The sequence below is a fragment of the Physella acuta genome, unplaced genomic scaffold (genome assembly GCF_028476545.2).
Source record: "Physella acuta isolate Inbredline_101_S28 unplaced genomic scaffold, ASM2847654v3 ptg000466l, whole genome shotgun sequence".
Lineage (NCBI taxonomy): Eukaryota > Metazoa > Mollusca > Gastropoda > Physidae > Physella > Physella acuta.
In genome coordinates this window covers 550567-694745 of record NW_026731985.1, presented here as the reverse complement: position 1 = coordinate 694745, position 144179 = coordinate 550567, and the positions used below count along the sequence as shown (strand labels likewise).

The following is a 144179-nucleotide window of genomic DNA, read 5'->3' as shown; positions in this document are numbered from 1 at the left end:
ATCGCTAAATGGCCTTTACTTGAGGCCATCGCTTAATGGTTCTTGAGGCCATCGCTAAATGGCCTTTACTTGAGGCCATCGCTTAATGGTTCTTAAGACCATCGCTAAATGGCCTTTACTTGAGGCCATCACTAAATGGCCTTTACTTGAGGCCATCACTAAATGGCCTTTACTTGAGGCCATCTCTAAATGGCCTTTACTTGAGGCCATCTCTAAATGGCCTTTACTTGAGGCCATCACTAAATGGCCTTTACTTGAGCCCATCGCTAAACGGCCTTTACTTTAGGCCACCGCTAAACGGCCTTTACTTGAGGCCATCGCTAAATGGTTCTTGAGGCCATCGCTAAATGGCCTTTACTTGAGGCCATCGCTAAATGGCCTTTACTTGAGGCCATCGCAAATTGGCCTTTACGAGACTTTGAATATTAATATTCACTTATCTACTACTGCAATAGGGCCATTCTTAATGGATCATTTTATATCAAAATTGGCCAACTAGTTTTAGGCCATTTTCTTCGCTACTAAACGGCTTTACTTTAGTATGAACATGATAAAGGCAACTGGCCAACAGTTTTTAGGCCATAGCTACATGGCCTTACGTGAGCACTGTCAAGCCGAAGTTGTCTTAGTCAACTGTCTACATTCCCCAATAACTTAAGAAATCAACTAACAATATTTTTATATGTTGTAAAAAAACAACAATCTACCCAAGACTTTTCAATGAACAAAGAAAAAAAAACCAACAACACGTAAATCAAAGTCACCCTGGCATTGATTCATTTCGATTCTATAAAACAAAAACATTCGTGTCCTACTAAAAAAAATGGCGCCAATCAACTACGACAGTACGTCTGATTTTTTCTACAATAATTGATTTACCGTCTCACCAACGCTACCAAAGTCTGGCCATATTGTTGATTGACCTGCTTAGTGCCCCTGTTTTACTATCAATTTAAATATCCGCTTCCCCCAACTGGACACTGTGGTTTTCATCTAGCTAGAATCTATCCAACAGACGCTCACTGATCGCTTTCAGAGTTCTCCTCCCCTTTCATATCATTTATCTCCCCTAATCCCACCATGACAGAAAGGGGAACAAACTGCGAATTAAAAAAGGCTAAAAAGTTTTGAGTTCAGCCGGGTGAGAAAAGACTGGGAAAAAAACCCACAAGCGAACTTCGCAAATGAAATAGCGACAAGGGAACGACAACGCAGAAGCGATGGGTCTTTTCCTGCGCGCATCGTGTGTGCGCACGCTGGCTGGGTGTTAGCCGGCATAAGAAACTCTCCAAGCTGTACCTCAGACACGCTTCAAGATGTGGGGGACGGGCGGGGTATAGCAGGGGTGAGGGTGGAAGTTATGGTCACCCAGCAAGGGTGTCCGTGGGGGTGGTGAGTGTGGGGGTGGTGGGGGTGTGGGGTGGTGGGGGGTTAGTAGACTTAATATTTTCCTTAACTATTTGGTGGGTGTGTGTGGGGATGGTAGGTGTGGGGTGGTGGGGGGTTAGTAGACTTAATATTTTCCTTAACTATTTGAAATGTAAACACACTACTGGACCAGTACAGGCATATAGGGGCCTACTGACCATGCTTATATAACCATGGGGAGGGGGGAGGAAAGGATCAATGAAATCAAATGACCTTTTTTTAGTAGGCAGAACTTGGCCAAGCTAGGCAGTAACAGCAACCAACATTTAGAATGAAATGACCAACAGCTAGAATGAAATGACCTACAACTAGAATGAAATGACCAGTAGCTAGAATGAAAAAACTAACAACTAGAGTGAAATGACCTACATCTAGAATGAAATGACCAACAGATAGAGTGAAATGACCAGTAGCTAGAACGAAATGACCAACAGCTAGAACGAAATGACCAGCACTGTCAGCCGATAAATCCATTTATTTATCCAAACCAGAAAAATTTCCATTTAAATTCCCAATAAATCTAGGCGAGTCTGGCTGTAGAAAGAAATTGAAAAGAAACAGACGGCTTGCAACAAACAATTTCATCTTGAAATTTCACACTCGCCAAACAATAGGTATCAAATGGGATTAAAAACTTTCCCAGAATCCTTTAGACCAAACAATAGGTATCAAATGGGATTAAAAACTTGTCCAGAATCCTTTAGACCAAAAAATTGGGATAAAATGGGATTAAAAACTTGTCCAGAATCCTTTAGACCAAACAATTGGGATAAAATGGGATTAAAAACTTGTCTAGAATCCTTTAGACCAAACAATTGGGATAAAATGGGATTAAAAACTTGTCCAGAATCCTTTAGACCAACGGTTTACTCGATGTGAAGACATCTTTTGTTTTTCCTCCCACGAAGCCGTCCGTAGCTCCATTCTTTAAGGCTATTTTTTGGCAAGATACAATTTATGTACCGCTTCTCTCAAGTAGTTTAGTTCGAGGTTTGGGGTCGGTAGGGTGGGGGATATATGGCTTCGCGGAGCCCCTTAAATGTGGCTTTCTTTTAGTTGATAGGCTTAGTTTAGCTGGGGATGCTGATTTTTTCCCAGCTTGCGGATGAAATCGATATGTAGATTATTCAACGCTCCCCGCACTTGCTTTCATTTGACCGTCTGATACTTAAATAATCGTGCCGGGTGGCGGAGATTTTGACTTTGACTTGACCTTAAGTCACAGAAGGACGGTCGAATGATTCATAGAAAGAGACACCATATGCATTTTATCAGGGGGTGAAAAAATTGAATTTTCTACCTAGCTCTCCCCTCCCTGCTCGAGATCTGTCACGTGTGGGTCAAAGGCAGCCTTGACATTGTCAATCTGTTTCCTGTCTGAGGTCAACTGTTCTGTTAAGCCAGACGACAGGACTGGGCTATCCCGTACGTTTTGGCGCGGATTTTAAGCTCACAGTTTTAATGCAGAGGAGTCTGTTGGGCATTTGCTAGCCACACCAGTCATCTCAACACACACAATAAAGTTATCTCAACACATCCAATGAAGTCATATGACCACACAATAAAGTCATCTTACCACACAATAAAGTCATCTCACCACACAATGAAGTTATATCATCACACAATAAAGTAATCTCAACACACAATGAAGTTATCCAACCACACAATGAAGTTATCTCACCACACAATAAAGTCATCTTACCACACAATGAAGTTATATCATCACACAATGAAGTCATCTCACCACACAATAAAGTCATCTCACCACACAATAAAGTCATCTCACCACACAATGAAGTCATCTCACCACACAATGAAGTCATCCCAGTACACAATAAAGTCATCCCAACACACAATGAAGTCATCCCAGTACACAATAAAGTCATCTCACCACCAAGTTATACAATCAAAGACAACATTTATCCGACAACATAGTTTCAGTTATCTTTTTGCTTTCAATGCAGTCATCTTACTTACCAGCCATCTTCAATACACACACACAATTACACAGCTTACATTTATTGTTAAAGTAGTGTGGGATGTCACCACAAACATCAGTCATCTCATTAAATCATCACTCATCTCATTAAAACATCAGTCATCTCATTAAAACATCAGTCATCTCATTAAAACATCAGTCATCTCATTAAATCATAAGTCATCTCACCACATAAATCACAGCTACTCCGCCAAAACCATCAAACATCTTAATACAAACATCCAGTCATCTCACTATACACATCATAGCCATCATAAGTCATCTGACCACCAACAAAGCAGTCATACAGTTCGAATAATACAGTTTGATAGAACAAAACAAAGTATCGCGACAGTTTTATTATTCTTATAAAAACCATAGTTGAACTGCAATTGACAGAATCGAATAACTATAATATCGATACTAATGATTTCATCGAACACGGCCATCACGTGACTCCCGGCCAGGAGATATAAAAAAACAATGTAAACTAACTGACAGGAGAGATATCTCATAGACCAGCCTGGGCTGGTACTCGTTGACCTTAACAAATTGTTTTGACAGTACCCATTTTTTTACCGTCATGCGCATAATACATATTTCCTGGGGTGGCGTGGGGGAGGGGGAGGGAGCAGCTAATAAATATTTGTTGCGGTGAAAAGGAGGGGGGGGGGGGCGGGGTTACATAATAAATATTTGATGTGAGGCGGGGGGGGGGGGTAGCAGGTAGCATAATAAACATTTATCAAGATGGGGGGGGGGGGGTACTGATTGTAGTACTGCTGCGGATATCGTCTATCAACATTTGAAATATTTTTTTATACACCCTAATTAATGGGATCGGCGTGATCGAGATCAAAGATGTTAAGCCGAAAAGTCCCGAGAAATTTGAACTTATGACTTGTGATCTAAAATGACTTTTTTTTTTCATGTTTTGAGCTACTCTTGAGCCTGCTGGGGTTTACTCGTTTGTTTAGAAAAAGTAATTTGATACCTGTATCATGTATCGGTATGATGCTTCAATGTGATGCATCAGTTTGCTTCATACATATTAGTAGCATTCTTTCCTAATACTCTAACAAATGTTAGATTTAATGGTACCATCGTCCGTCGAAAGTTAGACATATTGGTACCATCGTCCATCGAAAGTTAGACTTATTGGAACCATCGTCCAACGAAAGTTAGACATGATTGTACCATCGTCTAACGAAAGTTAGACATGACTGTACCATCGTCTAACGAAAGTTACACATGACTGTACCATCGTCCAACGAAAGTTAGACATGTCTGTACCATCGTCTAACGAAAGTTAGACATGACTGTACCATCGTCCAACGAAAGGTAGACATGATTTACCATGGTCAAAGGAAAGGTAGACATGATTGTACCATCGTCTAACGAAAGTTAGACATGACTGTACCATCGTCTAACGAAAGTTAGACATGACTGTACCATCGTCTAACGAAAGTTAGACATGAATGTACCATCGTCTAACGAAAGTTAGACATGACTGTACCATCGTCTAACGAAAGTTAGACATGAATGTACCATCGTCTAACGAAAGTTAGACATGATTGTACCATGGTCCAACGAAATTTAGACAAGATTATACCACGACTCCAAGTAACGTCTTCCATCATGATACAGTGACAACCAGTCTCCCAGCAAATCATGATGCAGTTAAACCTTAAAAGACACCAGAGAATCCTGGCAAATAGTTTCAAACAAATCTTATTGATGGCGGTTGTAGGGAAGGGGACAGAGGTGGGGGGCGGAGGGCGAAGAGGCTTGCAGTAAGCTGTATATAACTCTTTGTCGCACACGATGTACGCTGCATTAGAATCTACGCTGCATTAGAATGTACGCTGCATTAGAATGTACGCTGTATTAGAATGTACGCTGTATTGGGATATATGCAACAGGAGGTTTTCCCCCAATCATCCTTATCTAATAAACTCAGGAAAAAAACAACAACCGAACAAACAAAAACACAAAAAAAGCAGACGTTTGGAGAGGAATTGTTTGGATTTCATTACTGTGATTAAGTCGTCTATAAATCCAATATGGCAGCCCTACTAGTACACCACCCAGCGTTTAATGAGCTGGGTAAAACGACTGTAATTTAATGGTGTAGAGATGATTTTATATGACTTTCTGCTGAATAGAAAAATTACAGCTTCGTTAGTTGAGCTCAAGTGAGCTAGATTGATTGAATAATGGATCGATTGGAGTCTATTATATCCGTTCAACGTTTCTCTAGTTCAATTAAACGCAGCAATTAAGTTTAAAAATGTTTTTTTTAGGCGTAGGCGGTGGGAGAGATGACATGGAGATTGGGATTGTGAAGTTGTGGACATTGGGATTGTGAAGTTGTGGAGATTGGGATTGGGATTGTGAAGTTGTGGAGATTGGGATTGTGAAGTTGTGAAGATTGGGATTGGGATTGTGAAGTTGTGGAGATTGGGATTGTGAAGTTGTGGAGATTGGGATTGGGATTGTGAAGTTGTGGAGATTGGGATTGTGAAGTTGTGGAGATTGTGATTGTGAAGTTGTAGAGATTGGGATTGTGAAGTTGTGGAGATTGGGATTGTGAAGTTGTAGAGATTGTGATTGTGATTGTGAAGTTGTAGAGATTGGGATTGAGAAGTTGTGGAGATTGGGATTGTGAAGTTGTGGAGATTGGGATTGTGGGGCTGGAGAGCCTGCCATTTCCCAGTGGTCAGTCAAAACATCATTCCTAATATGACTAGCATCATCAACATCATCACTAATATGACTAACATCACCCTCAACATCAATACAATTATGAACAACATCATCAGCAATAACGTCTTTTATTTTGTGAATTTTATAGATATACAAACTTTGTACAACGTCACATTTTAAGCCTACTCTACTTATTACCCAAAGTAATGACCACCTCTATGTTACTGGAAGAAAAGAAAATTTTTGCACAACTTTTGTAGGATAAAAATGTGATAGATTTAAATGTTTTCACAAGTCGTATCGCATGTTGCCAGCGTTTGCAGCATTGACAAATGTAGGCCCTTCTAGTTTTCATCACGGTGTAGGGGAACATAGGATACTGATTTATTTTTACTCTCCAGCTGACCGAGGGAGGGAACAGGTCGTCACCCAACACCGTACACCCACAGAAAGAAAAATGGCCTCCGTAATCAAAACGGACGTGCACGCCATCTGTGGACAAAACTTGCACCCAGGGACTAGATCAACAACAAACTTTGATTCGGTACTGCAGGTTTTGTCTGGATGAACTTATCTAGAAGATTCACACAAGCGGGATTGTTGTTAGTCAAAATAGAATAAACCGGGAGAGATTTGGCCCTAAGCTTTCTCGAATATTCTTATATAACACTGGGGGATGGTAACTCGGGATATAGACATGATTTTTAATTGCTTAAAACTTTTGAAAATAAAATAGAGTATCGTAGAAAGAAAGAGTTGCACACCAAGTGAACGTCAAACGATATGTGTATAATAGTGCGGAATACTAGTACTTTATAAATTCATATGCGTTTTTTTTTGAGAAATTGGAAATAGCGTAAGTTACTACTTCCAGTCAACGGAAATTACCCAAAATTTGATAGAAGGAAGAGAATTAGATCTTTTTACATACATGTGACATTTCATTTTTGTATCTGAAACAATACTCAAGTTATAGGCTTTTGAAAAACCTAAAGTAGAATAAGTTCCACTACCGGTTACCGGGAATCGCTGAAAAGTTGATACAGAGCTACAAATTTGATATAAATCTTGTATATAAAATTTCATCCACCTAGCTGTAACGTTACTCACATTATCGTGTTCACAGACACAGACACATACACACACACACACAGACATACGGACAGAATTGCAAAGCCCAGTTTTTTCCGACTGGATTACGCATACAACACCAACATTTTGATAAATCTGCTTTTATAATTTTTGCCCGATTAAAATAAGTCCTCTATCCTCCGTATATGATGAAGTACTGAGGTGTAAAACGATGAAAACGTCAAAATTTCATGTGATATTTGTGCATGATTACAATACTTTATACTATACTCTGTATTCGAGAAAGTAAAAAAATGCGTCATATTTTAGTGCGATGGACTTTGTATCATAAGTGCCGCTTATGCTCTAATTCAGGGCTCCCAATTATTTTTTTCCATGGCTCTACACCGTGCTCCACATTTTTGATTCTCTGCGCTGCGCTGATAAAAACCCAAAACACAGCTAATGCCTTTTCCCACTCCATACAGTCACTAGTGTAGTATAGCCCAAACCCTAAACTTCCATGGCTTAAACATTTAACAGTATCGCTGGTAAAAGTAAAATAAATCATTTTTAAAATTTAAATTGTTATATATTATAGTTTGTATGCATTACAAAGACATAGCTGTCGATACAATCGGTACAAAGACAACAGCTGTCGGTACAAAGACAGAGGCTGTGGATACACAATCTTTGGCATTAAAATCCAGCAAGAAAAAACTTACAAATAAATTCCCATGAGCAAATAAATTTCACGTCCTTTAGAGACCGAAAAAAACCCGAGGCAGGATAGCAAACATTATACTGACAATTTAATTAAAGCATCATTAATTAACATGGTGTCCAAGATATGACAGGGTCTGTATAAAAATATAATCGGGGGAGGCGGGGGTGGGGTGGTCAGTGGTTTTCCCCAATAGCTGACATGCATTTAATGGTGTAGCACCTGACATAACGACTGACAACAAATTACTGACTTCGCCGCACTTTCATAAGTTAATATATAATATCACAATATATTGCCTAAAAAGTATATTAGTATATGACCCCCTTGGCTTTCATCAATTAATATATAATCCCTGGCCTGATCCCAAGCCTGTACACAGTAAATTAATATATGACCCCTAAGACCAATACAGTAAACTAATATATGACCCCTTAGGCCAATACAGTAGATTAATATATGACCCCCTAGTGCCAATACAGTAGATTAATATATGACCCCCTAGTGCCAATACAGTAGATTAATATATGACCCCCTAGTGCCAATACAGTAGATTAATATATGACCCCCTAGTGCCAATACAGTAGATTAATATATGACCCCCTAGTGCAAATACAGTAGATTAATATATGACCCCTAAGGCCAATAGATTAATAGATGACCCTTGGACCCAATACAGTAGATTAATATATGACCCCTAGTGCCAATACAGTAGATTAATATTGACCCCTAAGGCCAATACAGTAGATTAATACATGACCCCTGGACCAAATACAGTAGATTAACACGTGACCCCCCAGCGTCTAACCAATTTACTTGTCACACAATCAGCAGCGAGATTTGAACGTTTTTTCCCGGTCTGTGTATATTTAAACTCGAATCTCTGTCAGTGGCATCACTTCCGTTGAGAAGGCCGCCATTGTATCACATCGCTGTTTACAAACATGCCAGACTTGTTTACTGACTATAAGATGGGATCTTATCCCAGGCTCTTAGTTGATTGGTTGGGAAGGGAGACTCGGTGGGATGGGTGAAGTAGATTTAGGGGGTTTATTCAATGGGCTCGTTGAAGTATATTTAGTGGGTTTATTCAATGGGCTGGGGGAAGTAGATTTAGGGGGTTTCAATAAATGGGCTGGGTGAAGTAGATTTAGGGGGTTTCAATAAATGGGCTTGGTGAGGTAGATTTAAGGGGTTTCAATAAATGGGCTTGATGAAGTTGTTTTAGTGGATTTATTCAATGGGCTGGGTGAAGTAGATTTAGTGGGTTTATTCAATGGGTTTGATGAAGTAGATTTAGTGGGTTTCAATCAATGGGCTGGGTCTAGATATTTAAGTGTGTTGAAGTGGGAGAAAGGGTGTTAAAAAGTAGTTTACCTGTCTTGACAATGCTTACTAAGTTCTTATGTGCCGCAGTAATAAAAATGATTGTGTGTATTATTTATTATCTGCTTCACAAAACCTATCGGACCTCATTAGGCAGGTGAAGTAGTGTTCATTTGTTTCTACGGTTATTATAAGATGGTGTGGTCAGCACTATTGCCAGCTGGCTTTATTTCATTAACGTGAGTCAGGTACCAATTAGAGCTGGGTGGACTCAGGGATGTCATACAAACTCGAGACTTTCGGGCTAGCATTATTTCATAAAGAGATAAAATATTTATTTCTAGTTGTCGAGATTTCAACTATTATAATAACATTATATCATACATCCTATATTAAAACATTCTATACAACTAAACTCCATGTGCCGTAAACGAAAGACATATTTCACCATAAATTAGCTACACAATTCGGTTGTTGTTGATTTATATTTTGAGAAAAATATAGAAAAAAAATTGTTTCGTATCCCATCAGTTTTGAGTTTTTAATGTTTTACAAAGTTCTATAAAGTAGGTCAATATAAGTGGATAGAATATAGTGGGAAAATAATGGGAAAGGGACGTTATCTACTACTGCCATTCACTGTTTGAAGTCGAAGTGAATTATGGGTAAAGAGAAAAAAATAGTCTTTTCATCACGGCAAGAACAGATTCTCTACACGATATGGTGCGCACGATATGGTGCGCACGATATGGTGCGTACACATGGGCTGAAAAATGTAAAAAAAATATTTGAGAATATTTCGTTTTTGAAACTTTAATGATCATATTTTTGGGTCGTTATTGTTATTTTAAAAAATAGTTTATGGGACATTGATGGATGTGCGATTTGGAAAGGGGAGAGTTGTGAAGGAGGGAAGTTTTTTTAAAAATTGTAACAGTTTATGTCTGGAAGATTTCTTTGCTAAAAGACCAAAAAATTTCAGTCTTCAAAGTACAAAAATTCAAAGTCAGAATTGTGTAGGGCCTCGCCGGGTGACGTCATTGATGGGATTAAAAAAATCAATCACTTGTCTAATGAAGGGAAATATCGATAAGGCTAAGATCTTTTTCAAGAAAATTTAGTTTGGTCAATCGACATCCCTAGCCACAAGTTCTAGCCTCAATGTCAGACACGTCAAATTGTTAGTTGAGACACTGTCTAAGACTGTCTTCTACTCTAAGACAAGTTCTACTGCCTCTATGTAAGACACTGTCTTCATTATAAGTCCTTGTCTAGTAAGGAAAAAATACACACTGCCTCCTTCACATAGCCTCCCCCCCCCATACATCCGCCCACACAACAGGTCTCACAGCCGCACTCACATTCACACACAGCCGCCCTCACACAGCCTCCCACACACATCCGCCGACACAATAGGTCACACAGCCGCCCTCATATTCATACACAGTCTCCCCCACACAGCTTCCCACACAGCCTCTCATACATAGCCATCACACATCCGCCCACACAACATATCACACAGCCGCCTTCAAAATCACACAGCCTCCCACACACAGCCTCCCACAACCAGCCACCACACACAGTTTCCCACACACAGCCACCACACACAACCTCCCACACACAGCCACCACACACAACCTCCCTCACACAACCTTCCACACACAGCCTTCCACGCAAACCTCTCACACACAACCTTCCACACACAGCCTCCCCCACACAGCCTTCCACGCAAACCTCTCACACACAACCTTCCACACACAGCCTCCCCCCACACAGCCTCACACACAACCTTCCACACACAGCCTCCCCCACACAGCCTTCCACGCAAACCTCTCACACACAACCTTCCACACACAGCCTCCCCCCACACAGCCTCACACACAACCTTCCACACACAGCCTCCCCCACACAGCCTTCCACGCAAACCTCTCACACACAACCTTCCACACACAGCCTCCCCCCACACAGCCTCACACACAACCTTCCACACACAGCCTCCCCCACACAGCCTTCCACGCAAACCTCTCACACACAACCTTCCACACACAGCCTCCCCCCACACAGCCTCACACACAACCTTCCACACACAGCCTCCCCCACACAGCCTTCCACGCAAACCTCTCACACACAACCTTCCACACACAGCCTCCCCCACACAGCCTCACACACAACCTTCCACACACAGCCTCCCCCACACAGCCTCTCACGCAAACCTCTCACACACAACCTTCCACACACAGCCTCCCCCACACAGCCTCACACACAACCTTCCACACACAGCCTCCCCCACACAGCCTCCCACGCAAACCTCTCACACACAACCTTCCACACACAGCCTCCCACACACAACCTCCCCCCACAACCTCCCCCCACAACCTCCCCCACACAGCCTCCCCCACACAGCCTCCCAGGCAAACCTCTCACACACAGCCTCCCCCACACAGCCTCCCACGCAAACCTCTCACACACAACCTTCCACACACAGCCTCCCAAACACAACCTCCCCCACACAGCCTCCTCCACACAGCCTCCCCCACACAGTCTCCCCCACACAGCCTCACACACAACCTTCCACACACAGCCTCCCCCACACAGCCTCCCACGCAAACCTCTCACACACAACCTTCCACACACAGCCTCCCACACACAACCTCCCCCACACAGCCTCCCACGCAAACCTCTCACACACAACCTTCCACACACAGCCTCCCCCACACAGCCTCACACACAACCTCCCCCACACAGCATCCCCCACACAGCCTCCTCCACACAGCCTCCCCCACACCTCCCCTTGACACTAGCCACAAAAACCCTCCTCGATAACAATGCCTCTACTGCCTCGAATGGATTAATTTAATGCAATTCTCAGGTGAAAAAAAAACCAACCTCCCAGGCTTGAGTTTAAAGAATACAAACATTTACAGGTAATCTTATAGACAGCATGTGGTGTAATAATCCTGCGAGCAGCAAGCAGGCGGGGCGCTACAAAACATTCGATGATTTGGTGATGGCGAGACAGATCTATGCCATGGAGGTATACGATCATGGAGGTGTATATCCAGGACACAGGGCTAACCCGATTATTGAGAAGTAGATCTATGCCATAAGGCATGAAGGAGTTCTATTGTGGGGATGGGAACATAGGACGTTAAGCCAGTGATGGGAACATAGGACGTTAAGCCAGTGATGGGAACATGGGACGTCAAGCCAGTGATGGGAACATGGGACGTTAAGCCAGTGATGGGAACATGGGACGTTAAGCCAGTGATGGGAACATGGGACGTTAAGCTAGTGGTGGAGATGGGAACATGGGACGTTAAGCCAGTGATGGGAACATGGGACGTTAAGCCAGTGATGGGAACATGGGACGTTAAGCCAGTGATGGGAACATGGGACGTTAAGCCAGTGATGGGAACATGGGACGTTAAGCCAGTGGTGGGAACATGGGACGTTAAGCCAGTGATGGGAACATGGGACGTTAAGCCAGTGATGGGAACATGGGACGTTAAGCCAGTGATGGGAACATGGGACGTTAAGCCAGTGATGGGAACAGGGGACGTTAAGCTAGTGGTGGGAACATGGGACGCTAAGGCAGTTATGGAGATGGGAACATGGGACGTTAAGCCAGTGATGGGAACATGGGACGTTAAGCCAGTGATGGAGATGGGAACATGGGACGTTGAGCCAGTGATGGGAACATGGGACGTTAAGCCAGTGGTGGGAACATGGGACGTTAAGCCAGTGATGGGAACATGGGACGTTAAGCCAGTGGTGGGAACATGGGACGTTAAGCCAGTGGTTGGGATGGGAACATGAAAACTGCAGCCTTTAATAAAAAACATTGCAAAAATCTGATTCGTTTGAAAGACACCAGATGTTCGTTGCATTGAGTAAGACAAAAATTGACAGGGTTGTTGGTTAACATATTTCACGTTTGTTTGCAACCAATTGTTTCGTTTTGATTTTAAGCCCAGGGTTTTTGTTTTTAGTTTACTACATTAACATTTTAGTGCAGTATAAAAGTATGTGTATATTTAGTAAATCCTTATACATGATTTTTACTTTCTCGTATATACGTAGTATAGAGAAAGTATTGTAATCGTGCAAAAAAAAAAAAAATCGAGATTTTTGCAAATCTCGACGTTTTACACCTCACTGATACGGAAAAACATAATTTTGCAATCTTGTCCGTATGTCTGTGTGTGTGTGTGTCTGTGTGTGTGTCCGTGTGTAAACACGATAACTTGAGTACCGTTACAGCTAGGTTGATGAAATTTCATATATAAGTATTATATCAAAATCGTAGATCCCTATCAACTTTTGAGCGATTTCCGACAACCGGAAGTGGTACTTTTCCTACTTTGAATTTTTCAAAAGCCTATAACTTGAGTACTATTTCAGATAGATAAATGAAATTTCACATGTAAGTAAAAGATCTAATTCTCTACCTTCTGTTAAATTTTGAGTAATTTCCGTTGACCGGAAGTAGTAATTTACGCTACTTCCGATTTCTCAAAAAACTAATGTAAATTTATTAAGTACTAATACTATTGCGCACTATTATACACACCTTTATTAGGCGTTCGCTTGGTGCGCTATTGTTTTTTACTGAGATTCTATTCTATTTTTAAAAGTTTCAGTATTTAAAATGGATTAAAAATCATAACTATATCCCCAGTTACCATCCCCTGTTGTTTTATATAAGAATATTCGAGAAAGTTTAGGGGAGATCACTACCGGTTTATTTTTTAAAACAGTATTAGCTGTACAATATTTAACTAGCGCAATGCGATCGATCTTTGTATGGCACGGAAAATTGAAAACTGTCAAGTTTCACAAAACCACTCAACCGTTTTATCACCATTCAGAAAAATTCAACACGGGTTCAACACATGTATGCGCCTGTTGGCTCTGAGAGCCGACATCCGTAGGCTCTGGCTCTACATATCCTGATCATTAAGCACAGCCCAGACTGTATACCATACAACATACTGAAACCTTTAACGTAACATATTTTCACAAACATGTTGACGTCATGCAGGCCATATCACGTTCGTCAATGACGTCAACACCGAGGTATAGCAGACACCAGCACCAGCCTCCCAAGTTGACCCCCACGTTATGTCTGTCATATTTTGCTGCAGGTAAACTTCCAGGTGAGCACCTCACTGCTCACCTACATGAGCTCTTGGACTCAGGTTACCTGTTGCTCCTGGGAGAAGCCGTTGTTATGGTTACCAGAGGGAAAATAGTTTTAAAAATTCCTGAAAAGACTGAAAAAGTCAGAACTAGTCAGTGGAGTAGGCAGAGACAGGGGGCGAGTGGAACAATCGTCTGCCCCGGAAAGAAATTAGTGAGATGTTTTTTGTGTGTTGGTGTGCACAGACTAGCTGCGCCATCTTTGTTTGTGGGTGAAAATAGGTGGATGGTGGGAGGGGTGGGGGGGGGGGGGGGGGTTGGTGGAGGGCGATTAGAGGACGGAGAAGAATTTGACAGGAATTCGGATCGTTGGTATCTAAGACTGGAGAAATTTCTGGAAGCAACGTTTCTTTGTTGTAAATAGCTAACGGTGAAATGTCTGCATTGAACAGTAATGACTGTAAGCCGCAGCAATCATCACACAGGTTACTGTTAACCTTCTGATACGGGAATGATTAAATTAGCTGTTCAAGGTATACGGTACAGAAATACTTGTACGGTACAGTAATGAATACAGCAAGTGTTGAAATCTTTCTGGTACAGTAATCACTGGTACATTGTTGATATGGTTCAGTAATATCTTGATACAGTGGCGTCGCTAGGCAGGGTGTTACCTGGTGCGGCAACTAATGGTGTCACCTCCACCTTCCCGCGAATATATATTATATATATATATATATATATATATATATATATATATATATATATATATATATATATATATATATATATATATATATACTATTCATATATATACTATATATATACACCCCCCGCCCCAGACGTGGATTAACGTGTCAGTTATATTACAATTCTTAAGAAAACCTTTTTCTTCAGGCAAATTTTGCAACGTTTAGTTGGTTTCACCTCCCCTCCACCCGGTGATAGCTTTAAACTGTCCACTGATAATACCAACGATGTTCATCTATAGTCGGTTATAAATACGGCTGGATGTAGTATTGTTTTTTGCAGGGTTGCGTCATGGTGTCACCCACATCCCAACCCCTACCTTTGCCGTTATTTGTCAATTTTGCTCTTAATGAGAAGACTTTTAAACTCTTATTAATCATTTATTTAACTGGAATGATCGTTTTTCTTCTATATATATTTTGCTAATTTTGGCTTGGTGTAACCCCCCCCCCCCCTAATTGGTGTCATCCGGTGCAGTCCGCACCCCGCACCCCCCCTCCAGTGGGGGGCCGCGGACACTAGTAAAAGTATATGTTTACTATATAAATTTCCTCTCGTTCGGGAGGGGGGGGGGGTGCGGTAGACTTTCTTCGAAGAGATGCCTGGAAGAAACTCTGCGACACCTCTGTCTTGATGACACTGTATTCTACATCATGTGGTCTAGTAAAACTGATATGGTACAGTAAAGATCGGCACGGTGCAGTTTATTCTATATCATGCCTATAAATAAATTTATAAAATGGCGAAATGTTATGTTTAGAATCGGTAATTTTTTCCCCTCCCATGTCTATATTTAAAACGGATTCAACCAAAGCAAAACCGACATTCCTCGCTCGACCGAAACCTTCCCCCACAATGGCGGGATGCTGACTGTAAGACCCTGTAGTACAAGGTGAACAGTACCGTAGCTTTGGGTTTGGGACTAATCATGTAAGTTAGAGGGATAATTAGTTACTCACATCATATGGAGAGTGGTGGTGGGGGTGGGGGGGGGGGGGGGGTAGAGGTCTCCCGGAGTGGGCGCTTATCCAGCATGTGTGTGGGGTGGGGGTGGGTGTCCTGATCTAACACCTCTGACAGCCATGTGTGGGGTGGGGGTGGGTGTCCTGATCTAGCACCTCTGACAGCCATATGTGTGGGGTGGGGGTGGGTGTCCTGATCTAACACCTCTGACAGCCATGTGTGGGGTGGGGGTGGGTGTCCTGATCTAACACCTATGACAGCCATGTGTGGGGTGGGGGTGGGTGTCCTGATCTAGCACCTCTGACAGCCATATGTGTGGGGTGGGGGTGGGATGTCCTAATCTAACAGCGATGAAGACACAACTTAAAACCAAGTTCCACTTCCGGCCAAAAGCAACACTATCCGGTGCCAAGTGTGGAGAAGGAAGTCTAACAAGAGATTTTCCCCTGCCTGCTGGAAGAAACAAGTGGCACCGCTCAGGTGAGCAGGTACCTGTGTCGGTGCCACAGGAAACAAATGAGGTTACAGTTCTTTAAACCTGATTCAAGATGTCATAACGTGCTTTGGGTTTCTGTGGTTGTAAGGAGTGGAGATTTAGTCAGGGTGAGCAATACGCGTGAGGGGGACAACTCTCGACTCCAGCTGAGGGGAATTATTTCCCTTGCGTTTTTTTCTCTCTCAGCAGGTGAGAGGCTTGGCATCTAGAACAAAGGAGCAGGAATACAGCTGGCGGCGCCCCAATATGATGCATTGACGCCCAAACCTGACGCATTGACGACCCAACCTGTGGCATTGGCGCCCAACATGACGAATTGGCGCCCCTACCTGCCACACATGGGGCCCCAGCCTTACGCACATGCCTCCCAACCTGCAACACAGGCGTCCTAACCTGACGCATTGGCGCCCCAACCTGCTACATAGGCGCCCCAACATGACGCATTGGCGCCCCAACATGACGCATTGGCGCCCTAACCTGCTACATAGGCGCCCCAACATGACGCATTGGCGCCCCAACATGACGCATTGGCGCCGCAACCTGAAGCATTGGCGCCCCAACATGACGCATTGGCGCCCCAACCTGCAACACAGGCGCCCCAACTTGATACAGAGAAGCCGCAAAATACCTGCTACATAGGCGCCCCAACCTGGCGCATTGGCGGCCCAACCAGATACAACTTGCTAATGTGACGCTTAAACCTACCCCGTTTGACACTAGAAACTACATGCCCCACGTTCAGTCCAGTAAATATTTACAACACTTTACACAGCGATCTGATGAACACAAACTTGGAGTTAATGTGGTTGCCTAGATTTATACAAAATACTTGAATGTCAGCGCCTATTAGACGCAGTGCCCTGATGCGCATGCGCGTACCCTACTTCCGGTCAGCTCAGCGTTTCCGAGCTTTCCCCCCCCCCCCCCCCCCAGCCCGTGTTGTGTCTGCCGTGTCACGCTACGGTCCAGCGAGCTCCGGGTTTCCAGAAGATTCTTGGCACCAGACTGGGGGGGGGGTGGGAGAGGGGTAGACAGGGGCTGCTTTATGGGTTTCAGCTCAATGATCGCTAGTATAGCCAGCTCAACGTAAACAATCTTTCCATTAGAAATCCTATTTGCCTACTTTAAAGTCTATTATATACAAGTTAATATTTAATTACGTTACAAACCCTAACAAAGCTAGCCCCATTTAAAAAAAATTAGAATAGTATACTAATATTTCTTGATGACAACAATAAATATTACTAATTTAATGATCTGAAGTTTAAAGATATAAGCCCACACTAGACCTACATCCAAGGAAATCTTGCCGTCTTCTCTAGGAAACCAATCAATACGCGCGGAAAAGTTGTGCAGTTTTTTCCCGAAAAAATTTCGCTGCTGAAAGTTGGGTTGCCGGTGTGGACATGTGCAAGTCTACTCAGGTCATTGATCTGACGGTTATCACGTGACCGGTTGGCCTCGCGTGTAGGCAAACATTAGCGGCATTTGGGATCTGGTTAGATGGTGACATGGCTTCTGGGATCTGGTTAGATGGTGACATGGTTTCTGGGATCTGGTTAGATGGTGACAAGGTTTCTGGGATCTGGTTAGATGGTGACATGGTTTCTGGGATCTGGTTAGATGGTGACATGGTTTCTGGGATCTGGTTAGATGGTGACATGGTTTCTGGGATCTGGTTAGATGGTTAGATGGTGAGATGGTTTCTGGGATCTGGTTAGATGGTGAGATGGTTTCTGGGATCTGGTTAGATGGTGACATGGTTTCTGGGATCTGGTTAGATGGTGACAAGGTTTCTGGGATCTGGTTAGATGGTGACATGGTTTCTGGGATCTGGTTAGATGGTGACATGGTTTCTGGGATCTGGTTAGATGGTGACATGGTTTTTGGGATCTGGTTAGATGGTGACATGGTTTCTGGGATCTGGTTAGATGGTGACATGGTTTCTGGGATCTGGTTAGATGGTGAGATGGTTTCTGGGATCTGGTTAGATGGTGACATGGTTTCTGGGATCTGATTAGATGGTGACATGGTTTCTGGGATCTGGTTAGATGGTGACATGGTTTCTGGGATCTGGTTAGATGGTGACATGGTTTCTGGGATCTGGTTAGATGGTGAGATGGTTTCTGGGATCTGGTTAGATGGTGACATGGTTTCTGGGATCTGGTTAGATGGTGACATGGTTTCTGGGATCTGGTTAGATGGTGACATGGTTTTTGGGATCTGGTTAGATGGTGACATGGTTTCTGGGATCTGGTTAGATGGTGACATGGTTTCTGGGATCTGGTTAGATGGTGACATGGTTTCTGGGATCTGGTTAGATGGTGACATGGTTTCTGGGATCTGGTTAGATGGTGACATGGTTTTTGGGATCTGGTTAGATGGTGACATGGTTTTTGGGATCTGGTTAGATGGTGACATGGTTTCTGGGATCTGGTTAGATGGTGACATGGTTTCTGGGATCTGATTAGATGGTGACATGGTTTCTGGGATCTGGTTAGATGGTGACATAGTTTCTGGGATCTGGTTAGATGGTGACATGGTTTCTGGGATCTGGTTAGATGGTGACATGGTTTCTGGGATCTGGTTAGATGGTGACATGGTTTCTGGGATCTGGTTAGATGGTGACATGGTTTCTGGGATCTGGTTAGATGGTGACATAGTTTCTGGGATCTGGTTAGATGGTGACATGGTTTCTGGGATCTGGTTAGACGGTCAAAGGGCTGTGTACAGGCCCTGGACGTCTTAAATATCAAACTTTAGGCTCTATGACTCATGTGCGGGGATGGTTTAAGGCTCTCTGACGTATGTTATACGCTTGGTTTATTTTAAGGACTTTTGATATAAGTGGGGTCTAACCTAAACCTCCATGACTTACGTGCGGGGTTTAACCTAAGGCTACATGATATGTGCGGGGTTTAACCTAAGGCTACATGACATATGTGCGGGGTTTAGCCTAAGGCTACATGATATGTGCGGGGTTTAGCCTAAGGCTACATGATATGTGCGGGGTTTAGCCTAAGGCTACATGATATGTGCGGGGTTTAGCCTAAGGCTACATGATATGTGCGGGGTTTAGCCTAAGGCTAAATGATATGTGCGGGGTTTAACCTAAGGCTACATGATATGTGCGGGGTTTAACATAAGGCTACATGATATGTGCGGGGTTTAACCTAAGGCTACTTGATATGTGCGGGGTTTAGCCTAAGGTTAAATGACTTATGTGCGGGGTTTAATCTAAGGCTACAAGACTTATGTGCGGGGTTTAGCCTAAGGCTACATGATATGTGCGGGGTTTAACCTAAGCCTCCATGACTTAAGTGCGGGGTTTAACCTAAGCCTCTATGAGTTATGTGCGGGGATTATCCTAAGCCTCCACGAATTATATTTAATTATATGTTGGTTTTAATTTAAGAGAATATTTTTTAACGCACTTGATTAATGAGTAAATATTTATGGAGTAGAGTCAATGCACGTACGTTTAATTAGTTTATTACGATGCTAATTACATGCGCATTTGTGAAATGTTAAAAACTTTAAAAACTAAAACACATAATACACATACGCGTAAGATTCATTAGCAACACACGTCTACTATAGCTGGCATTACATTCTATCTATAAATAACGGATGCCTACGTCATATTTAAAAGCTAAAAATAGTCACGTCAACAGTGCTACCTAACAACCACCCGTCGCCCTCTACCGGCAGACAAGGAACGCAAACAAGGCATGATTGAAATCAAAGCAATAGTTGATGAACAGTACTCAAATGGTTGTTTAAAAAAACTTGAACATTTCCTCTGTGATTGACACTGGTTGATTCAGCCGGGGGCCATTGGTCCACCCCAACTGGCAAGTCAAATGTCTCCTGTAGTGTAGCTATTGATCGGGTGGCCAGATTTCTACCCACATAGGCGCCTTGATCTAATGAATTCTCAACCACTACTGCAGCGGAAAGATCTTTGCCAGAAAAAAACATAGCCGACCAAAGCCAAATAAATATCTTGAGCGTTCAGCTTTGGGCTTTTCACTTGAAGAGATATTACCTTACAGCTGACTAACTACCTGTTGAGTTACGTTAAGTGATATGACTATAAAGATGACTAACTAGCTGATGATGTAGGATAAAAGATATGACAGCTCTATAGGTGACTAACTACCTGAAGATTTATGTGGAGAAAAGGATCAAGAGAACACGTAAGAGTGAAGGAATATTTGGACCCGCTATCGTGAAATTCTTCTATCGGTTAAACGCCATTAATGTGCATTAAAGCTGTCTTTTGATAATATCTCAACCCTAACATTTGTGCTAATGGAATCTGTAACCTAAACATCACTCTCACACATAACCCAAACCCTACCCTTAACTCTGATTGTTGAACAAAAATCAAATAAAGCGGGAGTGATCTCCCCTAAACTTTCTCGAATATATAACACTACGGGGGATGGCAACTCGGGATATAGACACGATTTTTAATAAATTTTGGCATACTTAAACTTTTTAAAATAGAATAGAATCTCGTAGAAAAAAGAATTGCGCATCAAGTGAACAGTAACAATAATATGCGGAATATTAGTACTTTATACATTCATATACATTTTTTTTTGAGAAATCGGAAATTGCGTTAAGTACTACTTCCGGTCACCGGAAGTTACTGAAGATTTGACAGAAAACAGATAATTAGATATTTTACTTATTTGTGAAATTTCGTTTATTAGAAACAGTACTCAAGCTTTTGAAAAACCGAAAGTAGAATAAGTTCCACTTCCGTTTACCGGAAATCACTGAAAAGATGATACAGAAATGCACATGCGTTGTAATACTTATATATGAAATTTCATGAACCTAGCTGTAACGGTAATGAAGTTATCGTATTTACAGACAGACACACATCCACACAGACCTACAGACAAAATTTAGTTTTTCCGACTCGATGACGCGTAAAACGCTGAGATTGTTATAAATCTGGATTCAGAATTTTTGCCCGATTAAAATAAGCCCCCTATACTCCGTATATGATGAAGTACTGAGGTGTAACACTGTGAAGACTTTCAAAATTTCATGTGATTTTTGTGCACGATTGCAATATTTCCTCTGTACTCAGTATACGAGAAAATAAAAAGATTGATAAAAAGTTGACAAATAAACTAAAACTTGACAAAAATCGCTACAGTACATCACTTGTACCTTTTTAAAATGAGAAAACAAGACCTGCCCTTTCTATAAAACTGACAAGTTGGTACATTAAATCTTCAGTGTAGGAGCCAAAAGCTGAAATCCCCGGGGGTCTGAGCAGCACATCCCCGACGCTAGGCAATTCCAGCCCGTCCCGGCGGGGCCATAGGTTCGATAGGATTTTAGTTGTCTTTGGTCGGGAGTTTGGCTGCTTGGTTCACGACAAGACAGAAATGTCTCCTTATTTCCAGAAAAGACCGGAATGCCGGCTTAGTTCTGGGAAAGAGCAGAATGCCGGCTTAGTTCCAGGAAAAGACCGGAATGTCGCCTTAGTTTCGGGAAAGACCGGAATGCCGTTTTAGCTCCGGGAAAATACCGGAATACCGGCTTAGTTCCGGTAAAAGACCGGTATAGCAAGAAACAGCAGGAAACGTTACGGTTGGGTAAACATGTTCTGGACCATGATTGAAGGATTAGCGTCACAAGATCAGATGACCACAAAAACCAGTCTATAACCAACACCGCTGATTGGCATATGGGTTAGGATTACCTTGTTAGGTGTCACAAGTTTATTTTCGTGTCAGTTATAACGGTGACGACCCACCCACATCTCACCCCCCCCCCCCCCCCGATGAGTCTCATCCATAGAAATCACGACTCATTCATTTTAACTTAGCTGCTGCTTTTGAAAATGGGATGTCTCGTTTTATATGTAACAGTCACTTACTACTATCAGATACGGTCTATCTATCATCACTAGTCTATCTAAACTAGTCCAGTCTATTATCAAGTCTATCCGAACTAGCCCAGTCTATTATCTAGTCTATCTAAACTAGCGCAGTCTATTATATAGTCTATCATAACTAGCCCAGTCTATTATATAGTCTATCTAAACTAGAGCAGGCTAGATGGAGATAACAAACAAAGCTCTAGTAAACAGCGTACTTTAACTCTAAGCTGACAAGTACGTTACACACTCAATTATAGTTGGCACACGTAGAACACACCAGTCTAACTCACACCTTGTCATATAACATTATCCTAACACACCCACCAATGACACACCCCACTATCCTAACACACACACCAATGACACACCCCACTATTCTAACACACACACACACCAATGACACACCCCACTATTCTAACACACACACACACCAATGACACACCCCACTATCCTAACACACACACCAATGACACACCCCACTATTCTAACACACACACACCAATGACAACCCCACTATTCTAACACACACACACCAATGACAACCCCACTATTCTAACACTCACACACACAATGACAACCCCACTATTCTAACACTCACACACACACACACACACCAACACACACACACCAATGACAACCCCACTATTCTAACACTCACACACACACACAAATGACACACCCCACTATTCTAACACACACACACCAATGACACACCCCACTATTCTAACACACACACACACCAATGACACACCCCACTATCCTAACACACACACCAATGACACACCCCACTATTCTAACACACACACACACCAATGACACACCCCACTATTCTAACACACACACACACCAATGACACACCCCACTATCCTAACACACACACCAATGACACACCCCACTATTCTAACACACACACACCAATGACAACCCCACTATTCTAACACACACACACCAATGACAACCCCACTATTCTAACACTCACACACACACAATGACAACCCCACTATTCTAACACTCACACACACACACACACCAATGACAACCCCACTATTCTAACACTCACACACACACACAAATGACACACCCCACTATTCTAACACACACACACCAATGACACACCCCACTATTCTAACACACACACACACCAATGACACACCCCACTATTCTAACACACACACACCAATGACACACCCCACTATTCTAACACACACACACACCAATGACACACCCCACTATTCTAACACTCACACACACACAATGACAACCCCACTATTCTAACACTCACACACATACACACACCAATGACAACCCCACTATTCTAACACTCACACACACACACAAATGACACACCCCACTATTCTAACACACACACACCAATGACACACCCCACTATTCTAACACACACACACACCAATGACACACCCCACTATTCTAACACACACACACACACCAATGACACACCCCACTATTCTAACACACACATACCATTGACAACCCCACTATTCTAACACTCACACACACACACCAATGACAACCCCACTATTCTAACACTCACACACACACACACAAATGACACACCCCACTATTCTAACACACACACACAAATGACACACCCCACTATTCTAACACACACACACACCAATGACACACCCCACTATTCTAACACACACATACCATTGACAACCCCACTATTCTAACACTCACACACACACACCAATGACAACCCCACTATTCTAACACTCACACACACACACAAATGACACACCCCACTATTCTAACACACACACACAAATGACACACCCCACTATTCTAACACACACATACACCAATGACACACCCCACTATTCTAACACACACACACACCAATGACACACCCCACTATTCTAACACTCACATACACACCTATAACCCCTCCTACCCAACACACACACCAATGACACCCCCACTATTCTAGCACACACACCTATAACCCCCCCCACTGCTCACACAAGTGTTAATGCACGTGTTACTGCACGTAGTGTACTCACCACTGCCAGGACTTGAGACAGACGTAACCCCAACTTGACCGTGAGTTTTTTAGACGGCCCAGCAGACGGCCTGATCAAAGCATTGTATCCACTGACCGTCATCAGATCGTAGAACAGGCGCTTGGCTGCCGGGTCCGGCATGACCTTGGCCTCAGCGACCGGCATCTTGTACAGGACCATGGAAAAGGTAAACAAACACAAGAGGACTTCCATTCTTAGAGCTTGACCTTTCACCTTCGTGTGAGCAGAGGCTATGAGAGAGGTTGATCCATGGAGTAGCCTGCTCACACTCGGCCAGTCGAAGGCTTAAGAAACACCTGTCTGCATCTTCCTAACGCGATCGGATTGATTAATATCGATCAGGAGTAGCTTGGTTATCTCCCCCTGACCCCCCAGGTGTCAGTAGCTATTAATAACTCGCGTGATTGAAAGGACAATATCCTAGGCACACCTGAACAGCGGGGTTTGTTTCTTCTAGAATATTCTAGGCGGTTACTCACGTTCTGTAGCTGGCCTGGTTAGGTCACGTGTTTTGAGTTGAATAAGTCACGTGATGTGACTTGTTTGGATAAGTCCCGCGCTGAAGATGACTCTAGTTAATCCACTGTTAGATGCACCGGTCATACAAACATGGCTGCCAGATTTTGGTCCGTTCTTCTCATCTGTGAAGAGAAACATCAATGTTTTAAAATATAGAGCAAACAGCCCGATAGTTTAAAAACTACCCGAAAACAGACAACCCAACAGTTAAAAAACAATACAACATTATAAAATACGACAATACATAGACAACCCGACAACACAAAGACAACCCAAAAATACAAATACAACCCAACAGTTAAAGGACAACCCAAGAGTTCAAAGACAACCCACCATATGGTCTTTACCCACCATAGTAAAGACAACCTACAATTTCTGCTCAACGTAACGCAACATAAAGCACTGCTAGTCAATAAAAAACTATAAAACTTGTAACTGTATGTGTGCAGGGTGGAGGGGGGGGGGGCGGACAGTCAACATAAAGCTAAAAAAGGCTAACCAGTGGTGCGGTGGGGGGGGGGGGGGGAAAGTCAAGATGCATTTATAAACCTGTGTGCTCACTCGATCGAAGCATCGACACGTGCGGGACCGTTATTTGGACCGTTATTTGAACCGTTATTTGGACCGTTATTTGAACCGTTATTTGGACCGTTATTTGGACCGTTATTTGGACCGTTATTTGGACCGTTATTTGGACCGTTATTTGGACCGTTATTTGGACCGTTATTTGGACCGTTATTTGGACCGTTATTTGACCGTTATTTGGACCGTTATTTGGACCGTTATTTGGACCGTTATTTGACCGTTATTTGGACCGTTATTTGGACCGTTATTTGGGCCGTTATTTGGGCCATTATTTGGACCGTTATTTGGACCGTTATTTAGGCCGTTATTTGGACCGTTATTTGACCGTTATTTGGACCGTTATTTGGACCGTTATTTGAACCGTTATTTGGACCGTTATTTGGACCGTTATTTGGACCGTTATTTGACCGTTATTTGGACCGTTATTTGGACCGTTATTTGGGCCGTTATTTGGGCCATTATTTGGACCGTTATTTGGACCGTTATTTGGACCGTTATTTGGACCGTTATTTGGACCGTTATTTGGACCGTTATTTGGACCGTTATTTGGACCGTTATTTGGACCGTTATTTCGACCGTTATTTGGGCCGATAAAAGCCGAGTGAAACATGGGCTGTCCGACAAGCCGGCCATATTGACAGTCACTGATCGAATATGGACCAGCATGGCCAAATTTACATCTAATTAGCCACATTTGGCCAGTTTCTTAAAATTAAAGCTGACGAACAAATGTATCCTTCCGCTATCCACAACTTGACTCGTCCCACGCAATTTCTGTCGTAGTTTGACTTCTTATCAAACTTAACGTATAGATTTTAATTCCGTCAAATTTTATTTAACGGATACAATTTTACCACTAGTTAAATAATTGACTCAAGTTTTAATGTTAAAGAATTTTTAAAAATATGGTTATCGTTTGTAGTTCTGGTGTGTTATGTAAGTGTTGTCAACCAGTGGCGTAGCTAAGATTTTTGGGCCCCCTATGCAAAAAGTGTTAGTGGGCCCATCAGAGGCGTAGCGACCCTTCCCGGCGACCGGGGACAAACTTTCGATTGCACCCCCCCCTCAGACTTTCGATTTGCACCCCCCTCAAACTTTCGAAAAAGGGCCCCTATTTGCCTTGGGCCCCTATGCCTTGCTTACGCTAGCTTTACGGTAGCTACGCCACTGTTGTCAACAGAAAAGGCAAAAGAAAGAGCGCCAAAGATAACCCTTAAGACGGGGTCATCTGAGGACAGCAGATGTCTTGGAAAACTACCTACATCCGCGAAAGATTAGGGCTGAGGCATTGAATATTCCGTTATTTAAATACTGAAGATAGAAAACTGTACAAAAACTGAATCAAATGACATGTAAATAGAGGTAGAGTAAGGCTCAGCACGGTCTAGACGTTACTAGAATAAAAATCATGTGAGGGATGGAAGATTAAAAAAGAAAATCATTTTGCCTCAACCAAGGTACTGGAAAAAACAAGTCTTACACATTTGGTAAGCATGTTGACAGGCACACAGACGGGCAGACTGGTGGGCATAATTAGGGCACAGACGGGCATATAAAGGCAGATTGAGGGGAATATGGATGGGCAGACTGGTGTCATATAGGCAGGCGAATAGACAGGCAGACTGACGGGTATATTGACAGGCAGACTGGATGCATATTGACAGCAGACATACAGTAGATAGCCGGTAGTTTGACAGAAACCACCTGAATGAAATGAGCCTTTCATCAAACACGAGCTGCTGAAATCGAAAACAACCAAACAACTTGCAAGTTCCGCCCTACAAACCAGGGGAAGTGACTCTAGCTACGCGAGACAAGCAAGTTTCAGACCCAAGCAGCCAGCCATCAGTAGTAGAGCAAAGAGTCAAACTTCCATTACTGCTTCTACATCATCTCGTCCCCTGCCCCGGGCGCTAATACAGCAGGCGATATTGTTTTCTGGTAGACTGCTCTGCTCGCGACCGTCTTCATTGGTGACACCATATTCCCGTGACGTCATCACAATATCACGTGGTCTACAGGGGAAGCAACAAAAAAGACGTGAGGTCCCGGGAGAGGTGGGGAGTGCTAGAGGGGTGGGGGTGGCGCTAGAGGTGTGGGGGTGGCCATAGGGGTGTGTGTGTGTGTGAGGGGTGGTGGCATAGAGGGGTGGGGTGGCGCTAGAGGGGTGGGGTGACGCTAGAGGGGTGGGTGTGATGTTAGAGGGGTGGGGGTGGCCCTAGAGGTGTGGGGGCCAAACGACCTTGACAAAGACTTGTTTTGTTTTGTCATTCCAGAGATGACCAAATTAAAATTTTAAACATATGTATGTGGGTTCACGCCGACAACCAAATACATTTTTGTCACTTCTGTTTTATTTTCAATTTTTGATTATAGTTCACACGAACTATTTAGGTCAAATGAACTAAGAAGGTGTATTTTATGGTCATACGAGCACACTTTGTAAAACTTGAACCATGACAAGTCACTGTCTTCAAAATACCTCTCCCCTCGGGATTCTGCTGCTACCCCAGTGTTGGGACTATTTAACTTTCTGGGGATGTGCCCGGCCCTCACGGGTGTTGCTTAGAAATGTTCTCTGACAGGTGTATTTTCTAGAAGCGTTTTAACGACCTGCTTATGACGCCGTGTTGTAGGCGTACCCCTCCGTGTCCCTGAGCCATAGAGTAAAACAGACTTTAGATTTGTACCAAAGGTTCTGAACTTATTGGTATCTGTAATACATCAGAATTGAATATTTCCTGCTGATTCCGGTCCGAACCTTTAATACAACCTTCGATACAACCTTTAATTGACACTACACTTCCATAATAAATACAATGTGTCATTTTTAAAATCTCTTTAGTCTTTAGTTTGCAAGAGATTATGGTCATAACTTTGGATTTATTGGTGTTGATATTTAGACCTGTTTTTGCTGCTTTGATCTGTACATGTGTTTTGTTCTTATTGTATTTTTGTTGTTGCATATGTGAGGGGAGGTCTTCAAGCTTTAGTGTTTATTGGATTCCAGCTTGTTTTCCAACCCAGTAATTGCCACCAGAAGCAGGTACATAAGCTTCCAACCCAGATTATGATGCTCCCCCCCCCCAAGTGGTTGGGGATTGATTGACTTGACAGTCTTGCACTACCCCCCACACCAAATGCGTTCTACGTTTATAAATTTACGACATTGTTTACCAAAATATGCGAAAAAATGTTTTGATTGCGGCGCCTGAATTTTAACTACTGAAATCTTTTTTTTCTTTTCAAAATTTACTTCATTGAAATGTTCAGATGAAATCTAAAAACCATTCATTACAACTAATATAATATTTTTTTATATCGGGTGGTTTGATTTTTTAAAACCAAAATTTATGCCTTGTATTTTTTTTTACTGACAACCTCCTAAACGTGAATGGGGGTGGGGGGGGGGGGGTTCTTGTGGTTTCTTGGTAATTTGGTAATTTCGTCAAGGAGTGTTAGAGGTTATTCAGGTTTGTTTTTGTGTTAGGGAGAGCCGCTTATGTACCTGAATGGCATTTGATGATTTGAGATGTTATTTCATTTGGTATTCTGCATAGTGCTATAGTATTTGGTTAGGTGAGATGCATTTATCGTTAACTTATAATGGTCCATAAGTTACCATACAACTGACCTGTCTACATAAATACCCGTACAGAATCTTTACAAATTACAAATATAGACCAGTTTCAATTTGACTAAATAAAGATTTTCAGAATGGGAATACGATCTGTTCAGGAATTATCATTTCTAATATTTTTCTTGCTCCTGTGTATGAATAAACACAAACACCTTTGAATATCTCAGGCATAATTCTAATAGCACTTAGCTAGGTGTTGTAATTCTACTAGCACTTAGCTAGGTGTTGTACATATACTAGCGTTTAGCTAGGTATTAATAGCAAAGCGACACATCGACAGTTATTATGTTAAATGACAGACACAACGACCGTCACACTAAACAGACAGACAGGGCGACATACAGATAATGACACATAAAAGACAGGTACATAGAGCCAGATACAACAGTGTCACATTAAGCACTTTGCCTTAAATAAACACTTTTAGCTTTTTAGGTGTGACACCAAGTCAACTGAATGAACAGCAGTTCAAACATGGATGACAAAATGTATTTCATTCGACGATCATGGCTCTTTATGGCCACCGCAAAATGCACTGAAGCCATTATAGCCAAGCCAGTTATGGCCGTCAGCTAGCTATAAACGTCACTACTCAGCTATACTTTCCAACTTAACTAGCTATAGACCTCCCCACACAATTAGCTGTAGACGTCCCCACATAGTTTGCTATAGAGTTCCCAACACAACTTGCAATAAACGTCCCCACACAGCTATAAACGTCACCACACAGCTATACCTCCCAAACTTAACTAGCTATATATGTCCCCACACAACTAGCTATAAACCTTTCCACACTGCTATAGGCCTCCACACACCCAGCTATAAACGTCCCCACACAGCTATAAACGTCCCCACACAGCTATAAACGTCTCCATACAGCCATAAACGTCTCCACCACAGCTATAAACGTCCCCACACAGCTATAAACGTCTCCATACAGCCATAAACGTCTCCACCACAGCTATAAACGTCCCCACACAGCTATATACGTCTCCACACACCCAGCTATAAACGTCTTCACCCAGCTTTAAACGTCCCCACACAGCCATAGACATCCCACACACCCAACTATAAACGTTCCCACACAGCTATAGACCCACACACATAGCTATAGGCCCTCAGAGACAGCTATAGACATCCCACACACCCAGCTATAGACATCCCACACACCCAACTATAGACATCCCACACACCCAGCTATAGACATCCCACACACCCAGCTATAGACATCCCACACACCCAGCTATAGACATCCCACACACCCAGCTATAGACATCCCACACACCCAGCTATAGACATCCCACACACCCAGCTATAAACGTTCCCACACACCCAACTATAAACGTTCCCACACAGCTATAGACCCACACACATAGCTATAGGCCCACAGAGACAGCTATAGACATCCCACACACCCAGCTATAGACATCCCACACACCCAACTATAGACATCCCACACACCCAGCTATAGACATCCCACACACCCAGCTATAGACATCCCACACACCCAGCTATAGACATCCCACACACCCAGCTATAGACATCCCACACACCCAGCTATAAACTTTCCCACACACCCAGCTATAAACGTCCCCACACAGCTATAGACATCCCACACACCCAGCTATAGACATCCCACACACCCAGCTATAGACATCCCACACACCCAGCTATAGACATCCCACACACCCAGCTATAGACATCCCACACACCCAGCTATAGACATCCCACACACCCAGCTATAGACATCCCACACACCCAGCTATAGACATCCCACACACCCAGCTATAGACATCCCACACACCCAGCTATAAACGTTCCCACACACCCAGCTATAAACGTCCCCACACAGCTATAGACATCCCACACACTATAGACATCCCACACACCCAGCTATAGACATCCCACACACCCAGCTATAGACATCCCACACACCCAGCTATAGACATCCCACACACCCAGCTATAGACATCCCACACACCCAGCTATAGACATCCCACACACCCAGCTATAGACATCCCACACACCCAGCTATAAACGTTCCCACACACCCAGCTATAAACGTCCCCACACAGCTATAGACATCCCACACACTATAGACATCCCACACACCCAGCTATAGACATCCCACACACCCAGCTATAGACATCCCACACACCCAGCTATAAACTACCCCACACAGCTATAGACCCACACAGACAGCTATAAGCGCCCAACCCCGCCCACTGTGTTATTAACTAAACGAATTGAAAATGTGCAAACATCTGTGCCGGTAGCTCATCGATAAGTTTTATAGATCTCATCAATAGGCTGTATAGATCTTAGGGCATTTTAATGGGTTTCATGTCTGTAGTGTTTGACTTGATGACTTAAACTATTTGACTTGATGCGTTCACCTTGAGTATATGACTTGGTGTGTTTAACTTGAGTATATGATTTGGTGTGTTTAACTTGAGTATATGACTTGGTGTGTTTAACTTGAGTATATGACTTGGTTTGTTTAAACTTGAGTATATGACTTGATGTGTGTAACTTGAGTAAATGACTTGGTGTGTTTAACTTGAGTATATGACTTGGTGTATTTGACTTGAGTATATGACTTGGTGTGTGTAACTTGAGTATATGACTTGGTGTGTTTAATTTGAGTATATGACTTGGTGTATTTGACTTGAGTATATGACTTGGTGTGTTTAATTTGAGTATATGACTTGGTGTATTTAACTTGAGTATATGACTTGGTGTGTTTAAACTTGAGTATATGACCTGGTTTGTTTAAACTTGAGTATATGACTTATTGTGTTTAAACTTGAGTATACGACTTGGTGTATTTGACTTGAGTATATGACTTGGTGTATTTGACTTGAGTATATGACTTGGTGTATTTGACTTGAGTATATGACTTGGTGTATTTGACTTGAGTATATGACTTGGTGTATTTGACTTGAGTATATGAATTGGTGTGTTTAAACTTGAGTATATGACTTGGTGTATTTGACTTGAGTATATGACTTGGTGTATTTGACTTGAGTATATGACTTGGTGTATTTGACTTGAGTATATGACTTGGTGTGTTTGACTTGAGTATATGACTTGGTGTATTTGACTTGAGTATATGACTTGGTGTATTTGACTTGAGTATGTGACTTGGTGTGTTTGACTTGAGTGTATGACGTGGTGTGTTTGACTTGAGTATATGACTTGGTGTGTTTAAACTTGAGTATATGACTTGGTGTGTTTAACTTGAGTATATGACTTGGTGTGTTTGACTTGAGTGTATGACGTGGTGTGTTTGACTTGAGTATATGACTTGGTGTGTTTAAACTTGAGTATATGACTTGGTGTGTTTAACTTGAGTATATGACTTGGTGTGTTTAACTTGAGTGTATGACGTGGTGTGTTTAACTTGAGTGTATGACTTGGTGTGTTTAACTTGAGTATATGACTTGGTGTGTTTGACTTGAGTATATGACGGTGTGTTTAACTTGAGTATATGACTTGGTGTGTTTAACTTGAGTGTATGACGTGGTGTGTTTGACTTGAGTATATGACTTGGTGTGTTTAAACTTGAGTATATGACTTGGTGTGTTTAACTTGAGTATATGACTTGGTGTATTTGACTTGAGTATATGACTTGGTGTGTGTAACTTGAGTATATGACTTGGTGTGTTTAATTTGAGTATATGACTTGGTGTATTTGACTTGAGTATATGACTTGGTGTGTTTAATTTGAGTATATGACTTGGTGTATTTAACTTGAGTATATGACTTGGTGTGTTTAAACTTGAGTATATGACCTGGTTTGTTTAAACTTGAGTATATGACTTATTGTGTTTAAACTTGAGTATACGACTTGGTGTATTTGACTTGAGTATATGACTTGGTGTATTTGACTTGAGTATATGACTTGGTGTATTTGACTTGAGTATATGACTTGGTGTATTTGACTTGAGTATATGACTTGGTGTATTTGACTTGAGTATATGAATTGGTGTGTTTAAACTTGAGTATATGACTTGGTGTATTTGACTTGAGTATATGACTTGGTGTATTTGACTTGAGTATATGACTTGGTGTATTTGACTTGAGTATATGACTTGGTGTGTTTGACTTGAGTATATGACTTGGTGTATTTGACTTGAGTATGTGACTTGGTGTGTTTGACTTGAGTGTATGACGTGGTGTGTTTGACTTGAGTATATGACTTGGTGTGTTTAAACTTGAGTATATGACTTGGTGTGTTTAACTTGAGTATATGACTTGGTGTGTTTGACTTGAGTGTATGACGTGGTGTGTTTGACTTGAGTATATGACTTGGTGTGTTTAAACTTGAGTATATGACTTGGTGTGTTTAACTTGAGTATATGACTTGGTGTGTTTAACTTGAGTGTATGACGTGGTGTGTTTAACTTGAGTGTATGACTTGGTGTGTTTAACTTGAGTATATGACTTGGTGTGTTTGACTTGAGTATATGACGGTGTGTTTAACTTGAGTATATGACTTGGTGTGTTTAACTTGAGTGTATGACGTGGTGTGTTTGACTTGAGTATATGACTTGGTGTGTTTAAACTTGAGTATATGACTTGGTGTGTTTAACTTGAGTATATGACTTGGTGTGTTTAACTTGAGTGTATGACGTGGTGTGTTTAACTTGAGTGTATGACTTGGTGTGTTTAACTTGAGTATATGACTTGGTGTGTTTGACTTGAGTATATGACGGTGTGTTTAACTTGAGTATATGACTTTGTGTGTTTGATTTGAAGTGTGTTTTTAATTTAAGTGTTTAGTGTGATTTGTTTTATTTGATGTTCTAAACTTGATGTGTTTAACTTGATGGTTTGATTTGATGTTAAGCTAGGAATTGAGTTTTTCAACTGTAAACTGATGGCTAGACGTACTAAAGAACTTTCAGATGTGCTTTAGGATTATAAGCTCCGAGCCAAGTCATCAGCATTCATAAGTCTAGTTCAAGTTCATCCTAGAAACCATCATTAGCCCCCCCCCCAATGCCAGTTCCTTATAGAAACCATCATTAGCCCCCCCCCCCCCCCCAATGCCAGTTCCTTATAGAAACCATCATTAGCCCCCCCCCAATTCCAGTTCCTTATAGAAACCATCATTAGCCCCCCCCCCCAATGCCAGTTCCTTATAGAAACCATCATTAGCCCCCCCCCCCCCCCAATGCCAGTTCCTTATAGAAAACATCATTAGCCCCCACCAATGCCAGTTCCCCGACAGAAAACATCATTAGCACACCAACATCACTTTCCCCCTATAAAACATCATTAGCCCACCGACGCCAGTTCCCCCTATAAAACATCATTAGCCCACCGACGCCAGTTCTCCATAAAAACATCATTAGCCCACAAAAACCCACATGAGAAACTGAATGAAACTAAAAAGTCGGCCGTCACTCAAGGACAACGAACCAAAAATGGCCGTGAACCAAACAGACCCCGCAGAAATTGTTTCGTTAAAAACCACCAAACAAATCAACTCAAGCACCGTCCGACTTTTTATGGGATTCCAAAGGCTTTAAATGACATGTTTTGATACTGGATGATCATGAGTGAATTATTTCAGCAAACGGATGATCGTTTGTGAACTATTCCTACAAGCAGACGGTCGATAGTGAAATATTTCCTCCAGCAGACTACCGCGAGTGAACTACTGTACCCAGCATCCGATGGATGGGTTAAACGTTGAGTAAAATTGTCCAAATATATCCGACGATTGACTGGTTTGGTGCTCAGATATTTGCTAGGCGAGGTGTGGGGTAATCAGACTAAGAGCCTCACAATTTCCCGTATCAGGGGGATAGGATGCTAGTTTAACCACACAGACAGTAGGCGTGCTGGTTAACCTACACACATAGACAACTTCTAGTTAACCTACCCACATACACAAGTGCTAGTTAACCTACCCACATAGACAAGTGCTGGTTAACCTACCCACATAGACAAGTACTGGTTAACCTACCCACATACACAAGTACTGGTTAACCTACCCACATAGACAAGTACTGGTTAACCTACCCACATACACAAGTACTGGTTAACCTATCCACATAGACAAGTGCTGGTTAACCTACCCACATAGACAAGTACTGGTTAACCTACCCACATACACAAGTACTGGTTAACCTATCCACATAGACAAGTGCTGGTTAACCTACCCACATAGACAAGTACTGGTTAACCTACCCATATACACAAGTACTGGTTAACCTACCCACATAGACAAGTGCTGGTTAACCTACCCACATAGACAAGTGCTGGTTAACCAACCCACATAGACAAGTGCTGGTTAACCTACCCACATAGACAAGTGCTGGTTAACCTACCCACATAGACAAGTGCTGGTTTCATCAGTGTGGTTGGACAAAGAGACAAAGAAGCATTCACTTACTGATAGACTTTAGACTTGGGAAAAACAAAGATAGATGGACTAAAGAAAACAAAGATAGATGGGCTAAAGAAAACAAAGATAGATGGCTAAAGAAAACAAAGATATATGGCTAAAGAAAACAAAGATAGATGGCTAAAGAAAACAAAGATAGATGGACTAAGGAAAACAAAGATAGATAGCTAAAGAAAACAAAGATAGATGGCTAAAGAAAACAAAGATAGATGGCTAAAGAAAACAAAGATAGATGGACTAAGGAAAACAAAGATAGATGGACTAAAGAAAACAAAGATAGATGGACTAAAGAAAACAAAGATAGATGGACTAAAGAAAACAAAGATAGGTAGACTAAAGAAAACAAAGATAGATGGACTAAGGAAAACAAAGATAGATGGACTAAGGAAAACAAAGATAGATGGGCTAAAGAAAACAAAGATAGATAGACTAAGGAAAACAAAGATAGATGGGCTAAAGAAAACAAAGATAGATAGACTAAAGAAAACAAAGATAGATCGACTAAGGAAAACAAAGATAAATGGACGAAAGAAAACAAAGATAGATGGGCTAAAGAAAACAAAGATAGATGGACTAAAGAAAACAAAGATAGATGGACTAAGGAAAACAAAGATAGATGGACTAAAGAAAACAAAGATAGATGGACTAAAGAAAACAAAGATAGATAGACTAAGGAAAACAAAGATAGATGGGCTAAGAAAAACAAAGATAAGTGGACTAAAGAAAACAAAGATAGATAGACTAAGGAAAACAAAGATAGATGGGCTAAAGAAAACAAAGATAAATAGACTAAGGAAAACAAAGATAAATGGACTAAAGAAAACAAAGATAGATGGGCTAAAGAAAACAAAGATAGATGGACTAAAGAAAACAAAGATAGATGGACTAAGGAAAACAAAGATAGATGGGCTAAAGAAAACAAAGATAGATCGACTAAAGAAAACAAAGATAAATGGACGAAAGAAAACAAAGATAGATGGGCTAAAGAAAACAAAGATAGATGGACTAAAGAAAACAAAGATAGATGGACTAAGGAAAACAAAGATAGATGGGCTAAAGAAAACAAAGATAGGTAGACTAAAGAAAACAAAGATAGATGGACTAAGGAAAACAAAGATAGATGGACTAAGGAAAACAAAGATAGATGGGCTAAAGAAAACAAAGATAGATAGACTAAGGAAAACAAAGATAGATGGGCTAAAGAAAACAAAGATAGATAGACTAAAGAAAACAAAGATAGATCGACTAAGGAAAACAAAGATAAATGGACGAAAGAAAACAAAGATAGATGGGCTAAAGAAAACAAAGATAGATGGACTAAAGAAAACAAAGATAGATGGACTAAGGAAAACAAAGATAGATGGGCTAAAGAAAACAAAGATAGGTATACTAAAGAAAACAAAGATAGATGGACTAAGGAAAACAAAGATAGATGGACTAAGGAAAACAAAGATAGATGGGCTAAAGAAAACAAAGATAGATAGACTAAAGAAAACAAAGATAGATGGGCTAAAGAAAACAAAGATAGATGGACTAAAGAAAACAAAGATAGATAGACTAAAGAAAACAAAGATAGATGGACTAAAGAAAACAAAGATAGATAGACTAAAGAAAACAAAGATAGATGGACTAAGGAAAACAAAGATAGATGGACTAAGGAAAACAAAGATAGATGGGCTAAAGAAAACAAAGATAGATAGACTAAGGAAAACAAAGATAGATGGGCTAAAGAAAACAAAGATAGATAGACTAAAGAAAACAAAGATAGATGGACTAAAGAAAACAAAGATAGATCGACTAAGGAAAACAAAGATAAATGGACGAAAGAAAACAAAGATAGATGGGCTAAAGAAAACAAAGATAGATGGACTAAAGAAAACAAAGATAGATGGACTAAGGAAAACAAAGATAGATGGGCTAAAGAAAACAAAGATAGGTAGACTAAAGAAAACAAAGATAGATGGGCTAAAGAAAACAAAGATAGATAGACTAAGGAAAACAAAGATAGATGGGCTAAAGAAAACAAAGATAGATAGACTAAAGAAAACAAAGATAGATAGACTAAAGAAAACAAAGATAGATGGACTAAGGAAAACAAAGATAGATGGGCTAAAGAAAACAAAGATAGAAAGACTAAGGAAAACAAAGATAGATAGACTAAGGAAAACAAAGATAGACAAAACGTACCACGACAAATAGAGAAACATGTAGATAGACAATCAAAGACAAACTGACCAACACAAGCAGAGATGTAAGTACAGACAAACATAGACAGACTAAAGCAGACAGATGAAGATACACTAACAAAGACAGATGAAGATACACTAACAAAGACAGATGAAGATACACTAACAAAATCAGATGAAGATACACTAACAAAATCAGATGAAGATACACTAACAAAATCAGATGAAGATACACTAACAAAATCAGATGAAGATACACTAACAAAATCAGATGAAGATACACTAACAAAATCAGATGAAGATACACTAACAAAGACAGATGAAACTACACTAACAAAATCAGATGAAGATACACTAACAAAATCAGATGAAGATACACTAACAAATTCAGATGAAGATACACTAACAAAGACAGATGAAGCTACACTAACAAAATCAGACGAAGATACACTAACAAAATCAGATGTAGATACACTAACGAAGACAGATGAAGACATGTAAAGTGATATAGAGACTGAGATAAGTACACTTAGAAAATCACAGACAAATACAGACCGAGGTAGACAAAGACAACATTCTAATTGTGTGTTGTTATTTTTTTAACAATGTGCAGAAACAAAATGTAAACAATGGACATAAACAAAATATGTAAACAAATGATATAAACAAAATATGTAAACAATGGACGTGTTCAAAAATATGTAAACAATTGACATGAAGAAAAATATGTAAACAATGGACATGAAGAAAATATGTAAACAATGGACGTGTGCAAAAATATGTAAACAATGGACATGAAGAAAAATATGTAAACAATGGACATGAAGAAAAAAATGTAAACAATGGACATGAAGAAAATATGTAAACAATGGACATGAAGAAAAATATGTAAACAATGGACATGAAGAAAAAAATGTAAACAATGGACATGAAGAAAATATGTAAACAATGGACATGAAGAAAATATGTAAACAATGGATATGAAAAAAAAAATGTAAACAATGGACATGAAGAAAAATATGTAGAGAAACATAAGCTGTAGCGTGTGAACTATATTGTAGGGATTTATAAGCTATATCTGACAAGGGTGCAAATACAACCGATGGTCATTAGTGCTACACAGCAAATAGTCTAAATCTGTACACATTGATAGTACACGTCAAGTACAGATTAAATCAGTACACACTTATACTACACATCATATACAGACTAAATCAGTACACACCCATACTACACATCAAATACAGACTAAATCAGTACACACCCATACTACACATCATAGTACAAACTAAATCAGTACACACCCATACTACACATCATAGTACAAACTAAATCAGTACACACCCATACTACACATCAAATACAGACTAAATCAGTACACACCCATACTACACATCATAGTACAAACTAAATCAGTACACACCCATACTACACATCAAATACAGACTAAATCAGTACACACCCATACTACACATCATGTACAGACTAAATCAGTACACACTAATACTATACATCAAGTAAAGACTAAATCAGTACACACTCATACTACACATCATAGTACAGACTAAATCAGTACACACTCATACTACACAAAACACAATAAAAATACATAAACACCCCTAGCACATCGCAAATACCGTATAAATCAATACACACTACTAAACAACACAGGCTAGAAATGAAGAGTTAAGTAGACATAAAAGAAAAGATTAAACAACCGCTGTGTCGTTGAACACACTGACGTGCTGAACACACTGGCGTGCTGAACACAGTGACGTGCTGAACACAGCTGGCCATATAAAGATTTGCTCGCTTATGTGTATGTGTAGCTACTCGCTATGTGACACATGGCTATGTGACACATACACGTATCACATTCTAAGATTTGAACATATTAGCGGTATTTTTCTTATCCCAACAATGGCGTCTGTCAAATTAGCACGTGAGATTTAGAAAATGTATGTGTACTGACATTCTAATATATTGGCCTATGACACGGAGACTATGTTATAGTATTTTATTGTATAAACACACATATAACAACATGGATAAAGAAGCACATATTAGTTATTTCAACATAGGGTACTCACCTCCGTGTTATAGATCACCGCCAGGGTGGGGGAGACTTGCTGATGACTGGTCACTTGTAACACGTCGTTCCCTACCCTCACAGTTCTAGTCGTCTACCCACATAACCACACAGCCCCACTACACAGCAGTGTTAAATCCAGAAAATTCCGCAGATCTTTGAAGAAAAACAGAAATCCACTTTGGTGTGACAGCAACAACACATATCCTCGAATATCACCGCTGAACACAGACAGCAGACGCTGTGTTGGAGATAGCTAAACCCCTACTCAGATCGCAGGACTAACCACTCATGCTTTCATACACAGCGTGAGTAGTTCGCACGTGCGTTACTGAGTGTGTAGCATTCACGTGCTAGGTATCGCTGTGTTAGTAGTACACACTAAGCGATCATATTTTGGTAACTTTCTCTCAAACGTTGCCATATTTTTTATTTCCTGCTCGATCGCAGCGAGACACGGCGGTGCCCCAGTTTCCAGCGCGCCTGCGCTAGCCGGATCGCACGAGGGAGGGACCCAGCGTATGGAGGGATCTAGAATATAAGGGAGGTACCCAGCGCGCGAGCACTCGAATTAGAAGATATGTGAAGGGAGGACAGGTAGAGAGACGTAATTGATCTTAATGAATGGATCGCAATAGATGAGATCTATCGCGATTGGCTTGGTCAGGTCGATATTTCGATAAATCACCCGCAAAGATTTTCTAATCAGTGGATAGGCAACACCACTAGTCGTCATATTCATGTCCACTTGAGCATCTCTGGGGGTCAAGAATCTGTTTACATAGGCAAGGTCTACCAGTGGTCAAGATTCTGTCTACATGATCAGCTAGGTGTCAAGATTCTGTCTACATGATCAGCTAGGTGTCAAGATTCTGTCTACAAGTTCCTCTAGGTGTCAAGATTCTGTCTACATGATCAGCTGGGTGTTAAGATTCTGTCTATATGATCAGCTAGGTGTCAAGATTCTGTCTACATGATCAGCTAGGTGTCAAGATTCTGTCTATATGATCAGCTAGGTGTCAAGATTCTGTCTACAATGTCCATTTGGTAACAAGATTCTGTCTACAATGTCCACTAGGTAACAAGAATCTGTCTACATGACCAGCTAGGTGTCAAGATTCTGTCTACATGATCAGCTAGGTGTCAAGATTATGTGTACACGAATTAGCACGTAACACCCTACGTCATCAGCCAGTCCAATTCCATCAGTTGCTGGTGAGTTAAGAATCTAAAATTGTGTGAGCAACATCCAGACTCCCCTAGTCAAGTCAAGGTTCACGTGAGACTAAGCTGATTACAGTTTCTTGCCAAGTCTAATGAGTTAGCCCAACTTTGTACTTGTACATTCGCTCTAAGCTTAATCCCAGCTACTGTAGAGGTACCATAGGTACCACCAACCTAAAGCCCCCGAAGCTAGAGCTACTAGTTACTATAGCTGGGGGCCGCTGTTGAAGATACACCTGAAAACTGAGGAAGGGGGAGGGGGGGTGGTTCACCTCCTCCCCTCTCCCAGTACCACCCCCCCCCCCCTCAGTACCAGGCAGCACGGTTTCAAGACAAGCGAACACCTGACTCTGGCTGTTGACGATGATACCCAGTGGGTCTAAGAATACCCCAAGCTGAAAACCATCCCTCATAAAAGTTCCATAACTCCTAGACTAGGAAGTGACGACTCTGACGGTTATGGTTCTTGGCTGCCTTGAATTAGAACATTAAATTTAGCAGAAGGTTTGAAACAGCCATTTAAAAAAACAACAACTGTTTATTTCTAAGCCATGATTTTTTAAAAGATCCATATTCTAGTGTTAAATATTTTATTTATTTCTAAGAGTAAGCGTCTACGTATTGGTTACTAGGACACTGACAAAAGAATCAACAGGATGTTGGCCAAAAACTTATACACATTGTTGGCCAAACAATTTTACATAAATTATTAAATAGGCTGTCTTATACACATTGTTGGCCAAAAAAATATTAACCAGACTATCTTATAAAAAAAGTGTTGGCCAAATAATTCTACATAAAATATTAACCGGACTATCTTATAAAAAAGTATTGGCCAAATAATTTTAAATAAAATATTAACCGGATTATCTTATAAAAATTGTTGGCCAAAACACCCAAGTAAAAGGCAGGCTAGCAATCAGTTTGACAAACACACGAAATTGTTGGCTAAAACACTCGGCCAAACAATATTGCACAGAGATTTGGCTCTAAATACCCAAACAGCAACACCAAGCTAATTCGAAGAGATGCCTGGAAGAAACTCTGCGTGGAATCAGACGTAGATACAGGCGTAACTGATCAACACAGTCCGGCATGACGGAGTTATTTTATCGATCAAGCGTTCCCTCCTTCATAATCATCGCGTGCAACAAACTACCCATGGCTCGTCACAAAACTCACGGTCACTCCCCCCCCCCCCCAACTTAACAAACAAACGCTCGATCACCACCCACTCACAGACAAACTGCAACCCCCCAACTGACCAAAGTTTCGATCACCCCCACCTCCTTCCTCACAGATAAAACTGCCACCCCCTCACCAGAAAAATCACCGACTCCCTAACCTAACAAACTCCCCGTTAGACCCAACTAGCCACCCAGCAACCTAATTAAAAACATCCATATTTCAAACACCATGCCTCCCCTCCCCCAGAAAATCAGGCATGTATTTTTTACCGAGCATCCAAAGAACGGCGTGTAGCACCGAGCATCCAAAGAACGGCGTGTAGCACCGAGCATCCAAAGAACGGCGTGTAGCACATTCTGCTACTCAGACACCCATGTAAAACCCAAACAATCATGTGGCTGGACAGAGCCTAGATGACGTCATTATGATTGTGACGTAGCATGAAATTGCCGTCAGCCGGGGGGATCACGTAGCCTATCATGTCACCAGACCGTGTGACATCCCATTATGACGTCAGCTCTCTGGCCTAAAATCACCAAAACATTTTATTTTCAAATTAAAAAATCCAATGCTTGTACAAACTCGGTGTAGTTAGGGAAAAGGTGACATTTTTTTTACGAATTTGTAAACAATACAACTCAGTATACAATGGATTCGTATCGTAATTACGTGCGTCCTTAGTTACATATCTAGTTACACACTAAATAGTGATGTAGTTATGGACATAGATGATAAACATCGATAACTAGCTACTGTTCGAGAATTGGGATTGATGTATTGGAAAAGATCCACAAGCTAAAAATAGCCATTTCCCATGAAATTGACTTAATGGATTGTATAACTTGATAATTTAGTTACTCTAATCGCTAAATTTTGAATAACCAATGCACGGTGTTAACACAATCACGTGATGACAACAAGGAAGTCGTGGTAAGCAGACGTCGGACCTACATACGTTAAATTAGGTTTGAAAAATGGCGGGCTAATGCACATTAACCGAACCGGCAAATTGATTAATGATTTCTGGTGATTGGCTCAAGCTCTCTGAGATCCAGTCCACGAAAATTCAGGAAGTTAAGTCGTAATGTTGCTTATCTTGATTGGTCAAGATGTGTCATAGGTTTGTGTCACAGGTTTTGTCACAGGTTTGTGTCGCAGGTTTGTGTCGCAGGTTTGTGTCGCAGGTTTGTGTCGCAGGTTTGTGTCACAGGTTTGTGTCACAGGTTTGTGTCACAGGTTTGTGTCACAGGTTTGTATCACAGGTTTGTGTCACAGGTTTGTGTCACAGGTTTGTGTCACAGGTTTGTGTCACAGGTTTGTATCGCAGGTTTGTGTCATAGGTTTGTGTCATAGGTTTGTGTCACAGGTTTGTGTCATAGGTTTGTGTCACAGGTTTGTGTTGTGTCACAGGTTTGTGTCACAGGTTTGTGTCACAGGTTTGTGCAGTGCTTGGTTTAGAAAAGCTTTTTACAACTTCGTACAATTTAACCATGCGTCTCACACTTCGTACAATTTAACCATGTGTCTCACACTTCGTACGATTTAACCATGTGTCTCACACTTCGTACAATTTAACCATGTGTCTCACACTTCGTACGATTTAACCATGTGTTACATTTCGTACGATTTGACAATCTGTCTCACACTACGAACAATTTAACCTCGTGTCTCACATGTCGTACGATTTGACAATCTGCCTCACACTTCGTACGATTTAACCATGTGTCTCACACTTCGTACGATCTAACCATCTGTCTCAGACTTCGTACGATTTGACCATCTGTCTCAGAGTTGTACGATTTGACCGTCTTTGACTTTGCACGATCTGACAATCTGTCTCAGACTTCGAACAATGAATTTCCATCTGCATTTTGTCGTTCTACTCTCCCCTACCAATCTAGACTGTAAACAAAATATGAATCCACATTTTACAAGATTCGGTTCAACCAATGTAAAAGCAATACAGAAAAAAACCCAGCAATAAATAAAATAAATTTACACGTGATGTTGACCCAAAATGTCCGTGTCAGAGATCATTACCCAGGCCATTAGAGCGAGACGAGAATTGCACCATTTAGTTTTGGCCACCAAAAATGAATTCCCATTAAAATAATTTTTATGAAAGGGTCTTTCCTATGATTTGTAAATGGGGTAATTCCCCTCCCCACTCCCCCCTCCCACCGTACCACTGTGCGCTAACGTGTTCAGTTAAATGTGAAAATATCACGTGACTCCCAAGGCAATCTTCAGCCAGCACAAATGTGATAGATTATAGAAATTCCATCTATTTTCACGGCGCTGAGCTAGCAACACATTTAATCTTGAAAAAAATTAGATGTATGTTAACATGACTTTATTAATACAATTAACATAATTAGTTGTGTGCGTTGTTGTGACGATGCCTATACAAAGTGTGTGGGAAGAACGTGTTAAGGCCATAGTGTTACTCTAATAAGTGACCAAAGACCGCCGCACGGTAGGAGTTTACTTAGCTGTTTAGTTGGTAGTTTTTTTTTGTTTTTTTTTTATTTTTATTTTTTATTTTTTTATTTTTTTATTTTTTTAAATACTTTTATTTGCAATTAAAACAAGTACATCAACATCAAATTTTTTAACATAATGTTGAACACCAAATGAAAACGAAAGGTTTTGCAAATGTACATAATGAATATTTACATGATGTCATGTATTTGATTATAAAAAAATTGCAAAGGATGACAGTAAAAGGGGTGAAGGTCAAATGAAAGTGTCAGAAGTCTGGGTGGGGAGAGGAAAGGAAATTTTTCAGAGAGGGTCAATGGGACAGTGGATCATTTTCTGTGTAGGGAAACAACTTAAGTTGACTAGTTGAAAGGGTGTTGTAGTGGTCGCATTGAGTTTTCAAAAGGTTGCAGTGTGAAAGATGAGGGTAAAGAGACAAGATTTAGAACTTTAAATTTATATTTTATTTATTTATTTATTTATTTTTTTATTTTTTTTTTATTTTTTTTTATTTTTATTTTTTTTAATACTTTTATTTGCAATTAAAACAAGTACATCAACATCACATTTTTTTTACATAGTTTCAAATGAAAACGAAAGGTTTTGAACATGTACATAATGAATATTTACATGATGTCATGTATATGATTATAACAAAAATTACAAAAGATGGCAGTAAAAGGGGTGAAGGTCAAATAAAAGTGTCAGAAGTCTGGGTGGGGAGTGGAAAGGATATTTTTCCTAGAATGACAAAGGGCCAGTGGAGCATTTTCTATGTAGGGAAACAAATTAAGTTGACTAGTTAAAAGAGTGTTTATTTATGTACTGGTCGCATTGAGTTTTCAAAAGGTTGCTGTGTAAAAAAAATGAGGGGAAAGAAACAAGATTTAGAACTTTAAAAAGCAAATGAATAGATATTCGAAATTGATGTTGGGGTGGGTGGTGGGGGTCGTTGGAACAGTTAAAGGGAAAGTGGTGTTTTCATGTCTGAGGGTAAGTGGATAGAGGGGGAGAGGGGGGAGTGGGTAGATGTGTCTAAATTTATATTTTATAACTTTTTAACAAGAGGATATAGGCTATCAACTAGAAAATGCGGGACATGTGATGGATCATTACTTAACCAATTTAATTGTCATAAAATGTGTTGGGTCAGTTTTAATTACTTTAAACTCTATAATTAGAAGGGTCATCTTTTGGTCACTTGCTAGTCACTAAGATTTCTGTAACAATTTAAACATATTTTGTACATCTCACTATATAGTAACATTGCTGTATTTGATCACTTTTCATTTCTTAACACAAAAGTTTACCGTATTTAAAAGTTGTCTCCCATATCTAGTATGTCATTATATTTAATTCATTAAAATCTTACCGTTTTTACAAGCTTTTATTTAACTCACTTCCTCTGTCGTCGCCAGTCTGTCTGTCGTCAGTCTAGATCGAAACGCAGGAGTGAAAATTCGGACAGTTCTACTTGACCGATACGATTCACATTTGACACGTGGGTCAAGACATGAAGACAATGCAATCTGAAACTAAATTTGACTTAATTGGATGCCTAATTAATTTTTTATGAATTAATAAAAATTTGGACCGAATTAGTAGGCATGTCTAGCCAACCACACCACACGCGTCATCACCTTCAATAGCTGCGCCATCACGTAATGGCTGCGTTCAAAAACCATTGCGCGCCTACTGAACGTAATGTTCAGTAGGCGCGCAATGGTTTTTAGTCATGTAACTCTATTGTAAATAAAACATGTAAAGTACTGAAAAAAAAATTCATAAAAAACGTTTTAATAACAAGCTTTTATGTAATGATGCACTAAAAAGTAGAAAATAAATTATAGACTACTATTTAAATAACTATAAAGAAAAGCGTGGGTGTCTTCCTTAACATTAGTAAAGGTATCCAATAGATACTAAAGTGACCCACGCTTTTCTTTATAGTTATTTAAATAGTAGTCTATAATTTATTTTCTACTTTTAAGTGCATCATTACATAAAAGCTTGTTATTAAAACGTTTTTTATGAATTTTTTAAATGTCTCCTGTTAGTTTTTTCTCAGTGTACACTGTTGTTTTTCAATCTCGTTTGATCGAAGTTGAAAATTTAAATCTTAAATTACCAATCCAGTGGGTTCAAATTTCTACAAATCCAACCCTAACATACCAATCTTGTGGTGTTCAAATTTCTACAAATCCGACCCTAACATACCAATCTTGTGGTGTTCAAATTTCTACAAATCCAACCCTAACATACCAATCTAGTGGATTCAAATTTCTACAAATCCGACCCTAACATACCAATCTAGTGGATTCAAATTTCTACAAATCCGACCCTAACATACCAATCTAGTGGATTCAAATTTCTACAAATCCGACCCTAACATACCAATCTAGTGGATTCAAATTTCTACAAATCCGACCCTAACATACCAATCTAGTGGATTCAAATTTCTACAAATCCAACCCTAACATACCAATCTAGTGGATTCAAATTTCTACAAATCCGACCCTAACATACCAATCTAGTGGATTCAAATTTCTACAAATCCAACCCTAACATACCAACCTATTGGGTTCAAATTTCTACAAATCCGACTCTAACATACCAATCTAAACGGCTCAGATTTCCCCCAATAGTTTTGTAGCTAACCGCCTTTTAGCTTTTGAAGGAAATAATTTGTTCTTACGCGTCCGTGCATTTTTTTGTGTTTGATTGATCGGCAAAAATCGATACACGTTTGATGCGAGCAGAAGGTGAAAACAGCACAATCGGCGACAGATTGAAGACAATCTATCGATTGGCTGATCGTGGTATTCTCTCACCCACGTGGTAGTCTTTAGGTCACGTGACCGCACGTGTTACACCTACATGGGGGGGGGGGTGGTCGGGATTAGGGTCTTGATCTGACGACTTATAAGCTTCCGCTAATCTATAATTGACGTTCATACTGAGAAGGTCAGGGAGTCTAAGCTCAGTTTTACCTGGGAAGGTCAAGGAGTTTAGGCTAAGCTTTTACCTGGAGAAAGCTGGGTAGTGTTAAACAGCAGATCTAACTTAGAAAACTCTGTTGGTAACTGGAGATATATTTAAGCACCAATAGGTAACTGGTGATATATTTTAGTACCAATAGGTAACTGGTGATATATTTTAGCACCAATAGGTAACTGGTGATATATTTTAACCAGGTACCCACCCTACTAACCAGATACCCACCCCACTAACCAGGTACCCACCCCACTAACCCCTCACCCCACTAACAACCCACCCCACTAACCACCCACCACACTAACCACTCACTCCACTAACCACCCACCCACTAACCACCCACCCCACTAACCAGGTACCCACCCCATTAACCACTCACCCCACTAACCAGGTACCCACCCCACTAACCCCCCCCCCCACTAAACAGGTACTCACCCCAATAACCCCCCCCCCCCCCCCAGCAACCAGGTACTCACCCCACTACTCAGGTAAGCACTGATCTACAGGCAGCTGGAGTTTGTCAAGTAGGACTGAAGGTGGCGTAAAAAAAAACCTGAGACGTGTTGATTGAGCAGACGAGATAAACATTGCCTGCAGATGGCCCCATACTGCTACAACACAATGCTCTCACCGCTAAGTACCCACCGTCGTCCCACGGCAGCTCTTGGCTTGTCGTGCTTCAAAAAAAATAAATTCACCCAGTAGTTTGTGTAGAATTTAACTGTGTCTTCGTCACGTATTGTAGATGTACCCTAGTTCGTTTTGTTGGTGAATTTGTTGTATTAGGTGGCAGGCGTCACTTACAACAAAACTTGATTCTATAATTAATAAATTAAAGTTAAATATTTCTTCAGTAAAATGGATATTCAGATAAAAAAAAAGACAGCAAGGCTCAAAACAAAGCAAAAACAAACATTATTCATCAAGGACATTATCATGATTAAAAAACTTCTTAACAAAATGACTGTAAATGTCTTAAAGATTTTAAAAATCAGCTTTAAAAATAGGTCGAGAACAATTGAAAGCCTTAGATCGCAGTTCTAGCAGTTGGTTTTCGGTTCATGTCATAGTCAATATAAACAAAGGCTGTAAACTGTGTGAGGCAGTTCCATCATTCGAATACACATTCAATATACATAACAATGACAGACACTTCTGGTGAGTCAACCACACAACTCTCGTGATCTCATTCAAAAGTAGGTCACCCAGACAACCATCGTAGTATCATTTAAAAGTAGGTCAACCACACAATCATCGTAGTCTCTAGTGGGTCAACCACACAACCATTATGGTGTCTAGTGGTTCAACCACACAACCATTGTGGTCTAGTAGGTCAAGCACACAACGATCACCATAGACGTAGCACAAGTCAAACGTTGAAGAAATAAAGGGCGTCAAACAAATATAAACAGCTTTTATTTGAGACGAAAAATTGGCGACGAAGAGTAAAGAATAAAATAACATGTAAAGAAATCTTGGCTAGGGAACAATCTATTTTCATTTCATATAAATTTAAATGTATCCGTGCTTGCTTTTCATAGAAAAAGCTACTAAAAATAGAAATCAGTTGACTTCCCCTAACATTCTTTGTCATGGTTTATTTTAAGAAAATTAAAACATTTCTTTAAAGTGATTTGATAATTTGGAGATTGACTTTTTCGGTTGAGTTTCGTTGTCGAGCCTGCGATAGCAGGACTTGAAAGAATGTTACAAAAAGGAAAGAAAAGAAAGTGGAGTTTTTTTTCTCAACACGATTTGGTAATCTAACATATTTTAATTAACAGTTGCGTCAAATATGTCACAACATACCAAATATGTCGCCCACATACATCAAATATGTCGCCACATACATCAAATATGTCGCCCACACCTCAAATATGTCGCCCACACACCTCAAATATGTCGCCCACACACCTCAAATATGTAGCACACGAACCTCAAGTAAGTCGAGGCCAGCGAATAGGTAGCTTCTGACAAGGATTTTAAAATTTAATATACATGAAATAGCAAATTACCATTTTTACTGCTGATAATGCAGTTGTTGTGCTATCAAAAAACCATTCATGTTGCTGAGTACAGCAGTGATGTTGCTTGACTAACAGTTAGTGATGTTGTCCTGCTATCAAACGAACGTTGATGTTGCTCTGTACAGTCAGTAAATGTTGCAGTGTACATCTAGTGATGTTGTCGTGTGATCAAACGAACCTTGATGTTGCTGTGTACAGTCGGCGATGTTGCTGTGTACATTTGATGATGTTGTTGCGCTATCAAACAACCGTTGATGTTGCTGTGCTGATAAACAACCAATCAAATTGCTGCAGCTCTACCAATCAACCAATCAAGCGCGCCAACACTCATATCGTCTGCTGATATTGTTTGTCCACAACTTTAGGGTCAGATTCCTATTTGAAACAAAGCCAGCAGAATCAATGAAATATGCAAATAACACGTCCAACAGTTAAGGATGAATTGGAAGCTATATTTAGCAACGCCCCCCCACCCTCTCTCTCCCTCCCCCGATTTTTCGTGACCAACTTCTCATAATCAACTCGCGTTTTGTTATCGGGCCATTACGGAGTTAGTTCCCACTTTAAAGCGGGACTTCTTTATTGTTCCCAAGGTTTTGTATTTACCGTTGATTAGCTCCCCTTTCATGTACGTCACTAAATTTTAGCTTGTCTCTACGTCTCCAGCCGCGCCGAAAAAATGGGTCGAATTTCAGATGGGGGCATTTTAGGGTAGCGGGTAGCCAGTCAAATTTTTGTGATGTGGGCATTTTAGGGTAGCTTTAGTCAAATTTTTGTTATGTGGGTATTTTAGGGTAGCTTTAGTCAAATTTTTGTGATGTGGACATTTTAGGGTAGCTTTAGTCAAATTTTTGTGATGTGGGCATTTTAGGGTAGCTTTAGTCAAATTTTTGTGATGTGGGCATTTTAGGGTAGCTTTAGTCAAATTTTTGTGATGTGGGCATTTTAGGGTAGCGGGTAGCCAGTCAAATTTTTGTGATGTGGGCATTTTAGGGTAGCGGGTAGCCAGTCAAATTTTTGTGATGTGGGTATTTTATGGTAGCTTTAGTCAAATTTTTGTGATGTGGGCATTTTAGGGTAGCTTTAGTCAAATTTTTGTGATGTGGGCATTTTAGGGTAGCTTTAGTCAAATTTTTGTGATGTGGGCATTTTAGGGTAGCGGGTAGCCAGTCAAATTTTTGTGATGTGGGCATTTTAGGGTAGCGGGTAGCCAGTCAAATTTTTGTGATGTGGGTATTTTAGGGTAGCTTTAGTCAAATTTTTGTGATGTGGGCATTTTAGGGTAGCTTTAGTCAAATTTTTGTGATGTGGGCATTTTAGGGTAGCGGGTAGCCAGTCAAATTTTTGTGATGTGGGCATTTTAGGGTAGCGGGTAGCCAGTCAATTTTTTGTAATGTGGGTATTTCAAGGTAGCTATAGTCAAATGTTTTTAAAGTGGGGATTTTAAGGTAACCAGATTTTTTGTGATGTGGTTGTTTTCGGATTTTTTAATGTTTAATTTTAAAGGTGTTGTTGTCTTAGAATAACGAAAGTCCAATAGGAGAAGTGGAGATGTTGAATGTATCAAAATTCAAATTTTAATGGTGCGACTATTATACAGTAGCAACATCTATTCGACCTGAGTTGTGGAGGTTATACTAGAGAGTAGCCACCGATAGTGATATATACGTGGACCACGAGATCTTCATTTGAAACAATAGTTTGCGGTTTTAAAAGAGACTAGTTTTTATAAGAGCTTAACACAAGGCTTGTACACAGAGCTTAATGTTCTGACCGAACGTGATACACGAGTCCGGAGTTTAAGTATTAATAGAATGAGAAAATAACAATAAGTATTTGACGAGAGCTTAATAATTTATAAGGTGTTCAAAACTTTATGCAAGGTGGGAGTTCAATTAGAAGAAAGAGCTTAATGAACGTTATTAAGATAACTATTGACGAGAGCTTAATATTAATCTAGAGCTAAATGGCGTGATTTTACGATTGAAGACGTTTTGTTAAGGGCATAGTGAGAGGAGTTGTTTGTAGGGAATTGACGGGGCCTAGTCGACAGGAGGCTTATTGACCGGGGTCCTTATGTCGGGAACCGTATTGACGGGAACCCTCTGTAAGGAGTTGTATTGGACAGGGTTCTTTTGTTGTGTTTTATGTTAAAGGTGTCGAGTTCGCGAGTTGATTTGTCGTTAACTATTTCGGAACGTTTTCACAATTGCCACATGGGAAGGTGTCGTTGTTCGCCAAACATAATGCATGTACACTCAATGGAATATTTTGTAATGTAGTGTATGTGATTGAGTGTACTGTATGTAACTGTATATGAGGTATACGAATGTAAAAGTGTTTGTTTGTACGTAGCGTTGTGTAATGTATATACATGTATGGAAAATGTGATAATGTAAGCGTGTATCTATATATATAACGTTGTGTAATGTAACTGCATGTAAAGTGTAGCAGTGTAAACGTATAAATATACATAAAGTACAGTGATGTGTGTATATATCTGTAATTTAGTGTAATGTGTATGTTAATATGTACCTGCGTCATGTTATATAAAGTGAGTAAAGTATGTATGTGTATGTAAAAGTGTAATATACGCTGGAATATCAAGCTTTATGTAATGATGTATGTGTGTAATATAGGCTGGTGATATTATGCTTTATGTAATGATGTATGTGTGTAATATAGGCTTGAATATCAAGCTTTATGTAATGATGTATGTGTGTAACATAGGCTGGTGATATTATGCTTTATGTAATGATGTATGTGTGTAATATAGGCTTGAATATCAAGCTTTATGTAATGATGTATGTGTGTAACATAGGCTGGTGATATTATGCTTTATGTAATGATGTATGTGTGTAATATAGGCTTGAATATCAAGCTTTATGTAATGATGTATGTGTGTAATATAGGCTGGTGATATTATGCTTTATGTAATGATGTATGTGTGTAATATAGGCTTGAATATCAAGCTTTATGTAATGATGTATATATGTATGTAAGAGTATGATGTAAGCCAGCAGATGGCGCTGTTTAAATGTCACGTGTTTCCCGTGGTGTGAGATCGAGGCTGGTCTGTATTGATCACACTGGACAGTCGAGCTAATCCTTCTCTTGTAGCATTGATCTCGTCGTCTGCCGGCCAGGGCGGACTGGTGACCATACAAGGTCAAGGTTGGAGCCTCGTGGTGACACATGGTGACATTAGAACAAGTGGTGACATTAGCACAATTGGTGACATTAGCACAGTTGGTGACATTACCACAATTGGTGACATTAGCCCAATTGGTGACATTAGCACAATTGGTGACATTACCACAATTGGTGACATTGGCACAATTGGTGATATTAACATACATATCGACATTAACATACATGGTGACATTAGTGACGTAAGCAGGCGTGAAAAGATTGCCGTGTGGCAACAAGTATATGTGTGTGATCACACCCCCGTGTATGTGTGGTAACATCACAGTATGTGTGATAACATCACAGTATGTGTGGGGACTTCGCTTTGTGTGTGGAAACATCACCTTGTGTGTGGTGACATCACCTTGTGTAGAGTGACATCGCAACGTGTGCTGACATCCCCGTGTGTTGTATCACCACCTCGCATGGTGACACAGCGTCATCCCCCACCCAGCCCTGTCCCTGTGCCACCCTGCGACACCAGACACCACGCCAGAAATATGATATCTAGTCACGTGACCACGCCCCTCACCCCCACTTCCTGTTCCAGTACGGGCCAGGCCATAACGATCTCCAGAGTTATCTGGGCTTGGCTGCCAGAGCTTTGCCCGGAGAAAGTAACCACAAGTTCAACATGGATGAGAGAGGGGGGGGGGGGGTTAGGGGGGATGAAAGAGAAGGGGGGATTTTTTAAACTTTATTCCTTCAAAGCCACGGTATAAAAATTGTCCATAGAAGATATAGAGCGGGGAGGGGGGTGCGGGGCAGAGAGGGCTGGGGGCGGGATTACACAGGGAAGCCCTCAATGTCGCTCGCTTTTTATCATGCTGTTTTATTTACATTCCAGCGGCCACGAGCCCGGCTGCTGGAAGCGCCCTGTATAATTTGGAGCAGTTTCCTACAGAAATTGGTTTTTCTCAAGGATTCCGTGGACAAAGGCGGAAGCAGAAGGAATGTAACACAAGGGGGTGGGGGAGGGGTGGACAGACAAAAGGCGCAACAAGTTGGGCCTCTTCTGGATCGGTGTGTGGTGGAGGGTGGATGTGAGGAGGTTGTGTGGAGGAGGGTGGATGTGAGGAGGTTGTGTGTGGAGGAGGGTGGGTGGTGGAGGAGTTGTAGGGGTGGGGGTGGCATGTGAGGGTGAGTGGTGGAGGTGTGGGGTGGTGCTGATGAGGGGGGGGGGAGCTTGTGGCGAGAGCTTGAGAATAAGCTGAGCTGAGTTGATGAGGCTCCTTGTTTTAAAGTTTTACGGGTGTTACAGAAGATCACTTCACGATGTATCTCAGCTCACATATATCGATAGAGTTTATCGTATCGATACAGCAAGCTCAGTATAAAAAATTGTCTTGTAACATTTTAGAAAAATCTTTTAAAATCTTTTTGTGTTGTGGGTTTTTCTGGACAAAACAATTTAAAGAACTTTTCTTTCTCAATCAGGAAATTTAAATTTTAAAATAGCGGTCTCTATATTGAACTAAACGCTGTCAAAATGGCGGTGTATGTGTGTGTTGAAATAACCGCTGTCAAAATGGCGGTGTATGTGTGTTGAAATAACCGCTGTCAAAATGGCGGTGTATGTGTGTTGAACTAAACGCTGTCAAAATGGCGGTGTATGTGTGTGTTGAAATAACCGCTGTCAAAATGGCGGTGTATGTGTGTTGAAATAACCGCTGTCAAAATGGCGGTGTATGTGTGTTGAAATAACCTCTGTCAAAATGGCGGTGTATGTGTGTTGAAATAATCGCTGACAAAATGGCGGTGTATGTGTTGAAATAACCGCTGTCAAAATGGCGGTGTATGTGTGTGTTGAAATAACCGCTGTCAAAATGGCGGTGTATGTGTTGAACAAACCCGTATTTTCACACCCCCCGCATCATGTGACCAATGGATCGGAAAACACGCGGCGATGGATGCCGGGAATTAGTCCATTGCTACTACTTCCGGTTCTGGCCGTAGTCCCCAGACATTTTTCTGCTAGTTGCCAAGTTTCCCTTTTCATCATTTTTTTTCCGTTGAAAGGTTTAAATCGAGCGAGAAAAGGTGAAAGGTCAGGAAAAAAGTCTTTACCGCAGAGATCCAGTTCCACTGAAGGAATCTTTAATGGACTAATATCAGCGCTCAACGGAAAAAATAAAGAGAAATGAAGAACCAGGGCCCACCAAAGGAACACCCCCACCCCCGGGGCTGCCCCACCCCGTCAGTAAAGCGATGGAAACAACCCCTCCGCTTTAAGACGATGATCAGGAAAAAAAAAACGAATGAATGGCGAAGAAAGTGGTGAATTCTGGGAGGAACGATGGCTGAAGTATCTTGTCGTGTAGGGGTGTCATATCCATCACGGCTGTCGGTGAGACTAGGGGGGGGGGGTGGCTGCTGCTGGTTGGGTACGGGGGTGGGGGGGGGGGGGAGTTCATCGATGACAAGTTTAGAGCAGTTACGTTTTAAAACATACATGTATAAATTATTGGAGAAATACATTTACAACTAAATTGATATAAATATAAAAATGTCTTGAGAAATGGGTTAAAGACTAATGCGTTTTATACGAAATACGATGTTACAGAAATACGAATCGACATAGTTTTAGTAGCGTCTTGTGTTAGGACCCGGCTCATTTGTGGTAGGTGTTATTCAGGGTTCAACTCTCTGTCAGTTGTCAGCTTCTGTCAAATGTCTGTCAAATGTTGGTCAAATGTTTGTTAGCTTCTGTCAAATATCTGTCAAATATCTGTCAAATGTCTGTCAACTCTCTGTCAGCTGTCTGTCTGATGTCGGTCACGTGACACAAGACAAGGAACTGTGTCAGAACAAGAGGACACAGAATATAGAAATATATTTACAGAACACCTAGTAGCACAAGTCTCAGAACAGTTCCATGTACAAGGCACAAATCGCAGAACAGTGCCACATAGATGACACAATGCACATAGCAGTTATGCATACATACATATATACACACACACACACACACACACACACACACACACACACACACACACACATATATATATATATATATATATATATATATATATATATATATATATATATATATATATATATATATATATACGAAACAAGTCGTAGACAGTTAGAGACCCAAGCCAGAAGTAGCTGAACAGTTTGGCACAAGTCGCAGAACAGTTCCATATACACGGCACAAGTCGCAGAACAGTTCCATATACACGGCACAAGTCGCAGAACAGTTCCAGACATGTGACAGTGTCCTCCCAGACTTTTGTATCAAAAGATAAAAGTGGGACATGGGACGAAAGCGACAGAAGGACGACAGGATGGAGCGAACGTTCCAGAAAAGATAGAAGGTGAAAGAGATAAACTCATTAGACGGATAAAACGGGCGTCACGTGGTTAATATCGTGTAGCGTGGAAGCGGGTCTTGTGTTGTCCCGGGTCAAACACTCCAGCATTGTCTGCCGGCGTCCGGCTAGAGTTGATTGAATTCCCGCTCACCCCGTACGGCTATGTAGCCGGAACATAAGCCATCTCCCTCCCCGGCCCCAGGGGCGTGTCAACAGGATGGCTGTCTCCCGGAGCCTTTAATAACAGCTCGGGTCCCGATACCCGGGCTCTCTCGTTTAATATCTACAACAGCCCCTCTCTAGTTTAATATCTACAACAGCCCCTCTCTAGTTTAATATCTACAACAGCCCCTCTCTGTATATGGGGCTCTAGTTTAATATCTACAACAGTCCCTCTCTGTATATGGGGCTCTAGTTTAATATCTACAACAGCCACTCTCTGTATATGGCGCCCTAATACCGATATGGCCATCTCAGCACTGTATGGCCACCTCATAATTATTTGACCACCTAACACTATATGGCCATCTCAATACAACTTGGCCACATTACCACTGAAGGATCAACTTAGATGGCCACCATAGTTAACTATACTCACGTATCGGAAACATGCATGTTATAAATCCAAATGGCACCGTATAACCATAAAAATTAAAATGGCTCGGACCACACAACAATCAAAGCTATATTCTTGACAAAAGGGTCCCAGCTAAGATGTTGGCCCATTCTTGTGCCCCCCCCCCCCCTTCCTGTACTCTTGCAGGAAATAATTTGCTTGAGCTACTAGCTTTGACGTTGTAAAAAAAAAAAAAACCCAAAAACTTCTTTATGCGAATGCACGGACCATTGAATAATATCAAATTTTTTTTTTCTGATTAAATTCTCACCAATTTAAATTAATCACAAACTGTTCATTAAGTGTCGCATTTGGTTCTTTTTAAGGCGCGAAAAACGAATGCCTCGAGCAAAGTTTCACGTTAAGAATGTAATTCATGTCAGCTAAGTGGGGCATGTCAGTCATTTCTTACAAGAACCTGCTCATGTCAGGCTTTGTAACGGCCACTTGGTCACGTGATGTGACGTAACACATGCTGGGTTTTGTACATGGCCTGTCCATATCTCACAACAGTAGCGATCCGTCTCAGTGGCCATTCATTGGACGAGGGGCATCACGTGGTATTTGTTTTCAGCTGCCTATTTACACACATACACACACACACACATCTATCACACATCTATCACACGCACACATGCATACACATACACACATACACACATCACAATCACACATATACACAACAATCACCCCCCCCCCCACACACACACTTCAACCACGCATGCACACACATCTATCACACGCACACATACGTACACATCAATCCCCCCACGCACACACACTTAAATCACAAACACACCAAAACACAGCACACACATATACACTCATATAATATATGTATGTATATATGTATACATATATATATATATATATTTATATATGTATATATATACATACATATATATATATATATATATATATATATATATATATATATATATATATATATATATATATATATATATATATATATATGTATGTATGTATATTCTACAAAAATGTCGCCTGGGCGGGCAGTACCCCAGCACCTCACCTTGAGACGCCTCCTATCCTGACTTAACCTCCCGCTATCTGTTGTTGACATTACGTAGAGCGATAACTTCTCCTTTCAGTTCGCTCACCGTGCTTGCTTTTTATAAGGTAACCTTTCAACTTTAATTCGGATGAAAGGGCGGTTACCGTCAGGAGTTTTCCCGCCAATTTTGTTTATCTGCTGCCATTGATTGGCCGTTTGATCCGTCCACACCTCTACGGGAGGTGCTGGACCCCAGGCGCCTGACAGCAGGTGTGTTCTCGAACCAGGTGTGTTCTGGAACTAGGTGTGTTCTGGAACTAGGTGTGTTCTGGAACCAGGTGTGTTCTGGAACCAGGTGTGTTCTGGAACCAGGTGTGTTCTGGAACCAGGTGTGTTCTGGAACCAGGTGTGTTCTGGAACTAGGTGTGTTCTGGAACTAGGTGTGTTCTGGAACCAGGTGTGTTCTTGAACCAGGTGTGTTCTGGAACCAGGTGTGTTCTTGAACCAGGTGTGTTCTGGAACCAGGTGTGTTCTGGAACCAGGTGTGTTCTGGAACCAGGTGTGTTCTGGAATAAGGTGTGTTCTTGAACCAGGTGTGTTCTGGAACCAGGTGTGTTCTGGAATAAGGTGTGTTCTGGAACCAGGTGTGTTCTGGAACCAGGTGTGTTCTCGAACCAGGTGTGTTCTGGAACCAGGTGTGTTGTGGGACCAGGTGTGTTCAGGAACCAGGTGTGTTGTAGGACCTGCAAGGTGAACCGAACTTATTCCATGACTTGGTGTCTTATCGCTGGAAGGTGATGAAAGGGATGATGAAAGGCAAGATTTGAGAATCAAAATGGTGGCAGATTGTGGTCGTATCTCTCTCACAGACGTACTGATACAGTGTTATGGAGTTGACTTATGACTTCAAGGTTATCTAATGACGTTAGAATGGTCTTAGGGTTGACTTATGACTTCAAGGTTATCTAATGACGATAGAATGGTCTTATGATTGTAGGGATACCGTAGAGTTGACTTGACGGTAGAATGGTCTTAGGGTTGACTTATGACTTCAAGGTTATCTAATGACGATAGAATGGTCTAGGGTTGTAGGGTTACCGAAGTTGACTTATGACTTCAAGGTTATCTAATGACGATAGAATAGTCTTAGGGTTGTAGGGTTACCGAAGTTGACTTATGACTTCAAGGTTATGTAATGACGATAGAATAGTCTTAGGGTTGTAGGGTTACTGTAGAGTTTACTGATGACTTCAAGGTTATGTAATGAGGGTAGAATGGTCTTAGGGTTGACTTACCACCGTAGATTTCATGGTTGTCTTATGAGTGTGAGGTTGATTAATGACTGTTATGTTGTCATATGACTAGATTTGACTTATGACTGTAGAGTTGACTTTTGACAGTAGAGTTGTCAAGTTTGTACTTTGTTGCTAAAACAGAATGTCCACGTTGGGGAAAAAGAGCATTGTCTGGCTAATAGAATGTCTGAATTCTGTGAGTGTGTGGCCATTACAATTAAAAAAAAATGTATATGTGTACCAAATATCTGAGCAATGTGATTGTGTAGCCAGTAATATAACTGAATACTGTGATTGTCTGGTTATTAAAAATGTATAAATCAAGTAATTGTTTGGCCAGTAGAATACCTGATTTATATTATTGAGTGGCCAATAAATTATGTAAATAATGTGATTGTCTGGCTAATATTGTTGTAGTGTGGCCAACAGATAGCTCAGTTGTTGAGTTCATTCAACCAAATCTATAAGCTGGGTTTGACACATGAAGGAGCTGTTGGAAAAAATTAGAATATTAAGTTGAAGCAGCGGCGTAGCGAGGTCGGGTGTCACCCGGTGCGGCATTTAATGGTGTCACCCCCCCAGAGGAGAAGCGACCCTTCCCGGGGACAAACTTTCAATTTTCGATTTGCACCCCCCCCACTCAAACTTTCGATTAGCACCTCTTAAAAGACTATTTAACACTCGAATAAATCACTTAATTAAGTGGAATTATCATTCTTTGTCTATATATTTTGCTATTTTTTGCCTTGGCGTCAACCCCCTAAATGGTGTCACCCGGTGCGCTCCGCACCCCCCCACCCCCACCCCCCCTCGCTACGCCTCTGAGTTGAAGGTATCACAAAATAAGCAAGAGAACAAACATGGAATGTGAATTCTTAAGTTTAATGAATTTGCAAGACAATGACATTGTGTTTATGGCACAACATGAAAGAAATATCTAGCTTATCAACATAATTCAGCATTTCAAAAAATTCAACTCAAATTCAACACACACATTCCCAGTCACACAACACCGCTTTCACACCCAATCAGTTCACACATAAATACAACCAAATCATGTTAGATATACATACGAATGCCAGTTGTAAACAATGATTTAAATCTATGACAACAGCAATGATAAAATTATGACAGACATTTAAATCGAGAACTAGAACCTAATACACTATGTTTATTTATAGAACATACGTCAGATGGTGCCACATAACGTCTGTACTTAATTAAAAGTTCTGGAAGTTGTTTCTTTGATTCCAGCACGCCCGATATAAACCGTTTCATTTCAAACTATTCATGTTTTAAATAGACAAAGGAAGCTTTCATTTTAGTGATACAATTTTTTTACAGTATAAAAATGTAGATGCTAATTTTACAGGTGTTTTACAAGTAAATAAAAAAAACAATTTTTTTTGAGGTGATTAATGAAACGTATAATGAAACGTCGCATAATAAAATGTCGTACAATGGATCACTGCCTATATCTCAGGGTGAAGGGCATATACAATGGATGACTGGATGGATACACATTCGTAAGCAAACAGCCATCAAAAGTGCACAACAAGTAATGATGTCTATAACCTGTGGCGTCCGCAGGTGGGGTGCGGGGGTGTGACAGCATCCAAGGGGGGTGAAACCAAAGCGAAAAGTAGCAAGTACTCAGATATTTACTTTTTCCGGTTGGTTTAGTGACTTACTAAACCTACATACATCATAATGGGGAGGGGGAGAGGGGGTGACACCAAATAGCTTTTTAGTACTTCGTTGAAGAGGGAAGGGGGATGGGGGTGACACCAAATAGCTTTTTAGTACTTTGTTGAAGAGGGAAGGGGGAGGGGGGTGACACCAAATAGCTTTTTAGTACTTCGTTGAAGAGGGAAGGGGGAAGGGGGATGGGGGTGACACCAAATAGTTTTTTAGTACTTCGCTGAAGAGTGAAGAGTGAAGGGGGAGGAGGGTGACACCAAATAGCTTTTCAGTACTTCGTTGAAGAGTGAAGGGGGAGGGGGGTGACACCCCGGGTACCGCACCGGGTTCGCTCCGACATAGTGACGCCACTGCTTGCAATCAACAATAAGTTGTACATTTCCTGTACAGCAGTACACATCCTTGACATTTCATGTAAAGCAGTACAAAAGCTTGACCTTTTCTGGACGGCCGTACACAACCTTGACCTTTCCTGACCGCCCGTACACAACCAGCACACAGATGAGATGTGAGGTTGTCACGTGATCTGCTCGACTGATGTCTAATTAACATCTAATAAAGCCACCTTAATGACTGGAATCTACAGGATCCGGCTCGTCATGGTCCAGCGAACACAAGACGTCGCAGCAGCTGTTAAAGACAGCAGAAAGCTGTAACTAGGACTACCACGGGAGCTGTAACTAAGACTACCACGGGAGCTGTAACGGTCTACCCCATGGGAGCTGTAACTAAGACTACCACGGGAGCTGTAACTAAGACTACCACGGGAGCTGTAACGGTCTACCCCACGGGAGCTGTAACTAGGACTACCCACGGAGCTGTAAGACTACCCACGGGAGCTGTAACTAGGACTACCATGGGAGCTGTAAGACTACCCCACGGGAGCTGTAAGGCTACCCACGGGAGCTGTAACTAGGTCTACCCCACGGGAGCTGTAACTAAGACTACCCACGGGAGTTGTAACGTAAACACTCCCACCCTACATCAGATTTGACTATATCCCACCCATACACAGCATTGATCCCCGTCCCCAGGGTGTTAAACCAAAAGGTAATCTAGTTTTGCTGAGAAGTTAAAGTAGATTTACCGATACAAGTTTATAGTAACACATCTCACACATAACAAGATCTATGTGGGGCTAATCTCACACAGAACAAGTACTACTCGAGACCAACCCAACACGGCACAAGTCGTACGTGTGACCAGCCCCACACAACAGAAGATCAAGAGACGACGTCAGGAAACTTATATCTGCTTCACGAGCAGAGAAGAGCGCTATCCCCGGGCCACTCACGTGGTATAAGTACCTGTTTACCACAAGTGCCGGCCCCAGGTCAAGCTTTGAAGTGCCTCTGCTCACCCCCCACTGGCCACAGGTCAAGCTTTGAAGTGCCTCTGCTCACCCCACTAGCCTGAGGGTAGAGACTACTACCAGACTGAGTGCAGGAATGGCTAGCGGGGATGTTCAACTCTGACTCGAGCATCGCACTCTAGGAAATCTCCAGGTTAAAATTTGTTTACCCTAGCAACCAAGCCACAAAAATTACTTCCGGTGGTTGGAACCCTCGGAATTTATTAACTTTTGACGCGCAAACTAAAAACCTACTTGTAGAAACTTACAGGCTCAGGACGTCACTGAAAAGATCTGTATGTCAAGTGTTGTGACGTGGGCCATGACAGGCATGCGCAGTGACATACAATATAAGGTCACATGTCTGGCTTGTAGTGGAAACTAACAAACAAATCCTAAGCTTAACATAGATATAACTAAGTGTTAAAGAGACAATGTATAGGTACATAACATTGGCAGTAGATTTAGAGTGAAGAAAGTCACTTTTAGGGGTGGGGCATTCAGTCACATGACTCCCTAAATATTCCCGGATAAATATTCAAGAAACAAAAAGTCAAATCACGAGATCAACAATATGTTCATCTTGAAATCTTGTCGATGGGCGGGGCTATCTATGCTAATTACTCTAGGTCATCGACTACCACTACTGCGCATGACCGCTATAGCGTGAGAGACTGACATTCCCAGACGTGAGTCTAGCGTTATGTCTATCGTCTGGTCAGCTTACTCAGGTGAAAGGTGAGTCGGCCACAAGGTCATCTGGACCACAAGGTCAACTCGAACTAGGTCACGGGGACCACTAGGTCATCTGGACGAGTGAGCCGAGTAGCAGCTGATGCTGGGGTCAACAGGGGTCAAGGCCGTCCTCTCGTCGTACAGGGTCGGGGCTTGCAGGATGATACCGAAGGTGCCAACCACACAGGCCGTGGTGAAGATCCACAGGAACAACCTGTCTAGCACCATGGCTACATACTTCCAGTCCTCCATGATCTGCAACACAAGGAATATATCGTGCTAGAAGCTAGCCTACCTACATTATATACATATATATATATATATATATATATATATATATATATATATATATATATATATATATATATATATATATATATATATATATATGCATATATATGTAATTATATGTATATGTATGCATATATATGTAATCATATATATATACGTATATATATGTATATATATATGCATACATATACTTATATATCAAAGCATATATATAAATAGAATTGTAAAAAAAGTATATATCTATATACATATATATATATATATATATATATATATATATATATATATATATATAATATATATATATATATATATATATATATGTATATATATATATATATATATATATAAAGAAATAAATATAAAACTGCAAATAGCTTAATATATAATTATTGTTCATGCTTTAAATTTACTTTATAAACTAAGCAGATAACTACACAACATTTATAACAAAAGCAAAGCATGTGTTAACGAGTGAGGAAGGAACATTGCACGAAGTTTTGATAACTTTTTTGTGCAGAACTTGACATATTTACAAACATCATGAAGGTTAAAAACAAAGCCATGCGAAATTACATTAAAACTAAGAAAAACTTAGCCATAGGCTGAACATGTGAATGATGGATTAATAGTTAACTTATTTTAATTGGTCCATAATATTTAACTGAATTATGTGAGGAAGACAATGTGTCGATCAGCGTTAGGGGCTTATACTAACTGAAAATTTTAGAACTAGAATGTAAAGGTCGAGGCTATTCTGTCAAGGTCAGAAAAATTCGATATCTTCAACAAGCCCCAGAGTCTCGAGTTCTGCTCCCAGACCCCCGGGCAGGTGATGCTTATTATTTGGGGATTATAATCCACCTTGGAGAGAAAACTCAACTGCTGCGATCTTGTAGATGGTTCCAGAACCACATCCTGGCAGAGAGTCAGGCCAAGTCGGAATCAATGGGCCAATGGACGTACAGCATGTTGAATGCAAGATGATAGACAATGAGATAGTCATGCGACAAGGAACCATTTAGCCTCATAATGGTGTAGTCAGAGATTACGAGGTAGCCAGACTTGGCGGTAGCCTGACTTGGAGGTAGCCATTGGCTAGAAGGTAGTCATTGACTAGAAGGTACCTAGCGACTAGAAGGTAGCCAGATTTTGAGGTACCCAGCGTCTAGAAGGTAGCCATTGGCTAGAAGGTAGCCATTGACTAGAAGGTACCTAGCGACTAGAAGGTAGCCAGATTTTGAGGTACCCAGCAACTAGAAGGTGTAGGTAGCCAGCGACTAGGAGGTAGCACTGAAGCCAGCCCTGACCAAACCACCCTGAGATGGTGAAGGTTATGCTAATGAGCTCACGTCTACAGCTGTGTGAAGCTTAAGGTTCCAGATTTCCGCGCATCAAGGCTGATGACGTACCATCTGGCCAGTCACGTGACGCGGGGGGGGGGGGGTGGGTGGGGGGGGGGTGGGGGGTGGGGTGGGGGGGTCGAGGGGCGTCAAGATTTGTGCTTTGATGCTGTCTATAAATATATACAACTTTATTAGAGGCCCATTGCTCACAGCTGATAGTGTGGTCGGCAATGGCTGAAGTTTTGGGGCAAAACAGAATCAGTGGCTGATCAAAGACAGCATTTCTGCAGTGGTGATGTGGTGTGTGGTCGTGTAGCTGTGTGGCTGTGTGAAATTGTAGATGTGTGGGTGTGTGAGATTGTGTGGATGTGTGAGATAGAACTTCCTGTTCTTAGTGCACTGAGTTCAGGATTTATGCCTGTCTGTGTTATTTCTAGGGCAAGCCAAACTTTGACTGTAGAGTTAACCAAAACATTTACCTCACTGACTTGTGTGTGGGAGATTGTGTGTCATCTGTGGTGTGTGGGGGTCAGAAAGCCGACTATGAAGAAAGAAACTTGTCCCATTGATTGGGGTGTGTGGGTGTGTGGGTGTGTGGGGGTGAGAAAGCCGACTATGAAGAAAGAAACTTGTCCCATTGATTGGGGTGTGTGGGTGTGTGTGTGGGTGTGTGGGGGTGAGAAAGCCGACTATGAAGACAGAAACTTGTCCCATTGATTGGGGTGTGTGGGTGTGTGTGTGGGTGTGTGGGGGTGAGAAAGCCGACTATGAAGAAAGAAACTTGTCCCATTGATTGTGGTGTGTGGGTGTGTGTGTGGGTGTGTGGGGGTGAGAAAGCCGACTATGAAGAAAGAAACTTGTCCCATTGATTGTGGTGTGTGGGTGTGTGTGTGGGTGTGTGGGTGTGTGGGGTTGAGAAAGCCGACTATGAAAAAGAAACTTGTCCCATTGATTGGGGTGTGTGGTGTGTGGGTGTGTGGGTGTGTGGGGGTGAGAAAGCCGACTATGAAGAAAGAAACTTGTCCCATTGATTGGGGGTGTGTGGGTGTGTGGGTGTGGGGGTGAGAAAGCCGACTATGAAGAAAGAAACTTGTCCCATTGATTGGGGCGGCTGAAGGGTCCGGCAAATATTGCCGGTCCTCGCCGGCCGCTCAACCGGATCGATCGTGGCGGCCATTAGCATTTCAAACCGTCGTGTTTGGCGCAGTTTGAAATTACAATCAAACTTTTGTAAACACTGTGTGAGCAGACTTGTGTTAGAAATACATTTTTAAATCCTGCATTGTCGGACTATAAAAGACACTCTTGTCAAAGCGCATTAAATTTGAGTTTTTAAAATAAAAGCAAACATTTTAAATAATAGTCCTACTGTATTTCCTAAATTGAAAAAAAACTACTAATTTTAAAAAGTAGTTTCGATAACGTATAATTAAAAATAAAACAATTTTCAAAAAGTTACATTTAGCAAAGTTAGCTGATCAAAGTTTTAAATTAAAAAAATCTTTTAACAACACCATTTAACCTTTAAACTTGAAAAATTGTCTTTCTAAATTTAGAATAATAAAAAACACAGGTATTGGCAAGTCAATAACATTCTTTGTGTTGGTGTTTGTAAAGGGATAAAAAATAGTTTCGTGTAAAAGCTGGTTGATTAAACAGTCATCAATAGAAAAGAACAAAAGAGTGTAACTTATTACAGGAATGAAAACAAATTTCTTAATGGGGATGGTACGAATAGAACAATCTTTGATAACGTGAAGCTTAGAGAATATTAAAAAATATCTTTAATAAAAGCGAAAACGTCTTTAATAGCGTGGGTAGGCCTAGAAAAAATGTCTTTGAAAGCGTGGGTAGGTATTAAAAATATTGTCTGATAATGGGAAAGCTACGAAAAAAAATGTCTTTGATGAATGGACTTTAGGTGTGTATAAAGCTAAAGCTAAACACAACTGTTGTATTTAAGTACACATTAATTTCGTGCAACCTTTCAATTTTTTAGATGTACACATCAATGTAATCATCAGGTTTTATACATGTTTTTATAAAAAACAAATCAAATTAAAATGCATTCATCTAGTTAGTATTGATTAAATGTGCATGCAGTTTTAATTTCATGCTGTAGTCGTTCAGACAGTGGTCTCCAAAATGTAATGACTTAATATGTTGGCATTGTTGAAGGATGTCAGAATAGCACATGACAAGGTTTGTGATGTATGTCTAATAATTAAACTTTTTTGTGATGTATGTCTAATAATTAAACTTTTTTGTTTGATACTTGTCTAAGAACATTTTGTGGTATATGACTAAAATATCGTATGACAAACAAAGTAATAAAAAACCCGCCAAAAAACAGCATTCCCCGTTGTGTATAGCAGAAGTTTCAAAGCAAGCAAATATGGTGACTAGTTGAAGTTAAGGTGAATGCAATATTTGTTGGGGTAGGTTTTAAAGCAAGCAGAATTGGTGTAAGGTTAAGGTTAATGCACCATGTGTGGGGAATAATTTTTAAAGCAAGCAGCTTTAAGGCACCATGTATGTTGGAGGTTAGGTTTTAAAGCAAAGTTAAGATTAAGGTAATGCACCATGGTGTAGGATAGGTTTTAAAGCAAGCAGCGTTAAGGTTAAGGTTAATGCACCATGAGTGTGTATTAAATTTTAAAAGCAAGCAGATTTGGTATCTGGTCAAAGTTAAGGTTAATGCACCATATGTGTGTATTAAACTTTAAATGGAAGCAGATTTGGTGTCTTAAGGTTAAGGTTAATGCACCATACGAGTAGGATAGGTTTTAAAGCAAGCAGACATGGTGTCTAGTTAAGATCAAGGTCAATGCAAGAGGGAGCTATAAAAAATAATTACCGGGTACTTGCGACGCCAGATCCTCGGTAGCTGGTAGAGAGAAATTAAAATATTCATAATGTGCTTTCTACACACTGGCTGGAGGAAGCGTGACGTCACTTCCCGTGCTCTCTAGATAGTTACATGCATAAGCAGACTATTGGTGGGGTATCGTCTCCATGACAGAGTTTAGTTTGACCAAAGTTTGAGAATTTTAATTAATTAATTAATGTATTTATTGAAGTGACAGACTTTTGGCTTAATTTGGAAGAGATGTTTAATTTATTTTTATATTCCCAGAATGTAATGTATGTCTATTTCCGCACATGATGATTTTTGTACTGAGGTGTCAGACAATGAAAGGTCGCCTGGGGGAATATTTAAACATTTTATTGGCGCGAAAATAACAGAACTCTACTTGTCGATAAGAAAACCCAATGAAAGGTCAGAATTATCTTTCATGTCATTTTTTTCTGTGATTAGAATGACGTAGTTGTAGTAATGAAGGCTAGTGGGTCGCGGTTTAAAGTCGCCGCGAGATAAGTTAAAGGACCAATTTCGGCCCCATAGCCTCGTTTTCGCTAGGTGTTCCTGATTGCCTGGACTAGACTAGTCCCCAATTCCCCACCCCCCCATGTGAACCTACCCTACCCCCCGGGCTGATGACCTCGTAGGATTCTGTTAACAAGATCCAATGGCACATCGTTGGTCGGCGATAACAGCCATTATCCCATTCGGCTCTCATCGGCGTGATTATAGCGTGATTCCTGCATGAGTATAGCGTGATCCTAACGTGATTGTATCGTGATCCTAACTAAATATAGCATAATTATAGCGTGATCATAACGTGATTGTACCATGATCCTAACTAAATATAGCATAATTATAGCGCGATTCTAACCTAATTATATTATCGTAATTATAGCTGACACAAGTGTGAATGATAGGACGTGCTAACGCGAAAGTCTTGAGTTCGAATCCCAGTTCATATCCGTATAACGTTCCCGATACAACTCAACTATGATGGATACCTAACTCACGTTAGGGAAAGTAAAGGCGGCTGGGCATAGTGCTGACCACACTACCCATTCATATGCCGAGGTCGCAGAAACAGGTGAACTCTACTTTATCTGCCTCATGGACTGTCAGGTTCGAAAGGGACATTGTTACAAACGTGCATAAAATAGTGATATCAAAGTGATTCTAGCGTGAAGTTAACATATAATGTAATGTTAACGTGATCGTAGCGTGATTATAACGTGGTTATAGCGTGATCCTAGCGTGATAGGAACGTGGTATTGACGTTTCGACCGAAGGTATTCATCAGATTTACAAACACCATCAACCAGTCTGGGGGTAATGTGGGCCTGTTTATGATGGAATTAATTAAATATTAATTACTGGCTTTCTTAACTGAGCTAATTATAATTAATAGCTAGGTGTACGTAGGGGCTAATTATAATTTATAATTTCCCGTTGGATGTTCAGTTGGAGCTATATGTTTAGAGCTTGGTGAGACTGAAGATAGTATCGAAAACCTGAAGAAAATGTTTATTATGTTGTTTAGCTTTCCCATTTTAAATTATTTGCATTAAATGTAGCCTATTTACGTCTTCAAAGCTAATCTGGCGGAGACCAAAGGTCGAAACGTTTTCGCTATATCTGTTAGGTTTCGATTATTGGTTTGTATTTTCAAATTGATTTTATTGTTGGTCATTTAAGCTATAAAAATCAGTGAAAAATATTTATTATTGTACTGTTTTACTAACTGTAGCAAATAGGAATAAAAGTGCAAACTAACATTTACATTATACTAAGCGATGGGTTACAACATACAACTGTAAACATAAATAAACATGAACAATTTGTTAAATTTATACTAATTTTTTTTTCAAATTAGAAGATATAAGCCAAATTTTTAAAATGGTTAATTTAAAAAAACTAAATATTTTTACACACGAAACAACACGATACAACTGTAATGGTGAAAAGGGGTCATTAAATAGAAAACATGGGGGATCTTGAAGCAGACAGATTGGTGTCTTGAAGTTGAGAGAATGAGTGTCAGAGATTTAGAGAAGAGATATTGTAAAGCAGACATAAAGAGGGGGTCTTTACACACAAGGGGTTATGAGACTGGCGAGAAGTTATGACACATACAAGGGGTCAAAAAACAGACGAAGGGGTCGTTAAACAACAAAGAATAAGGCGTGTCCTGAACTACTTACCGACGAATCCCTGTCCTCGTTCTTTAAATGCTCGGCTATGAAAGTCACCGAGTCGATGGCGTCCATGATCTCCTTGGAATACCTGGCGCGCCGCACGGCACCGGGGCTGTCGTCCCCCAACTCCATGCTCAAAAGTTCCTCCATGTTATGCGGTCGACGTAACCTGGGCGACACCTTTTCCTCGTAACCATACCCGACCTGTGACCTTGACCTCAGATCCTCCGCCTGGTTACGGATATCGAGTCCGTTACATGTTCGTATCACAACCTTCTTCGGCGAAACTGGTTCTTCCGGTTCTTGATGCGGCCGGCGCATAACGAGCAGCCGCGGTAGGATGCTGAGAAACACCCGCCTCACCCAGGGGGACATGCTGTGTGTAGCCGGTGACCGGAAGTGGACGTTGAGTACGATAACAGTGACGATGATGGAGAGAGTTACAAGGATCATGGTAAAGAGGAGGTATTTCCCGATGAGAGGGACGACGATAGAGGTGGGAGGGATGATCTCTGCCAGGAGGAGGAAGAAGACAGTGAGAGACAGGAGGATGGAGATACAGAGAGTGATCTTCTCCCCGCTGTCGGAGGGCAGGTAGAACACCAGCACCGTCAAGCACGAGATGGCCACGCAGGGGATGATCAGGTTGACGGTGTGGAACAGGGTCTTACGGCGCATGCGCACGCTGAATGTGATGTCCGGGTACCGCTCGCTGCAGCACGGGTACATGCGGATGTTCTTGACGGCGTCCACCTCCAGGATGTCCCACTCCACGCTCGGGTAGAAGTCGCGCAGGTCGATGCCGTTTTTGATGGTGACGTTGGCTTCGTTGGTTTTGGCGCAGATGTGGACAAGGTCGACCTGGTCGCCGTCGTAGGTCCAAGATCCGAACTTCATCTTGCACCTGGTGACCGGAGAATAAAAACAGAATGGTTGGATCATACAACACGTGGGTATGCGCTAAGGAAAGTCTCTTCATAATAATATTAAAAATAAAATAAATCTACATAAAATATTTGTTTTCATACGAATTAGTTTATAAAAAAAATTAGTTGTAAGAAACAAAAAAAGAGATTAAAAGCATTTCTGGGCAAATTTCAGTTTAGTATTAAAGCTGGACCTCAACATAAGTTAAAAACAGGTTTTAATTGAATTATAGTTTCAACAGACAATTAAATAACGATCAAAGCAAGGTTTCTGTGGCTGCTAAACATGACAGATAGGCAGAAATAATTATAAACAGAGTTTAGTGAGTGAGTGAGTTAGTGAGTGAGTGAGTGTGTGTGTGTGTGTGTGTGTGTGTGTGTGTGTGCTCTAACTTTTTAATGATAATCCCAAACAAAACAAACTAAACGTGAACTTAGTTAATTCGCGGTTAGATCTCAATGTGTGAGCTGGCCGAGAATTGTTTAGGTTTATTAAAGTAAAGTTTTGTAAAGTTTCATGTACCGCTAGATCAACATTTCAGTTTTAAGTCAGCTTTTCATACTATACCATTAAAATTTAAAATACTTTGCCTAAGGATCTTTTAAATTTTACCATGCCAAGATGTGCACCATTTTCACGCAGATAGCACTTTTTTAAACCACCAATGAACGCTTGTATCAGGCGCACAATGGCGGAATCCTGTGATGCCAAAAGCTGGCCAGTTCTAGCAACTTTCTTGCTGCTGGGGTTGACTCTCGCCGTACAGGCTTTAAACCAAGACGGTCTAGAATGTTCTGCTATGACGCAATGCATGACCGACTGTGACAACCAAGTGGAGCGTGACGACTGCTCAGCTGTCACGCCTGGCTGCTCGTGCTCACAACTCACGTGCCACAAACTCAACAACCACTGCCTGTTCACCTGCGGCATGAACATGAACTTAACTGCCGCCTGCCTGAACTGCCTGACCCAGCCCAATAACAACACCTGTTTGGACACCTGTGCAGGTGTGTGTGTCTCCTCCAACTGTTCCAGTCTCCGCATGTGTCGCCAGTGTGTCCCGGGGTACTACGGACCAAAATGTGAGACCCCATGTTCCAGCGAATGTGACGGAGATTGTTTCGACACGACTGGCTACTGCAGGCACTGCGAGGCCGGGACGTTCGGCCACACCTGTCAGCTACAGTGTCCCGTCAACTGCCACCACAACATCTGCATGTCTGAGTCTGGGATCTGCTTCCAGTGTAGCGCCGGGTACGAGGGAGAAATGTGCAGCAAGAAATGTTCCACAGGCAAGTACGGCCCCAGCTGCCAGAAGATTTGTTCCCACAACTGCGTTGACCACGAGTGCGATTACAAGTCTGGGAAATGTCTGCGAGGATGCAAGCCCGGGTACTTTAACGTCTTCTGCCAGCGGAAGTGTCCAAACGGAACCTACGGCGCCGACTGCCTGGCCCAGTGTCCGGCTACATGTGCAGGGGACGGTCAGTGCGATCACGTGACCGGTGCCTGTATTGACGGGTGTATTTCCGGTTTTGAAGGTGAGCTGTGTGACCGGCAGTGCCCGGCAGGCAGGTATAGTGCGAACTGCGAGAGGAACTGCAGCGCCAACTGCTACATGAGGGTCTGCAGCCCATTCTCTGGACACTGTGACCGCTGCATCTGGGACATGGACGGGCCGTTCTGCGAGAAGGTCAGGGCCAGTCCCCAGACCCACGGGGATTTCTTCGACACGGACCTCTCCACAGACCAGGTATTGCTTTCATCATCCGTGCTTTACCTTACACGTGTAACGGGGTTATTTATAGGTGGCTACAGTGACAGATTTGTTTTACCTTATAAGTGAAACATAGTAGCATGGACAAATAAAGCGATACATTTGCATACATTATCTATATATATAATTCTCTTCTGGGATCAGTTAGAAAACAAGCTGCAAGCGCGCCTTTGCAGTCCCCTCTATTTCTCTCTATCACTATCACTACCACCCCCACCCCACCCCCACATGATCTGGTGAGCGGTGTTCACTCTGTTTACATTTTACAATCATAGAGACGGGTTTGGTGACGGCTATTAGGGGCAGATAATTTAGTTTGAAACGATTTTAAACTTAGAGGAGGTAACTAAGAGGAGGCTACTTTTACGTGGGGGGAGGGGGGGGGGGTTAGCGTTTTTCAGTGGCAGCATTGGTACTGTCGAATTCACAAATTATAAATTACTGAAAAGTAGAAAAAAACAACTAAATAGCGGCGTATGATACGCTGCGGGTCGGCTCGTTAGCTATATTTTGCTACCTGTGAACGGTATGGGAGAACTAAAGCAGTTAATGGGCTCTGTAGGATCTGAGAGAAGATTATCTTAACATAGTGTCAAGGGTTTGAACGCAGACTTGCATGATGAAAATATATTACGATAATTTATTTTAAAATGGCTTTAGTGCTAAAAATATGTGTGTTTACAGTAAAATCCTAATTTCTTCCTCTGAATAACATCTAATTATGTGTGTTTATTCATTAACATATGTTACTGTAAGATTGCATGTGAGTGAACACCTTTGTTGCAGATAATCATCATATTCCTGACGGTGTTTGGCGTTGGGCTGTCCATGTGGTTTCTGACTGCCGTGGCCATGTACCACAGGAGAAAGATGATGGTCAATGAGATATGGAAGACAGGTAAACTCCCCTCCAAGGTTCCTTACATCTGGCGTAGGATGATGGAACATTCCTCAAGGTCAGCCATCCAACGTCTGGCGGGGTACGAGAAGCTACAGGGTGGCAGGCGGTACCGCAGGATACCAAACCGGCGCCCACTCAAGTATAGCGAGAGGACCAACAAGGTGGCAGAGTACCTGCAAAGTCTCGAGACTAAGGACGTGGAGAAGTTCAAGGACGAGGAGCAGCTGTTTCACACAGCCGGCTCTTTTGATGACGTCAAACCGGAAATACCGGAAAACCAGTTGCAACCTGAAGAATCATCGGCTATGTCGGGTGTGTCTTTCTCAAGCAATAAATCCGGTGTCTTCACAGACTATTTTCCGATTAGCTCCTACTCTGCCCCCAATCTACGACCCAACGCTATCGACTTTCAACTCTTCGATCCCAACGTTCGACTAAGTGAACGCGCTATCCGACCACTTGCTCCAGACTTTCGTCAGATCGCTCTCAACACAAGACCGCTCGACCCTTACATTCCACCCATCTCTCTAGTCCAACGCCCCACGGCGGGACCAGAATCCCCGAGACAACAGAAGGGCGAGAAGGCTCGTGTGGAGGTACTCGCCACTAGCTCGTCTACAACCATCACCGCAGATGACACTGAACACGAGACGACGACTGAAAGCACGGAGCTACATACGGAAACAACCGAAGGCGACGAATCGGAGACCAGAACCACGGATTCCGAAGACGAGTCCACGTCTACGACATCAGCCAGCACAGGCAAATCCACGGTGAAGGAGGCACCAGTTCTCAAGCTGGGACGCAGCGTAAAGGCTAAGCCGCAGCCGACAGTTCCGCAGAAACCCCCGCCTCATTTAAAGCCAATTTACCGTCCGCAGAAACATACAGTCGAGATACAAACCGGAAATCCGGGAATTTTCCGGAAAGGTCTAAATCTTTTCTCGAGACTTTGGTCGGGGGAGGCCCAGAAAACAAAGACATTGACGGCAAGGTCGTCTAAGCCGGCGGTCACAGAGAAACGTTACCAGTCTCAAAGTTTCATGATCTACCGACTTGAGCAGTGGAAGCGTACCCGGGCTAAAGCTCACGATGTGGGGGCGGGGGTGTTTGAGCTCAAGGACGAGGAGACCTCCGAGGTCACGACCTCCAAGACCAAAACCTCCACCGAGACGTCCACCACCGAAACAACGACAAAGTCGAAGGAAGAATCCGAGACTACAAGGACGACAACAACATCGACTACCGGAAGTAGTGGTACCCGGCCGACTTCAGATATGACCACAACTTATACTAGCGAAACCACAGGAAGTGACGTCAAAGATGACGAAACGAAGCCCACGACGAAGCCACCAGCAGGTAAAAGAAAGAAAAAATCTTCCCTAGTGAGCAGCTTTTCTGGAAGCCGTTCCCAGAGTTCCACAGACCGGATGTCCCAGAGTTCCACGCTGTCGTCTGGTGACACGAGCACCGCAGGGTCGGCGTCACATAACGCGTCATCTGACGTCACATACCCCAACAGGCAACACACAGGCAAGTGGGGATTTCATCTTACGCACGTCACCATTTCGTCATCCTACCCTCTTATCCTCGTCATCATTATGTCATTCAACCATCTTCCACACGTCACCATTATGTCATTCAACCATCTTCCACACGTCACCATTATGTCATTCAACCATCTTCCACACGTCACCATTATGTCATTCAACCATCTTCCACACGTCACCATTATGTCATATAACCATCTAACGATAGGCATTATAAAACCGGAAGTAATATCATATTATATTATAATTTCAAGAAAACGTATTATCATACCCTTAAGTATCATAAAGTGTATTATAAAGATCATCAAGTGATGAAATAGCGTGTAGTCAATATGATACAAAGCGAGTTAAAGTTTTAAGCATTGCGTTTGTTTCTTTAACCAGGGAAAAGGCAGGTGGAGCACGAGCTGACCCTGGATGTGAACCAGCTGACCCGAGGGTCACAGGTCAAGGACGTCAATGCACGAGACATGATGCCCGTCCAACAGACCACTCGGCCTCCGCTGGACCGGAACCCGTACGTTGCCAGCAGTCTGGCACCAAAGAAACTTCACGCCTATACCCGCACCCACCCGCCCCTAGATAACAATAACGCCACATAACCACACACACCTAGTTAACAATAGTGCCACACAACCACACGCCCCACACAATCACCCGCCCCTAGATAACAATAACGCCACATAACCACACACACCTAGTTAACAATAGTGCCACACAACCACACGCCCCACACAATCACCCGCCCCTAGATAACAATAACGCCACATAATCACACACACCTAGATAACAATAATGCCACACAACCACACGCACCTAGATAACAATTATGCTACACAACCACACACCCCTAGATAACAATAACGCCACACAACCACACGCCCCTAGATAACAATAACGCCACACAACCACATTTCCTACACAACCACACACCCATAGATAACTATAATGCCACACAACCACACGCCCCTAGATAACAATAATGCCACAAAACCACATTTCCTACACAACCACACACCCCTAGATAACAATAATGCCACATAACCACACGCCCCTAGATAACAATAATGCCACACATCCACACGCCATATATATAAAAAAATGTCACAACCACACACCCCTAGATAACAATAATGCCACACAGCCACATACGCCCTAGGTGGCACTAATGCCCCACCTCCACCAAATGATGCCAGTTCTTACAGAACTAAAAGGTGCACAATATCTGCACTCTGATCACCTTTCTGTATTACACTGATATCAAAGCCATGGATTTTTTCTTGTCTTTTGTCCGCGAAAAATAAATTGCTTCTTTGTGCAAGGTGTTGTGAAAGTGGCAGATGTGGGCGACGTTTGTCTAAAGACCGAGGGCGGTGTTGCAAGTAATTGCAATGTATAGCTACAGTTGGTCACAGACGGTGCATGCACATTTCAGTTACAGCAATGTTTAATGTTTTGGTTTGTTGGGTTAGGGTCGGGGTAATGGTTAAAAGAGAGACAATCTACATTCTCTAAGTCTCCTGTCACGGCAGTTCCCGTGTTCTGTAATGTTATGAACTTAGTCTAAACACTGATAATGGGCTAGGTTAATGGCATCATGATTGAACTTAATCTGTGGCTAAAATATTGACCCCTGGCTAAAATATTGACCCCTGGCTAAAATAGTGCCCGACCCCTGACTAAAATATTGAAAGATCCCTTAAAAATATTGAGATACCTCTAATTTAAAATTTTAACCTACCAAGTTTTAAAATTATTAACTGCCCCCCCCCCAATTAACATATTACAGTACCCTTGACTACTATATTGACCTACATCTAGCAAAACATTGACCAATTCCTGGCTAACCAGTAGATCCCTGGCTAACCACTCGATCCCTGGCTAACCAATCGACCCCTGGCTAACCAGTCGACCCCTATCTAACCAATCGACCCCTGGCTAACCAGTCGACCCCTGGCTAACCAATCGACCCCTGTCTAACCAATCGACCCCTGGTTCAAAGATTGCATGTGCAAGTTGCAGGCATTGTATAAACACAAGAGTTAAGCAACGGGTCCACATAATGTGAGCTATTTGTGGTTTTTGTTCCCTCCACACATTTAATGTGTATAACAGGGTTTAATACGTGGGATACTTCCCCCCCCCTCTTCTCCACACAGTGGGGGCGGGGCTGACTTGCGTCACGTGGCACGCCAACTTAATAGAGACCTTGTTTCCATGTGCTAACATCAAATTTAGAGCAAAATTAGAGAGTTGGGACAATAGAACAGCAGCAAATAACACGCAGTTCCCGATTGTTATGGAAATGTCTGCGCCATTTTGAGCACATTTTTTAAACGTTTTATCCAGCAAATCAAGTTAAACTCAAAGACAGTGTGGCCTATTTCACGATAAACTATGGGGAAATGTGGTCATTCTTTCGTTAAACTATGGGGGAATGTGGTCCTTCTCATGTTAAACTATGGGGGAATGTGGTCCTTCTCATGTTAAACTATGGGGAAATGGGGTAATTCTCTCATTAAACTATGGGGGAATGTGGTCCTTCTCATGTTAAACTATGGAGGAATGGGGTCATTCTCTCATTAAACTAAGGGGGAATGTGGTCTTTCTCTCGTTAAACTATGGGGGAATTTGGTCATTCTCGCGTTAAACTATGCGACAATGTGGTCTTTCTCACGTCAGGAGACAGTATGGTCTATTCAAAAATAAACTATGGGGGAAAAAAGGATCATTTGACCAACTTTTAAAAAGCTATTTTTGCAACTTAGGGATTCGATTTCTCCAAAAGCTGTATTATCAAGGTAACTAGAAGTTGTTTTGGTGTTAGGGATTTTGAGACAATGTCGGTTAGAGCTACTGGGTTTTGAGAATGTTGAGACCAGGTTAGGGTTATTGTTGGCTACTCATGAGTCAAGATTTTAAATCAAGGCATTTATCTCTTTAAGAATGGCTAAACTAACGCTAAATACAAAATCTAAATTAATTAATTTTTATCGATGTAAATCACAGATAAAACGTCTAACAAGAGATGTAGGTTAGGAACCTAACGTCAGGTTAAATTAGAATTTTAAGGATATAATTTAAGGATATCTTAGAATGTTAAAGGTTTAGCTGAAGGATATCTTGGAATGTCAGGTTTCTAGTTTTAGGATTCCTTAGAATTTTCAAGGCCTAGCTTAAGTGTACCACAAAATATAAGGGGTCCGGCTTTGGGTTAACTGTTGGCTACAGACCTTTGCTCGTCGAAGGGAAAGAACTCCACATCAATGGTGCACGAACTTTTGTAGATGGCAGGGGGTTCCCACACCACGTGGCCGTTGGAGTGAATCGTCGCTTTCGTCATAAGGGTCACCTCGTAGTTGCCATCTGCGCTGTAAGAAAACCGTTGGTTATCTTAGTCATTACAAACAGTGCAGGTTCGAATCCAAGCTGGAGCATTGACTTTATTCAATTAATTACATTTTTGATTTTTTAAAATCTGATTAAATAAATGATGGCTAATATATTTATTTGTAGTAAAAATGAAAACAAATTTTTGAATTCTATAGTAGATTGAGGTGTTAACAAAGAACAAATATATAATTAAAGTTAGATTAATTAGTGTTATCACAATCATTATGAGCTTTAATTATACATATTTGATTATCATGCAAAACATCATTTTAAAGCATTTCAACAATACAAAACACCAATATTAAAAGCATTTCCACAAAAAAAAATCAATATTAAAAGCAATGACATAAAACATCAACAATATTAAAGGCATTTCCACAATACAAAACATCAATATTAACATAACATCAACATTAAAAGCAATAGCACAACACATAACATTAATGTGAAGAGAGTGTCGCACCAAAGCAAGCAATATGAATACATTGAGGTGTTGTTAACAATGCTATAAATAGCGCATAAACATAAACAAAGAGCCGCCATGTTGACGTTAGCCAATAGAAATAAAACTTTTATTTTCGCCAATAGAAAAACAGTTTGTAGGGAAAATATCAAAACAAGATGGCTGAGTTTTATTTTGGGGGGGGGGGGGGTTGATAAAAGTGTTGTTGCGCTATAAAATGTGTTGCGTCAAAAAACTGGGTAGGATAGGTGGCGCTAGGTAAACAAGGGGTGATGGATGTTTGAATCATGGGATATCAGCTGCCATTCTGGGTCAGAGTCTATAAAATCCAACAAGCTTTTTTTTTTGTACCGACCACACCACCCTCTCCCCTTCGTCACTCATTGTTACACGAATTTAAACCATTCTTTAATGACGTCACGCATTGTTACTAACTGCAATTTTTGTTGTATTTGAAACAATTATTTTTCAGAAATTCTGAGCACTATCTGCATTAGGCATATAAATCTATTTTTTTCCTTCTGAAATCCCACCTCCATTAAGCATACAAATCTATGTTTTCCTGAAATCCCACCTTCATTAAGTATACAAATCTATGTTTTCCTGAAATCCCACCTCCATTAAGTATACAAATCAATGTTTTCCTGTAATCCCACCTCCATTAAGTATACAAATCTATGTTTTCCTGAAATCCCACCTCCCCATTTATTAGAGTTCCACTCCCATTATCTGTGTAGCGTGACGTAATTTATTGATGACCATGCTGGGACCAGGAAACATGGGGAGGGGGTAGCTTGACCTGGGGGTGTGCTCAGGTGAGTGGCCAGGTGCATTCCTAGCCTCTATAACCAGTAGTGACTTGCCACATTTGAAATGTCATTTTTTTGTCGTTGTTTAAGGATTATAATGTTACTCGGAGGTTAAGACGCACAAGAAATAAAGCATAAAATGGAAACTTTGTGGAGAGTGTTCTAAGGTTAGTCTTGTTTATAAGCAGGTAGGAATACCGTCACCCAGTCATGCACACAGGGCACCAAAAATAGGTAGGTAGGTCAGTACTAGGTGTCTCATATTGTATTTTCCCAACCCAGGCAGAAAGACTTAGTTCCCTCCCACGACAGAAAGACCTGGTCCCACCCCGGGCAGAAAGACTTGGTTCCCAACCCAGGCAGAAAGACTTGGTTCCCAAACCAGGCAGAAAGACTTGGTTCCCAGAAAGACTTGGTTCCCAGAAAGACTTGGTTCCCACCCCAGGCAGAAAGACCAGGTTCCCACCCCAGGCAGAAAGACCTGGTTCCCATCCCAGGCAGAAAGACCTGGTTCCCAGAAAGACCTGGTTCCCAGAAAGACTTGGTTCCCACCACAGGCAGAAAGACCAGGTTCCCACCCCAGGCAGAAAGACCTGGTTCCCATCCCAGGCAGAAAGACCTGGTTCCCAGAAAGACCTAGTTCCCAGAAAGACCTGGTTCCCACCCCAGGCAGAAAGACTTGGTTCCCACCCCAAGCAGAAAGACTTGGTTCCCAGAAATACCTGGTTCCCCCAGGCAGAAAGACCTGGTTCCCACCCCAGGCAGAAAGACCTGGTTCCCACCCCAGAGAAAGACCTGGTTCCCATCCCAGGCAGAAAGACCTGGTTCCCATCCCAGGCAGAAAGACTTGGTTCCCATCCCAGGCAGAAAGATCTGGTTCCCACCCCAGACAGAAAGACTTGGTTCCCAGAAAGACCTGGTTCCCAGAAAGACCTGGTTCCCACCCCAGGCAGAAAGACTTGTTCCCACCCCAGGCAGAAAGACCTGGTACCCAGAAAGACTTGGTGTCCAGAAAGACCTGGTTCCCACCCCAGGCAGAAAGACCTGGTTCCCACCCCAGGCAGAAAGACCTGGTTCCCACCCCAGAGAAAGACCTGGTTCCCACTCCAGGCAGAAAGACTTGGTTCCCACCCCAAGCAGAAAGACTTGGTTCCCAGAAATACCTGGTTCCCCCAGGCAGAAAGACCTGGTTCCCACCCCAGGCAGAAAGACCTGGTTCCCGCCCCAGAGAAAGACCTGGTTTCCACCCCAGGCAGAAAGACCTGGTTCCCACCCAAGCAGAAAGACTTGGTTCCCAGAAATACCTGGTTCCCCCAGGCAGAAAGACTTGGTTCCCACCCCAGACAGAAAGACCTGGTTCCCAGCCCAGGCAGAAAGACCTGGTTCCCACCCCAGGCAGAAAGACCTGGTTCCCACCCCAGGCAGAAAGACTTGGTTCCCACCCCAAGCAGAAAGACTTGGTTCCCAGAAATACCTGGTTCCCCCAGGCAGAAAGACTTGGTTCCCACCCCAGACAGAAAGACCTGGTTCCCAGCCCAGACAGAAAGACCTGGTTCCCAGCCCAGGCAGAAAGACCATGTTCCCACCCCAGGCAGAAAGACCATGTTCCCACCCCAGGCAGAAAGACCTGGTTCCCACCCCAGGCAGAAAGACCTGGTTCCCAGCCCAGGCAGAAAGACCATGTTCCCACCCCAGGCAGAAAGACCATGTTCCCACCCCAGGCAGAAAGACTCACTTGTTGAAGAGGACCAGGTCCGGCCTCCAGATGTCCTCTGACGGCACCAACAGTTCGTCAATGCCGGCATACTCTCTGGCCATCCAGCGCAGGTTCATGTCCTCCCACTCCTTGACAGAAACACATGACATTTGGCAGGTGTCTCATGACATTCAGTCAGGTTGATGTGACATTTGGCAGGTGCGTCATGACATTCAGTCAGGTTAATATGACATTTGGAAGGTGGGTCATGACATTCAGTCAGGTTAATATGACTTTTGGCAGGTGGGTCATGACATTCAGTCAGGTCAATATGACATTTGGGAGGTGTGTCATGACATTCAGTCAGGTTGATATGATATTTGGGAGGTCACATAATTGTTGATATTTGGATTGTATTCCATCATTTATGCTCAACTTGTGAAACTGGGCATGACAAAAGACGTCATTACATGCAAATGCCCATCATGAAAATTGGTTTATACATTTAAAGACAATCAGCCATAGTTATACAGCCACTACTGCAATATTGGCTAAAATAAGTTAGTCATTGAGACCGTATCTAGTAACTACATTAGAAATAAATCGTGAAATAATTGCGTGATAATAAGCATAACATTTGCTACATTGCACGTAGCATAGAGATCCCTAAACGTGACACCAAGATTCCTAACGTGACACAAAGATCCCTAAACGTGACACCAAGATTCCTAACGTGACACAAAGATCCCTAAACGTGACACCAAGATTCCTAACGTGACACAAAGATCCCTAACGTGACACAAAGATCCCTAACGTGACACCAAGATCCCTAACGTGACACAAAGATCCACTCACGTGACACAAAGATCCCTAACGTGACACAAAGATCCACTCACGTGACACAAAGATCCCTAACGTGACATGTGGCATGCAGGTTTTGAGGTGACATTAGACATGCAAAAACATGCAGGTGATTGGATGTACAACATGGAAACATTCAGCCAAGTATCCCAGGTTCGTCCCAGGTTCGTCCTAGGTTCGTCCTAGGTTAGCCCTAGGTTCGTCGTCCTAGGTTAGTCCCGGGTTTAATCCCAGGTTCGTCCTAGGTTCGTCCTAAGTTCGTCCTAGGTTCGTCCTAGGTCGAATTAAGCATAAGCATCTATACAATGTTATGTATCTCAAATCTGATGCGGCATGAGGCACTTTTATCTACTGTAGTGTATTTACAGGCTAAGGTGACATGATAACCTACATTGCATTAACCGATCACTTTGTGCATAATTTATGTTAAGAGTTGGAAAACAGTACTGACAGGAAAATATCGGGGCCAGTCATTCAAAAAATTTAAGCTATATTTTATGATATTATAGAATGTAAAGTAAACGTCGGTAGCCACGAAATATTCGGTAGCCTAATTAGATATGGTAGCGTGAATGTTGGTGATGTCAGAATAAAAAAGGAGTTGCACCGCTGTTTAATAAATTTCGATGAACAATGTCTTCTGCTAGTCTAGTCTTAACGGAGGTGTGAGCTGTTTAACTTGCTGGGTGAGTACTTGAAGACACCACGGCAACTTTTTTATGTGAACAATTTTGATTGGAAAAACATTCTCAGTAGGGAACTAGCTGAACGTTGGAATGGTAGGGGGGGGGGGAGGGGGGGGAGCAATAATTAACTATGACCTGTTTTGTCAGTTCCTGAGTTGGAATTGAGATCGTGTTAACCTGTGGCTTGATGATTTGTATCAAACTGGTTAAGCAGTGGCCGACTCTGGGGGTGGGGGGGGGGGGGGGGGTGGGGGTGGGGGGGGGGGGTGTAAGGCCCCGGGACGTGCAAGATTGTGTCAACATGACGTCATTAAATTAATCAGTTAACTTAGGGGGAGGGGGAGGGAATGTAATAAGTTCATTTGCTGCTCGGTGTAGTGGCGGAGTGTAGCGGGCAGTGGCGTAGTGTAGCGGGCAGTGGCGGAGTGTAGCATGTAGTGGCGGAGTGTGGCTAGTAGTGGCGAAGTGTGGCATGTAGTGGCGGAGTGTGGCATGTAGTGGCGGAGTGTGGCATGTAGTGGCAGGATGTAGTGAGAAGCGGCTATAGTAAAATCTAATTCTGCAGATGAGTGCAAGCAAACAATGAGCAGACAACATGGAGGTGCTGGGTGCTTTAGCGGTGCTAACATCAAAGTCTGGGGCTACGACATGAACCACGGTCTAGGGGAGGGTCCTACAGCCGGATGTTCGCTAGCTGCAGCTAGATCCTGGTAGCTGCAGCTAGATCCTGGTAGCTGCAGCTAGACCCTGAGTGCTAGCTTCAGGTCCCAGCTAACAAACGGGTCTAGCTGACCAGCTGGCAATGGAGCCATCCACCGCCGCTGGTGGAGCCATCCACCGCCGCTGGTGGAGCCATCCACTCACAGTTGGTGGAGCCATCCACTCACAGTTGGTGGAGCCATCCACCGCCGCTGGTGGAGCCATCCACCGCCGCTGGTGGAGCCATCCACCGCCGCTGGTGGAGCCATCCACCGCCGCTGGTGGAGCCATCCACCGCCGCTGGTGGAGCCATCCACCGCCGCTGGTGGAGCAATCCACCGCTGCTGGTGGAGCCATCCACTTACTAATTGGTGGAGCCATCAACTCACAGTTGGTGGAGACATCCACCGCCGCTGGTGGAGCCATCCACCGCCGCTGGTGGAGCCATCCACCGCCGCTGGTGGAGCAATCCACCGCCGCTGGTGGAGCCATCCACCGCCGCTGGTGGAGCAATCCACCGCTGCTGGTGGAGCCATCCACCGCTGCTGGTGGAACTTACTTATTGTAAAGCACGATGTCCGGGAGCCAGATGTGCTCAGAGGGCACGTACAGGTGGTCAACGCCCCCGTACTCCGCCGCTAGCCAGGTGAGTTTTTTGTCTGTCCACTCCTGTACAGGTAAGACACGAGGCGATTGGTGGACACACCAGACCAGACAGAGAGACAGACAGATAGAACGCTAACTGGTCAGCTAAAAGGTCAGATGTACGGTCAGTACTGTCGTCACCGTAGTACCAGTCCTACATTAGATCAGTTATAAGATTGTCGCTCTTATCACCTGTCTAAATATTGTCACTCAGTCAAAGGGAAATCACCCAGGGAAAGGGAAATCACCCAGTATGTGAGTTCTTAGACCGATGCTATTGTGTCGCTAAGAAATGTAGCTACATTGAAAAATGTCCATTCCTAATGTCGGCTGTAGGCCTCTGTCTGTCATCTGATGTTAGTTAAACAAAGAACGCCAGACGTAAATGTTAGTTCGAGACCTGGGCCCACTCACTCGCCAGCCCCTGGGTAGGGGTCCAGTCACTCACCAGCCCGTGGGTAAGGCTTAAACAACAGATTCATTCATGTTTGCTCGGGGCTGGTCTCTTGTTGGACGCTGGTCTAAAGACGTGGACAAGTTTATAAATAGCCCATGGCCTCATTCGTCAACCTTTTGAGCTAGATCAACATTTCATCAACAATTTATCAACACGTTTTTCAACAAAGCTTTGAGGCTCGCCATAAGGTTTTGTGGGGCCTGGAAGGGAGGGGGGACGGCAGGTCGTGGGTGTTGCCTGAGTTCGATACTGTCCCTTTACACACAGGCAAGTTACTGCCCCTGATGTGATAGATTCTGTCCTTATGTGACAATTACGTCACGACTCTAACATGACATATACGTCCCTATCCCACACTGCTTCTTCAAGTAAAAAGTAAACACTGAAAAAGAGGGGTGGGGGGTTAAGTTTGATGAAATAACCCCCGTTTTTGTGTGTGAATGAGCGGATTAAAGAAAAATAAATGACCCAATCAAATCGTGTCTAACAAAGTAGGACAAGATATGACGTCCCAACTTTCGCCGACTGACGTCCGTCTATTTCCGTGTGACGTAACGTCAACTTTCGCGTGTATCACGTGGGCAAAAAAATAAGATATTGATTTCCCAGCCAACATTGTAAGTGACGTGTTGTCAGACATAATGTTTTCGTTAAGAAATATTAGTAAATGTTTGCCAATAAATACCTGGAGTTATGTCTAAACATTCAAGTGTTATCAACCATTAGCGAGCCCGTCTTCAATTTCACTAAGTACTTTGTACTCTCTCTTCCCCCAAATGTAATATATATATATATATATATATATATATATATATATATATATATATATATATATATATATATATATATATATATATATATATATATATATATATATATATATATATATAATGTATATACACCCAGAAACCAAAATACCAGCTTTCACTTAACTCCCTCCTCTTATGGTTAATAAAGCCCTCCCCCCCTTCCCCATAGTGTAAAATCAACATCAGTATTTGACCTAACTCTCCTCACCCTTGTTAATTAAGCTCCCCCTCCCCCACTCCAACGCCAGTATGTGACGTACGCAGATAATTTTTTTCTTGGAACTCCCGGCACATTCTGGCATTTCCGGTCTGCGGAATCAATAGCACAGAATGGACGGCCGAGCACACGACTCACAGAATGGACGGCCGGGCAGACGACTCACAGAATGGACGGCCGGGCAGACGACTCACAGAATGGACGGCCGAGCACACGACTGACAGAATGGACGGCCGAGCAGACGACACACAGACGGCGAGATTTACTAGCACCTTGTGTTGCTGACTAGCCAAACATATGATTTAACCGAATGAATCAAGCGGCGCTGAATGAAACTGAGACACCCTCCCCTCCCACCCCCCTGGCCCATAAATCTCCCGCTCGTAGAGTGGCCCCAATCTATCCACACAGATCTGATGAGTATAAATCTGATGGCTACGGCACTTCTTCGTCGGAGCGGGGAAAAGAACACCCCTCCCCCCTTAACGGCGGCAAGTGTAGTTTAAGAGATGGGGTGTACCCGGGTATGTATTTGACGTAAGGGGGGGGGATGTGGGGACGGTAGTTTGGCTGAACTGAATAGACCCTGTAGTTTGGTTTAACTGGACAGACCCTGTATTCCAAACATCCAGTTGTCAAGCTGTGGTCATCGACCAAGATCCACGACTTTACGGAGCGCTGGGCACGGAGGGAAGACGCGACTAGTTCGGGCTGATTTACTGGCATGGTGAGATGGCTGGAGGCCGCCGCGTTAAAATTTGGTCGAGTTGGGTGGAGGCCGCCGCGTTAAAATTTGGTCGAGTTGGGTGGAGGCCGCCGCGTTCAAATTTGGTCGAGTTGGGTGGAGGCCGCCGCGTTAAAATTTGGTCGAGTTGGGTGGAGGCCGCCGCGTTCAAATTTGGTCGAGTTGGGTGGAGGCCGCCGCGTTCAAATTTGGTCGAGTTGGGTGGAGGCCGCCGCGTTCAAATTTGGTCGAGTTGGGTGGAGGCCGCCGCGTTCAAATTTGGTCGAGTTGGGTGGAGGCCGCCGCGTTCAAATTTGGTCGAGTTGGGTGGAGGCCGCCGCGTTCAAATTTGGTCGAGTTGGGTGGAGGCCGCCGCGTTCAAATTTGGTCGAGTTGGGTGGAGGCCGCCGCGTTCAAATTTGGTCGAGTTGGGTGGAGGCCGCCGCGTTCAAATTTGGTCGAGTTGGGTGGAGGCCGCCGCGTTCAAATTTGGTCGAGTTGGGTGGAGGCCGCCGCGTTCAAATTTGGTCGAGTTGGGTGGAGGCCGCCGCGTTCAAATTTGGTCGAGTTGGGTGGAGGCCGCCGCGTTCAAATTTGGTCGAGTCTCCGGCGTTTTACAGCCATCTGCATGTTGGTGGGCATGACGTCGACTGCCAAGTTAATTACTCATTAAATTCATCTGGCAATCAACACAATTAAGCGGCATAACGTTCGTATGTTTAAATTCAAATTAAAAGTTTTTATTTATTCGTGTAATTGCTTAAATTTTCCAAATGCTTTTGAAATGAAGTTTTTTTGTAAAGTGGATGTTCTTTTTATGCTATTTATATCAAGGGGAAGATACTCTATTTAATCATAAATTTAAAAAAAAAGTTAAAATAATATAGTTTTCATTTTAAAGAACAAGATATACTCGCTTCCTAAAACCCGGAGATTAACCTGCATGTTGTTTACAGGTAAGTAAATCCCTGTAATAAACCTGCATGCCACCTACACGTGATCCCATAAAAAAGAATTAGATTTACACATGCCGAGAACATGTCAGAGGAAGAACAGGTTAGAGGAACATCCACTGTTATCCTGGCCGTCTAGAGTAGCTACTATGGCTGCCTAGACAAGTTGCCCTGGCCGTCTAGACTAGCTGTCCTTTCCGTCTAGACTAGCTGTCCTTTCCGTCTAGACTAGCTGTCCTTTCCGTCTAGACTAGCTGTCCTTTCCGTCTAGACTAGCTGTCCTGGCCGTCTAGACTAGCTGTCCTTTCCGTCTAGACTAGCTGTCCTTTCCGTCTAGACTAGCTGTCCTGGCCGTCTAGACTAGCCCGTCTAGACTAGCTGTCCTGGCCGTCTAGACTAACTGTCCTTTCCGTCTAGACTAGCTGTCCTGGCCATCTAGACTAGCTGTCCTGGCCGTCTAGACTAGCTGTCCTTTCCGTCTAGACTAGCTGTCCTTTCCGTCTAGACTAGCTGTCCTGGCCGTCTAGACTAGCTATCCTTTCCGTCTAGACTAGCTGTCCTGGCTGTCTAGACTAACTGTCCTGGCCGTCCGTCTAGCACTACGGTCGTTGAACTGTCCAGCAAAGTTGTCTTACGTGGACTGGAACCGTCAACCAACGTCAGGTGAGTCACGTCAGGTGAGTCACGTCAGGTGTGTCACGTCAGGTGTGTCACGTCAGGTGTGTCACGTCAGGTGTGTCACGTCAGGTGTGTCACGTCAGGTGTGTCATGTCAGGTGTGTCACGTCAGGTGTGTCACGTCAGGTGTGTCATGTCAGGTGTGTCACGTCAGGTGTGTCACGTCAGGTGTGTCACGTCAGGTGTGTCATGTCAGGTGTGTCACGTCAGGTGTGTCACGTCAGGTGTGTCACGTCAGGTGTGTCACGTCAGGTGTGTCACGTCAGGTGTGTCACGTCAGGTGTGTCACGTCAGGTGTGTCACGTCAGGTGTGTCACGTCAGGTGTGTCACGTCAGGTGTGTTACGTCAGGTGTGTCACGTCAGGTGTGTCACGTCAGGTGTGTCACGTCAGGTGTGTTACGTCAGGTGTGTCACGTCAGGTGTGTCACGTCAGGTGTGTTACGTCATGTGGTTGCTGTAGCTGTAGCTGCACGACCTCACAGTTGAAGACTAATTACCTTAATTAGGGTTAACCTATTTAATCAGATTACTGGATCCAGAACCTATCAGAGCTAATGTCAGACCATGTCCATAAAGGTTGTCAGATCATATCTATGTGAGCTAATGTCAGACCATGTCCATAAAGGTTGTCAGACCCTATCTATATGAGATTAAGTCAGACCATGCCTGCTTGAGCTAAGGTCAGACCATGTCCATAAAGGTTGTCAGGCCCTATCTATATGAGATTAAGTCAGACCATGCCTGCTTGAGCTAAGGTCAGACCATGTCCATAAAGGTTGTCAGATCATATCTATGTGAGCTAATGTCAGACCATGTCCATAAAGGTTGTCAGATCATATCTATGTGAGCTAATGTCAGACCATGTCCATAAAGGTTGTCAGATCATATCTATGTGAGCTAAAGTCAGATCATGCCTGCATGAACTTAAGTCAGACCCTATCTATATGAGCTAAAGTCAGACCATGCCTTCATGAGCTTAAGTCAGACCCTATCTATATGAGATTAAGTTAGACCATGGCTGATTGAGCTAAAGTCAGACCCTGTCAATAAGAGCTCAAGTCACACCATGCCCGTGGGAGCTTAAGATTGACCTTGTGGTTAGTGGCATACACAAGCCATGTTAGAATAGGGTGAAATAAATGCAACAGCGTCGTCAATCAGTCATAAGTCAATCAGTCATAAGTCACTCAGTCATAAGTCACTCTGTGCTGATTGAGTACAAACTTGAAGACAAACAATTAAAATAAATTGCCCCAATCATTCTTCACATTTAGGTATTTTTGTTCTTGTTTCAGCCACACAATCATTATATCACTGCACATACAATCAAAGACTTCCGACCAGCTAGCCAAACAATCATTATACAATCCTCCCCCCTCCCCTCCCGAAACACGAGCTACCGTACCCCCCCCCCCCCCCCCCACCCCTCATCACGTGACCGAGACCCACCTTACCTGTCGAAGCCAAACGTTAGTCGTCATGATCTGATTCTTCTCGTCCTGGAAAATAAAACAAAAAAAACTTTCATTAAGTTCAGGTAGATCAGAGTTATTTACCCTTGGTTATTGGATCAGGTTAATTATATCAGGTTTAACTAGGCGCTTGTTTAATTTTTGTTTATTATTTTAAAATTAAATAGTCCGTTTAAACGTAGTTTGGTTGATTAGTATACAGTTTACAACAAGAACAGCTCAAGGTCAAGGTAGCTGGGGTTAAGTGATTCATTGGGTTGTAGTTTAAAATACACGTAATACGTAACATCGTATATAACGTATATAATTAAAGTCAAGTAAATAATAGTTTCATATCAGTTGGGGTAAAAATGAGCGATAAGATTAATGAATTAATGATGTAAAGGTAGTGTCACAAAGAGCCTGGAGACAAAAACGTTATTCTACGAATCTGTGTAGGCAAGATTCCAGATTTCCTAAAAAAGGAATTTCTAAAAAAATACTTCGGCCAGAAATTGTCTAAAGGAAATATTTTTTTATCTGACAAGAAATCAGAAACCTTTCTCTCACACAAAGCCAGGGCTGGGGGAGTAGGGAAATTAGAGATACAGGTCGGCGTGGGGGTGGGGTGGGGTAATTCTATGCTGGAAGGTGAAGGACGGTTGTATGCTGAAGCAGTTGGGAGCAGACCACACACCACACACCACACATCACACACCTCAATGTCGTTGGACTACCTCACACCTTAGTGTTGGACATAGAAAAAGACCTAACCGTTGACAGACGAAAACCAAAGACCTTACAGTTTCAGATAGCTGAAGACAAACGACCTTACATTTGATAGCCAAAACCAAAGACCTTCCAGTTTTACAACCAAAGACATTAGACCTAGGAGTTTGACAGCTACAGATTTGACAGCTAAAGACCTACAAGTATGACAGCTGAAGACCAACAAGTATGACAGCTGAAGACCAACAAGTATGACAGCTAAAGACCTACAAGTATGACAGCTAAAGACCTACAAGTATGACAGCTGAAGACCAACAAGTATGACAGCTAAAGATCTACAAGTATGACAGCTGAAGACCAACAAGTATGACAGCTAAAGACCTACAAGTAGGACAGCTAAAGACCTACAAGTATGACAGCTAAAGACCTACAAGTATGACAGCTAAAGACCTACAAGTATGACAGCTAAAGACCTACAAGTATGACAGCTAAAGACCTACAAGTATGACAGCTAAAGACCTACAAGTATGGCAGCTAAAGACCTACAAGTATGACAGCTAAAGACCTACAAGTATGACAGATAAAGACCTACAAGTATGACAGATAAAGATCTACAAGTATGACCGTTTATGCCCAACGACCTTACACTTAGACAACTGATGATATTTTTAGGTCCAAAATCTGAGATACAAGGGTGACATTTGACATAGGCAGGTCACTCACAGTCACGGGTCACTTAACGACCCCAGCGGCAGGTTACGACAGGAACCCACGTGACAGGTCACTTAACGACCCTAGCGGCAGGTGACCCCTGTGACAAGTAAATCTCCCATCATTCACCTGACTTCCTGTGAACAACATTCCGCGGCCGCCATGTTTGCCGCGCCTAATCACAGTTTAATTGGCATTAGCTCGCATTACGGCGGGTCATCTCCCTGCCCGGGCCCCCGCCTTTAATGCGCTTTACGTCGGGTTCTCACTGCTTTACGCGGGCCCTGGTCGCTTTACATCAGCCGGTTAGAGCGGCCACGTCAGGTTGATTGGCCAGATGGTTGGGCGGGTCCACGGGGAGGCAGACACCGAAACAACGAAATGGCAGAATCAGTGTCAGTCACCGGGGGACTTGGGTGAACCGCGTTTGTGTGTGTGTGTGTGTGTGTGTGTGTGTGGGACGGGTGGGGGGGAGTTGGATGGGTTGAAAGGTGAGCGCTGTTGACCAGTGGCGATGGTGAACTGCGGTGAACGGTGGTAGGGCTGAGAATATATATATATATATATATATATATATATATATATATATATATATATATATATATATATATATATATATATATATGCAAAGAGCGCTTAATTAATCGATTGTTCTGAAAAAAAGTATGGGACAGTGTGGTCGGGAGGTAGAGTGCTCGACTTCTAGCCAGAAGGTTTTGAGTTGGATGTAGGTCGGGATCTCGAGACTGCAGGACGTCTCTGAGTCCACCCAGCTCTGATGAGTACCTGACAGAAGTTAGGGAAAGTATAGGCGTCTGGGCATAGTGCAGACCACACTGTCCTTCATATGCTGAGGTCAAGAAACAAATGAACATCTACCGATAACTTTGAAAGGGAAACTTTTTTTTTTTACTTTACTTGCCGGGGTTTGTATACAAAAACACGGCGACGATAATTGTCGGGAACCCTTTTGTTGGCGGCCAGTTGTGATATCCATGTAACCACTTGACGCCTCTGAAATTCGTTCGACATATCCCACGGGAAGTAACTCGTGTACGACAATCTCGCGGACGACAGCCGTTCGATGAAGCACAGTGCAAAGGGCAGGGAACCATAGCAGGAATAATGGGCAGAGTTATGGTTTTAATCCCCTGACGGCGGGCGGAGTTACGGCGCTTGTCAGCTTCACCAACGCGGAAAATGTCTTTGTCGTGAAATGCGACAAAACAACGAGTCGTCTGTCAGACAAGAGCGCTCTTAAGGACATTCATTATTTTTGGGCGCAGGTAATTATAAAAGCGTACACACGAAGACCATGTCAATTCAAAAGACTAAAGTAATAAAATATTGCCAATAATAAAAGAGCGGGTAAAAATGATTAGAGTTGGTCAAGCGATAAATTGGTTGTGATCGTGTTCCAATGTGGCAGACTTCACGGCGTGACCTTCACAGCCTGACCTTGACAGCGTAAAACAAGGGAGGGAATAACTTAATTAAACCCCTGCCAGGAAAATTAATGACGTATTATCGGCGACAGCGACACGTGTAAGATTTGATTCGCCAGCAATGTGATGCTTGGCGAATATCGTATGTTACTTGGCAAATATGTTTAGCGAATGTCGTATGCTACTGGCCGATATGCTTGGCGATAGTACCATATTGCATTGCGAATTTGTTTAGAGTATTACACTCTATACAGACTATACATGAATGTTGGACGAAAGTCTGTGTTCGCTGGAAGACTATGCCTGGCGTCTGTCATGACCCGCTGGACGTCAATGCCGGACGTCCGTCATGACCTGCTGGACGATAACGTCTGACATCTGTCACGGCGTGCTGGACTACATTTCTCTCTGATGCAGCAAGCTCCCCAGTGTTTACAAACATCCGCCTTCTATTTTTGGGCTGTTGAAAAAACTTGGCAATTAATAACAGCGTCACCCGAGCTACCCTCGTCACGTGGGTTACATGTTGCCGCATGTTGCCGCATGTAGCCGCATGTAGCCGCATGTAGCCGCATGTAGCCGCTTGTAGCCGCTTGTAGCCGCATGTAGCCGCATGTAGCCAGTAGCTGGATTGATTTTGTTCAGGCAAGTTGTCGTTGCTGTAAACTGGCTTCTACGGTTCAGGGTTGCTGGGTATTGCATCAGGGCTGGAGGTTGGTGGTCAGGGGGTGTTACATCCCTAGGCTGGTGGTCAGGGGGGGGGTATACCTCTGGGCTCCTGTGATCGAGGGGGGGAGGTTTGTTATACCTCTAGGGTGGTGGTAGGGGGGAGAGTTATATCTGTAGGCTAATGGTGGGGGAGGGGTTAGATCTCTATTATGGTGAGAGGGGGGGGGGTATACCTCTAAGCTGGTGGTCGGGGGGGGGGGGGTGGCTATACCTCTAAAGTTGTGGTCAATTACCCCGCTGTCATTACCCCTGTCTTTAACTCCCAGATAAAGTAACCCCCAGAGATTAATCCCTGAGCACAAAATCCCTGTAGGGAGGGGGGGGGGAGCAATTGACCGGGGTAATGTCCTAGACCCGTTTTTTGACACTTTAGGCTAGTGATCAGTGGTTTGTACATTGTGTTCGGTCAAGTTCGAAAGACGTGGTTACCTTAAAAAGGTTTGTACATTGTGTAGTTTAGACAAAGGTCAAGGTTGCGTTAAAAATGATTTGTGCATTGTGTAATTAAGACGAAGGTCAAGGTTGCGTTCAATCTAGTTTTGTTCGGACCATCACATTTTGTGTCTATAATTAACTACAACGGAAAAACCCGAATAATTCCTAGCGGGAGCTGACGTCCCAGTTAGCACTGGCCTGAATCACGTGCCTCCCCCACGGGTCTGATTCAATAGGGAGCTCAGCCCCTGGGTCACTGACGTGCCTCCCCAGGGTGGGGCGACGTCTGCTGATGACTGCTGCTGTATGGTTCCTAGAGCCTTTAATTATTGGCACTTGCTGGGACATGAGTCAACACGACGCTGGTCTGTGTGTGTGTGTGTGGGGGGGGGGGGGTGAGGGGGAGACTGGGGTGGGGACGTCCTTACACTTGTTGCTGCGGCATCTTCGTGGCTCTTTGAGGCAGGCACGTGCTGTGGCTATATTGGTGTAGGTCAAAGTGAGCGGATTCAGCTGGGTGATAGGTGAGATGGATGGATTATCGAACAAACAAGACAAGTCGACCAAACAATACGAATGACCAAACAAGACAAATCGACCAAATAAGACAAATCGACCAAACTAGACAAATCGACCAAACAAGACAAATCGACCAACTGAGACCAAAAGACCTTGCAGATACTCTAATCGGAAAAAGATATGAATCTAATGTAATTTTTTTTTCACTTAAAAGTTCTACTTTAGTCAAGAAGAATTTTTACACATGATGAGGCAGATGAAGTAGAGTTTCCCTAGCAATCGCATAAAAGTTTGATCAGCACTGTCCAATCGTGTGAACAGACCAGCGATTTATGCTGACAAGCCGGAATTCTCTTGACGTCATCCGACTTGATCCACTGAATGTACATCTACAAAAAACTTAGCGCGGAGTTTAATGATCTTCTATAGCCAAAAATATCCGTAGCTAGACGCTTTCACTGATAGTAAATATTAATGAAAGTATTTTTACCCTTCAAATGACGAGGGGCTGGCGAAGAATGCAGCCAAGTTGCATCACGGTGCTAGAGTATTTAACACGTCATTAGCGAAGGTACCTCCAGTTCCACTCCACTTGGCCGTGTTTCTCATAGCTGCGCTAATTGCGCGGAGGCGAGGCAATAATAAACACGACTCGCAAACACCGGAGTTTTTTCGTTTTGTTCCAGTGTTGGGTGTTTAGGTGTAAGGGTTTGCTGGAGGTGTGTGCTAGGGTGTAAGGGCGTTTTGTTTCAGTGTTAGGTGTTGAGTGTAGGGGCGTTTTGTGTTGGGTGCTAGGGTGTAATGTCTTGCTGGGGGTGGGTGGGTGCTAGGGTGTAAGGGTTTGCTGGGGGTGGGTGGGTGCTAGGGTGTAAGGGTTTGCTGGGGGTGGGTGGGTGCTAGGGTGTAAGGGTTTGCTGGGGGGTGGGTGTAGTGGCAGATACAGGTGAGAGGATCAACTGTTGCACCAGGTAATTACCTGGATGTGTATGAAGGTGACGTCAGTGTGTGTGTGTGGAGGGGGGGGGGGGTAATGACAGGGGAGCGCAGGGAGTATGGGTAGAGTGTAGACAGACAGTGAGTAGAGAGGAGGGTAGAGTGAGGGGAGGAGAGACAGGGAGATTAAGGCAGGGGTAGAGAGGGATGAGGAGAGACAAGTCGAGAGGAGGGAGATTGAGAAGAGGGCGAGAGACAGGAAAAGTCATGAAATGGAGAGTAACGACATGGATAGTACAGCTAGGGAGAGTAAAGATATGGAGAGTAAAGATATGGAGAGTAAAGATATGGAGAGTACAGATATGGAGAGTAAAGATATGGAGAGTAAAGATATGGAGAGTACAGATATGGAGAGTAAAGATATGGAGAGTAAAGATATGGAGAGTAAAGATATGGAGAGTAAAGATCTGGAGAGTAAAGATATGGAGAGTACAGATATGGAGAGTAAAGATATGGAGAGTAAAGATATGGAGAGTACAGATATGGAGAGTAAAGATATGGAGAGTAAAGATATGGAGAGTAAAGATATAAGAGTAAAGATATGGAGAGTAAAGATATAAGAGTAAAGATATAAGAGTAAAGATATAAGAGTAAAGATATAAGAGTAAAGATATAAGAGTAAAGATATAAGAGTAAACACATGAAAATACAGGGAGAGTAGAGTCATAACTAATACAGACGAAGTTTACAGAAAGGTGTACAGCAAGTATGTACACAGAGTTGCATGTACAGCACGTGTGTACACAGAGTTGTATGTTCACTATCCCAGTTCTATCCCCATTAATTGTATGTATGTGGACGACATGGTTGTACTTTCTTCCTTCAAGACATTTTTGAGTTTAATTAACTTCTGGAGGAAACCATCTTGGAATCCGTGTCTTTCTGAATCCTCCTATTTCTCCCGGCCAACCAGCAATAAAAACGTCTTCAGCTTCATTAAACTTCCGTCTGCGAGAGCCGCAAGACGTCACTGACGTGAAGAGTCACAAAACGTCACCCCAGCCCGTCAATCACCCCCCTCGTCACGTGCCTGTCACGTCACAGACACGTGACTGACGTCATTTGTGCCACCGACACACACCCGCCCCAAAACTTTCCTTGTTAACCTTCCAATAAAAAAATTAATCTATTTATCTGGCTAATCAAAGGTGTCGTGGCCAGATTTTCAGCTGTCCGCTTGTCGCATTGATTTTAAGGCCAATTAGTTGCCAGTTGTACGAGTGTGTCAGTCAGGCGGATCAATGGTGGGCTCTGGAACTTTCTGGATCATGATTAGTGTTTAAGGATTTAAGGCTGGAATATATTTTTAGTGGGCGCGCGGAATGACGTGGCCGAGCATTAGAGCGTTCGTTTGCTAACCCGAAAGTCTCGAGTTCGGGTCCTTGGCTAGAATCGTATCACGACCATAAGTCCACCCAAATTTGATGGGTACCTAAATAAAGGTAAGGAAAGTAAAGACCACCGGGCATAGAGCTCACCACACTATCCCTTCATTAGCATGATACACAGTAACTGGTTAACCTTATTTCGCCTGCGCCCTGAGCCGACAGCTCCGAAAGGGAAGTTCACTTTACTAGAGTTAGCTGGTTGATGATTAGTGTTCAAACATTTTCGGTTGAAATAAAGTTTTGTGGGGCATTAGAGAGATTTAGATGTTGATTTGTTTTCAAAGATTTCAGTTAAATGTCGGTTTTAGTAAAGGAATTAAGCACATGTTAGTGAATGAAATATATGGCACATTTTTGTGGAAAACATTGTTCATACCTTTTATTGAGCAGAAATGATGCTAATTCATGAGTAGATTGCTTTAGTAGTATGTTTTCATTTTGCAGGCTGACTGTAGACGGCTTGCTGTTTTTTGGGTGTGGTGGTGCCCTGCCCCGGAGCACGTCCACCGACACCCCTCCCCCCCCCACCACGACAAGACAAAAATGTTATATTCAAATAAAAAACATATACTTTAATTTTTCTTATAATTGCCTTCCTCCTCCCCCCTCCCCCCTCCCGCAAACGGAAGTTTCCGTTGCCTGGAGCAAGATATCTGAAACAAAATGTTGATTATATATTGCATTTTTTTTACTAGTATCTAGTGCATATTGACCTTGAGAAAACGTACGGGTAGGGGGGTGGGGGTCAGGGGAGGTTGGCAGTGAAACCTTGACCTTGACAGCCAATCTTTGATCGAACCCTGGCTATACATGATCCAGCTGGATTATCAATCCCCCCACCCCTTCCCACCCCCGATAGAAAAAAAATATTGATTGAGTGACAGCCGCGTCAGATTTTTAGGATTATCCAACGACGGCTGATCAGTAGCGGGAGCTGGTCAGATGGTGTGTCTTTACCCCAGCTAAATCTGTCTTAAGGTTGGTGTCTTGAGACCAGCCCCATCTGTCTGCTGGTGTGTCTTTAGACCAGCTCCATCTGTCTTAAGGTTGGTGTCTTGAGACCAGCACCATCTGTCTGCTGGTGTGTTTTTACCCAAGTAAAATCTGTCTTAAGGTTGGTGTTTTGAGACCAGCCCCTTCTGTCTTAAGGTTGGTGTCTTGAGACCAGCCCCATCTGTCTGCTGGTGTGTCTTTAGACCAGCTCCATCTGTCTTAAGGTTGGTGTCTTGAGACCAGCACCATCTGTCTGCTGGTGTGTTTTTACCCAAGTAAAATCTGTCTTAAGGTTGGTGTTTTGAGACCAGCCCCTTCTGTCTTAAGGTTGGTGTCTTGAGACCAGCCCCTTCTGTCTGCTGGTGTGTCTTGAGACCAGCCCCTTCTGTCTTAAGGTTGGTGTCTTGAGACCAGCCCCTTCTGTCTACTGGTGTGTCTTTACCCCAGCAAAATCTGTCTTAAGGTTGGTGTCTTGAGACCAGCCCCTTCTGTCTGCTGGTGTGTCTTTAGACCAGCTCCATCTGTCTTAAGGTTGGTGTCTTGAGACCAGTCCCATCTGTCTTAAGGTTGGTGTCTTGAGACCAGCAAAATATGTCTTAAGGTTGTTGTCTTGAGACCAGCAAAATCTGTCTTAAGGTTGTTGTCTTGAGACCAGCAAAATCTGTCTTAAGGTTGGTGTCTTGAGACCAGCAAAATCTGTCTTAAGGTTGTTGTCTTGAGACCAGCAAAATCTGTCTTAAGGTTGTTGTCTTGAGACCAGCCCCTTCTGTCTTAAGATTGGTGTCTTGAGACCAGCAAAATCTGTCTTAAGGTTGGTGTCTTGAGACCAGCAAAATCTGTCTTAAGGTTGTTGTCTTGAGACCAGCCCCTTCTGTCTTAAGATTGGTGTCTTGAGACCAGCAAAATCTGTCTTAAGGTTGGTGTCTTGAGACCAGCAAAATCTGTCTTAAGGTTGGTGTCTTGAGACCAGCAAAATCTGTCTTAAGGTTGGTGTCTTGAGACCAGCAAAATCTGTCTTAAGGTTGGTGTCTTGAGACCAGCACCATCTGTCTGCTGGTGTGTCGTTAGACGAGCACCTGCCACCAGGTTAAGTTATTTATAGATCACATTTAGACGTTGTCGAATATATCTAACATAAACTGACCAACATGTCATATACCAATATCTCCATTTATACAACCTAATATTCAACACTAGTACTATAATACCTAATGAAAGAAAGTATTGTTCTATGAAAATGTTAGAGATTGTCAAGTTTTTTAAACGATTATTTCCGACTTGTTGACATTCCAGAGAGTCGAGCCAGACAACAAGTAGGAGACTTTTGTGTTAGTAGATGAAGCAGACACGATAATTGAACGAAATGTGGGCAGTAGATGAATCAGACACGATAATTAAACAAAATGTTTGTCTTAATTAATTAATTCAACTTTTCCTGTCTTTTAACCTTGTCCACTTCCAAACCCAAATCTCCAATTATCCCTTTCTTCAAAAGCAATCGGTCAACAATTTTACGGCTGTTTCTAAAAGCAATCCCGGCAAAAGTAGATAATGATGTAAAGTTGCTGACCGGTTGTAGTGCCGGCTACACGATTGATTGTTGTCCGGCTTTAGTGCCGGCTACACGATTGATTGGGGAAAGTCATCGTACGCAAACAGCCCCCCCCCCTTTGTTTTATAACAGATCTGCCGTGTCGTAAAGATTTGATTTGCCGGCTTGTCTTCAACCGGCTCTCAACGCTCCCGCCTCAATTCGAGTCCGGCTCTAGAGCCAGTACTGCCCGTGTCTAGTGCCTTAATGGCTCCGTCTTCGATTGTCTCGGGACTCGCGTTGTGGCTCCTAGAGCCGCCAAGTTGAGGGGGATTCCCCGTCTGAGGGCCGGGGACAAGAAACGTTTTAACTTCCGGTAAGAATTTAATCCGGCACGATTGTCCACTCACGTTCCGGCAATCGTTCACACACTCACGCTCCGGCAATCGTTCACACACTCACGTGCGGTTGGCGAGAAATTAAAGTCAGAAGATGCAAAACTCTGCTCCGACACTCAAGAACTCAACCCAGTTTCCCGCCTTCAGAAACCAAACCATATTGTAAATACCAGACTTCTGTAGTTCATTAATCCTTCAATTTATCATCTTCATCCGTGTCCTTCATCAAAGACAGGATGACATTTGGTGTCCTTACAAAACGAAATGACCAGCGACCTAAATCTTGAATGACATTCACCTCCCCCCAAACACAAGACCGACTTAAAATCAGGGGGCATCACTCCAACTCAACTCTGCTGGAAGAAGCGCATTGGAGCGTGTTTGAAATCTATTTTTAGCTCCAACATTGGAATTTTATTTTCGTGTTTATGGCCTAATTCAAAATGTTTTTGTCGTAAGGTGCGAGTTCATCAAAAGGAGGTAGGGACGTTATTTTACAAGCTTTCGGTTAAAAAACAAACTCGAATTTTAAATCTGCTATGGTGCTTTAGTCATTAAAGTTTCGGTAAATACTAGTTTAAAATTAAACAGTGCAGGAAAATAGACACTTGATTTGTTCCAACGACACCGCCATACGACAAAATGATATGACAAGTGTGTTGTCCAACATGATTTGACAGACATACTTTCCATGTTCACCCGGCGTTTATGTTGGCTTGCTTTAAATAGCAACGGATAAGATAAATGTATGATAGACGAATTATTACCAAAACGATAGTCAAGTCAAATGTATAATAGACACAGTTTTAAAAACACGATAGATAAGTCATAGGTATGATAGACGAAGTATTTTCTATATTAATTCCATTTCGTTCGGGGGCGGGGGGCGGTAGACTTTCTTCTGGGGGGGGGGGGTGGTGGCAAACTCTTCACTGAGACACACCTACAGCAAACCCAGTAACCCCCATGCTTTTATATGATACCTATGCTCATTCAATCACAACATGTTCACATATAAATCCGAAGTTAACGAGGATATAAATACGAAAATAGACAAGTAACAAATCAATGTCTAATAGCCCCAGATTTGAGTGACCTCCCTTGGTCACTGGTATCCGAAAGGCCATCGTATGATCAATTTTCGCAACAATTTTCTGCCAAAGTACAATTTTTAATGTTTGCCGCGGTACATAGTTTTTCGTTTTTTTTTTAATGAAGCGACTTTAATTAAATCTTCTATAAAGCCATTAAATCTTAGTTGTAATACCATAAACCCGCTACCAGCCCTAGGGTTAGAGACGTGAGAATGTGCACTGTTAGAGCAGTGCAGCTATTAACGCCACACGGGAGGTAAACAAACCATTTTGTTTTACGTTTTATACAAAACAGCAGCTTAAAACTAGGCATGCGACACTTAAATTAGATTTAATACTAAAAATTAAATCTGGCCAAATAACGATTTTAAATTTGGCACATAACTATTAAAACTAAAAAAAAAAAAAAAACTGGCAGTATACTCTATTTCCATTTAATTTAGAACTAATCTTAAAAACTTGGCCATATAACTATTTTAAATTTGGTTTAAAACGAAACTAAAAATCTGGCCATATAATTGTTTTAAATTTTGCTTAAAACGAAATAAAAAGCTGGCCATAAAAGTATTTTAAATTTGGTTTAAAACAAAACTAAAAATCTGGCCATACAACTACTTTGAAACTGCGTACGATCGATGAGTTAGATGTATCCTCCATCATGAGCTATCCTAGAACTAATGTGTCACTCTACACCGTGTTGTGAGCAAACATGGTGTCGTTTCTTTTTTAATCGCCAGGTACAATTAGATTATGAATTACAAATCGTCCAATTAAATCGATTTTTATGATAAAGAGCTGGACGATGTTATTTTAAAGTAAGGAAACATTGAATGAATGTGGCGGTAGTTGGTCTAAAGAACTAGATAACCCTCCCTCTCCATCCCCCCCCCCACTGTTTCAAATCTAATCTAAAAATATAAGTATATTCGAAGCCTCTATTGCTGCTAAGTTTTTTAGAACATTTCAGGATGGTCAATATATTTCAAGATTGCTAGGACTATCATTAAATACCAGCAATGACCTCCTATCTAAGTAATTACTAGGATATATGTATATATATATATATATATATATATATATATATATATATATATATATATATATATATATATATATATATATATATATATATATATATATTAAAAAATATATATATATATACATATGTATATATATATACATTATATACATTATATACATTATATATATATATATATTAAAAAATATATATATATACATATGTATGTATATATATATATATATATATATATATATATATATATATATATATATATATATATATATATATATATATATATATATATATATATATATATATATATATATATATATATATATATATATATATATATATATATATATATATATATATATATATATATATATATATATATATATATATATATATATATATATATATATATATATACATATACATATATATATATATATGTATATATGGAAGCAGATGGCCAATTGGGTACTTTGAATATCTTTCTTGGAATTCAAGAAAAAAACATACTAAATAGATATATTTAATGATAGTTAGAGATAAATACATGCGCTAAACAAACTCATTAATTTAATTGATTTCCATTTACCCTCCAACACGAAGGTTGGATGTTGTTAGATCCATTGAGGAACGGCTGCAAATAGATGCAGACTAGGGGGGGGGGAATGCGTCTCATGCGAGAGGGGGGGCGGGCAGACGGGGCTATTCAGGCACTCCAACGCCTCCATAGAATTTGGCGGGATTATAAATCAATTTGAAATTAAGACCCAAGAGCCTTGAGCTTTTAACCGTTCCATCCAACGAAACGTCTTAGCGGGTTTTCCCAATACCGGAACACACAGAAAAGTGCGGATAAATGCAGTACATTACAGGCGCTCTTTGCTGCTTCTATACCCGCCATGTTGGGTACAGGATCTGTCTATACCAGCCATGTTGGGTACAGGATCTGTCTATACCAGCTATGCTTTTTGGGGTACAAGGATGTAGAAAGCGACTTTTCAGAAAAAACCACCAATGCTATAAAACACTGCACCTTGATTCAGACTATTGGGTACAGCATCTGTCTATACCAGCCATGTTGGGTACAGGATCTGTCTATACCAGCCATGTTGGGTACAGCATCTGTCTATACCAGCCATGTTTTATTGGGTACAGGATCTGTCTATACAAGCCATGTTTTGTTGGGTACAGCATCTGTCTATACCAGCCATGTTTTGTTGGGTACAGCATCTGTCTATACCAGCCATGTTTTGTTGAGTACAGGATCTGTCTATACCAGCCATGTTTTGTTGGGTACAGGATCTGTCTTTACCAGCCATGTTGGGTACAGCATCTGTCTATACCAGCCATGTTGGGTACAGGATCTGTCTATACCAGCCATGTTGGGTACAGGATCTGTCTATACCAGCCATGTTGGGTACAGGATCTGTCTATACCAGCCATGTTGGGTACAGGATCTGTCTATACCAGCCATGTTTTGTTGGGTACAGCATCTGTCTATACCAGCCATGTTGGGTACAGGATCTGTCTATACCAGCCATGTTGGGTACAGCATCTGTCTATACCAGCCATGTTTTGTTGGGTACAGGATCTGTCTTTACCAGCCATGTTGGGTACAGCATATGTCTATACCAGCCATGTTGGGTACAGGATCTGTCTATACCAGCCATGTTTTGTTGGGTACAGGATCTGTCTATACAAGCCATGTTGGGTACAGGATCTGTCTATACCAGCCATGTTGGGTACAGCATCTGTCTATACCAGCCATGTTGGGTACAGGATCTGTCTATACCAGCCATGTTGGGTACAGGATCTGTCTATACCAGCCATGTTGGGTACAGGATCTGTCTATACCAGCCATGTTGGGTACAGGACTACCCAGAAAAACCACCAATGCTATAAACCACTGTCACCGTGATTCTAACTATTGATGCAATGAGCTAGAGTAAATGAAATAGGATTAAAACCACCTTAAGGCCCTACATAATTTTAACCTAAGACTTTGTCTATTCTTGCAACTGGTACATCTATACATATTTTCTTGAAGTATACGATGAACGCATTAATATTTTCCACATTGAAGCAAATTAAAACAAAATTGAATACTTTACATGGAGCTTCCATATTTACAGGAATTTCATATTGTTTGCGATTTCTTTAAAGATGTTTTGAAAAACATTATTTTGTCCACATTACGCTAAAAACTTAAATAGTTAGAGTGTTCAAGGTTGTTTTTTGGCCAGTAATTAAGATGTGTTAAAAATTTGTCTGAATAATTTCTAGCAGAAAAATCTGAGGTTCAAAATGGCTGTGCTCTCTTGGCACTTCCGTTGTGCACCGTCACAAGGTCATGCAACAAAAACAATGACCTGGATAGCCTCGATACATGTGTGAGATTTACTACACTAAGCCAATAGGATAACTAGGTCACACATATATTTAGTAACAGCGGACTAGGTCACTAGGCTGGATAGAACACTAATAGACTTAATTACTTTCAAGGTCATTAGTTACTAGGCCACTAACATACTAGGTCACTTAAAGTCAAGGCCAAGTAAATACTAGGTCACTTAACAGGCTAGGTCACTTAAAGTCAAGGTTACTAACATACTGGGTCATTAGTAGACAAGGTCTTCTAATACACTAGGTCACTAATAGACTATATCACTAAACGCATTAACTAACAGACAAGGTTACTAACAGACAAGGTAACTAAAAGACTAGGTCTTTAACAGTCTATGTTACTAACATACTAGGTCACTAGAAGACTCATTAACAGACTAGGTCATTAACTGACTAGGTCACTAACAGACAGGTCACTAAAAGTCTAGGTCATTTGAGACTAGGTCACTGAAAAAGTCAGCTGGGCCTCAAAAAGACCAGCCATTCACAAAATTGACCAAGCCACTGGCGGTCTAACGTCTTTAACTACCAGGCTAACTGCTTGAGACTAATTCTATTGATTTTTAAAACTAAATTGGTAATTTAATCTGAATTGATTGGTTAGACCTAGTTGTACTGATGTTCATCTATTAACCTATAAGTGTGTTATTCTATAAAGCTATAGGTGTGTCATTCTATACAGCTATAAGTGTGTCATTCTGTGAAGATATAGGTGTGTCATTCTATACAGCTATAGGTGTGTCATTCTATATAGTTATAAGTGTGTCATTCTATACAGCTATAGGTGTGTCATTCCATACAGCTATAAGTGTGTCATTCTGTACAGCTACAGGTGTGTCATTCTATACAGCTATAAGTGTGTCATTCGAGACAGGTATAAGTGTGTCATTCTATACAACTATAGATGTTTCATTCTATATAGCTATAGCTGTGTTATTTTTAGAGCTATAAGTGTTTTTTATACAGCTATAAGTGCGCAATTCCATACAACTATAAGTGTGTTATTCTATATAGCTATGAGTGTGTCATTCTATACAGCTATAAGTGTTTTTTTTAATACAGCTATAAGTGTGTCATTTAATAGAAGTGTGCAGTTGCATACAGCTATAAGTGTGTCCTTATATAGAAGTATAAGATTGTCTTTCTATAACTAGTATACAGCCTTCAGAGCCAGTCTTTTTATTAAAAAAATAATTATTTAAAACACAAATTAAGTTTGACACCAAATGCAACATATTATAAACGAAAATTGTGTACTAATTTTCTTTTTTACAATTAATTGTGTACTTAGGTGCTGTAGATTTTTCATATAGAGTAAGCACCAAAGGTATGTACATTATATACAAGAATTGTACACGAAAGGGCTGTAAATTATACACATATATTCTTAAGAATGTGTACAATTATGTACAAAATCCTGTAAATGATAGGTGCTGCGGAATGTAGGCAAAAAATGTAAAGCAGTTCTGAACAAAGTGCTGTATTATATTTACACTGAGAGCCTTCTAAAAGTCTAAGATATGTTCACCTATATGAGCCTCAGCTGAACAAAGTGCTGGATCATATTTACACTGAGAGCCCTCTAAGATATGCTCACCTATGTGAGCCTCGAGTTTTTACCGTACAACGTGTCTACCTTGCGCGTGCTTACACAGGTGACCCAGTTTACAAAAAGGTGAGTAAAAATAGGTAGATAAAATTTTTGTATCAGGAGCGTCTAGTGGCTGTCCTATATTCGTAGTGTGAGGTGTGTGTGAGGTGGTGTGCGGTGTGTTGTGTCATTGTGTTGTGATGTGAGGTGTGTTGTTGTAAGGTGTGTTGTGCGAAGTGTGTCGTGGTGAAAATGTGATGTGGTGTTATGCATCATGTGGTTGTGTGGTTGTGCTATGTGGTTGTGTGATGTGTCGTAAAGTTGTGTGGTTGTGTTACGTGTTATGTTTTATCTGTTTGTGTTATTGTGTTGTGGTATTATGTGTCATCTGGTTGTGTGGGTGTGGTGTCTTTGTCATATCTTCGAAGCGAACGTTAAAATAAATCAGAAGTATAACTGATATAGAATCAATACAGATAAATACGACGTTATGTTGTATGCAACATATGTCAGTGTTATAAAATGTTATGTTGTGTTTCAGAACATTAAAACAGTAAACACATTCATATGTTGTATGTTGTGTTTCCATCATTGAGCATATAGATATATAAAACACAACAAAGGATGAATGTTCTAAGCTGAATTGATCTATAGATCCAGTCAGGGACAACGCAGTATCCGAAGTCACGTGACTCGGGGCTTACACACTCCCCGTGTCCAATCATATATCAGTATCGATACTGCTGCCTGCTGATTGGTTGGTGCGTGTTTACGTTTAACATTGGCAGACTACAGTAAACCAATACTACAAACAAACTATAAAAATATGTACATGAAATGAAAGAAATCGATTATTCTCTACTTACGATATCGATAAGCTGTGATAATCGAATACCCATCTTGACCACAAGCTTGTCCGTGTTGTTGCCGACTGGCCGAATAAGTTTGTTGTAACCACTCCTTCGCAACAGGTCATCGTACAGGCGTTTGGCGTTCTCGTTGGCATGGCACACGACGATGAAAACAACGATGAAAAGTTCGACGATTCGAGTCCAATTCAACAAAACACAGTCACCCATGCCTTCAACCTCGTGTCGTCATAGTCACGTGTGTGTGTACGTGTGTGTGCACGTGTGTGTGTACGTGTGTTCTATTGATAAGTAAAAGCAATAATGATCGCCTATTGGCTCAACACTAGCAGGCCGGGCGGCTCACAACTATCGCCAGCCGAAAGAAGGGAGAGAAATCCGAACACAGCGAGTTCCTTCCCCTCCCCGTGACAGAGAGCGCACGACGCCACCTGGTCCAATGGTACGCGGATCATTTTTTTTTTATTTCGTCTGTTTCATTGTAGTGTTGAAGTATTTTTTCTGGCTAGAATAGTTTTAATGTGCACAACACACTGTGCTAACTTGATTTATAATTACACGGTGTTGGGGAGAGTTTTTGTAAAGGATGAGATTGATGATGAAAATGATGGCGAGTAAATAATGCTATCGAGTTCAAGGAGATTAATTACCTAATGCTGTCACCTTTGACTCCAGAAAGTTTGATAATTTAATTTACTTTGAGGATAGCTTTGACAATCTTAGTTCGCCTTAAGGTACAGAAAAAAAAATATATTTCAAGTTAATATAAACCCGGTTGCATGATTTTTATGACTTACTAGAAAAGTAAAAATGTTTTGTCGTTGTTTTAGTTCAACTAGAAAACATGAACACAAATCGGAAAAAAAATTCATAAAAAACGTTTTAATAACAAGCTTTTATGTAATGATGCACTAAAGAAGTAGAAAATAAATTATAGACTACTATTTAAATAACTATAAAGAAAAACGTGGGTGTCTTCCTTAACATTAGTAAAGGTATCCAATAGATACTAAAGTGACCCACGCTTTTCTTTATAGTTATTTAAATAGTAGTCTATAATTTATTTTCTACTTTTTAGTGCATCATTACATAAAAGCTTGTTATTAAAACGTTTTTTATGAATTTTTTTTTCAGTACTTTACATGTTTTATTTACAATAGAGTTACATGACTAAAAACCATTGCGCGCCTACTGAACATCACGTTCAGTAGGCGCGCAATGGTTTTTGAACGCAGCCATTACGTGATGGCGCAGCTATTGAAGGTGATGACGCGTGTGGTGTGGTTGGCTAGACATGCCTACTAATTCGGTCCAAATTTTAATTAATTCATAAAAAATTAATTAGGCATCCAATTAAGTCAAATTTAGTTTCAGGTTGCATTGTCTTCATGTCTTGACCCACGTGCCAACTTTGAATCGTATCGGTCAAGTAGAACTGTCCGAATTTTCACTCCTGCGTTTCCGTCAAGACAGACAGAGGAAGTGAGTTAAATAAAAGCTTGTAAAAATAAGGCAACGACTGTCTTCTTAGAGAAACGCTAGTGGGAAGTTTCAGACAGCTGCTAGCCAGACAGCTAAGCAATCCCAGACAACAGAACAAACTAAAAAAAGATGATTTAAGTTTTTTTTTAAAGTATACAGCAGAATAAAGATGAAGCTATCTGAATAAAGGAATATATATATATATATATATATATATATATATATATATATATATATATATATATATATATATATATATATATATATATATATATATATATATATATATATATACCTATATATGCATAAATATATGAATATTCATATATACATATAAGTATACAAGTATATATATATATATATATATATATATATATATATATATATATATATATATATATATATATATACACTTACTGGGTAAAAATTACTAACGTTTTATTCCTTTAAATATACTCCAGTCTAGACCTGGAATGCCACACGACATAATATAACAGTAACGCAAATAACCCGTTGTCATTATTGTTTTATTCACTCCGGGGTTCTGATGTGAGAGCCCATAAGTTCCCATAAGTTCCCATAAATTCCCACATTTTCCCATAAATGCCTATATCCACAAAAGCCACAACATAAAAAAAAACACGCATCACGCGAGCTGTCACTTATTTAGCAAACGTATTTTTTATGCATAAATATTCCAGGAAGGACATGCCAGCCTATTGAGCGATATCAACATTCGCTGAAATATTGCTTTGTTTATCAAGCACTCAATATCTGATACATCTTTCAATGCGTTTTATTCACTTCCTCAAATCTTAACTGTTTGAAAGTCTTTCTTCTCTTCTTCTTCGTTCTTAATTGTAATGTTGGAAGGGATTTCCTCCAAAACAATTTAGTATTTATTTTTGGATTCGCTTCCATAGCATTTTATTCCATCCAAGAACAAACCACAAAGCAGCAGTTGTTTAATTTTGGAGTTTTCCCTCCCAGATAGGTTGCCGTCCCCAGTTATCAAACCTCCGCTGCTCACTCAAAGTGCTCCTCATTTCTAGATGTTTTCTCTCGCATATTTCAAGTAAATTACTGGTATAAGAATTATAAGTAACAAAGCTGAGCTAGTTTCTTTTGATACCAAATTCAACCATCTAAAACTAAGATTTCTCCAAGGATTTTTATCATCACTTATCGTGGAAAAAAATACAACGGCCTTGCAGTAAGATTCGAACATGACTAGATCTAATATGCCCTTTTTTCTAAATTTAAATCCGACAGTAATATGAACCTGTTTCTTAATTATTTTGTCGCTGATTGAAATTAATTCTAAATTATGATTCTAAAGAATAAAAGTTACATACGATAATTTAAATTCTAAAGAATAAAAGTTACATACGATAATTTAAATTCTAAAGAATAAAAGTTACATACGATAATTTAAAGCACTAATGTCGGTGTTTATTCTCCCTTCAGGGCCACCGTGAGTGCAAAGCTATTCGCTATTTTTAGCTCAAAGTTAATGACGTCATGTGGGAATTCCCACTCAAATTCCCACTCAAATTCCCAATCAAATAAAGTAAATTTCAACAATAAAAACTTTTATAAGGAGGGAGATATTCATGCAAGTGGGAAAAGGGGGGGGGGGGGTTAGAGAAGTAATGGGCACTGTGGTACGTTTGAAATCCATTTGGGGGGGGGGGAAGGCTCGGGTTTGTTGTCGGATAGATCGAATGAACATTGGGTGGGGTGGTAACTGAAGTGCTATGGAGTTGTGTCTCTTGTGTGTCCTTCAGTGGATACGTAGAGACATGCCAAGTGGATGCCTACATTTTAAAGATAAATTTTTGTTAGGGAAGACTTAGGGGGCAATGGTGAATAAGAATAACGATCTGGCTTTTGAGCTTTTAGAATTTGCACTGTTTCGAAAAATGTTTGGTTCTTGCTACGCTGTCGAAAAACAGTTATCCAATGGATAACAGGTCGTCTAGTGTATTCGATAAAATTAGCCATAACTCCATTAGGCGTCACTCGGGCCCACTAGTTTCCATTGTGCCAGCCGTCTACGCTAATTCCTAACGTTGATTGGATTAACATGGAACACGTGTATGAATATTGGAACGATTGGAACTCAAAAAACAGTTTAAACGCAGATAACCTACAAAAACTGTACACAAGAAAAGAAAGAGCAAAGAGATTAAAAAAAACCATTTCGCCTTGTAGAGATTTCAGCTTCAGGGCCCAAACTACTCACACACAGTCCGGGGCTTGGCTGTCTGGGGGGGGGGGGGGGGTGAGGGGAGAGGACATGAGGAAACAGCAGCTGGTCAAATATTTCTGAACGGATAAATACAATTTTAAAACGCAGTTTAAAAAAAAGAAAAAAACCAATAATAATTCAGCTAGGGAAATACGGGTGGATTTCTGGGGATGTTTTTGAGGGGGTGGGGAGTAGGGGTGGGGCTATCTGTCCCTACAGTGCCGCAATCAGAAATTTTAGTAATTTCCTCTAATGGTGGCGGTGGAGAGGAAGAAAAAATTGTTTCCATGATAAAAGCTTTTCATACAAGCAAGGCAATTTTTATCATTTATGTATTGAAACATCGCAGACGTTTTTTAATCTTGCAGTTCTAGCTTCCTTCGTGACCTTTTGGGGGCGGTGGCTTAATAGTTGGTAGTCTAGTTCAAATTAAAGTAATCTCATCAGCTTAGTCGTACAAGAAAATTGTCTTTTGGTCGGGTATTGTTGTCAGATTTAACTAAATCTCAACGGCTGGGGCGGAGTGTAAAAAGTTTTATTTGTGGAGACTTGGACAAAAAAAAATACAGTATCAAGCTGGCTTGCAATTGAAGCGGTCTTGCCAGGGAACTTTGATTCTCACAAAATGTAAGCTCCCAAATTGAATGGCCAAGATCTTGCATTGTGTGTGTATATGTAGGTTTGTATGTGTGTGTGAGTGTATGTGCCTAGATTTAAATAAGTTGAAGTTGTTGAGTTGATATAAATAAATAAATAAACAAATGTATTTATTCGTATAATTGTATATGTATAGATGTGTATATGTATTTGTTACGTGGGAGTTGTGTGTATGTGTGACTGTGTGTTGCGTGTGTTTTGTATATACGTGTTTATGGTGTGTATGTGTGCTTGTATGTGATGTTTGGTTTGTATATATGTGTTGTGCTTATTTTTGTTGTTTGTATATATATATATAAATAAATAAATAAATAAATAAATATATATATATATATATATATATATATATATATATATATATATATATATATATATATATATATATATATATATATATATATATATATATATATGCGCGGATGGTGTGTACTTTGTGGATGTCGTATATGTCTACATGTCTGTATTAGTATATGTGTATGCGTACGGTGTGTAGTTTGTGTATGTTGTATGCATGTCTGTATGTTTGTATGTGTATGGTGTGCGTGTACCTAGGCTTAAATTACTTGATGTTGATTAAACTGTGACTGGCTCAGGCACCCCGGCTAATCAAAGTGGCGTCAATCCATTACCGTCCTTGATTGCATCAATGCTCTCACACACATGCTCTCACACAGATGCACACACAGATGCTCTCACACAGATGCACACACACAGACGCACACACACAGATACACACGCACAGATACACACACAGATGCACACACAGATTGTGGCCCTGAGGTCGCCTGACGTTCTAGCCAGTGTTTTGGCCAGATAAATACAGCACGGCCACTGTATGTGTTAATTGGGTTACTGGATGGCCATAAAAAAATAATTAAACCATCAGCGGACAGCTGCACGATTAAAAAATATTTAACACCGGTGTACGTTTTAAATGTCAACACCACTGAGTTTTAGTAAACAAGATATTTCTAGAATCCCAATATTAGAGCATCCAAGATTTCAGCATTCAGCTCGCTAGGCCCACAGGCCTCCAGTCAAGATCTAACAACCTCGTATGTACAATACATTTATTTAAATAACGTCAACATTAGTTGTGTTTTCTGTTTTATATGTTAGCCAAAATAGTGGACTTACATAAAGGTACCAAAATTAAGGCCTACCATACACAACATTATTATATTATACACTGTTATTTTATACTCAGTATTATTATATTATACATTGTACAATATTCAGTATTATTATATTACACACCGTAAAACTACGCACGCGTGAAATGGAAAAAAAAACCCATAGAAGTTAAGGCGGAAGAAAGATGTTCCACGAATGATTGTCTGATGTAGCTTCGATTTTTTTTTTTTGAGGATATGCATGCAGAAATTGGTGGTTGGGGGGGGGGGGTCCTTAAATCATGTTACGCTCGTTGGGCAATCTTCATCTTCCTCCTACACATCGTAACAAGTCGTCACAAGTTGTCACATATCAGACTACTAATTATGGGCGACCCCTTGATATATATATATATATATATATATATATATATATATATATATATATATATATATATATATATATATATATATATATATTAAATCCTGCTTTTATTATTAGGTATTTAACCCTTTCAAGTTTCAATAGTTACATCATTAACGTCAAATCTAAGTAGGCTGTCTGTGTGTAACCTTGACCTCTCCCCCCAGTGACCTCCAGTGACCTCCAGTCGTTGAGACAACTACCGTGTAGACAAACAGACGAGAGCCCCGTCACTAGGTTCGTGTAAATCACATCTCACGTGCGGGACAGGCCGGACCCGCTGGACTGCTCACCCTTCATCTTGTATTCCCCACGCCCCAACACCATTTGTTCGCGCCCATATCCCATGTAACTTATCGTCCATTTCCCATGTAAGTTATCGTCCATATCCCATTTAAGTTATCACCCATAGGGACCTCGCCCCTACTGCCTGTTAGAGGGGGGGGGGGTGTGTTGAACTTGTTGAATAGAAGCAGATTGATAAAAAGGCATTTGTTGTTATGAAAGAGGACAGGATCTCCCTAGAGAGTAATGTTGTCTGCCCGTACACACAACAAGCTGGATAGATGGCTAGGGGAGATGATAACATGTTGATTGATGCTCTTGTGAAAACACACGTAAACAGTTTGTCCATGAAAACCCATTCCTTTTCATTCATTCACAATTTCAAATCTCCACCCTGAGGATCGTTAAGGAGCAAATCTAATTTGGAGCCGAGTCGGAGCGTATGTTTGCTCCCCGTCCCCCCGAGACGGACGGCTCCGCTAGGACCGGCGTCCGCTTGCCGCCTCCGTCAAGAAAAGCACATTCATTGCTCCTCTAGACGGCTGAGGTATCATCTTGTGACGTCGTCTCTTTCCCCCGGTCCGGAATTTTTGTGAAGATCATTGATTTAATGCTGGAAAAACACTGGAATCAATAGGGGAAGTGGACCCGGGAGACTGAGATAGGGGACAAGAGTCGGGGGAGTTGCATTAAACTCCAGTCTCCGATGATATCCTTAGATCACTTGTCACCTTGCGATTTTAGAATGTGACAGACAGACAGTGATACTCCTATAAATATTGTGACAGACAAAGGTACCTGTACAAATATTATGATAGACAGACAGCTTACCTCTATAACTATTATCTTCGATAACGTTATATATATATATATATATATATATATATATATATATATATATATATATATATATATATATATATATATATATATATATATATATATATATATATATATATATATATATATATAAACATGGACATACAATGGTACCACTTAGACTTGGCAGACAGACAGTGGTACTGCTATAAATATAGAGGCAGACAGACAGTGGTACTGCTATAAATATAGAGGCAGACAGACAGTGGTACTGCTATAAATATAGAGGCAGACAGACAGTGGTACTGCTATGAATATAGAGGCAGACAGACAGTGGTACTGCTATAAATATAGAGGCAGACAGAAAACTGGTGCCCCTATAGATATTTCGAGAGACAGAATGTACAACCTCTGTTAACATTACACGAGAATGTGGTACCTCAGTAAACATTACACGAGAATGTGGTACCTCAGTAAACATTACACGAGAATGTGGTACCTCAGTAAATATTAAAAGAGACTGAGGGACCTCTGTAAACATTGAAAGAGACTGAGGGACCACTGTAAACATTGAAACAGACTGAGGGACCTCTGTTAACATTACTCGAGAATGTGGTACCTCAGTAATTATTCAAAAAGACTGAGGGACCTCTGTAAACATTGAAAGAGACTGAGGGACCACTGTAAACATTGAAACAGACTGAGGGACCTCTGTTAACATTACTCGAGAATGTGGTACCTCAGTAAACATTGAAACAGACTGAGGTACCTTTGTTAACATTGAAAGAGACTGAAGGACCTCTGTAAACATTGAAAGAGACTGAGGGACCTCTGAAAACATTGAAAGAGACTGAGGGACCTCTGAAAACATTGAAAGAGACTGAGGGACCACTGTAAACATTGTGATAGATATCCAGTGGTGTCTGTATCAACATGGGCAAGCAATATCATAAAGCGCTAGACTCTGGCACTCCATCGACCGCAGATAAAGATTTAGTACCTCCCTAAAGTGGGCATCGTATTCCTCACATCTAAGTCCGGTAGGCATGTGACCAGTATGTGCTCAAATGTATGTCCAGCAGACATTAGACCAGTACATGCTCACATTTACTGCGGTCACTGTAACTTTGACAGGGTGGAAGTTGTGGAAAGAAGTAAGGGGGGGGGGGAGAAGAATGTAAATGTAAACAGAACCTGGTCCAACTTACAATGCTGGAGGGGGATATCATTATTCTATAAACAAATATATATATTTAGGTCAAGGTCAAGGGAAAAAAAAAGTCCCTTGCCCTTCCCGCGAGGGAGATCTCGTAGACTGTCTATAATGATGAAAGCGTGTCTGGGACTGCTGTAATGATGAAAGCGTGTCTGGGACTGATGTAATGATGAAAGCGTGTCTGGGACTGCTGTAATGATGAAAGCGTGTCTGGGACTGCTGTAATGATGAAAGCGTGTCTGGGACTGATGTAATGATGAAAGCGTGTCTGGGACTGATGTAATGATGAAAGCGTGTCTGGGACTGCTGTAATGATGAAAGCGTGTCTGGGACTGCTGTAATGATGAAAGCGTGTCTGGGACTGCTGTAATGATGAAAGCGTGTCTGGGACTGCTGTAATGATCCTCCAACAATGATGCATTTCGACAAGTGGGTTGCATCAGCTTTCATGAGGGGGGAACGAAAAGGGGGGGGGGGGGGTAAAATCAATCATCGGTAACGGTTGATTTTCGGTTCTTCATCTTGGTGTTGGGGTGGTGGGGTGTAGAGAGAGGGTTGTTGAGAGAGAGGTGTTGAGAGGGGTGCTGAGGGAGGGGTGCTGAGGGAGGGGTGTTGAGAAAGTAAAAGTTCGCCGCAAACAATGGCGCAAGCAGGGACATAAGGAACCCAGATTTTGTTGAATGGAGGTGGAGGGGTGCTGGGGTGGGGGTATTACAGCTCCACCAGAGGAAGATTTTTCTAGACAGACCCAATAACCAGATTTCTGGTACTACAGGAAGTTATAATAATGATAAGAAAGTTATCGACATTGCCTTGAGATGGTTCGTGTTACAGGCACCAGACAAGGACTCTAGAAATAGGCTTTGCTCTTTACAAGGAGTGACTGGTACCAACACAAGTTTGTACACATGTTTTATAGACGTGTTTTTTAAGCATCCTGTGTACGCATGTTTTAAACACATGTTTCGTACACGTGTTTTGTAAATATTATTTGTACGCATGCTGTGTACGCATGTTTTGTAAGAATATTCATGCCCATGTTCGTACACATTTAAAAATACTATTTTTACACAAACTATTGTCAAGATTTTTGACAAAGGTTTGACTTTGTGTAGGCTAGGTGACTTGCAGGCTCGTGACACACACTGTTTACCTTTCTATTGACCTGTCTGTTTTTAAATTCAGCATGTCCTCACAAAAAAAATAAAAATAAAAAATAAAAATAACGACATTCAATTATTTTTTCGATTTAAATGAATAGATAAACATACACAGAAAGACCTATACGTTATGCATCGATTTTGATCAAACACTTTAGATTTGATCAGTTTGATTTAAGTGGTAGAAAATGGTCCTTGCTGCTTATTGGTATACCTGAATATAATCACTTGATCTGACCTTGACACCATTACTCGATCTGACCTTGACACCATCATTCCAACTGGCCTTGACATCATAACTCGTCTTGACCTTGAAACATGACGAAACTAAAACACCCTGTGCCATTTAGTTCCGTTCCTATAATATAACAGAATCAGGTTTGGTCCGCTAGAGATAGCCTTACATTTTTCATTCTTTAAAAACATATAAGAATTCAGTATTTTATAGTATATAACAAGAGTCACACACTTAGACCACTGTCTCACTGTTTTCTGTAAGATGTGTCTTACACACTGACTTATGTGTTATAAGATTATTTTTGTAAGATGTGTTATACACATTGACTTATGTGTTATCATATTATTTCTGTAAGATGTGTTATACACATTGACTTATGTGTTGTCAAATTATTTATGTAAGATGTGTCATACACACCGACTTATGTGTTGGCAGATTATTTCTTAAATTTAAACTCACCAGACCTCAGTAATTTTTCCTGTCAGAACACTTCTATTTCCGCATGTTGGCTGATTCTTACATCTTTATCCGATGCCGTACATTTTTGTTTATAAACTGGAACAGACCCCACCCGACCCCACCCGACCCCTTCTGACCCCTTCCATCATCCGAATGATCTAACGTGTCAAGATCTCTCTCAGATCCTATAGCACTCTCCGGCTGGATGATTTGAGTGTATGGGCGTATGAGCAATCTCCGCTCACGGGGAAGGCTCTTGTTTTTTACACACGTGTCATCAACGTCACATCTACACGCTTCGGTGACCTGTCGGACGTGCTTGTGGATTGATGGAAGGTCTCGTCGTCTTGTGGTTTAGAAGGTCAGACCTTGCTCAATAGGTCTGGTCATGTTATGGTTTAGAAGGTTAGACCTCACTCAATAGGTCTGGTCATGTTATGGTTTAGAAGGTCAGACCTCGCTCAATAGGTCTGGTCATGTTATGGTTTAGAAGGTCAGACCTCGCTCAATAGGTCTGGTCATGTTATGGTTTAGGTCAGACCTCGCTTGATAGGTCTGGTCATGTTATGGTTTAGAAGGTCAGACCTCGCTCAATAGGTCTGGTCATGTTATGGTTTAGAAGGTCAGACCTCGCTCAATAGGTCTGGTCATGTTATGGTTTAGAAGGTCAGACCTCGCTCAATAGGTCTGGTCATGTTATGGTTTAGAAGGTCAGACCTCGCTTGATAGGTCTGGTCATGTTATGGTTTAGAAGGTCAGACCTTGCTCAATAGGTCTGGTCATGTTATGGTTTAGAAGGTCAGACCTCGCTCAATAGGTCTGGTCATGTTATGGTTTAGGTCAGACCTCGCTTGATATGTCTGGTCATGTTATGGTTTAGAAGGTCAGACCTTGCTCAATAGGTCTGGTTATGTTATGGTTTAGAAGGTCAGACCTTGCTCTATGGAAGGTCTGGTCATCTTATGATTTGGTAGGTCAGACCTCGCTAGATAGAAGGTCTGATCATCTTATGGGTTGGAAGGTCAGACTTAGCTCGATAGAACGTAAGACCTTTCCTTGATGAGCATATAATTAAAATGGTTATCGATTAAATAATTAAGTTAAATGTACATCGATTAGGAAATTTTAAAAGCTTGTACAATTTAAATAGCGATGTCTGAAGGTATTGATTAAATTGCCGTGATAAATTAATTGGTTTACTGTATGTCTAACAGCACTTTATCTAGATCCGAATATATTTTTAGTTTTTAACGCAGGCTAGGTAATATTGTGTTTTATCAAGTAATTGTCGTGTCTCTGTAAGGCTAGTGTTTAGTGTTTGGGTTAGTTTTATGGAGCGGGTACAAATAATGTACTAACAAATACATAGCCTCGGTGTATCCCTACCCAAATCGTTTTACAAACATTCTAATGTCAAGGTCGTTGGCTAATTTACATCAACCGCTTTGATGTTGTTGGACTCTCGTTATCCGATTGCTTTGTTACTGTTTACGTCGTAACGTGGAAGTTAATTAATGAGCAGATAATTATGCACTCCATGTTTGTGAGGTCCCTTGAATACTCACAGCAGTCCAACCGGTCGACCGGTTTCCTGATCGACCGGTAAAAAGCCGGCATCAAATGAAGGCAGTTTGCTATCGACTTGTCGTCTTAACTTACTTGACTAGAAATCCAAATTCTGAACTCCAAACGTCCTCAACCACGCTGTTAGATTAGTGAAATAAAAGCAAAAACAAACACGCAAAAAAAAAAAATTCAATATGTCAAGAGTTTGATTTGGTGATTTTATTGCACTTAAAATAAATGACATACCCCGGAGTTTCCACAAGTTCCAGTATGAAATAAAAAAGATAAAAAAAATCATAAAAAACGTTTTAATAACAAGCTTTTATGTAATGATGCACTAAAAAGTAGAAAATAAATTATAGACTACTATTTAAATAACTATAAAGAAAAGCGTGGGTCACTTTAGTATCTATTGGATACCTTTACTAATGTTAAGGAAGACACCCACGCTTTTCTTTATAGTTATTTAAATAGTAGTCTATAATTTATTTTCTACTTTTTAGTGCATCATTACATAAAAGCTTGTTATTAAAACGTTTTTTATGATTTTTTTTTCAGTACTTTACATGTTTTATTTACAATAGAGTTACATGACTAAAAACCATTGCGCGCCTACTGAATATCACGTTCAGTAGGCGCGCAATGGTTTTTGAACGCAGCCATTACGTGGTCGTGATGGCGCAGCTATTGATGACGCGTGTGGTGTGGTTGGCTAGACATGCCTACTAATTCGGTCCAAATTTTAATTAATTCATAAAAAATCAATTAGGCATCCAATTAAGTCAAATTTAGTTTCAGATTGCATTGTCTTCATGTCTTGACCCACGTGCCAACTGTGAATCGTGTCGGTCAAGTAGAACTGTCCGAATTTTCACTCCTGCGTTTCCGTCTAGACTGACGACTGACGACAGACAGAGGAAGTGAGTTAAATAAAAGCTTGTAAAAAGAAAAACGCTTTCAGTAAATTAGTTATTAGATTAGGATTTGGGAGTTGTATGTTTGTAGCTTGTGTTAAATCAATTAGATGTATTAGTGCGAGTTGTTTGACAGACTCGACTGAGGAGGGGGGGGTCAGGCGTTTTAATGTCGTGGGGTAATGAGTTAGGGTCGTCTTTGTGTTTTCTGGTTCAATCAACGGAATAGCCTCGCGACACTGTTCGGTTTGACATGATGTGATACCTGGTCAGTTTACAGCGCTTAACCTGGTCATTTTATAGAAGGTAGCTTGGTCATTGGCCGTCAAATATCCTGGTCATTTTACAGAAGGTGGCTTGGTCATTGGCCGTCAAATATCCTGGTCATTTTACAGAAGGTGGCTTGGTCATTGGCCGTCAAATATCCTGGTCATTTACAGAAGGTGGCTTGGTCATTGGCCGTCAAATATCCTGGTCATTTTACAGAAGGTAGATTGGTCATTGGCCGTCAAATATCCTGGTCATTTTACAGCACTTAACCTGGTCATTGTTGTTAAACATCTTGGTCATTGGTCAAATAACCTAGTAATTTTACTACATACTGTCTGGTCATTGTCCAGCAGTTAACCTGAATAATAAAGTTGTAGACAGCAGGACAATTTTTCTACGCTACTTGTTGGAATTGTCATGTCGTGATGTCTAATAGATTAAACACTGTGTGAAGCCAAACTTGCCGTGTTTCTAGAATCTTCTCGTTACCCCACATTCAGGTGTTAGCTACGACAGCCCACCTGGCTGTCTGGGATCCAGGTCATCTCGCAGAGACCTAATCCAATCAATTTGTAACCTGTCAACCCATAAATGACCTTAGTTGACCCATACATGACCTTAGTTGACCCATACATGACCTTAGTTGACCCATATATGACCAAAGCCCATCCATAAATGACCTAAGTCAAACCATCGATGACCTAAGATAATCGTTTAATGACCTAAGTCAACCCATCAATGACCTAAGCTAATCGTTTAATGACCTAAGTCAACTCATCAATGACCTAAGCCAAACCGTCAGTCACCTAAGTCAGCAAAATGACTTAAGTCAACCTATAAATGACCTAACCCAACCCAACAGTGACCTACGCCAACCAACTGACCCATACAAGCCCGCCGCCCCCGTAAAGGACGCGTCGTCTTACAAGGAGAAACATCGGATAGACCGACAGAGGATGATAAATTTGACAGCGAGATTTGCGCCCTCTATTTCTTATGCTTTATTTCCTTTATTTGCGGCCTGGGTGAAAAATGAGTAACGGAGTGAGGATGAATAATTTGAGGAGGGGGGAGGAGAGGAAGGGGGGGAGGAGGGGCGCATGCCAGCTAGTGAAAGAAAAATCGAAGTCCTCTATGCATTTAGAAGTAGGCTAGATTGCGCCAACGGAGATGGGTGAATAACATTATTGTTTATCTAAAGTTTCGCCGCTTTTCCCGGCACCTAATAAATAAACTTTATTACCCAGTGGAAGTTAACTTGACAAATTCATTCCACTTAACATACGGTTCAACTGCTGAATCTAATTTCTAAGTCAAGTTTCGCGTCGTTTTTCACAAGTTTCGAGAAAAATGAGGCCAAGGGTTTGAGCAGTTCGCCGACAAGACTCACCTGTCGGATGGTCTGTGCGAAAGTAGGGGAAGTTTTACAGGTGAGGTAACTCATTTGTTTACACAGTGTTCATCGTGTGTGCGTGTGTATGTTTGTGTGTGTGTGTGTGTGTGTGTGTGTGTGTGTGTGTGTGGAGAGGGGGCATGAAGTGGTTGAACATTTCAACAAGTTTTTTTTAAAAAAAAATGACATTACACAAATGTATCATTCGTTCGTTTTTCAGACCGATCGGTTAATGATGTAAGAATAAGCGTTAGCTAATTAGTAAATACAAGTACATTAAAGTGATAAATACAAATGGCACGTACAAGTTAAAAAATTTAACATATAGCTTTAACACATTCTAATGTATTTATACATAAAACCAAGGGAAGTTTTATTAGTATGCAAGGTATCCACATTCAAGTAATGACCTCAAATAAATTAATCTATTGAGCTCATATCTGTTGATGTATTTCAACCCGTTTCTATTGAAATCAGATCTATTGGTCTCAGATCTCTTGACCTTAGATCGCTTGACCTTAGACCTGTTGACCTTAGCCCTGTTGACCTCAGACCTGTTGACCAAGGCTCACATCACGTCACGTGACTGTGTGACGTCAAATCTGGCACCTGTCCTAACACAGCCAATAGAAGAACAATTCTCCAGCCCTCTGACAAAACTGCCGCTTACCCATGCAACTTCGGATCAGTTTTCTCTATTTTTTATCCGGCATGCGGCATGTGCGTCCTTCGTCTGTCATCTAACGTTTATCCTGCAGCACGACAGATCAGGCTACTTCAGCCTTGGCTATATAGTCAGCGATTTCGTTGATGATCTTGTCCTGGTCGACGAACTCCAGGATGTGGGGGGCGTTCATCAGGATCCCCACGGTACCAGACAGCGTGATGGCCAGAAAGATGATCAGCAGGAGCCTGTCTAGCACCCGCGCCACATACTTCCAGTCCTCCAGGATCTGAAACATACAGTCACGTGATGTTAACACAACAGATATTTTACTATCTGAAACATACAGTCACGTGATGTTAACACCACAGATATTTTACTATCTGAAACATACAGTCACGTGATGTTAACACCACAGATATTTTACTATCTGAAACATACAGTCACGTGATGTTAACACCACAGATATTTTACTATCTGAACTATACATTTAAGTGATGTGATATCACAGATATTTTACTATCTGAAACATAAAATCATGTGATGTCATCACCAAATATATTTTACTATCTGAAACATTCAATCAATTGATGTCAAAAAACAAAGATATTTTACTATCTGGTAAAAATATAAACAAAGTTTTCGACTATATCATCCCAATGGCACTGGTACCCACTCATAACATTACCCACCAAAATGTTTACAATGCTACAAGTACTCACTCGCACATTTACTACCGAAACCTTGCCAATGCCACAAGTACTCACACAGACCTTTACCATCTAACTCGTGCAAATGACACCAGTACCCACACCATCTCCCCACTACCCCCCCCCCCACCCACATCACACATGAGCGCTAAAGAAGACATGTCCTCAACAAACATGCAACACAACAGAGACTCTCCTGTATCGTGATAACGATCACTTAATTAAAATAACGAAGATCCAGTTTTAATTAAGCCTGAAAAAAATTTCGGACATTTTAAGCGAACTGGCTCACAGATTAGACTGTAGACGTTGAAATTATTTGAAGAGAATTTTGTTTTCAAACTTCTGTTCGAATGTTGAAACTTTATACAGCTGATGAACTAAGTATTTTAACAGTGTTTAGTGTATATTAAAAAATATACTAGTTTATTATTTTTTGAATTTTGAATAAAACAAACTCTCAACACATTTTTCACCCCCCCCCCCTTTAAAAAAAATAAGCATATCTATCAAAAACACACAAAATATTGTAATGTTTATTTAAAATAATTTTATTTTTGTTTAGTTTGTGTATGAAAGTTCTTTAATAATTTTTCTAAAATTAGTTATACCGTTTAGTTACATGTTTTACAATGGTGGGTGGGAAAGGGCTGGGTGCCATTAGTTCCTAGAGATATCTAGAGTCAGAAATGTGATGCACATTTAGCAGCACATTGGCTGCACGAGTCACGTGACCTGTCTGACCAGTCATCTGACGTATGATGAACGAGCTGGGCCATCATCGCTCTCCCCTCCATACATCAAACATGCATCTGTCAACCGGACCCGGCTAATACACGGCCACTATCACCGGCATCGAGTTAGGGTTTAACCGGCTCTGACAGCTCAACATGAGGCTCACCCCGGCTGCTGTGGGTAGGGTTAAACTGTTAATTATCTCGACTAAAATCTCATGGGCCAGGGTATTTTGAGCTTACACAAATCACGTGACAAAGATGGATGACGTCTTGCCCTCGTTTGGGTAAACGGAGACCCGGTAATGAGAAGATTGGAACAGTTTACAGATTGAAGCATGCAGAGAAATATTTCTAGGATTGAAGCATGCAGAGAAATAGTTCTAGGATTGAAGCATGCAGAGAAATATTTCTAGGATTGAAGCATGCAGAGAAATAGTTCTAGGATTGAAGCATGCAGAGAAATAGTTCTAGGATTGAAGCATGCAGAGAAATAGTTCTAGGATTGAAGCATGCAGAGAAATATTTCTAGGATTGAAGCATGCAGAGAAATATTTCTAGGATTGAAGCATGCAGAGAAATATTTCTAGGATTGAAGCATGCAGAGAAATAGTTCTAGGATTGAAGCATGCAGAGAAATAGTTCTAGGATTGAAGCATGCAGAGAAATATTTCTAGGATTGAAGCATGCAGAGAAATAGTTCTAGGATTGAAGCATGCAGAGAAATATTTCTAGGATTGAAGCATGCAGAGAAATATTTTTAGGATTGAAGCATGCAGAGAAATATTTCTAGGATTGAAGCATGCAGAGAAATATTTCTAGGATTGAAGCATGCAGAGAAATAGTTCTAGGATTGAAGCATGCAGAGAAATAGTTCTAGGATTGAAGCATGCAGAGAAATAGTTCTAGGATTGAAGCATGCAGAGAAATATTTTTAGGATTGAAGCATGCAGAGAAATATTTCTAGGATTGAAGCATGCAGAGAAATATTTCTAGGATTGAAGCGCGCAGAGAAATAATCCTAGGATTGAAGCATGCAGAGAAATAATCCTAGGATTGAAGCGAGCAGATCTTTAGATATAGCTCTTAGATTGTAGCCCTTATACAAACTTAAGCACACAAATAATTTAATTTAGAATTTTCAAAAAAGAAATAGTATAACTGTAGTTTTGGAACAAGCATAACTATTTTAAGATTGTAGCCACTGTTTGAATATAAATATTGTAGGATTGTAGTGTTGAAATATGTGTATGTATGCCGTATCGATATATTTGTGTACACAAATATACACGTCTTTAATGCGTACAAGTCTGCTACTATTTAGGCTTCCATCCTATACATAATCTAAATACATTGAACTTTTTTTTTTCTTCGAAGTTCACAACACAAATGGAGACAAGGCTATGTACAACATCCTCCCATGTTTTTCTGTCCTTTGCTATCCCCCCCATGTTCATTTCTTTTTTAAAATTACCACACGCCTGGTATTTTTGTATCTCCTTTTTCTGGATCCTCTGGGATTCCACGAAATACCTTGTCTGGAAAAACTAGTTGCCGGTCCTCTCTACGTGTAGCCTATCATTCTCCACTTTATTTTCCGAATTCCTCATTCCATTTAAATTTGTCCATTCGTTTTAACGCGGTTTTGTTAGATACTTAATCAAAGTACTTTATATTTAAAATTGAACTAAGGCAGCTATTTACTAAAGATTGTACACTGCCCACTTTAGTCGATATCCAGCACACAGTAGCGCACAGTAAAACATATTTGAGTAAACCACATTACAAATGGCATCATAAAATACAATTCTAGGCTCTTAATTAATAGGCTTTACGCTTTCTTAATTTTTTTCTTATCCACTTTCTAAAAGCAAATATCCCCTTTTAACCAGATCATGTATGTTCACCTTGTCTAAGTCGTGTTATGATACAACCTTACTGGCATATTTGTTAACAATAGGCTAAACATTAAATGCACAATTTTTAATTTAAAAAAAAAATTGATTAACATTGAGCCAATCACTGTTTATTCAGATTACTTCAACATTTAAATGCTGGTGTTAATGTTTACATATGTAAACATGACATTTTTATTTAATCAGTCTGTGTAAACAAACACACATTGCTAATACCAGGGAAGATTTTTCTTGAGGCTGTAATCAAGGTAACGGTAAAAAGTCGCGTGTTTTTTTCCCGTTTTCTCACAGATTTTAATAATTAATTTAAAACATATTGGCAGGATGAGTCCAAGCGTTTTTAAAGTTTTTTAAACGTTCTCAATCTTTCAAATTACGGGTGGAAAAAATTCAACAGATGACAAATATCCAAACAGTTAATCTGGTAAATATATTTTAGTTGTTTCGGATGATTTCTGTAGTGCTAGTATCCCACTAACTTCCAAATGAGCAACGCTCTTATTCCGGATGTAGGTATCCAACCCATAAATGTAAAGACTACGAACAGTGAATACCCCACCACATAATATATCTTGACCCATCTAAAACACATTCATCGTATCCCATAACCCATAACCCATAACACAACACTTATCATTACTTATTACACGCCTTCTTTTGCTCCCCGCACAAGAAATCAAGCTTACCCCACCTCACACAAGATATCAAGGTTATCCCCACCTCACACAACATATCAAGCTTACCCCCCACCTCACACAATGTGTCTTGACCTTCTTATGCGCCGTGTGTACCCTCCCCCACAGTCATGCCCATCCCCACACACCAGGTGTCTCGCCACCCCACACAGTCTTTCCCATCCCCACACACGGTCTCCTTACCCCACACAGTCTTCCACTACCCCCCCCCCCGTACGGTCTGCCTACCCCACACAGTCTTGCCCATCCCCCACACACGGTCTCCCTACCCCACACAGTATTTCCCATCCCCACACACCAGGTCTCTCTCTCCCCCTTCACAGTCTCGCCCAACCCACACCACGCACATATTATCTTGTCCTTCTTATACCCATTGTCTACTCCCCCCCCCAGATATCTCACCCAGCCCTCCCCTCCGTACTGCATGTTTCCCCCCCACCCCATACACACAGTACGAAAGTGAGTACACACCCAGTATTTACCCACCAAATTCTGACCTTTGACTTCACCGTTTACTCACCTTCACAGATGGATGGCTTAAACCATTAACCCCCCCCCCCCACCCCTCCACCCCTACAGCAGCAGTAAGAACGTTTAGTCTAAACTTCTAACGTGTAGCCTCGCATCAAAGTTTAGTCTTAACTTTGCTAGCTTTTAGTGTAAACTTTGTAAAATACAAAGTGATTATTTTTTTTTACAAAAAAATTGTCTATTTTATATTATGTGAACACATTTTTTTATCAAAGTCTTCTTAGAGAAGGGAAATGATGTGGTGGGGGTGGGGATGGGGGGGGGGGGCGACCTGTTTATCAGTTTGGGAACCTGTCAGGTGTAGGGATGTATTAGAAGGGAGGGGGGAGTAAGGGGGACAGATACCGATACGTGGCATAAGGCCCTAGATTTGTTGGTGCTACAGAATGATTTATTGCATTATTGCAAGCCTTATTGGCGAATATCTGTGGACCACCATCACCTCTCATCCCTTCCCCTCCCTTCTGGGTAGCGGGGTCTGCATTGCACAACATTGAACCGTGGTACAACGAATGTGCCCGAGGTACAACACAACGAATGTACCCGAGGTACAACGAATGTGCCCGAGTTACAACGAATGTGCCCGAGGTACAACGAATGTGCCCTGGGTACAACGAATGTGCCAAAGGTACAACGAATGTGCCCGAGGTACAACAATGTGCCCGAGGTACACGAATGTGCCCGAGGTACAACAATGTGCCGGAATGCAACATTTTTGAACTGGATCCACCGATGGTTACCCGTCCTAAATGAATGTTTTAACTAAATCGATAGCTAATTGTTTAACGCTTGAATGGAGCAACACCACATTGACAAAATAAAAACATTTCCAACATAATTCGATTGAACCAAAAGTTGGTTTTTCTATACTTTTCTGAAGTTTTAAACAGACATAAAAGGGAATGTGAATTCCACGACAGACTTTCAAGAGTTTCTTCCAGGCATCTTTTCAGGGGTGGCTTCGCCCCCCCCCCCCCCCGAATTTTTTTTACCGCCACCCCCCCCCCCCCCGAACGAAATGAAATTTATATAATTTATATAGAAAATATTGATTGTAACAGTGTCCGCCCCCCCCCCCCCCCGAAGAAAGTTTACCGCCCCCCCCCGAAAATTTCAAGTGCCCCCCCCCCCCCGGAGAAAAAATCTGGAAGAAACACTGCTTTTAAGAAGTTAAGGAATATGTGTGCATGTAGTTGAGTAGTTGCGAACAGTATGGGAATTTAATGTCCATAGGAGGGGGGATGGGGGGCTTTGGTTTAGGATAATGGCAAGCCAACTGTGACATCATACTTGACCAAACCTGGCATAATCTTGTTAGGGTTGAGACTACGTCCAAGCTGACCCCAGTAATAAATATTTTGTATCAGGTAAGCATGACACCACATGATATTTGTTGACAATATGACATGTTTAGTCTACATGACATTTTTGGTGAACATGAATCACATGATATTTGTTGACAACATGACATGTTTAGTCTACATGACATGTTTAGTCTACATGACATTTATGGTGAAAATGACATCAGCTACTCACCATGACATACTCCTGCTCTTTCTTCAGATGCTGGTAGATGAACTCTACTGCCTCTACCGTCCTGTGAATCTCAGGCGTCATCTCAAAAGGCTTGACCCACGAACTACTCCCGTTAGTCCTCTCGGTCACGTGTCTCCTAGCCTGAGGGTACTCTATTGAGTTTCCTTGTACGTCCGCGCTTTGTGTCGCCGCTAGCTCATACGCTTCCAGACTGATGCACCGTGCGTCTGGCACTGGCCGGAACCGGCTGTGCTGTATACCGAGAGTACCTTTCCACCTTTTTTCATGGTCAGGTCTGGACATGAGCAGGTATTTGGGAAGTTCCCGCAAGAACAGGATCCGAACCCAGTGCGGCATGTCTTGGGTTCCAGGATTGATCCAGTTCCGGTTGATGATGATGACGGTGCAGAAAATTGCGACGACGTTCATGATGAAGGTGAAGAGGAGGTACTTGGCTATGAGCGGGATTGTCAAAGATGGCGGTAGGATTTTGGAGACCAACAACAGAAACACGACCAACGCGAACAGCACGGAGATGCTCAACGTGATCTTCTGTCCTCCGTGAGCCGGAAGTGCGAACACGCAGACCGTGACGAATGAAATGAGTACACAAGGAATGATGACGTTTACCGTGTAGAACAGAGTTTTCCGTCTCAACACGAACTGGAAAATAATCTGTTCACGTTCTTCCCCCGTAACGTTGTCTTTGATGGGTTCGATCCTGCCCGGGCCGTCGATGATGTCCCAGCTGCCACTCTTGAGGTAGTCGCCCAGGTCAAGCTTGTCCCGGTTCTTGTGGAAGCTGTACTTTAAGGCCTTGCCTTTGTGGGTCCAGGAGCCGAACTTCATCTCGCAGACCTGCTGGTCGAAGGGGAAGTACTTGACGTCGATGGAGCAGGAACTGTGGTAGATGGCGGGCGGGATCCAATGGACCTCGCTAGTGCTGTACAGGACACAGTTAGACTTGTAGGTCACTTCAAAGTTGCCGTTAGCGCTGGAATAGGGGGGGGGGGGGGATTTGGGAGATATTTGTGAATAATGGGGAGGTGTTAACCGTGCGGGGATATTTTAAAAATGTGGTTACAAGTTGTAAATGTTAGGGAAAGGCTTGAAAGGTGGGGAGATATATTTAAATTTTGGAGGATATATTTAAATTATGGATGAGGTTTTTAAGTTATGGAGGATATATTTAAATTATAGAGGATGTTGTTTGAGATAAGCGCGGATTTATTTGTGAATAATGTTAAGACAATTCACCTCTCATGCACTCATTTAACTTTTTATAAACCCACTATTTTGAAGGTTGATTAAAAAAAATCCAACACACTCTCTATACCCCATTCATCCAACTCAACTGCTTATAAAACCACCAATTAACTTCCTATAAACACACACATACAAACGATGATAAAACCACCATAAAATTTTCTATACCCCCCTTTACCTGCCAATGCAACCAACACCTCACTTGCTATAAAACTTTCTATACCCCCCATACAACAAACAACTCACTTGTTATAAATATTTCTATTACCCCCCCCCCCCCACCCTCATACAACCAACAACTCACTTGTTGAAGAGAACAAAGTCTGGAACCCACACTTTGTCTGGGCTGATACGGATGGACCCGATGTTCCCATATTTCTCCGGGTCCCACTGGATCTGGTAGTCGTTCCAGTACTTGAAGGGGGGTGGGGGGTCGGGGGGGGGGGGGGAGTGACAAAAAACACTTTTCAATTACTGTATTCACTTGTAGGATGCACTAAAAAAAAAACTTCGCGTGCAGACAACATGGCTACTCAAGTCACGTGACTAGAATGATTCTGATTGCTCACCACATCGTAGAATCTTCTAAAAATAGATCCGCTAATGCAATAACAGTTTTTTTTTGTCTAACAATAAATATTTTTTATGAAAAAGATACAGACGGACGGATGTAGCTACACAAGCTGGCCAGCTCAGAAATATCTGGTACCAGGTCAACGACCTCTGTCCACCTGACTGACCACTGTTCTAGAATTGTGCTGGACTGGAGATTTTGGGAGCTATGCAATCAGCAGTTTATGAAACACCATTAGAATAAAAGACAAGATGGCGGAGACTTGAATGAAATGTTTACTCACAACCTGGAGCCAGACGTTAGTTTTCATCACTTGATTGACCTCGTCCTGTGTGGGAGAGAAAAAAAAACTTCCTCGTCTCGCGTTTCATCTCGGCTCCTTGTGTTAAGACAAGGAAATCGAAAGTAGTCTGCCATTACGGGAAATTCCCGATTGTTTTCATACGTTATCGGGGTAGCGCTGGATTATGGGGAGGCTTTAATGGAAATCAATGACAGCTAATGTATGTGTACTATTTCAACAGATACCGGATAATGTTCCCCAATATTTCAACAGATATTGACTAATGTTCCCCACTTTCAACAGATATTGACTAATGTTCCCCACTATTTCAACAGATACTGGCTAATGTTCCCCACCATTTCAACAGATATTGACTAATATTCCCCACTATTTCAACAGATACTGGCTAATGTTCCCCACCATTTCAACAGATATTGACTAATGTTCCTCACTACTTCAACAGATATTGACTAATGTTCCTCACTACTTCAACAGATATTGACTAATGTTCCTCATTACTTCAACAGATATTGACTAATGTTCCTCACTACTTCAACAGATATTGACTCATGTTCCTCACTACTTCAACAGATATTGACTCATGTTCCTCACTACTTCAACAGATATTGACTAATGTTCCTCACTACTTCAACAGATATTGACTAATGTTCCCCACTATTTCAACAGATACTGGCTAATGTTCCCCACCATTTCAACAGGTATTGACTAATGTTCCCCACCATTTCAACAGATATTGACTAATGTTCCTCACTACTTCAACAGATATTGACTAATGTTCCTCACTACTTCAACAGATATTGACTAATGTTCCTCATTACTTCAACAGATATTGACTAATGTTCCTCACTACTTCAACAGATATTGACTCATGTTCCTCACTACTTCAACAGATATTGACTAATGTTCCTCACTACTTCAACATATATTGACTAATGTTCCTCACTACTTCAACAGATATTGACTAATGTTCCCCACTATTTCTACAGATATTGACTAATGTTCTCCAATATTTCAACAGATATTGACTAATGTTCCCCACTATTTCTACAGATATTGACTAATGTTCCCCAGTCTTTCAACAGATATTGACTAATGTTCTCCAATATTTCAACAGATATTGACTAATGTTCCCCACCATTTCAACAGATATTGACTAATGTTCCCCACCATTTCAACAGATACTGACTAATGTTCCCCACCATTTCAACAGATACTGACTAATGTTCCCCACCATTTCAACAGATACTGACTAATGTTCCCCACCATTTCAACAGATACTGACTAATGTTCCCCACCATTTCAACAAATACTGACTAATGTTCCCCACCATTTCAACAGATATTGACTAATGTTCCCCACCATTTCAGCAGATACTGACTAATGTTCCCCACCATTTCAACAGATATTGACTAATGTTCCCCACCACTTCAACAGATACTGACTAATGTTCCCCACTATTTCAACAGATATTGGCTAATGTTGTCCAGCGGGAGAGGATAATATACAGCATAGTAAATGCCCTAGCCTGATTTTATATATATATATATATATATATATATATATATATATATATATATATATATATATATTTGGATTAATTGATAAATTATACCTGTGTAATATCAGGGTCTAGCTAATTTAAAAAAATATTTTTGAGAAATAATTAAAAAAAAAACAAACAAATAAAAATAAAAGTTATCTCAACATTTTTAACAAAAGTTATCAGAAATTTTGTTCCGCATTAACGGTTTTCTTTCCCTTGAAATAAGACCACGTGACGTCACTAATTGGGTACTTATATCGTCAGCAGATGCATTCTGGGAACTACCTGTAAAACAGTCTCACTCTGGCACCTGTAGTCTCACTCTATCAGTACAACAGTCTCACTCTATCAGTACAACAGTCTCACTCTACCTGTACAACAGTCTCACCCTGGCACCTGTAGTCTCACTTAACCTGTACAACAGCCTCACTCTACCTGTACAACAGCCTCACTCTACCTGTACAACAGCCTCACTCTACCTGTACAACAGTCTCACTTTACCTGTACAACAGCCTCACTCTACCTGTACAACAGCCTCACTCTACCTGTACAACAGTCTCACTCTACAACAGTCTCACTCTACCTGTACAACAGTCTCACTCTACCTGTACAACAGTCTCACTCTACAACAGTCTCACTCTACCTGTACAACAGCCTCACTCTACCTGTACAACAGTCTCACTCTACCTGTACAACAGCCTCACTCTACCTGTACAACAGCCTCACTCTACCTGTACAACAGTCTCACTTTACCTGTACAACAGCCTCACTCTACCTGTACAACAGCCTCACTCTACCTGTACAACAGTCTCACTCTACAACAGTCTCACTCTACCTGTACAACAGTCTCACTCTACCTGTACAACAGTCTCACTCTACAACAATCTCACTCTACCTGTACAACAGTCTCACTCTACCTGTACAACAGTCTCACTCTACCTGTACAACAGTCTCACTCTACCTGTACAACAGTCTCACTCTACCTGTATAACAGTCTCACTCTACCTGTACAACAGTCTCACTCTACAACAGTCTCACTCTACCTGTACAACAGTCTCACTCTACCTGTACAACAGCCTCACTCTACCTGTACAACAGTCTCACTCTACCTGTACAACAGTCTCACTCTACCTGTACAACAGTCTCACTCTACCTGTACAACAGCCTCACTCTACCTGTACAACAGTCTCACTCTACCTGTACAACAGTCTCACTCTACCTGTACAACAGTCTCACTCTACCTGTACAACAGCCTCACTCTATCTGTACAACAGTCTCACTCTACCTGTACAACAGTCTCACTCTACAACAGTCTCACTCTACCTGTACAACAGTCTCACTCTACCTGTACAACAGTCTCACTCTACCTGTACAACAGTCTCACTCTACCTGTACAACAGTCTCACTCTACAACAGTCTCACTCTACCTGTACAACAGTTTCACTCTACCTGTACAACAGTCTCACTCTACCTGTACAACAGTCTCACTCTACAACAGTCTCACTCTACCTGTACAACAGTCTCACTCTACCTGTACAACAGTCTCACTCTACCTGTACAACAGCCTCACTCTACCTGTACAACAGTCTCACTCTACCTGTACAACAGCCTCACTCTACCTGTACAACAGTCTCACTCTACCTGTACAACAGTCTCACTCTACCTGTACAACAGTCTCACTCTACCTTTATACCAGTCTCACTCTTACTATAACAGTCTCCCACTACCTGTCACACACACAATCACAGATCCCTCCCATCCAGTGGATTAACCGATTTATATCCCCACAGGTAATGAGTGTTTGAATGAAGAGCTGACTCAAAACTAACCCCAGCACTAACCCCAGCACTAACCCCAGCCTAACTCTAGCACTAACCCCAGCACTAACTCTAGCACTAACCCCAGCACTAACCCCAGCACTAACCCCAGCACTAACCCCAGCACTAACCCCAGCCTAACTCTAGCACTAACCCCAGCCTAACTCTAGCACTAACCCCAGCACTAACCCCAGCACTAACCCCAGCACTAACCCCAGCACTAACTCCAGCACTAACCCCAGCACTAACCCCAGCACTAACCCCAGCCTAACTCTAGCACTAACCCCAGCACTAACCCCAGCCTAACTCTAACCACTAACCCCAGCCTAACTCTAGCACTAACCCCAGCACTAACCCCAGCACTAACCCCAGCACTAACCCCAGCCTAACTCTAGCACTAACCCCAGCCTAACTCTAGCACTAACCCCAGCACTAACCCCAGCACTAACCCCAGCCTAACTGTAACTGCCAGTATGTAGAAAGCCGGCTACTCACCACACTGATGATCTGGCTGAGCGCCAGACTGAAGCGAATTTCCAGGGTTTCGTTGGGATTTGTGACAGGCCGGACCAAGGGGTTGTAGCCATCTTTCTCAAACAGGTCGAAGATGAGGCTCTTCTCCTTGTTCACTGGAACAGTTGGTGGTATACAGGCTGAGTTATCGGTCGTGAGTTGAGTTATCGGTCGTGAGTTGGGTTATCGGTCGTGAGTTGAGTTATCGGTCGTGAGTTGAGTTATCGGTCGAGAGTTGAATTATCGGTCTTGTGTTGGACTGAGTTATCGGTCGTGTGTTGGACTGAGTTATCGGTCGTGTGTTGGACTGAGTTATCGGTCGTGTGTTGGACTGAGTTATCGGTCGTGAGTTGGACTGAGTTATCGGTCGTGAGTTGGGCTGAGTTATCGGTCGTGAGTTAGGGTAAGTTATCTGTTGATGTGGAGAGTTATCCGTCGTTGGGGAGTTGGGGTGAGTAACATATCTTGATTTAGAGTGATATTTTGGGTGATTTGACGTAGGTAAGTGTTCTGTAACAAGGACTCAGTAGCGAGTTATTTGTTTATTGGTTGGTAAAAATATCTTCGTATAGGGCGTAGGTGTATGATTATCTTGCATATTTCGGCAATAGAAGCAGAGTTATCTCTGTTTAGAAAATAGAAGCATAATTATCTTTCTCTAGAAGATGGAAACTAAGTTATCTTTCTTCAAAAAATATAGCTATATATCCAAAGAAAATAGAAATATGGTTCTTTCCTTAGAAAAAAAGGATCAAAATTATTTTATTTCAGAAATAGAAGCAAAATTATCTTCCTTTAGAGAGTAGAAGCAAAGTTGTCTTTAGAGGGAGCATCACCATTATTAAAGGATGGCAGACGATTGGCCAACATGATGATGACAGGCAAATAATAACACCGTTTAACATCAGCAGGGTGTAGCCCATCCCCCGGGCGCTAGGGAAGGGAATAGTTAAATGTGGACAGGGGGGGGGGGGCTACACTACAGCAGGGGAAATAACACCCACACTGACACGAAATGCTACCAAGTAGAAAGATAAAATTTAAATCACTATGACCAAATCTAAACTAAGAACGGATTTCTATGGGGGAAAAGTGGTTCATACTTGTACTGATACTTTACTTAATAAAATTTAAAGTAGGAATTAAACACAAATCTAACCGAATATAAATTTTAATCAAACCTAAACAAAGAAAGAATATGACTCAAATATAAACCAAGTAGGAATGTAACCTGTTTTTAAACCATGTAGAAACGATACTCACAATTTAACTAAGTAGGAATTTAACTCAAAGCCATTTTTAGCCAAGTAGGAATCAGCTCCCAATCTAAACCGAGTAGTTTTTAGTTCCAAATCTATACCAATTAGCCCCACATCTACTCCAGATATGAATTTGCTCTAAACTTGATCAAAGGAAATTTGCCCACATTTATAACTAGAAGTAATTGGCCATATATTATAATCACTTTATCCGGAAAAGGGCCCCATCTTTAGCCATCAGAAACTGGGCCAAATCTACACCCAGTCAGAACCAACCCAAATGTTTATGTGTTTTGTAAAACAAAAAGTATTTTACTCAACACAAATGTGCGGCATAAGGATGGGCTGTTTAATTATTGTTTTTAAATTATTATTGATTTTTTTAACGTAAAGAAAGAAATCAATAAAAGCTATTATGTTGCTTTAATTATCATGTGTATAGAGGCGCAAACGTTTTAACAATACATCCTGCTAACCCAAGCTTAAATTTAATTACTATCTGTCAGTCCGCACCAAGTTGGAATATTACTATAGCAAATATTAGAATAAGCACCATGTAGGAATATTACTCTAGCGATCATCAGGATATCTACCAAGTAGGGAAATTGCTCTCTCGAAGTATATGCAAAAAGTAGGAATATTACAGCAGAGAGTGTTAGAGTATGCACCAAAATATTGCACCAACATTTGTCAGAATTATTTAGAAGGTATTTTTCTCCACAGTCAATTCTGAATAGTACAATTTCCCTACAGTCTGCCTGCACCATGTAGTGAACTACACATTCTAGGAATCTGTACCCAGATGGAACTAAGTTTGCTAAGTCAGGTCAAGCAGTTTTTTGAATGCCGTAGTTTCTGTACACTCAACTAATTTCATCAACATTTGTACGGCTTGATTCAACCGTGGTGTCACTTGCCACTGCTAGCACTGATGTCACTGATGTATCTGATGTCAATGATGTCAATGATGTTGTCTTGTGTCAATGACATCAATGATGTGTCTGATGTCAATGATGTGTCTGATGTCATTGATGTATATGATGTCATTAAAGTGTACACAATAAACCTGGATAATTTTTGGACTTAATGTTAACATCCCTTTCAAAATGCAGTATTGTAGACCACCTCCCCCCTTCCCAACCACCAAAAGTTGTAAGTAGCTACTGCTAAAAGGTGTTGACCCATTCCCACCAAATGTAGTAATGGGGAACCCCTACCACCAAGTGGGTTAAGTGACCCCCTCCCCCCTACCACCAAGTGGGTTAAGTGATCCTTCCCCCCTACGACCAAGTGGGTTAAGTGACCCCCCTACCATCAAGGGGGTTAAGCGACCCACCTACCACCAAGCAAGGTAATGGTGACTAACAACCCCCACCTACCAGGGGTTTAGCCAGTTATCCCCCCCCCATATTGTCATAACCGCCCTACAGTCGTGTACATTTTTCCATCACACTTTTTGTTTTGTTTGAAATAGCTGGGATATGGACGTGAATTAGGTCATACACAATCTTATGGATTTTTTACTCCAGGTGATTTGTTTTAGTAACTAGTCGGAGAGTTTTGTCCCTTATTACTGCTTTCCCCATTATTAATGTAATGAGGCAAGGGACGTTAATCTATGGAACTTACATTACAAGGACGAGTAGTTATCGACGTATCAATAAAGCACGTGTGTTATTACACAGGTAATTTTTTTCTACAAAGCCTAGCGCACACGTGAGCTGTGTGCGCACAGATGTACTCACGTTCAGTGGGTATTGGACACACGGTCCTGATCAATCAATATATTAAATTAAAACGTCGCAGTCAAGGTTTGATTGACACATGCCCCACCCACTTCAAGACTACCCCCACCCTCAAGTTTTAACACACCCAGATTTCCTCCTCACCCACCCCTCTGTACAACTGAATGAAAGCTAACCCTCCTACCGTCACTACAGCTAACACACCGTGTGCATGCTTGCTCCCCCTCAATGTTTAGTTAACACCTCTCTTCTTTTCTTTAAAGCTAAAAGTGTATATCTCCTCTCTCCCTCTTTATTAATATCATTACTCCATCTATAGCTATAGACTTGTAGCTCCCCCTCCACCTACAGTTAAAGGTTAACCCCCTCACCCCCATATAGTTAAAATCTCCCCCCTCCCCCACATAGTTAAAAGCTACCCCCTCCCCCTCACACCCCTACATCTGAAACGTACCTCCTCCCCTCATCCCCCTATATCTAAAAGGTGCCCCCCTCACACCCCTTCATCTAAAACGTACTCCCTCCCCTCCCCACTACATCTAAAACTTTACCCCCCCCCCCCTCACACCCCATTGATTACCTCTATCAGCGTTCTCCTCCTCCTCGTCTGCTGAAGATGAGCAGTGGGACTTGTTGTGCACCTCCGGCCGCTCGTGCTTGCCCAGCACATGTGTACCCACCAGCAGCAGCACACAACAAGCACAGCACGCCCGGGTCAAGGTCGACGTCAGCACACATGTCATAGCGAGCACGTTCCCAGCACACCGAACTCACACGAATTCCGTCACAAGTAGGTTTCTACTCACCACACGGAAAGGTAACAACACACGGCGCACGCCAGCGAACAAGCCATTGAAATCAAGAAAAAAACAACTTCAGCGCATGCGCATTAAATAATTTCCTGTGAAGAAAGATTACAGCGTCTGATTTCAACTCGACCTTATTTTATCACGTTTCTAGGTAAACAAGAAAATACATAATAGACGGTCAGGTAAACAAATAAAAAGTATTTAAAAAGTATAAAAAACATATTTAAAACCCGGGAGGTTAAGCAAGCAAGACGGAGGCACGTGAGTGCTTGAAAGCTGGTGAGCACAAGTCTAGGTTTCGCGAGCTATCACAGTGAGCGGGACCACGGTGGTGTGCGTTCTGCTCGGAGCGACGCTTCAACAGTGGACTTATCCGCAGGAAATGGCTAGTTTCGCTTTCATTTCTCGCCACAGGTTGATGAAAGAAAACATTTGTTAGAACCAGCTGACGTTTTATAAACACGTGATGTAGGAATTGAATGAATTTACAAGCTAAAAGAGGACAGAACTTTACATTTTTAACTACACATTTCGTTTATACTTGTGACTTCATTAGCAGAAATGTAAACGCTAACCTAGCTGCAGAAAAAATAATGTACACATGTAACACTAAATTAAATACAATTTACTGTGTTTGCTAAAATTATTGTCTAAAAGTAAAATGTGAATCTACCTAAACGAAAAAAAAAATTCTCATCAGCTATTAGGAATAGGCCTATATATAATTTTACAATTTAGCCGGAAAAGGTAATAAACTAACTGACCTAAAATGAGTACATTAGTAAATAGAAAAGTATATTTACATAATCACCAAAACGAAAATCAAAATTTACACATTTATTAAAAGGCAAAATAAATATTTTGTAACAAGCGTTTAAATGCACTGAAAATAAGATAATAAAACTAATATGTTTTCTTTCATAACAGCTTTGGGTAAACGATCTCACGAGCGACCAAAGCGTAATTTTTAATGACTAATTAAGCATCTAATTAAATTATTTAAAAAATACGTGTATAATCATCGAAGTGAAATATATATATATATCTGAAACATTAGAACGAAATCACTGCATTAGAAGTGGGTCGATATTGAGTTACAAGATTTGCCACAAACCCACAAACAAACAAACACACACAAATAGACGATGCGAACTAAATAAAAGCTTGTAAAACGCATTTTTGAGTAGAAACTTGGATTGGATATAAAACACGCATTTTAAATTAACAAACATGGATTGGACATAATTTGACAACAACCAGTAAGATGTCTATTTAAAAGTGTAATTAAAACACAGGTCAACGTAGCCCGTAAATTTAAACTTGCCCAATAAAACCCCAATTAATTAAACTTCAGATTCTACATAGGCGTCAGTACTATTAAGTTAACCAATCAATTTGACTTAACATTGAACGTAAACTAAGGTGAATTTTCCTAGAGGTACATCTTTTTTAATTCATGATTTTAGTTAATTTATTGGAACGCTGAACACTTTGTTTTAATTGAGCATTTTAAAAGATTTACCTTTTAACATAAAAGAATACAAATATTTTGAGTTACTAGCACTCAGGTTTTCAAATTTTTGTTAAAAATTTGTGGAAATGTTTCGATAAAACTATAACATGCTTTATTGAAATGAAATTTTAAATATTTGTTTTAAAAAATAACTTGAAAACATTAAAAAATGCAATAAAAAGAATAAAGTTTAAACATCTTAAAAATCATAGTAACCAATTTAAAAACGTTTCAACATTTCAATTTTTAAAAACCTTAATGGAAAAAATAATATCTTTAGAATGATACGAAATATTACAGGAATTGTTTAAACAGTGGTAAATTTTGTCAACAATATTTTTTAATTACTGGAAATAAATTTCTGAAACTAAAAATGTCCAAAAACTAATTTTGAAAAAATCTACACGTTTATTTTTGTTAGATAAGTTGATATTATTTAAACTGAAAAATAATATTTTATTTGAAAATTAATTCATTTTTCACAAGGATAAATAGTATTACAATTTAAATTGCATGAACAATGCCGAGCTTTCCTTTCAAAGACCAACAAGTATTTAAGTCTAGATCTATCGTCTATTGGGTCTACTGTCAGCTTGTTAGACGCTTGGGTCTACAGCCAGATCTGTTGGATGCTTGAGTTGAGTCTACAGCCAGATCTGTTGGATGCTTGAGTCTACAGCCGGATCTGTTGGATGCTTGAGTTGAGTCTACAGCCAGATCTGTTGGATGCTTGAGTTGAGTCTACAGCCAGATCTGTTGGATGCTTGAGTTGAGTCTACAGCCAGATCTGTTGGATGCTTGAGTTGAGTCTACAGCCAGATCTGTTGGATGCTTGAGTTGAGTCTACAGCCAGATCTGTTGGATGCTTGAGTTGAGTCTACAGCCAGATCTGTTGGATGCTTGAGTTGAGTCTACAACCAGATCTGTTGGATGCTTGAGTCTACAGCCGGATCTGTTGGATGCTTGAGTTGAGTCTACAACCAGATCTGTTGGATGCTTGAGTTGAGTCTACAGCCAGATCTGTTGGATGCTTGAGTTGAGTCTACAGCCAGATCTGTTGGATGCTTGAGTTGAGTCTACAGCCAGATCTGTTGGATGCTTGAGTCTACAGCCAGATCTGTTGGATGCTTGAGTCTACAGCCAGATCTGTTGGATGCTTGAGTTGAGTCTACAGCCAGATCTGTTGGATGCTTGAGTCTACAGCCAGATCTGTTGGATGCTTGAGTTGAGTCTACAGCCAGATCTGTTGGATGCTTGAGTCTACAGCCAGATCTGTTGGATGCTTGAGTTGAGTCTACAGCCAGATCTGTTGGATGCTTGAGTTGAGTCTACAGCCAGATCTGTTGGATGCTTGAGTTGAGTCTACAGCCAGATCTGTTGGATGCTTGAGTTGAGTCTACAGCCAGATCTGTTGGATGCTTGAGTTGAGTCTACAGCCAGATCTGTTGGATGCTTGAGTCTACAGCCAGATCTGTTGGATGCTTGAGTTGAGTCTACAGCCAGATCTGTTGGATGCTTGAGTTGAGTCTACAGCCAGATCTGTTGGATGCTTGAGTTGAGTCTACAGCCAGATCTGTTGGATGCTTGAGTCTACAGCCGGATCTGTTGGATGCTTGAGTTGAGTCTACAACCAGATCTGTTGGATGCTTGAGTTGAGTCTACAGCCAGATCTGTTGGATGCTTGAGTTGAGTCTACAGCCAGATCTGTTGGATGCTTGAGTTGAGTCTACAACCAGATCTGTTGGATGCTTGAGTTGAGTCTACAGCCAGATCTGTTGGATGCTTGAGTTGAGTCTACAGCCAGATCTGTTGGATGCTTGAGTTGAGTCTACAGCCAGATCTGTTGGATGCTTGAGTTGAGTCTACAGCCAGATCTGTTGGATGCTTGAGTTGAGTCTACAGCCAGATCTGTTGGATGCTTGAGTTGAGTCTACAGCCAGATCTGTTGGATGCTTGAGTTGAGTCTACAGCCAGATCTGTTGGATGCTTGAGTTGAGTCTACAGCCAGATCTGTTGGATGCTTGAGTTGAGTCTACAGCCAGATCTGTTGGATGCTTGAGTCTACAGCCGGATCTGTTGGATGCTTGAGTTGAGTCTACAGCCAGATCTGTTGGATGCTTGAGTCTACAGCCGGATCTGTTGGATGCTTGAGTTGAGTCTACAGCCAGATCTGTTGGATGCTTGAGTTGAGTCTACAGCCAGATCTGTTGGATGCTTGAGTCTAGAGCCAGATCTGTTGGATGCTTGAGTTTAGTCTACAGCCAGATCTGTTGGATGCTTGAGTTGAGTCTACAGCCAGATCTGTTGGATGCTTGAGTCTACAGCCGGATCTGTTGGATGCTTGAGTTGAGTCTACAGCCAGATCTGTTGGATGCTTGAGTTGAGTCTACAGCCAGATCTGTTGGATGCTTGAGTTGAGTCTACAGCCAGATCTGTTGGATGCTTGAGTCTACAGCCGGATCTGTTGGATGCTTGAGTTGAGTCTACAGCCAGATCTGTTGGATGCTTGAGTCTACAGCCGGATCTGTTGGATGCTTGAGTTGAGTCTACAGCCAGATCTGTTGGATGCTTGAGTCTACAGCCAGATCTGTTGGATGCTTGAGTTGAGTCTACAGCCAGATCTGTTGGATGCTTGAGTTGAGTCTACAGCCAGATCTGTTGGATGCTTGAGTCTACAGCCGGATCTGTTGGATGCTTGAGTTGAGTCTACAGCCAGATCTGTTGGATGCTTGAGTTGAGTCTACAGCCAGATCTGTTGGATGCTTGAGTTGAGTCTACAGCCAGATCTGTTGGATGCTTGAGTCTACAGCCGGATCTGTTGGATGCTTGAGTTGAGTCTACAGCCAGATCTGTTGGATGCTTGAGTCTACAGCCGGATCTGTTGGATGCTTGAGTTGAGTCTACAGCCAGATCTGTTGGATGCTTGAGTCTACAGCCAGATCTGTTGGATGCTTGAGTTGAGTCTACAGCCAGATCTGTTGGATGCTTTAGTTGAGTCTACAGCCAGATCTGTTGGATGCTTGAGTCTACAGCCAGATCTGTTGGATGCTTGAGTCTACAGCCAGATCTGTTGGATGCTTGACTTAAGTCTACAGCCAGATCTGTTGGATGCTTGAGTTGAGTCTACAGCCAGATCTGTTGGATGCTTGAGTCTACAGCCGGATCTGTTGGATGCTTGAGTTGAGTCTACAGCCAGATCTGTTGGATGCTTGAGTCTACAGCCGGATCTGTTGGATGCTTGAGTTGAGTCTACAGCCAGATCTGTTGGATGCTTGAGTCTACAGCCAGATCTGTTGGATGCTTGAGTTGAGTCTACAGCCAGATCTGTTGGATGCTTTAGTTGAGTCTACAGCCAGATCTGTTGGATGCTTGAGTCTACAGCCAGATCTGTTGGATGCTTGAGTCTACAGCCAGATCTGTTGGATGCTTGACTTAAGTCTACAGCCAGATCTGTTGGATGCTTGAGTTGAGTCTACAGCCAGATCTGTTGGATGCTTGAGTTGAGTCTACAGCCAGATCTGTTGGATGCTTGAGTCTACAGCCAGATCTGTTGGATGCTTGAGTTGAGTCTACAACCAGATCTGTTGGATGCTTGAGTTGAGTCTACAGCCAGATCTGTTGGATGCTTGAGTTGAGTCTACAGCCAGATCTGTTGGATGCTTGAGTCTACAGCCAGATCTGTTGGATGCTTGAGTTGAGTCTACAGCCAGATCTGTTGGATGCTTGAGTTGAGTCTACAGCCAGATCTGTTGGATGCTTGAGTCTACAGCCAGATCTGTTGGATGCTTGAGTTGAGTCTACAACCAGATCTGTTGGATGCTTGAGTTGAGTCTACAGCCAGATCTGTTGGATGCTTGAGTTGAGTCTACAGCCAGATCTGTTGGATGCTTGAGTCTACAGCCAGATCTGTTGGATGCTTGAGTTGAGTCTACAACCAGATCTGTTGGATGCTTGAGTTGAGTCTACAGCCAGATCTGTTGGATGCTTGAGTTGAGTCTACAGCCAGATCTGTTGGATGCTTGAGTTGAGTCTACAGCCAGATCTGTTGGATGCTTGAGTTGAGTCTACAGCCAGATCTGTTGGATGCTTGAGTCTACAGCCAGATCTGTTGGATGCTTGAGTTGAGTCTACAGCCAGATCTGTTGGATGCTTGAGTCTACAGCCAGATCTGTTGGATGCTTGAGTCTACAGCCAGATCTGTTGGATGCTTGAGTGTACAAGCAGATCTGTTGGATGCTTGAATCTACTCCCTGGGTCTTTATGTGAAATATTTAGCCCCCTTTTGCTTGTTGTACTTTCGCTGTGTAAAGATGGATTTTTCCCCGAGTAATGAAGGGAAGTCTGGAGAAGGGTCAATATTGGAGCCACAGAAGACCAGACTTAGCAAACAGTGAGATGCCACGGGCTGACAATCTTTCTCATCGACACTACCCAGATAAAGTCTAGAACCCGTTCCTGATATCTGGAAGATGTGGGTGCAGATGGGGCGAGGGTTGTGAAATAGGTGTGGGATGGTTGGCTTATCTTTTAATGTAAAAAGCATTCACATATCACATATGCCCTTATATATATATATATATATATATATATATATATATATATATATATATATATATATATATATATATATATATATATATATATAATGAATCACTAGTCCTCAAGTTGAGTATTTTGACACTGTAGCCATTCTGTGACTGTTTTCTGAAACGAAACTTCACGTCTGATGACAAAGTGAAGTGTTTCTAATTATATGTAATCAAAGATTTTATCTAACCAGGAATAATAAAACATAAAGCCTATAATTAATACAATTTTAACCATCAAACCTGCAACTAATACAAGTTTGATCATAAAATATGCAAACAAAACAACTTGAACCAGTTAATTTCAAATCATACAAGTTTAACAAGCTAACCTGCAAGCCATACAAGTTTAACCGAATAACCTGTAAGCCACACACGTTTAACCGGCTAACCTGTAAGCCATAAAAGTTTAACCGGCTAACCTGCAAGCAATACAAGTTTAACCGGCTAACCTGCAAGCAATACAAGTTTAACCGACTAACCTGCAAGCCTTACTAGTTTAACCGGCTAATCTGAAAGCCATACCAGTTTAACCGGCTAACATGAAAGCGATACAAGTTTAACCGGCTAACCTGCAAGCGATACAAGTTTAACCGACTAACCTGTAAGCAATACAAGTTTAACCGACTAACCTGTAAGCAATACAAGTTTAACCGACTAACCTGCAAGCCATGCAAGTTTAACCGGCTAACCTGCAAGCCATACAAATTTAACCGAGTAGTTTTAGCGGGCAACAAATGAAGAAGATGGAAGTGGCTTTAGAACATCAAGCTGAGCCACCAGCGGGAATACAGGACAGAGAGACACAGGGCTTTCTCTGGCGGACTGCACCAGAAAACCTAGCACTCCGGTGTAATCA

At 41.5% G+C, this 144179-nt stretch overlaps 3 protein-coding genes across 5 annotated transcripts in view; all 3 read right to left on the bottom strand.

Annotated features, from left to right (window-relative positions):
* The window catches only part of LOC131943772 (acetylcholine receptor subunit alpha-like 1), a 52385-nt gene extending 11980 nt beyond the window's left edge, over nucleotides 1-40405 (bottom strand). The window contains exons 1-2 of the mRNA XM_059304039.1: nucleotides 39973-40405; nucleotides 24514-25175 (exon numbers count right to left, since the gene is read on the bottom strand). Coding sequence (XP_059160022.1) covers nucleotides 24514-24726 — 213 coding nt within the window. The 5' untranslated portion in view covers nucleotides 24727-25175; nucleotides 39973-40405. The remainder of the gene's footprint in view (nucleotides 1-24513; nucleotides 25176-39972) is intronic.
* A 21089-nt stretch (nucleotides 40406-61494) lies between these two features.
* LOC131943773 (acetylcholine receptor subunit alpha-like) lies at nucleotides 61495-106784 on the bottom strand. Of its 3 annotated transcripts, none has more exons than XM_059304042.1 (7): nucleotides 106357-106784; nucleotides 89502-89546; nucleotides 84124-84233; nucleotides 78191-78328; nucleotides 69809-70706; nucleotides 67602-67631; nucleotides 61495-63362 (listed from the first exon to the last, which is right to left on the bottom strand). In XM_059304042.1, the coding sequence occupies exons 1-7, from the start codon at nucleotides 106567-106569 to the stop codon at nucleotides 63177-63179; spliced, it is 1620 nt and encodes a 539-aa protein (XP_059160025.1). In that variant the 5' UTR covers nucleotides 106570-106784; the 3' UTR covers nucleotides 61495-63176. The 3 variants fall into 3 exon arrangements, with proteins under 3 accessions (XP_059160025.1, XP_059160024.1, XP_059160026.1); XM_059304041.1 differs by lacking the exon at nucleotides 84124-84233 and adding an exon at nucleotides 81358-81467 and having other exon boundaries at nucleotides 106357-106783; XM_059304043.1 differs by lacking the exon at nucleotides 84124-84233 and adding an exon at nucleotides 81358-81467 and having other exon boundaries at nucleotides 78191-78323; nucleotides 106357-106421.
* An 11810-nt stretch (nucleotides 106785-118594) lies between these two features.
* Nucleotides 118595-137584, bottom strand: LOC131943756 (acetylcholine receptor subunit beta-like 1). Its single transcript, XM_059304012.1, has 6 exons — nucleotides 136993-137584; nucleotides 133391-133524; nucleotides 129515-129559; nucleotides 128962-129071; nucleotides 127392-128385; nucleotides 118595-121558 (listed from the first exon to the last, which is right to left on the bottom strand). The coding sequence occupies exons 1-6, from the start codon at nucleotides 137153-137155 to the stop codon at nucleotides 121373-121375; spliced, it is 1632 nt and encodes a 543-aa protein (XP_059159995.1). The 5' UTR covers nucleotides 137156-137584; the 3' UTR covers nucleotides 118595-121372.
* Between the last annotated feature and the right edge of the window lie 6595 nt (nucleotides 137585-144179).

Bases quoted from the DNA above. Each gene is read 5' to 3' on its own strand.
- LOC131943773 (XM_059304042.1), bottom strand. From the start codon at position 106,569: ATGGGTGACTGTGTTTTGTTGAATTGGACTCGAATCGTCGAACTTTTC. The intron at 84,234-89,501 runs GTAAGGTGGGTC...TTACCTGTACAG, and splicing joins CTAACGTTTGGCTTCGACAG to GAGTGGACAGACAAAAAACT. The intron at 70,707-78,190 runs GTCTGTAGCCAA...TCCGGTCACCAG, and splicing joins TTTCCCTTCGACGAGCAAAG to GTGCAAGATGAAGTTCGGAT.
- LOC131943756 (XM_059304012.1), bottom strand. From the start codon at position 137,155: ATGACATGTGTGCTGACGTCGACCTTGACCCGGGCGTGCTGTGCTTGT. The intron at 133,525-136,992 runs GTAATCAATGGG...CAACTGTTCCAG, and splicing joins GGAGGAGAACGCTGATAGAG to TGAACAAGGAGAAGAGCCTC. The intron at 129,560-133,390 runs GTGAGTAGCCGG...TCTCCCACACAG, and splicing joins TCAGCCAGATCATCAGTGTG to GACGAGGTCAATCAAGTGAT.